The 144,179-nt window shown below is 27.5% G+C and overlaps 3 protein-coding genes and 2 long non-coding RNA genes across 6 annotated transcripts in view; 2 read left to right on the top strand and 3 right to left on the bottom strand.

The window, feature by feature from the left end:
• Positions 1-1,929: 1,929 nt before the first annotated feature.
• Positions 1,930-7,932, top strand: LOC136082028 (uncharacterized). Its single transcript, XR_010639352.1, has 2 exons — positions 1,930-2,014; positions 7,700-7,932. It is a non-coding gene; the product is annotated as an uncharacterized LOC136082028 (long non-coding RNA).
• A 30,905-nt stretch (positions 7,933-38,837) lies between these two features.
• Positions 38,838-106,224, bottom strand: LOC100207459 (uncharacterized). Its single transcript, XM_065800560.1, has 26 exons — positions 105,771-106,224; positions 105,015-105,100; positions 95,363-95,597; positions 88,674-88,796; positions 84,640-84,746; positions 82,091-82,165; positions 81,886-81,939; positions 78,262-78,383; positions 77,937-78,040; positions 77,004-77,155; positions 76,724-76,830; positions 76,014-76,097; positions 75,745-75,855; positions 75,537-75,684; positions 75,324-75,373; positions 68,788-68,836; positions 58,714-58,776; positions 58,309-58,625; positions 57,153-57,270; positions 56,799-56,927; positions 49,495-49,590; positions 49,093-49,129; positions 48,882-48,999; positions 48,380-48,497; positions 43,901-43,939; positions 38,838-39,220 (listed from the first exon to the last, which is right to left on the bottom strand). The coding sequence occupies exons 1-26, from the start codon at positions 106,106-106,108 to the stop codon at positions 39,123-39,125; spliced, it is 3,078 nt and encodes a 1,025-aa protein (XP_065656632.1). The 5' UTR covers positions 106,109-106,224; the 3' UTR covers positions 38,838-39,122.
• Positions 106,225-107,026: 802 nt separating this feature from the next.
• LOC136082029 (probable NADH dehydrogenase [ubiquinone] 1 alpha subcomplex subunit 12) lies at positions 107,027-115,990 on the bottom strand. 2 transcript variants are annotated; one of them, XM_065800561.1, is made up of 2 exons: positions 115,843-115,990; positions 107,027-107,524 (listed from the first exon to the last, which is right to left on the bottom strand). In XM_065800561.1, exon 2 carries the CDS (start codon positions 107,511-107,513, stop codon positions 107,112-107,114), a length of 402 nt encoding a protein of 133 aa, XP_065656633.1. In that variant the 5' UTR covers positions 107,514-107,524; positions 115,843-115,990; the 3' UTR covers positions 107,027-107,111. The 2 variants fall into 2 exon arrangements, with proteins under 2 accessions (XP_065656633.1, XP_065656634.1); XM_065800562.1 differs by lacking the exon at positions 115,843-115,990 and adding an exon at positions 111,143-114,694.
• A 2,416-nt stretch (positions 115,991-118,406) lies between these two features.
• LOC136082030 (uncharacterized) lies at positions 118,407-125,223 on the bottom strand. The gene is made up of 3 exons (XR_010639353.1): positions 124,934-125,223; positions 118,906-118,974; positions 118,407-118,551 (listed from the first exon to the last, which is right to left on the bottom strand). It is a non-coding gene; the product is annotated as an uncharacterized LOC136082030 (long non-coding RNA).
• A 17,715-nt stretch (positions 125,224-142,938) lies between these two features.
• Positions 142,939-144,179, top strand: part of LOC100197654 (protein kinase C iota type) — a 48,785-nt gene continuing 47,544 nt past the window's right edge. Inside the window, exon 1 of the mRNA XM_065800563.1 lies at positions 142,939-143,005. Coding sequence (XP_065656635.1) covers positions 142,968-143,005 — 38 coding nt within the window. The 5' untranslated portion in view covers positions 142,939-142,967. The remainder of the gene's footprint in view (positions 143,006-144,179) is intronic.

Raw genomic sequence — 144,179 nt, forward strand, 5'->3', positions numbered from 1 at the left:
TAATGACAAATTATTGAAAGCATACCATTAGCTTGAGTTTCTTGCTTAGTTCATTAATATGAAAGTTTCATATAAGATTGCTACCAATTTATACACCAAGATATTTAATAACTCTTGAAGGATATAACCGTTGATTATTAATTTTGATTTTGATTTTGACATTTTTAAAGAAATAGTTTTTTCTCAAAGATGAAAAAAAATTAGTTCAGTTTTTTCTGTGTTGAGACGTATTAGGTTAGTATTGAACCAGTGAACTATACCTTTTAGATCCGAATTAACATTTTTACATAAAGAATAAAACGATTTGTTGATGTGCAAAAGATTTGTGTCATCAGCAAACAGATAAACCGAAGAGAAGTGAACAGAGTTGATTAGGTCGTTAACGTAGATTAAAAATAAAAGAGGACCTAGAACCGAACCTTAAGGAACACCACACAAAAATGATTTATTATTAGAATTGAAACCATTAATACTTACTAATTGTTTCCGATCTGAAAAATAAGATCTAAACCAGTCATTAACAATACCGCAAATTCCTTAATGATTTAATTTAAAAATCAAAATACTATGGTCAACGGTATCGAAAGCTTTTTGTAAATCGATAAAAACACCACAAACGAAATAACCAGTATCAAGAGCTTTCCTCATTTTTTCCGTTATACTTATTAATGCATGGCAAGTAGAATGTTTTGATCGAAAGCTAAATTGAAAATTATTTAAACTATTAAATGAATTTAGAAAGGAGTACACTCTAGAATACATAAGTTTCTCAAGAAGCTTACTAATGTTAGATAAAAGAGAAATAGGTTTGTAGTTAGTGCATGAAAGTTTAGAGCCATTTTTAAATATCGGAATAACGCGAGATAATTTTAAAATATCAGGAAATACTCCATTTATAAATGAGGTATTATATAGTTTGAAAAGAATATTTGAAAATTTATAGTTAAAATCTATAAGAATATTTGTGGGAATGCTGTTTGGACCTAATGATTTTTTTGGATTCAATTTAGATATAAGAGATGAAATTTCAGCAATATTTGTTGGAGATATTAATAAAATATGTATTATAATAATGTTTAAGATAGTTAATGTAAGACGAATGAACTTTGGGTTTGAGTTTATAAACAACATTTGTAAAAAATGTGTCAAATGATTCAGAGATTAGAGTTGGATCAGTTATATATATTTCATTTTAATAAATCATCTCCCAACTACAGTTGGGAGATGATTTATTAAAATTTTTTACATTAATTAGAATGTTAACGCCTTTCTAAAGTTTGCGAAGATTTTTTACATTTTCCGAGAAAAAAATTTTAAAATGGATTTTTTTACCAAGTTTAATCTCTAAATGTGAATATTCATACTTCAACAATGCGCACTAATAATAATAATATTAATTAGCTAATGAATATTATTATTATTAGTGCGTAGTTACGCATTGTTCGTATTGTTACTTACGGTTCTGTATTCTGTAAAATACAATATTTCTTAGTTTTTAAGTAGTTTCTAGACTTTTTTCTATGCGCGGTTATATGTTCCATGCGGTCTTTCGAGTAAGGTCAGCAAGCAAATTAGAGCTGATATACTTTTATTTTCAAGAAGAATTGATGTTGTTCATTGTTTAAAATAAAAATTTAAATAATCGTTTGTTTGTTGTTGGTTGTTTTTATTTTTCTAATTTTTATAGCCTGTTTTCATTTTTTAGAAGAAGTTAGATTATTTATAGATTAAGATTATTAGATTATTTATAGATTAAGATTATTTTTTGTAGAAAGAATAATAAGAATAAAATTTTATTTATGTATTTAATATGAAAAGTTAAATAAAATAAGACTGTTGTTTGTGGTCATGTAAGTTTATGTACATAAGTTTGCGTTTATTTCAATCTGTTTTATATTTCTCTATATCTATATGTATATTTTATATTCTTAGGAAAAATTATAAGGAATAGAAAAATTAAAAAAAATTCTTCTGGAATTTGTCAAAAGAATGTTGTGTTATGCTTCATTTTAAGGTATCTATATTTTTGTTTATTAGAAATTTTGTTCTTAAATGGTTTCATCTTTTTCATTCCAATGTTGTGAATTGTAGTCTGCATTCTTTGTTACATTAAAAATAATTGATGCTAATAAATGTTGTTTTATAGTTGTTAAAGGTTTGCATATATGTTTATACTATGCTCAAAGTTAAAAAGTTTTTGATAAATTCGTGTATGTGGTGATATATGTTATATAGTTGTTTTATAAATATGTTTATATAAATGTTTTTATAATTGTATGAAATGTATTTTATCTAATGTGTACATGATTGTTAAATGAGGTGTTTTTATATGTTATATAAAATGTAAAAAATTATTGTGTTTTATAGTTAGTATAACTATAAAACACAATATATTTGAGATCTAGAGCAAGGTTCGTCAACCTTACCAGTCAAGCGGTGTTACTGCTCTAGGTCTAAGTGTAGTCTAGCCTTCAATATAACTATTCTGAAAATACATAACATTATCCTTAATAATTTATTGCGTAATGTTGTTACCTTTGGCTTATCTTTATGTTAGTGTCTGTTGTTAAAAATGATTAATAGGTAGTTTCATTACTAGAACTCGCTGCTTTTGTTTCTTAATATAAATACATTAATATAATTTCTTCAAGCAGAAACATAAATTAGTGACTTTTATCTGAAGTAGCACAAAAAATATTATTATTATTAGTGCGCATAGTTATACCTATTGTTCGATATGAGTTACAATTCTGTATTCTGTAAAATATACTATTTCTTAGTTTTTAAGTACTTTCCAGACTTTTCTTAACCAAGTGTTTTCTTAAAGAAGTCATGACCTTTTATGGTACGAGTTAAAAATGTTTAAGTAGGCACTAGGTAGATAATGTTTAGTAGCTTGAAATGATAGGTAATATAAAATCTTTTTAAAATTTTATTAAGTAATTAGTTTATTGTCATCTTTTTTTAAGTTGTACTTTTAAATTTAAAGCTTTGTGTTATAGATGTTAATATTGAAAATATAGATAACTGTAATTCTTAGATGGGGTCTGGCGTTAAAAGATATTTTTGGGTAGTTTCATGCTTTCATATGCATTTAATAATTGGGATAAAAGCCATGTCAACATTTTGTTATAAATAAAATTTATCTATAGTATTGTTAAAACCTTTGAAAAAAATGTTTCTGGCTTTTCAATAAATGTATAATAATTTCTCTTGCACGAATGAATTGGGGTGTAGGGTATAATTGTGTTATTATATGTTTGTTTTTCTATATTTAATATAGCATTAATCATTTTCATACATTTTTGTTTAAGTTTAATTGTTTATAATTTATTAAGATTTAGATTATTAGAAAATTCATGTTTACAGAGTTGTTATTAATCATAATCGAGTTGTTATACCAAGGAAATGTAGAGGTTTATTTATAAAATGTACTATATATGTTATAAAGAAAATTTTGGATTTCATATGTTTTCACTGATAAATAGTTTTATATATATATATATATATATATATATATATATATATATATATATATATATATATATATATATATATAACATTATCTCAGTTCTACAATTATAGACTTTCTGTTCGGCAATTTTTCTGTTCATTATTTTATGGCAAGAAACTATTTCAGCTTCTATGGTAAACCAGATCTTTTTATTACTTTTACTTGCTACCCAAAATGGTGTGAAATAACAGAAAATTTAAATCCAGGTCAGACTGCAAATGATAGACCTGACTTGGTCACTCGAATTAAACTCAAGTTAAATAACCTCCTCAATGATATATTCAAACATGGTGTATTAGGCAAAGTTGTAACGCATGTTCAGGTTATTGAGTTTCAAAAGCGTGGTTTGCTGCATGCCCACATTTTTACTTTAGCCAATGATGATAAACTTAAAACAGCACAGGATATCAATAATTTAATGTGCAGAAATTCCAGATCCGATTGTTAATCATGAACTTTATGATATTAAAACTTGCATGATTCACGGCCCATGTGGGATACTGAATCCTAATTCTCCCTGCATAAAAGGTGGAGTGTGCAGCAAAAATTATCCTAAAGAATTTAATGTCAACACAGTAGCCGTTCACAATGGTTATCCACAATATAGACGTCGTGATGATGGGTTGGTTATCAATATTAAAGGCAACAATGTAGATAACGTTGGGCGGTACCTTACAATCCTTGGTTATCTAAGAAATATCAAGCCCATATTAATGTTGAAGCTTGCATGTCTGTAAAGGCTGTTAAATATTTGTGCAAATACATATACAAAGGGCATGATTGTGCGAATGTTTCGATAAATGAACAGGTTAATCACAATGAAGTAAATACTTTTTTAGATTGTCGTTATGTTAGTGCACCTGAGGCACTGGTGCGAATATTTGAGTATCCTATAAGTCATATGTCACACACTATTATCCATCTTAAGGTTCATCTTCCTGAGAATCAGATTGTGTATTTTAGAGAAGGAGAAGAACAAGTGGCTTTAGATCGTGCTGCCCAACGCGATACACACCTTACGGCATTGTTTAAATTGAATTCTGAAAATGAAGGAGCGCATCACTATTCATATGTAGACATTCCATATCACTTTGTATTTGATGATAAACATTGTAAATGGAAGGTTAGACAAAGAGGTGGAAGTTATTTTTTCTTAGATTGTTACTTTTGCAGGCAAAAGGAGCAACATCTTAGGAGGGTTTGCGTACTGTTAATGGAATAGTTCTTGAAACCTTTTGTGAAGCATGTGTTTTAAAAGATTTGTTGCAAGATGACACTGAATGGCAGAATACTTTTTCTGAGGCAGTTTTAATGCGAATGCCTAAGCAAATTAGACAACTGTTTTCAGTTATTTTAATCTTTTGTGAACCTGACGACCCTTTGCATCTTTGGAATACATACAAAGCTTTTATGATACAGGATTTCATTCATCGCCAAGTTCCATTTATATTAGCTGAACAAGCTACTCTTTGTCAAATCGAAGTGGTAAAATGATGACATCATAGATTTTAATCTAGAAAATTTAAATGATAATGTTCAGCATTCAATTGACGAAGCTAATAGAATGAGACCATTTCTCAATGTCAATCAATTAAATGTAAGTAATGCTGTCCTTGCTGCATTGAATGAGCAACCAAATGTAGAAAATCAACATTCCAGGTTGTTTTTTATGGATGACGTGGAAAAACGTTTACATATAATTATTTGGTTGCTGAAACCATAAGTAGGGGTTTTAAATCTGCTACAGCTGCATGGACTGGCATAGCAGCAACTCTTCTTACAAATGGATCTACATTGCATGGTTTATTCAAACTTCCTGTCTTTGGATAAAAGCACATGTAATGTAACCCCTAACTCTATACATGGACATTTTTTAAAACAAGTTAGTTTGTTTTTGCTTGATGAAACATCCATGATACCTAAACATGCCTTAAATGCAATTGATAGGTTGTTAAAAGATGTTTGCAACAACAACTTTCCGTTTAGAGGAAAAGTCATTCTTTTTGGTGGTGACTTCAGGCAACTACTGCCTGTTGAGAAAAGAGGACAACCAGCTGAAATTGTAGAATCGTGTATAAAATGTTCCTTACAGTGGTAGTGGGTGCAGAAATTTACATTAACTGAAAATATGAGAGTACATGATGGGGAAAGAGAATTTTCCCAATGGCTATTAAAACTTGGTAGTGGAACGATGCCTGTCAAAGAAGAGGGTCCTTTTAAAGGATGCATTGAAATACCTTATCAGTGCATTATTAGAGAAAATGTCTCTATTGTTGATAAGATTTTTGGAGATGCTGAGCAAAATGATTATTCTAAACATGTCATTTTAACACCCACTAATGTGGATTCATTATCAATTAATGAAGAAGTGCTTGACTGTCTACCGGGTGAAGTCAGAATTTATTTAGGTGCTGATCAAATTGAGACTGATGACATTAATGAAAGAAATAACTTTCCTGTTGAGTTTTTGAACAGTTTAACTCCTTCAGGTGTGCCTCCTCATTGGTTAATATTGAAAATTGGTTGTGTAATTATGCTACTTAGAAATTTAGATCTCAAAGCAGGGTTATGCAATGGCACTCAAATGAAAGTTTGTGCTCTTCAAAATAATTATATTGATGCAGACATTTTGACAGGTGTTTCCGGTGGTAAACAGGTATTTGTTCCTCCAATTCAGTTGGCTCCATCAGATTCTAATTTACCTTTTGTTCTGAAACGTCGTCAGTTTCCTGTCAGATTGGCATATTCAATGACAATTAATAAAAGTCAAGGTCAAACATTTGACAGAGTTGGTGTATATCTAAAAAACCGTGTTTTTCTCATGGGCAACTATATGTTGCATGTTCAAGAACTAGAGCATTTAATAGTTTGTTTTTCAAAATTGATAAACATACCATTCAAGGTATGGTCGGTGAAAAATGTTACACAAATGTTATATTTTCTAATGTTCTTAATTTATAGTCTAGGTTTTTCACATTTCTAAATGTTCATATCTTGCAAGCACAGGCTGTATGATGTATGTAATGACTTTTAGTTATTAATTATACTTTAATATATCAATTGTACTTTTTGTTTATCATTTGTACTTTTTTTTGTTTAAACATTTGTTCCAAAATTCCAAATGTTGTATTAACAAAATAGCATTAATTTTGAATTATTTAATAAATGGTTTTCAAAAATGTTTTATTTACAAATATACTTGAATTTTAAATGATTGTTTTAATATTAAACATTTAATTTCTTTTATAAAAAAGTATAGAAAATGCAACCAGTTTTTGTTATTTTGTCTACTGTTATAACTACTTTTAAATAGTTATTAGTGTTATAATTCATAGCCAAATGTGTAGAGCTAGGTCGTTAAACTAGCCAACCAAGTGTGTGTAGTGCTAGGCTGTTAAACTAGCCAACCAAGTGTTGTGTCTTGCAGTGTATGTAGAGCTAGGCTGTTAAACTAGCCAAGCAAGAGTCATGACTTGCAGTGTATGTAGAGCTAGGCCGTTGACTAGCCAAGCAAGTGTTGTGACTTGCAGTGTGTGTAGAGCTAGACTGTTATGCTAGCCGGCTATTCTTTATAACTAAAAATCTATTTAAAAAGAAAAAAAGTAAAGTAGCGATCAGCAAGATTGCAAACTTTGCCAGCCAAGAGCTCTAGTTAGCAGAGCTGTGAGACAGCATTTAGTGCCAAAGTGTTTGGATCGTCTATAAGTTACGTAACGCAAACTTATACAATAAAACAAAAAAGTTCAAAAGTTTTCCCTCGCAGAGTTTTAATATTTAGATAAATTAGCGCATTAAGTTTAATGAAAATTGACGCGTAAAAGAGCTAAATATCTCCAACTTCTGTTTTAGATAAATTTTGCGTTGTGTAATTTATGGACGATCCCTTACTGTTATATTTAATGTCTGTTGTCTAGCCATTTTAGGCTAGACAACAGACATTAAATATAACAGTAAGGGATCGTCAACAATAACATTACGCAAAGCTATTGCTTTGCGTAATTGTTGTGATGTTATTGTTGTAATGTTTTGTGTTGATAGACAGCTTGGCTTACCTTCCCGTGGTGTCTATCGTTAAAAATGATTACAGGTAGTTTCTCTAACTGCTTTTAATTATTCACTAAAAGCCAATATAGCATTTGATATTACTATGGTACAATTGTTTATATCTCATTTTTTTATCTTTAGTGTTATTAATTATAGCTATGCTTGACTTCGGTCCTGGAGATAGCGGCTATTATAACTCATTTGGAAAAGTGCCTTCAACGTTAATTGTTTTTTAAGAAAAATATGTTTTATAGATTTTTTTTAAATATTTTTGTTGCATATATAACTATTTATCATGTAAATAAATTTGCTTTTTGTGTATGTATGTAAAAAAAATTTATTATTAAAGTGAACACAACTGTTCTATATATGGTTTTAACATCTCTTTTATAGCCTTTTCAGCTCACTAGGTCGGGTTGATATAAAAAAGCAATTGCTTTTATTCAACGCTTTTAGACTAATTGCTCACCTTAATGTGAAAATATTTATCGATTTTGCTCAAATTTGTATTAACGTAAAGCGTAACGATTACTTCAAAAATGTCGAGTAAAAGCAATTTCTTTTTTTATTAACCTGACTTGAAAAAAATTAATAAAAAGTTTTAAATAAAACTAATTTTGACGCAAAGTAAAGACAAACGCAAGGCAAAATATATTCCGGACATTTTTCGCTAAATATTTTCTGCATTAGTATAAATTTGGATTGGGTGAATGCTGAAATAAATATATGTTAATATAAAGTAAATCGACATTTGTTTACGGTAAATTTTTTTTTTTTTTTATTTTTTTTTTATTACTAAATGAGACTTGGATGATCTATGCATGTAATTCAAGTCATATTTTAACAAAAGCAATTTTGTGATTTGCGCATTTAATGTTCGAACGTTGCGGAATAAATGGTTAACTGTATCTTTAATGAAGCTAAAAGTTTTGTTTAACTAAGAAGCCAAGAAAAATAAAAGTAAGCACAACTAAAAAAGTATTAATAAATTTATATGTCATTAGAGAAAACAAATAAAAATTATAATGTTATTAATAATTTATTTACTAAAAACCCGTATTACGGGTTGCCTACTGCTAGTTAATGTAATTATCATATGTGACGCATCTGACCAAAACCAGTCGGATGTCGCGTTTTTTGACTGGTTTTGGTCAGATGCGTCACATATTCTTTTTAAAATACTTTCAAAGTTTTTTTTATAAATAAGATCTTTAGATCTTATCATTTTTTGTGGGAAATATTACGCACTTGAATAGGTTTTATAATTTCTTTTGTAATCCATGGTTTGAATCGACGTTTGAAGTTTTTGATACTTGTTTTTTTCAAGCGGGGCGTAACAATCTAAAATCAAACTTGTTTCAGTAATCAACGTTTGAAAACATGTGTTAGTATCATCGTTTATCATAGTTTATGTGTTATCGTTATCATAGTATCATGTGTTTATCACAGTTAATAACATCGTTCCAGACAACTTTTGATAAATGAGATTTAAAATTTTCTTTATTAAAGTTTTTAAAACTGCTGCTATATAAATTGTGACTGCGTGGTATAAATAATTTATTGAAATTGGGACAAATACAAAATTGAGGTTAGTTATCAAAAACAGAAGTTGTCAAATCTCCTGAAACAATTTCATTAGCTATTAAACTAGAGAAAATATTATCAATAATTGTAGCAGAGTGATCAGTAATTCTAGTCGGCAAAGTAGCTGATGAACACTTTTTATTTCAGTTAAAAAAAATTTAGCTAAAAATATTCAAACCGAAACAAAACAAAATTAATAATTTTAATTTTCCTTTAGTGTCTTGTCTAGATTCTTTTGAATTATCTTTTGATGAGTTTGATAAAGCATTTAAAATGCTTAAGGCAAATAATAGGTCATGATGATATTAGCGGAAACGTGGTTATTAACTCATGAAACCATAAAAAATGTTCTATATAAAGTATTTAAATGTTCAATTGATCAAGAAATATTTCCTGATCAGTTGAAAATAGCAAGTTACATCAATATTTAAAGGAGGAGAGTTGCTGAATGTCAGTAATTACTGACTGTCCTATCTCTGTTCTCTGTTTTTTCTAAAATTTTAGAGAGAATTCTTTATAGCAAAATTTTCCAACATCTTTCTCAAAATAATATAAAATCAATATGGGTTTAAGAAAAAATAACTCTACTGAGCGCGCTATACTAAAAATAACTCAATATATTACAGATTCATTTGAAAAATCTAAATTTACTTTAGGCATTTTTGTTGACTTATCAAAAGCGTTTGATATGATTGACCATAAAATCCTTTTTCAAAAAACTAAAATATTATGGAATCACAGGAAATTTTCTTAAACTAATAAAAATAAAAACACAATAGAAAACAATTTGTTCATTTCGACCAATCATCGCGATCTCAATTATTAGAAATAACTTACGCAGTTCCTTAAGGATCTGTACTAGGACCTCTTCTTTTTCTCATTTACATAAACGACCTCTATGAAGCATCCAATTTGATGACAGTTATGTTTGCTGATGACACAAATCTTTTTTTTTTTATCTCATAGCGACATAACGACACTATTTTCTTGTATGGACAATGAACTAATGAAAGTTTCTTAATGGTTTAAATCAAACAAACTTTCTCTGAATATTGAAAAAACAAAATGGTCTCTTTTTCATTCTAACTCTAAAAAACGTCTACTTCCCATCGAGCTTCCTCCTCTTCTTATTGGAGGCGTTCTAATTAAGAGAGCAACGTACAAACTTTTTAGGGGTTTCAATTGATGAAAATCTCCAATGGAAAAAACATCGAAAACATTACCTGCAGAATTTCGAAAAGTATAGGTATATTATATAAAGCAAGAGACATGTTAAATAAACATATTTTAACTCAAGTATACCACTCATTCATTCATTTATTGCCACTTAAACTATGCAAATGCGGCTTGGGGTAGTGTTAATAAAAGTAAATTAGAACCTATTCATTGCCAACAGAAACATGCTGCACGTCTTATTAATTTTATAGATCGTTTTTCACATGCTAAGACTCTTTTTATTGAAATGAATATTTTAAATATATTTCAACTAAATATTTTTAATGTACTGTGTTTTATGTTTAAATGTAAAACTCGTACAGTTCCGGTTTCTTTTCACAATTTATATTCTTTAAAAGAAAAAAATAAATATAATTTACGAAATGATAATTTCCTTCTTCAACCAGTTTTCAGAACCAATTTAGGCAAGTTTTGTATTTCTTTTCAAAGGGTGTTTCTATGGAACAATATAGTTTTGAAACATTTTGATTTTTCTCAAGACTGGAACTTTTTCGCAATTAAAAGGAAATTAAAAAATATCATTCTCTCAATTGAAAACATACTTATATATTTTATAATTTAGTTATTTTGATTTATTTATAATGTTTTTACGAATTCTTATATAAAAAATATTTGTTTGACTATATACTTGTATATTTAAATTTTGTTTTATTAATTTTGTTTTTGTGTATCATGTTATTTTAATTTATACATTTTATACCTATCAAGTCTTGTATTTTAAGTATTTATATAAAACGTTAACTTTTACTTCTAACTTTCGTTTTATATACTTTATTTGACTGCCTTATTTATTTTATACACATTACAAAATTGTTTTAAAACGTAGCGATTGTAAGCGGTTCTTGATGACAAGATCATCAGATCTTCTGCAAGTCTCCGCGTTCTTATTTTATATGCAACAAAATTTGTAATTTTTTATTTATATGCATTTTTCTTTCATTTATTTTATTGTAATAGTTATTGTGAAGAAATAAAAGAACAAAAAAAAAAAAAAAGTAATAATAGGACGAAGATTATAAAAAGAAAATAAGTTTAAAAAATCAGACGTCACAATGTCATTATTTGATTGCATCAGATCAATATTATAATCACCAAGTAAGAAAACAGATTTATTTTCAGCAGATGTTTTTTGAAGTAAGACAGACATGATAATTTTAAAAATATTAATATCATGCAAGGGTGTCTATAAATGCAACCAACAATAACATTAGACTTTTTAGTAAAAATAACTTCAACAAATGTGGATTCTAAACAATTAGATGTGTAAATCATTAGATCATCTCCTCGTGTGTAAATTAGTTTTTTTGATAAATATAATAATATACTACCACAAGAGGATTCCGTTGGTGTTTGTTCAATGTTGTAATTATCAATGAGAATTGGATGAATTGAGGATGTTCCTTTTTTTAACTTTGTTTCAGTTATACCATAATGGAAACCATTATGGTATAACTGAAACAATATACCAAAATTAATTAATGATAGTATTATGTTTAAATCTTCAGTGTTTTTGTAACGATGATATGTTTAGATGAAAAAGGAGAGAGCGCTTATTTTATTAAAATTAAGTGCTTATTTTATTAAATTTGCTAATGTCATAATATTTACAAACTATGTCTAATGAAGTAGAAATTTCTTGCTCAGAATCTAAAACAGGAGATGAAACATAATTATTAATTTGATTAAAGACTTTATTTAAATGAAAAGACGGGAATAGGTTTGTAGACAGAGGTAAATCACCAGTTTTAAGAATTTTATCAGAAGAAAATAGCAATTTAAATTCATTATCTTGTACATCTGTGAATGGAAGGCACTTTTAACACAGTTTACACAATTCCGCAACGAGCGACTTAATTGTAGGAAACTATACTTAGTATCATTAAGCCTGTTACATTTTGCATGAGCCCAAAATAAATAAATATTACATTGAGATGAGCAGCAACCTTGGCAAACTAATTTTTTACACAAATGACAGTTTAAAACCAGAGTGGAATTGCAATATTAGAAAGAATGTAAGTAACAATAAGTAGGAAGTAAATAGCTATGTTATTAATAATTGTTAAAAAGAATAATGCGTATGAATAGATTATTAGGAACAACCGATTACAACATCAAAAAAACTAACAAATATAATAAATAATAATGGTAGTTAAACAAAAATGCAAAAGCCAAACAAACAGTAAACTATAACAAAAACAAAAATATTGAAGAAAGTTATAAAATCAAACTAAATAAGTAAAAAAAAACTAATCAAAGTCAAGAGAAATGAAAATTAAAAATATAATAACAATAATAAAAATAAATATTTAATATTATATATCAAAATACGTAATCTAATAATGGCTAAAAAAAAAAAAAAATGCTAAAAATAAATACAGCAATAACAAAAATAAAAACTATAAAAATTATCTTCTCTTTTGATAAACTGATCTTCTCTTCTTATCTTCTTATTAATTTATCAACTTATCTCCTTTTTTTTCATCTTTTTTTTTTTTTCATCTTGTTTTTTTTTTCTTCTTTTTTTGGTTAAGATAAAATGGATGTTCGAATTTTCATTTATTTGTTTTTTTAAATGTTAATTTTGAGTGTTGAATTGTTAAAAGTTTCTTTTTTTATATTATGTTTTTTTTTTACTCTTCTTTTCTTTTGATATTTTTGAATTCTTTATTTGAAACAATTGATAATTAAATCAGTTTTGATTTTCTTTCCTTTTTTTCCTTTTTTTTACAACGGTTTTTCAACAAGACTAGTATTTGTTTACCAAATGGCTGAAATCGATGTAAGTACTGAAACAAACATGGCTGAAATCGATGTAAGTACTGAAACAGACATGCCTCATGGTCATAAAACTGTTATTGACACCTTAGCAGTTTTATATCAAATATTTTGGAAACATAACCTATGATTTTGCTTATGTATTTGACTGTTGCTTGTGTTTAGTATATTACATATACAAATATATATATATATATATATATATATATGTATATATATGTATATATATATATATATATATATATATTAGGGTAGGTCGATTTTAATTCCGCATATCGCGTAATATTGCAGTAGTTGGAGACTGTTGAAACATGATTACCCTCGAAATTTAAGAGGTTTTTGATGAAGAATCGCTTGCGATTTTAATTTTTAAGATTTGTAGGATTATGCAAAAAAACAATTTAATTTACCTTAATTTTAGCATAATTTAATTTTTTAGCATTATACGCTAAATTTTTGTTAACTGTTTGAAGAGTGCAATAGTGAAACTTTTATTCTTATATTTACATAAGAATATCAAATTAAACATTAATTTTACAATTTAAAACATTTTAAAAAGAATATATATTTGTAGAAAAACATTTTCAATTGAAAAATATTATCATAAGAATGGGAATAAGGTCATTTTGAAATATATGGTCAACGCATCTTCCTTCTTTATATTGGATTTGCTCAATTGTAAAGTTTTGTATTGGCTGACATCAGCATTACCAAAGTCACGGTGGCTCCGCAACTTTTGTAATGCTGATATCAACCAACTCATAACAATGATTAGCATTAAAATTAATTTCCGAAATTTTCTTCAAATTTACTTTCAACTTCCGTTGTTTACTCTATGTATGTATATATATAAACCGAATATATAACCGAAGCCAATTACCACATTTGTGATAATTGGCTACGTTTTATATTTATAGAGTAAACATAATGTAATTTTTTTTTTTTAAATTTTATTTTAGTTAACTTAAAAAAAAATACCTTTGCCTTAGAGCAAGAAGGTTTAAAAACCAAAGTTTCGTATCTTATTGTCATTATCTTTTACCATGGCATAAATAATATTTTCAGGTTTTAGGCACAATGCATTGTCTTTAATGTTGTTTTTTTTAACAATAAGTTTGAGATCATCAAAGAGGAGATTATTTATTTTAGTAATAATAGAAAAAAAAAGGCGATTATTAAAGATTATTTACTCTAGTAATAGTAGAAAAAATAAGGTGCGGGGGTTTGTGGAATTTTGAAGCTTTTTTTATTTCAAACCATGCTAGAGTGTAAACCTGAACAATAAAGTATACAAGTTTTTTTTAAGAATCAGTTGGTAGGTTGTCTCAAGTATATAAATAGAGAAGATAAATAGCTAGAGTTAACCACCTTTCATGGTTAAGCGGTCCAATTTTATAGGCGGCCCATTTATCAGAAACTTTACCAAAGTCTATTCTTTTGCAATACTAAAATAGTTTTTGATCGCAACAAAGGTCTATTAATATTCCTTCTGGTATATATCCATCTACTATTGGGTTTTCAATACTTTTAAACAAAACTTGATTTCTATTCTAAATATTTTCAACACATCTTTTGCCAAGTAGACCACTGAAGCTTCTTGGTCCATTTGTTTCACCATCAAGTTTTATAAAAAGAGCTCGTAACTGAAGTTCGTTTTGATATAATGCGCATCAAATTTTGTGTAGTTTTCTTTTTAAAAACTCTTCTAGTTTTACCACTAAACCTTTTATTGGTCCAGTATAGGACCAATAAAAGAAGTATAGGTAGCAAGAGCTATCAAGTAGAACAGCTTGCATACCTTCCAAACTGTTCTTGTAAAATACTGAGCGTTTCGGTAGCACGAAACCTGTAACACTAATAACTGGAGTCTTCGTATTAGTCAAATAACTGTTAGAACTAACTGATTGTTTATTCTGAGTCCACATCTTCACTAACGATTTTTACTTTTGACTTGGCCCTATCTAGTTTATATTTTTTAATCAAAATATCTTTTATATCAACTTCATTCTTCACGATTTTCAAAAAAATTTAATATAAAAATTCATTTGTTTTAATTTTTGTTTATTAATTTAATTTAATATAATTTTTTTTTAAAGTCGTTTTCATGAACCCTGTTAAAGAAAAAAATTAACTAATATTCTTTTGCAAGTTTTTATAAACTAAATATTCTTTTTCAAACTAAGTTTAAAACGCTAAAAGTAATTCATCGCGTTATACCAAATTAAGTTTGTCTTAAACAATATTTCGTCTAGCATTTGCAGTTAATACGTTTGGTTATTGTTAAATATTTCTCATAACGATTTGTACTACCTAATACTTTTTTACAATCGTCGCCATTATGTTTTATTTGTAGTAAACTTTTAACACAACAAGTGAAACAGTTGTAGTTGTATTGTGGAATGAAGACTCTAATTGATTCTAGTGTTAATAGAAATGACAGGCTCCTTGAGTACGGACCAGAAGTCTGACAATTCATGTGCAGTACCGTAAAGTGTATATTCGGATAAGTGCTATTGCGGCATTTAAAAAACAGCAACAAATGGATCAAGCCAGTACATCCAAAACTATTTCATCTCGTACCGAGCTTGCGTGAGTGAATCCAATTTTATTAACATATTGTTTATTATGCGGCAACGAAGTGAATGAAGAGGTTGAAAAAAAGAAAGCGCAAAATGTTCGGCGTAAAATTTATAAACTTGTTACCCTTGAATTCAAAGAATGGTCGGAGTCGGCCTGTTGACGAAGTAAAAAATGTTACTGCACGCATTGAGTATGAATATGATTTAGTTGCTACTGAGGTTAGGTACCATAATAGTTGTTAAAATTGGTCGTCCTTAAGATAAATCTACGAATGATTCAATGGAAGAAATATTTAGATACATTGAAAATAGTGACATCCGTTTTATTAGGAAGAATTAAAAAGTATTTGCAAAAATTTAGATTTAGACAACAGAACAATTAAGATACGATTGAAATCAAGTATGGCAATAAAACTATTATCACTGAAAAACCGGGCAGATTAACTTTTATTTATTTTTTTGACAATCATTGCGACATTCTCAACCAAGCTTGGTATGAGAAAAAAAGCCAAAATAAACGATTTCGAATCTTAAAAACGAAGAACAATTAACGAAGAAACGAAGAACGATTTCGAATCTTAAAAACTACTGTAGTAGTCATTTGAAAAGACATCTAGTCATTAGTCTTTGAAAGACATCAGTCATTAGTCTTTGAAAGACATCAGTCATTAGTCTTTAAAAGACATCAGTCATTAGTCTCTGAAAGACATCAGTCATTAGTCTTTGAAAGACATCAGTCATTAGTCTTTGATAATATAAACATCGTCTTTTTTTTTGGAGCAAGTAATTCTTAAATCGAAATTACAATTAGATCTCTTAGTATTTCTTCATTGATGGTTTGGTTCGAAACGCCTTATACAAATCTTTTCGTCTTTTAATTTATGCGCATCTTACAATTTATCAGTTCAATAAAAAACTAAAAAAATTTGAAAAACGAAGATCTACAGCAAAACTATGGATGCAATGTTTTAATACGGTGTCGATTGCAAAGAAGTTTTTAAGAGCTGAACGCATGGAAGATTGGTAAGCTTATTTAAAGAGCAACTTCTTGTTTTATATGGAGCTCCTAATAAAATACTGTTTGAGACAAGTATAGATATATAAGTTTTGTAAAAAATACACATAACTAAAAAAAAGTCCAACTATTTTCTCTTCATCCAATATCTGCTTCTGCAGGTCAACACTTATATCCAGTATACTATCAAGTTCAAGTATGGGTAGGCAACCAACTGGACCCAGAACACTGGGGTTGGAAATTAGTAGGTAATACATTGGAGCCATTTCAAGCTTTACTCCCACCTGCCCCGGAAATACTTCTCAACACCATTTTTTGCAATTGCAAAAAGGGTTTGCAGTGCAAAATGTAGCTGCAAAAAAGTCGGGTTATTGTGTTCACTAGTGTGTACTAATTGTCAAGGTCGATCATTCTCCAATGTTGAATCAATTTCAACAAATGAAGATTTTGATGATACTATTGATGAGACAGCTGATATATATTTATTTCACATTTACAGCTAGAATAACAAGAAGAGGAAGAAGATTAGGAAGAAGAAGAAAAAAGCGAAGAAGAAGCTCGTACTTCATGCACATCTTCTTTCCTTGCTTCTTCTTCTTCATAATCTTATGATTATTCTAGCTGGAATGTAAAAAATATATATCAGCTGTCTCATCAATTATATCATTAAAATCTTCATTTGTTGAAATTGATTCAACATACATATATAATAGTATATAGAATAATACTAATATATTATATATAAAACACAATATATAGATTATGTTGAATAAGACTTCTTCCATTTTAATATTTGCAATATCTCAGGAATAGTAATTCTTAGAAAAAAAAAATGTAAAGACAACTTTTGCATAAAATTTCATGGTTCAAAACTTTAGCTTGATCTATTTTTTTTTTTTTTTTTTAAAACTTACCGTTTACCGGAAAAATATGAAAAACCATTTTTTTCAACCTTTGACCTTGAAAAAGTTTGTTCAGAGATACAGGATTGGTGGGGACTTTTAATATTTTATTTTTAATACCCAAGATTTTTAATGTACCCAAGATCTGTACTAAATTTCAGCTCTATGCGAATAATTGTAAACTGAAATGTCTATTTTGACCGGACTATTAGGCTTTTCTGAATTTGAAAAAGCGCGTTTTAAAAATGCACGCGGTCTTTGGAAAAAGATCTATCGAATTAAATATTATCGAGTCAAGCGATCTATCAATCGAGTTAAAACTTTTTATGACAATAAAAATAACAATAAATTTTCCAGTAAAATTATTACAATGCTCCAGCCACATAAAAGAAGTAATATTTACACTGAATGGTTCACTCTCATATAGCATTGCTAAAACAAGGAGAACGACCATGAGAATCAAATAACATATACATAACGAAAAATAAAAATCACATACTTCTAAGATTAAATCATCAAACCAAGATTAAATATTAAATATATAAAAATTTGAATATATATATCTGAAAACAAAAACAAAAAAAAAATAAAAAGATATATTTCAATTTAAATTTCAACATAGCACCCAATAAAATTGTTGACTCATAAAAATTCTTGATTTATAAAATAGGATTTGAGTTTATTTTTTAATTCGTGTTTTTTTAACTCGTAAAATGGACAGTTATTAAACTTAGTTTAAAGGTAATTCCAGCCATTTATTGCAGAGTGCATAAGGGAAGATTTGCCATAGAATTTAGTATTATAAGATGGAACGAATAATCCACCTCTGAGATTCTTGTTGATTTAGTATGCAACTTTTTTATTAAGGAAAATCATTCACTAAAAATAGATGGAAGCATATTATTTAGGCAGCCATGTATGAACAGGCAATTATCAATTTTGATGTGGTCATAAAAACTTAAGATTTGAAGATCTTGTAAGAACTCTTAGTATGAGAATTATAAGGAAGGAATTTAATTATTCTTATAGCTCTTTTTTGAATAATATTTTGTTGTTTTAGAAATGGTAACTTTTGTCCCCAAGATAGACAGCAATATGTTAGGTTAGAGTTGAATATAGCAAAATAAATAGATTTTAAAGTTTTTTCATTAACATATTATCTTAGTTTAGATAAGATTGCATTGGATCTGTTTAGTTTAATTAATAATTCATTTATATGGCATTTTCAAATTAAGCTTTCATCTATTTTTATTCCAAGATAGTTTATATTCTTTTGAGGGAGTAGTTTATTACCATTTAATTTAATCTTGAGTTAACTATCTATATTATTGCATATTGGTTTGAAAACTATTAGCTCAGTTTTATTACTGTTAAGAGATATTTTATTGCCATTTAACCAGTTGCAAAGTTTTTTGAGGTCATAGTTGACATATTTGTTCATTTTTTTAATAGATTTACTGAGATAAACAAGATTTGTGTCATCAGTAAAGTGCTGGACTCTATAGAATTTAATTGCTTTAGATAGATCATTTATGTAGATTATAAATAATAATGGTCCCAGTACAGACCCTTGTGATACACCTATATTAACTTCAAATATTGGAGTTTGTTCCATTTATAGAAACAAATTGATTTCTATTAGTGAGAAATGACTTAAGCCATAAATTTGAGACACCTCTTATACCATAATAAAATAGTTTGCTGAGAAGAATATTTAAATCTACTATGTCAAATGCTTTTTGGAGGTCAATAAATATACCACACCCAAACATTCCTTTATCAAGGACACCTCTAATATACTCAGTGAAATTAATCAATGCAAGAGATGTTGAATAACTTGACCTGAAACCAAATTGAAGATTGCAGAGGGTATTGACTTGCTTAAGAAAGTCATATATTCGATTAAACATAAGCTTTTCCAAGATTTTGTCAACGTTTGATAATTAAGATATTAGCTTATAGTTAGATACAAGTAATTTAGAATCTTTTTTGAAGATAGGTATAACTTTAGCAGTCTTTAGAATGTTAATAAATATACCTTTAAAGAATGAAATATTAAAGATATTAGAAAAAATCATAGAGATTTCATTTCGAAGAAGTTTTAGAATTTTCATAGGTATGCTATTAGGCCCAGATAATTTGCATGGATCAAGCGAGTCCATTATTATTTTTATTTCATATTCATCAGTTGGTTTAATAAAGAAGGAATTTAGATTGGGATTGGATAGATAATCAGAGAAGTGATTTTGGGATGTAGGAATTTTCGATTGGATTTCTATACCAACAGCTGTGAAATAATTGTTAAAAGCATTGCCAATATATTTTGCATTAGTTATTGAATCGTTGTTTTGTCGTTAAAAAGTTGGTGAAGTGTGATTATTTGGATTGAGATTAATAATACTGGAGATACCCTTCCAAATTGATTTAATATTTTTGATATTCTTAGTAAAATAGGTGGTATAATATAACTTTTGCTTTCCTTAAGTAGTAAATTTAAAGTATTTCTGTATTTTTTGTAATCATTATGATAAATAGTTTTATTTACAGGGTTTTTAGATGAGGTGCATGAATATCTAGCAGTTCATTAACAACATTAATAGTTTTAGTAAGCATGTAAATGCAATCATTAGATTTGTTAGAGAAATTTTTATAAGTTTTGTTGAAGTCATTTACAAATGATACTTCATTAAATGCTTTCCAGTTTCCATTACTATTTTTTTGGTGGTCAAAGTTTTTAAAATATTGTGAACAAATAGAAATTGAGGGAGGTGATCAGATATGGCAGTAGTAATGTTTCCTGCAGTAAAATCATTTGATTTAACAAATGATTTTACTGCAGAAATTTTTGAGAAAACATTATCAATTAAAGTTTTAGAGTTGTTAACTATACGTGTTGAATGGATAATATGAGGCATAAAGTAGTTAGTAGTTAGCAAGTTTAGAAACTCCTTTGTTAATAGAATATTCATTTTTAAAAGATCGGTATTGTAATCACCTATTAAGAATATCATTTTATTTTCATTCAAGAGTTTATTAAGCAATGGCATGATATAGTAATTATTGAAATCCTCAACAATTATTAGTGGGTGTCTATATATACAATCAACAACGATGTTATGCTTTTTAGGAATGCTTATTTCTACAAATTCAGATTCAAGTTCTTTGGATTTATATATGTTGAGGTCTTTACGTGGTTTATATGCAAACCTATTACTTATATATAAAAGGGCACCTCCAGCTTTAGATTCAGTAGTGATGTTAGTGACTGGAGTTTTATTATTAATCAACCATGTTTCAGTTAATCCTATTACATTAAATTCAAGATTAGCAGATTCAAGTAACTGTTTCAAGTCATCAAAGTGCTTAGAGAGAGATGCTATATTTAAATTAATGAGCTTAAATGAAGTTTTTTCTTTTTCTTTTGTTAAATCATATAGATCATCAATATCTTTATAACAGATTTTAATTACTGTTTTATGAACTCTATTATTACATGTGTTTACATTTAGGTCATCAAGATTCGATTGGATGTTGTTTAATTTTATATCAAAATTTTTTTTTAGATATTTTAGTACCACTCAATTTATAAAAATCATTATCATTTATAGTTTCATTGTTAAACGGAAATATAAAGCTTAGACAATTTTTACAGAGCCATGATTCATTTTCTGATGAGTTTTTAAGTAATTGATAATCGATGTTGTTTAGATTATTGCGTTTTAAATGAATTCGGATAGGCAATTTTCACAGAAAATTGCTTTATGATTTTTAGAGACAATTAACTTGCCGATAGCACATAAGTTATCTGACATGATTGCTATGATGATTTAAAAGTAATATGCAAGTAAAATCAGTATAATAGATTATTAAATGTAAATAAAATAGATTATTTATATTAAATAAATATATGTATATATGTGTGTGTATAAATATATAGATATATGAAGATAAACTTGATCAAGGGAATATAAGTATTTCTTAGCAGACTAAGTAAATAAATAAAAAAAGACGTGGCTGCCTAAAGGGACCTTTACCCTTAGGTACTTTTGATCACAGTTTGATCTCTCTAAAACTAATATCTCATTCTTCTTCATCACCTGAATCCCCCTATTATTGTACCTCTTACAACTACAGTAAAGCTGACAGGGATTTTTTCCGCGATTTTCCTCGTGATGGCCCAAATGCGCATCTTACATAACTTCGTGGATTCAGGCTGGCATAGAATCTTTTATTCCCTCTCGACAATTCCAGGCCAAGCCTCACTCTCCTCTATGGTTTTTCTCACACTGTGCTGCTGCGATTGGCAATCGAAACCGTTACTTCCATATCTATCAGCAAAACAATTCTCCAGTAAACAGACGTCTGTTTATTACTGCTAGAAACCATTGTAAAAAGGTTTTGTCTAATGCCAAAGCCCGCTATTTTCAGGTCATGAAATCTCGTATCTCATCTCAAAAATTAGGCTCTCGCGACTTCTGTAGAATCTTTAATAATATCAATAATAAGGGCAAATCTTTAATTCCACCTCTCTTGTATGGTTCAGACTTTTTCACCTCACCTAAAAACAAAGCTGAATTGTTTGCTAAAAACTTTTCATCAATATCATCTCTTGATTCCACTAGTTGCGTTCTACCTGATATTGCCAAAAAACAGGTTGATCCATTGCGTGACATTCGTATCACTCCAGCTTATGTATCTAAAGTGATTTCCTACCTAGACTCTTCTACAGCTTTTTGCCCGGATAACATACGTGTTATTGTCTTGCAGAAGTGTTCTCCGGAGCTGACATCTTGATTTTCAAAACTATTTAACAAGTGCTTATCAGAGTCTTGTTTTCCAGCCTGCTGGAAAACTGCATCTGTTATCCCTATTTTCAAAAATTCTGGAGAGCGATCTGATTCGTCTAACTACCGTCCAATTAGTCTTCTTCCTATCATAAGCAAGGTTTTTGAATCTTTAATTAACAAACACTTAATTTCTTATCTTGAATCTAATAACTTACTTTCTGACCATCAATATGGATTTCGATCTTCTTGTTCTACAGCTGATTTGCTAACAGTAATAACTGATTGGTTTTATCGTGCAATAGATAAAGGTGGAGAGGTTAAGGCCATCGCTCTTGACATTTCAAAAGCTTTTGATAAAGTTTGGCATGCTGGTCTTCTCCATAAGCTTTCTTCTTATGGTGTATCTGGCAACATTTTTAAGATTATTGAATCATTCCTTTCCAATCGTAGCATAAAAGTTGTCCTCGATGGACAACACTCTTCTTCTTATACTGTAACTTCAGGGGTTCCTCAAGGTTCTATCCTTGGCCCTATACTCTTTTTAATTTACATCAACAATCTTCCAGATATTCTCACATCTAAGGTGGCATTGTTTGCTGATGATACTACCATTTATTCTTGTCGTGATAAGAAACCAATACCCTCTAATTGCTTGGAGGGGGCATTTGAGCTTGAAAAGGATCTCACTTCTGCTACAGCATGAGGCTCACAGTGGCTGGTGAACTTTAATACAGATGAAACTCAGTTTTTTTCAGCCAATCGTTTTCGCAATAATTTAGATCCTATATTTATGAACGGTGATGTACTCGATGAGTCATCTACTCTTCATCTTCTAGGATTAACTCTTACTTCCAATCTTTCTTGGAAACCATATATCAAATCAGTTGCAAAATTAGCATCTGCTAAGGTTGCATCTCTTTATCGAGCTCGTCACTTTCTTACTTCGGATTCTATTCTCTATCTCTATAAACCTCAAATTGGGCCTTGTATGGAGTACTGTTGTAATATCTGGGGCGGATCTTCTAACGATGTCCTTTCTCTTTTAGACAAAGTGCAAAAACGCATTGTAAACATAGTTGGACCTGCTCTTGCAGCCAACCTCCAACCATTACCACATCGTCGTAATGTTGCTTCTCTTTCTCTTTTCTACAAATACTACAATGGGCACTGCTCTAAAGAGCTAACGTCTCTTGTGCAATCTACTATTCTCGTGTTACTGGTCATTCAATTAAGTGTCATCCTTTTTCTGTGACTGTTCCTAAGCGCTCCAAAAACGCTTATTCGTCTAGTTTTTTTCCTTGAACATCAGTTTTTTGAAATTCGCTTCCTTCATCTTGCTTTCCTGATTCATATAATTTGCAATCCTTTAAGTCGTCCGTCAATCGTTATCTTGCTCTACAATCTTCATCTTTTCTCTTTCAGTAACTTCCAACTTTAATTAGTGGCTGCTTGCAGCCTCGTTGGAATCGAAGATGTTTAAAAAAAAAAAAAAAGAGAAGATTTAATGTCAGTATTATAGTAAAAGTATACCTTTATATGATGACCAAAATTAAATCAAATAAAAATTCAAATACTAATTAGAAGACTATATATTTGACATATTCGAGGTCTTTCTCGTTTTTTTTTCACCATAAGCGTAGCAGGATAAGCAATAAAACCAGATGTTATTTTGTTGTTTGCTTTGAGTTGTTTCCGAGTCAACAGAGCCTCATTACGTCTAGCGGTCAATAAGGGAGAGTACATTTGATTAACAAAAATACTCATACCCATAAACTTAGAATTAATTAGATTTTTGAAAGTATGAATAACATGTTGGGCATCAGTTATAGAACTTTGCATAAATGTGAGCGGGAGAATTGTCGTTGTTATTTTTTACCTCTATGTGCTCGCTCAACCATTCTAGCTGTTTTATCTGGATGTATTTTAGCGTGATCAACGAGGGCTGTGATAAGTTTATTTTCTGTAGTTGACCAGTTTTCATTTTTTTCATCTTTAACACCTCGAAAAGTAAGAGTATTTCTCATATTTCGATTAGTTTGATTGTCAATTTTAAGCTCAATTTCCTGAGTTGATTTAATCTTCTTAATCATTTCTTTTAAAGGAAGATATTCTTTTTGATATGAGATAAGTTGATTTTTTAAAGAAAGAATTTCCTTTTCATTGTTTACTGTCATATCATAAGTAATGCTGAGGGTGTTTTGGGTATCTTTTAGTTGAATTGTCAAATCTTCGAGTCTCTTTTCGAAGCTTTGGATAATTTAATTTTTGTGTAGATTTAGAATTTCAACGAGTCTACTTTCCGTGATGCTCATAATCTTTTCCAGAGTTAAAATAATACTACAACTCTCACAAATAAGGATGAACTAATGATATTAAAGAAGGTTAGATAACTGGCAGGTACGGAGCTTTTATTTAAGCGGCCATCATTAACGAAACATGTGCTCGTGTCCTTTTTTTTTAATTTCATTGTTATTTATTAGTTTAAAAATATTCGATAAATGATCATATTAAAATAAATAATCATCATTAAGTTCATATTACAATTGAAGTAAGTATAAGAAATAGTTAAGCAACTTATATATAATTTTTATTACATTTTCATATATACATTTTTATTAGATATAAAGTAGAAAGGATCACCCCTATTAGTTTTTTAAATCGTTTACATTTGAAATTGATGCTTGCACTAATATCTTTCTTTTTAGCTAGAGATTTTGAAAGTTAATAAATATATCTTAAGATATCTTATTTTTTTCTTGTAAAAGTTGACGTTTTTGATTTTCATAAAATCTTAAAACCGAAAATAATGAATTAACTTTAAAGTCTCTAACTAAATATGGACTTAACACACTAAAGACTATTTATTTAAGGACACACAAAGGATCATTTGTGGAATTTTTTTTATAAATAAAATAAAAGATAAGTATGAGTTTGTCTCTGATGTTTCTTTGTGACTTTTTTAATATTTTTTAGAAAATTGGCAGCCTTTTTTTAAAAAATATATACTTTTTATATATTATTAAAAAAAAAACGTTTTTTATAAAGATTTTATCTTGTATGTTAAAATGTAAATGTTATAAAATTTTTATTTGTTTGTCACTTGACATTTAAAAAATTTTTTTAAAGATTTTATAGGTAAAATATATTTTGTAAAAATGTATATATAAAAATTGTATATATAGTATATGTAAAATAGTATAAAAAAATCTTTACATATGTCTTAACTTGCAACGTGTAACTGGCTACACATCAGTGTTGTTTATGTTTAACCGAAAAATGCAATCAGATCATTTTTTTAAGTATGTTTATATGCTATTTCCCACAAAGCCTGCTTATCTCAGTCAAATAAATAAAAAGTTGTACTAAATACTACTTTTCATTTATTTGGTTTATAGATTTATAAGATAAGTTGGCTTTTTTATACTTGTATTGTAACTTCATTAAATATTCATTATTATTTCATTAATATTTTTATGAATGATAAATTTTGTACTTGGTTACATATAATTAACTTATTATTAAATTGATAAATATTTTTATTATTGAGTTTTATTATTGAAAGACTTTCAGGAATTTAAAAACTGGTAACTACTGTGGATAAAGAGTATAAACAGCTACAAAAAAGTATTTTAGGAACTATAATTAGTATATTTAAACAGAGTTTTTGAATATACTGTTACATTATTTTTTTAATGGACTGAAGTATTAACAGAATCTTTTATTTTTACAGACTTTAAATGTTTTTTATTAATAATTTTTATACATATTGTCCCCTTAGTATTATCTTGTTCTATCTACAAATGTAATAAATAAAATGTTTCATCTAATATATAAAATAAATACAAAAAGAAAAATTATATAAAAATAAATACATTGTTTTATGTAATATATTATATTATATATTATCAGGTAGAACATTGTATTTATTTATATATATATATATTTTTTTTTGTATTTATTTTATATATTAGATGAAACATTTTATTTATTACATTTGTAGATAGAACAAGATAATACTGAGGGGACGATATGTTGGCGCATATCTTAAAAAACTGCGTTTCTCTCATTTATACTCATTAATATCCATTTATATATTGTATATTCCAAAACAAAAGCATTTTACAGTTTGTTTTTCAAAGTTAATGAACATCTGATACAAGGTATCAGATTATTATAAACCTTGATGTTTGGGTTAAGGTTATTTAAGTAAAGCCATAATCGAAGCAAGTATTATGAATTTCAAAATAGATATCACAGATGTATTTTTAACGATTAAGGTAAGCTTAAGGTTGACTATTTAATCCACAACATATCTAAAACTAGGCTGCTCAACAAGCTATGTTGAACCGCCTAGTTGACAGTGTGTTTTTTAGGTATTGACGGTATTTAGGTATTAGGCTGTATTTGACGACTTACCTTCCTCAACGAGGGTAGAACAATCTCCAACCACAAGCCAGTTTAAAATATTTTTCATAGCAGCATTTTTTGAGAAGAATTTTTTTAAATTATTTTTGGAGATTGTTTAAAGCTGGTTTTTTACCAAGTTTTAGGTTAAAAAATTATTTGACCAACAGAAATTTAGTTTTTTAATAATTAATTTTTGTTTATAAGTAAAATTATAACTGAAGTGTCCATTTTTTGTAACAATTTTTCTGTAAATATCAATTTAATATTATTTTATTAATGTGAGAGTATAATCTGAAGATATAATTAAAGAATGGTTAGATAAAGTATATAGACCTAAGATCACTACGTTTGTTTTTTTATAAATCATGAACAAGTTTAGTGCAAAATGTCTCTACCAATAGAAACCACTCACAGAAAACTTTCGATATTGATTGGTTTATTAAAGTTTTATTGTTTTCTTACATGGTTTCCACTTACTATAACTAAGTTTGAAAACACGTGCAAACTAGAGATCGGGAGATTTTTGAACAAAAATTAACGCCGTGCATTTGTTCATTAACACAATATAGGGATTTTCCTAATACTTTATTAAAGAACGATTAAAAATATTATTTCTTTTAGTTATACTGATTCCAACTTTAAAATGGAAGGTTACAGAAGGTATACTCATTAGGTGCCAAATTATCTTTACAACCGCCCTCATGGCTTTGTTAAACATTGCCTAAAAAAAAAACCTGAAGAACCTTTGTCCAGGAAGGCTTGTCCAGGAGTAATCATGATTAAACATGGAGTTTTTGCTGTATTAAGTTCTACCAAGGCAGCTACTAAATATTTTGTATCATTTGATGATGAGAATACAATGCTAAAATGTACTTGTCTGAATTGAATATGAACTGCATATCCATGCAAACATTTTTTTTTGGTATTCAAAAAGTAAGCGCCTTGGTCAATGAATGCTTTATTATCATTGTATCTAAATTCATCATACTTAAACTAGATGTTGATGATTATGAAGCATCGCATGAAAAACCACCATTTAGTAGGCTGGAAACCATTTAGTAGGCTGGAAACCATTTAGTAGGCTGGAAAGTTTAATTCTACATAAAAAAGAACTAGATGTTATTAAAGATTGAAATGAGTAATCTAAAAAAGTTACAAGTATTTGGTCTAAGGAAATGCTTATAACAATCCAAAACTTATCAATTATTTGAAGAAAATTCAGAAAAAATTGTTTTTGTAACACTCTTGCTAGTCTTATAAAAAACTTGAACAAACAAGAACTAAAACTTGAACAAACAAGAACTAAAACTTGAACAAACAAGAACTAAAACTTGAACAAACAAGAACTAAAACTTGAACAAACAAGAACTAAAACTTGAACAAACAAGAACTAAAACTTGAACAAACAAGAACTAAAACTTGAACAAACAAGAACTAAAACTTGAACAAACAAGAACTAAAACTTGAACAAACAAGAACTAAAACTTGAACAAACAAGAACTAAAACTTGAACAAACAAGAACTAAAACTTGAACAAACAAGAACTAAAACTTGAACAAACAAGAACTAAAGAATCTGGAATTCCAATTCCTTCATTAGATATCAAGTTGCCTTGTCATTTAAAGAGGCACATTCTGATTCCATTTCGTAAGCCAATGAAGCTTCCTATTGATTGCGTTGGTAATCACAAAGATATGATAGTTGCATCTTCTAAAATATTTCCTGAGGAAAAAAAACACAAAACCAGTTGAGGTTAACATTATTGAACATTTGATGATAAGTTAGTTACTATTAATGATAATGATGAATTCCCAATAAAAAGACTAAACAGCTATTAGAGCTAGGTGATAAATGGATAAATGTAATTTCTCTTCCCATAATTTGAAGGTTGTTTTAACGAATAAAATGTTGTCTGACATCGTTATCAACACCATGCAAAAGATGATCACAGATGTAAGCGGTCTCCAAGACCCAGTTCTTGGACAAAATTTATCATTCCATGTACAAAAAGCATTTTTTGCCCAGGTGTTGCATGATGGCGATATCCACTGTTGCATGATGGCGATATCCACTGTTGCATGATGGCGATATCCACTGTTGCGTGATGGCGATATCCACTGTTGCATGATGGCGATATCCACTGTTGCATGATGGCGATATCCACTGTTAGTACTTTTAGATGTTCTGCTTGTGAGGTTTTTCTTTTAGGCAGTTTTTTTTCTTGGAAAAGTGAAAAATCATGTTCGGCAAATATGTCCTATAATGCGTTGCACTAAAGATACTTTAACTGTCTGCGTTGTACCGGTGCAACAACAAACAAATTCCGTTGATTGTGGTTTGTATGCATTAGCTTTTGTAAAACATATTACCAATACAGGATCAAATCCAAGTTATGCTGCTTTTGATGTTTTTTAAACGAGAAATCATTTGATAGAATGTCTGAAAAGCAATTAGTTTACTGGGTTCCTGAAGTTCGAAACAGCTTTGCGGTTCTGCAACAAAAAAAAAAATCCATTTTTCCTTGCACTGCATTTGTAGATAACTGTGGTTACCTTCGGATAATTGCATTAAAGATAGGTATTACTCATTGAATTGTTGTATTTACATAATTTCTTTTTGTCTAACATAGAATTTTATTTAGACATGGTACAATGCGGAAGATGTGAAAATTGGCATCATCGTACCTGTGAACGTATCCTGAAATATGTCTTTGAAGACGAAAGTGGTCATGTTCAAAATGTAGCTCCATGTAGCTCCATGTTGCTCCATGTTATAAAACGTTTATACTATTTTAGTTATTATTTAGTTTTGTCAAAATTTTAAAAAATGATCTATTAATAATACAAACAAATATTGTTTTGACTCCCTAATAATTGGTGTATTTTATTTATCCTTTTTTTTCCGCGTTGAAACGAAAGTTGAATATAATTCAACAATAGCAGTTTCATAATTTATTTTTTCTTAGAGAAGAAAGCTTTTCAATTAGCTTTGTTAAATCAAAACCTAATGCATAACACTTTGACCTTCGCTTTTCAGAAATATAAAATAAGAATATGAAAAAGAGAAAAATTATTGTACATATTTATTATATGCCTCAAATATATTATTAATATAACTATTTATGTAGTATTTAGGAGTCGTCCATAAATTACGTCACGCTCTAGGGAGGAGGGTAGGTAGGTAGGCGATTTTGTGACGATTTGTTACGAGGGGCAAGGCAGGGTCTTGATTTTGTGACGCAACATTTATTTATTTATTTAGTTTCAAATTTAGAGAAGACTTTCTTTTAATTAAAAGAGTCTAACCGAACAAAAACCCTCAGTTGATGTATCTACATGTTGATTGTAAAATCAACTACGCCTAAATCTTACATAATCGATGTGTACACTCCGTTAACGGAGTAGTTACAGCCTGTTAACGGACTGTTACGGCTGTAACAGTGTATGTGCAGTGCACGTTCTGCTCTTTGACTTTAAATGAACTTTGTTGTTGCACAAAAGTATGCAGCAACAATCTTTTGTGCACTAAAAAAAAAAAATTCAATACCGTGACGCAAACTTAGAACAACCTTTGTGCACTAATTAAAAGAAAAAAAAAATTTCGACACTGAGGGGAACCTGGAACCCTTGTTTTAATAGTCTGAAGTGGAATCCACTCGGCCACGCCTACAAATCGGTTTGTAAGAAAATATTATTTATAAAATAATATTTTTGCATGTATTCTTTATTATTATGTATTATTGTGTATTATATATTATATATATAACATTTTGCATATATTATATATTGGAAGAATAGATTTTTAAATTTGGTATCACGTTTAGGATAGCGATGTTTTATACAATTCGCGATAATTTATACAATTTTTTGTAAAAAAAATTGTAAAATTTTTTTTACAAAAATTATATTTAATTTAAAAGAAATTTAAATAAAATATATCAAGTTCCATTATATTTAATTTAAATAAAAAAATTGACGAGCAAACGTTTTTTAAATGTAGTGGTCATTAAAATATAATGTCTGGTTCGCAAAAAATTTCGCATTTTACCGGTTAGCATTTTAACGACTGCCGTAAAGAGCATCGATACTTGCGTGATAAAAGTAAAAGTTGTCTATAAACAGCAAAATAGTTTTATACGCCAAAACTACATATTTTTTTAAATAAGCATACATCTTAGAAACAGGCATGTCTATAAAACAAACTTTAAGAAGCTTACAAATATGCTTACTCGTCGTAGCAAAGGTTCTTTTCAAGAAATTGCCGTCAGTCGGATATTAGGTTAAACAATCAAGATATTTCCGGTTCCGCAATATAAGCGATTTGATTGATTAGAGGGAAAACGCCAAAAATCCTTATGCGAACTACAAACAATCTTTTAAAATTTGTTTAAAATTTTTATGTTATATAATTTAATATAATATAATTACGGCATATTATGGAATTCTAACTTTAGCTTTAATTTCCAGACCTGTGAAGTTTCAAGTTTTTGAATGGTGTTTTTAAGCGAAGACACTTTGCTCGATGCTGGAATTATTTAAACTATTGCTAAGACATTTAGACAATAAAATATTCCTTAAAGAAATGGAAGAAAAAGAGCTACTGCTACCAACGTATAGTTTTTTTTGTTTACTTTTACTTATTAAGTCGAGAACATTAAAATTTTGAGCAAAAAAACATGCTCTTTAGGAAATTTATGGGTTTATGTCCAAATTAAGGACGTTTTTTTATTTCATTTAAAATAATTTGTAAGTAAAATGGCTGAGCAAAATCCTAAAGAAGTTTAAAAAAAGACTTTGTAAAAGTCTTAAATTCTGTATAAACAGAAAAAAAAAACATTAAAAAGTTGTTTTAAATCACAAGCAGAAGTTGTATAAAATAAAAGTAAATAAAATAAAAATAATTTTTTATTTCAATTCATTTATAGATTGTCTAAAAGTTTTTATAAAATTTTAATTCAAGTTTTACTAATTCTCCTTAACTACGTTGAATAAGCTTAGGCATATCTCTTATAAGATTATTTCAATACTTTTTGAAAACATTCTTATAGACGAAAAATACGTTAACTAACGTTTGTATATGTTTTTTTTAAAATGAAACGAAGATGTTACATAATAATCAAAAATAGTACGTATAAACAATAAAAGAACTATATACAATTATTAGAAAATTTAATAAAGAAAAGAAGAGTTTAAAGTTTTCAGCGCTTTCTCTTCCGTATATGTAATGAAAACTTGTTTATTCTTTTTCATTACTAAACCATCTATCTAAATTATCATCTGTATCTAATTTTTGATGTTGCTTGATTGGAATCAAAAGTTGCCAAAAGACATTGACACTTGTAGACCGTACCAAAGCTGTCCTTTAGTATCAGTCACAGCATTTTCATACTCTTCCTTTCTTTGTCACTTTTAATTGTCCAGAAAAAGAACAAAAAGTTTTTTTTTTTTTTTTACGAAAGGCAGTAATGCTTCAACGTACTAGCGCTTACAAACGTTTTGGTCTAAACTAGCATTTTTTTGGAAGTAAAAGTAATTATCTTAAGTGTCATGAAAATCTTTCTTCTCTAAAAAGGATGGCTAATTTTAGTTGCATTTTAGTTTTCTTTGTCTGGCCAAAAAATAATTTTCAGGGAGCACTGTCTTTTTTCCAATCTTAAACCCAATTGCAAGACCCATTAATATATATATATATATATATATATATATATATATATATATATATATATATATATATATATATATATATATATATATATATATATATATATATATATATATGTATATATATATATATATATATATATATATATATATATATATATATATATATATATATATATATATATATATATATATATATATATCAGGTAATTGTGATGGAATTTTTTTGGGTAAGTTCGAAAAAAAGTTATGCTTCCTTCTCATTTTTTTAGTTTTGACTGGATTAAGTGTATTTTGTAAAAATAATTCAATAATTGTTTAAATGACTTAAACATCGCTAAAATGGTAACTAAAGCTTTTATCATATTTAATCATATAAAATACAATTCACAAGTATTGTATAATAAACTTGTAAAACTTTACTATTTATTTACTATTTTTTTACTATTTACTATTAACTGTGTAAAAAGCTTGACTATAAACCATATAGACTTTATCTATCATTTTGCAACTTCTTCTTACCATTCTCTTATAACTTTTTTAGGTACCTTAGTAAAGAAATTCAACCAAACTTCCCAGAAGTCAAATTCACGCCTTAAAGCCTTTGGTTTGGCAATAATAAATCAATCTAATAAAGCCTTTGGTTAAATAAAAGGCACTAAAAGATATGATGCGGTCTTTCCAATTAGTATAACAAGAACACTGAATTTCTGCCATTTTTTTTTGAAGAAACTAAAGATTAGGACAAAAAACTACAAGACAGGTACTTCGCAACAATTTAAAGTTGTATTATCGAACATTGTGTTAAATTCAGTACTCAGATGGATGGTGTAGCAAAGGAACAGAGCTAACCAATTTAAAATAATTTGACGTTTTAGGCTTGTTCAAAGCATATTTGCAGGTGTTGATTAAAAATATTTCAAAGTGAAGAGATAACACTTTCTAATGCTTAAATAAGATTCAAGCTATAAAAAATATCATTATTACTTGCTTGCACATTCGTGTAATTAATTAAGAGTTATATCAAAAACATGTCTTGTTATAAGCAGTGCAATCAAACAAGATTAAAACATGTTATTAACTTCAGCAGAAAAAGCAGTAGCAGAAGTTAAATATTCTATTGATATTAAAAGACATTCTTTATGAAAAAAACCCACAGGAATAAAAAAACTATCGTAAAGTATCCATGTCATGATTTCACAATTCATAATTTTCACCGCAATTTTCACCGCGAACGGACGTGTTTTTAAGAGCGTTTAAAAAAACTTATAATAATGGCGAAAAACTTTACACCAGCACAACTTAAAGAAATCCTTGAAAATCATGAGAATACTATGATGAAAATTTTTAATGATCGGATAGAAAAAATGGAAATTAAATTTAATAACTTAAAAGATGAAAACTTTACGTTAAAAAAAGAATTATCTGAGGTACAGAAAGCTGTTGAATTTATAAGCAAAAGCTATGATAAAATAATAATTGAACTTACAGAATTAAAAAAAACAGAGTCGAAAAAATCACCAGATATAAGTAATATTGAAAATGGAAACAATAACATTGAAGAGAAAATAGCAGAACTAGAAGACAGAAGCCGTAGAAACAACTTGAGATTTGTTGGGATTGAAGATAAAGCTAATGAAACATGGGAAGAAAGTGAACAAAAAATCAAAGAATTCCTCAATACGAAGCTTAATATACAAGAAAATATTTTAATAGATAGAGCCCATCGAGTTGGAAAAGAAACACGAAAAAACAGATCAATAGTTGTTCGATTTCAAAACTACAAAGACAAAGCCCAAAGTGTTAAACAAATATACGACGATGAAGCTTTGGAACGAGCGGTTTTACGTTAACGAAGACTTTAGCGATTTTACAATAAATTTACGAAGAAAGCTTTTCAAAGAAGCGAAGGAATTGCGAGCGAAAGGTAAGTTTGCTAAAGTAACTTACAATAAATTAATTACGCGTGACCTATAATTATAAAGGAATTCTTTTAACATTCTATAATCAAATTTAAAAACAAAAATGGATGACTACGAATCCTTTACTTTTAATTTTCATGATAAATACTTAAAATCAGATCTTAATTCAGATCCAGATGTCAACTTTTTTAATGATGTGAACACACGTTGTTCTTATCTTTATCCCAATAAGTTAAAAGAATTTCTTAATAAAAACGGCACTGAAAATCAAAAAAATCAGAATCCTTCACATTAATATTAGAAGTCTGAATAAAAATTTTGAAAAGTTTTGTGATTTTTTAGATGAAACTGAAAATATTTTTAATATAATTTGCTTAACAGAAACATGGATTTCTTCGAATGAGTTTAAAAATAATTCTATTTTCCATCTTCCAGGTTTTGAAACAATTTTGTTAGAAAGACAAACAAATAAACGGGGTGGAGGAGTTCTAATTTACGTTAAGGAACACATTGTATATCACATTAGGAATGATATGTGCGTTTCTGACGGTGATAAAGAAATCGTAACTATTGAAATTTTAAACAATAAAAAAAAAAGTATTCTATTAAGCTGCTGTTATAGACCACCAGATGGTGCGTCTGAAAATCTTAGTTTCTTTTTACAGCGTAATATCATTCACAAAGGTAGCAAAGAAAACAAAATTACTTTTATAATTGGAGATTTCAACATGAACTGTCTAATTTATAGTAAAGATAAAAAAGTAAAAAGTTTTTATGATGAAATATTTATGGCAGGAGCTCTTCCTTTAATTAATCGCCCTACTAGAATAACCAAAACTTCATCGACGTTGATTGACAATATTTTTACAACAGATATTTATAATAAGAAATTACAAAAAAAAAATTATAAAAACCGACATATCCGATCATTTCCCCATTTTTCTTACAATTCATCACTTCTGCATTGGAAACATATTAACTTTAGTGATGACGCAAATACAATATATAATAAGTTCTTTGATACTTTCTTCTCAATATACAATGCAAACTTTCCACTTTGTGAACAAATAACAAAAAAAAAAACCTTGAATAGTCCATGGATTACCAAAGGACTTAGAAAATCCTCTAAAATCAAACAGAAATTATATATAAAATATTTAAAAACATAATCAGATGAAAACCAACAAAAATATAAAAATTACCAACATTTATTTGAAAAAATTCGTAAAAAACTTAAAAAAAATTATTATTCAAATTTAATTAGTAAATTTAAAAACGACTCAAAAAATACTTGGAGAACGTTGAAAGAAATAACAGGAAAACAAAAACCAAATTCAAACTACCTTCCTAAAGTAATTAAAATAAATAAAACAAATATATATGAACCAAACGAAATTGCAAACGAGTTTAATAAATATTTTATTGATATAGGAATTAAATTGGCAAATAAGATTCCTATTACGGAAAAAACTTTTAGTGATTTCCTAGAGCCTATAAATAATTCGCTTTTTATAGATAATTTATATTCTGACTTATCTTTTGATGAGTTTGAGAGAGCTTACAAATCTCTTAAAAGAAACAAAGCTACAGGTGCGGACGAAATAAATGGCAACATAGTAATAGATTGCTTTGAAAATTTAAAATGTATTCTTTATAAAGTGTTCAAGGCATCTATACAGCAAGGTGTATTCCCTGACCAATTAAAAATAGCTAAAGTTACTCCAATTTACAAAGACGGAAAAAAATCAAATATTAGTAATTATCGCCCTATCTCAGTTCTTTCAACCTTCTCGAAAATTTTAGAAAGAATTACATACAATAGAACATACAATTACCTTAATCTAAATAAACTTTATATAAAAATCAATTCAGTTTTAAAAAAAATTGTTCAACTGAACAAGCCATTACACAGTTCATTCGTGAAATTTCCAATTCATTTGGTAGATCACAATATACACTAGGTATTTTCATTGACCTATCAAAAGCATTCGACACGGTCGATCACAAAATTCTACTTAAGAAACTCAAATTTTATGGAATTAATGGCAAATTAATAAAATGGTATAAAAGTTATTTGACAAATAGAAAACAATTTGTTTTCTATGGAAATTATTTTCAAAATGAAAAATTAATTGACATAAAATGTGGTGTTCCACAAGGTTCTATTCTAGGCCCACTTTTGTTTTTAGTCTATATAAATGATTTAAATAAAGCTTCTAACCTTATGAGTATCATTTTTGCGGATGATACTAATTTATTTCTGTCAAACAGTGACATTTATGAGCTTTTTTCAAATATGAATAAAGAACTTAATCACATCTCCAACTGGTTTAAGTGCAACAAGTTAACGTTAAACATTGACAAAACAAAATGGATCCTTTTCCACTCCCTCGCAAAAAAGCGTTTTTTACCAAATAATTTACCTAAACTTTTCATTGATAAAATTGAAATAAAAAAGGAGTCGGTCACAAGATTTTTAGGCATTTACATTGATGAAAATATTACATGGAAGTATCATATCGACTTTATTTCTACTAAATTGGCCAAAAGTATTGGAATTCTATATAAGGTCAGATACTATCTAAATAAACAAAATTTAATTCAACTCTACTACTCATTTATACATAGCTATATAAATTATGCCAATATTGTTTGGGGAAGTACCTCTAAAAGTAAGTTACAAAATCTCTACCATCGTCAGAAACACGCAATGCGTTTAATATGTTTTGAAAATCGTTTTTCTCATTCTAATATTTTGTTTAAAAACGTTAAAGCACTCAACGTTTACGAACTCAATGTCTATAATATTTTATGTTTCGTTGTAAAAGTGAACAACCATTGTTCATTTTTAAAGATCTTTTTACCCATAAAGCTATAAACAAATATACTTTACGAAATAATAATTTAATAATTGAACCCTTTTGTCAAACAAAGTTTAATCAATTTTGCATAAACTATCGAGCACCGTATTTATGGAACAAAATTGTTGTTCCAAATTTTGATTTGTCGATTTCGTTTTCTGTTTTTAAAATTAAATTAAAAAACTTTATTCTTTCTACTGACAATATATATAAATATTTTTGAAATGTAAAATTATTTTCTGTTTTGTTTATTCTACATTGTTAATAATTATTAAATCAATTGTATTTTTATTATATTATATATACACGTTTGATATATTTTATATGGTTCTGACGACAAGATCTTTTGGATCTTCTTTCAGATACCAAGTTTATGTATTGTTATATTGTTATATTACGATTAATAATTGTAAACTAAAAAAAAAAAAAAAAAATATCCTAAGAAAAATCAGCAATGGCTTTTATTAAAATACTAAATAAACAATTTTTTTTTGGTTTAATTTTGAATTTTTAGTACTAAAAAAGCGTAATGATTATGTAGAAAAAAGGGCACAAAAATTATTTAATATAACTTAAAACAGGGTGTATGTTAAAATTATTTAATATAACTTAAAGCAGGGTGTATGTTAAAAGGGTAGTCCGAATATAATTTTTCATATTTGAAACTTTTTCTTTTCTTTTTTATAATTTAAAATACAAGTTATTAAAAAGATACGCAGTCTAGTGTAATAAAACTGGGGATGTCTGTTGATATATATTTTAATGTATATTTGTTGTTACTAACTAATTTTGCCTCCTGATGATAATAAAACAATAAAACTTGATAAAAGTTTTTCTCAGGGTGTCAAAAGGGAAGTCCAAAACTTGTTCTAACTGAAATAATTATTTTTAATTTTTTTTAAACTAACAAAAAAAAAATTTTTTTAAAATAAAGTTCTATATAATGAAATAATATAAAAGTCAGATCAAGTTTGCAATTAAGTTGTACAACTCAAAAGTTAGTTAACATCCACCATAGTATTGAAACGGTTTTTAAATAATTGCAAAATTATGAAACTGAAATACTATTATATTTTTTACGGTTTTTAATTTCTTTCCAACCGTTTCAAATAACTAACCGTGCATAATTTGTTTAGTTATTGTTGTAGCTTAACTTTAATAGTTATAATATGCAATAATAGTTATATAGTAAAACTCCCGTTTTTTCAACATTATATTCAAAATGAAAAACTTTTATTTGATTTTTTTGGGTACGTCTAACAACGTAGTATATATATTATATATATATATATATATATAATATATATATATATATATATATATATATATATATATATATATATATATATATATATATATATATATATATATATATATATATATATATATGTATGTATATATATATATACGCACACACACATATTTATATATATATATATATATATATATATATATATATATATATATATATATATATATATATATATATATATATATATATATATATATATATATACACACATATATATATACATATAACAAATAAAATAATTTCTGCAACTTAAAATATTTTATACATAAGTATACATAAATTATTAAATATATTTAAAAAAAACTAATTTATAAAAAAATAAAGCGATAAAAAAATTGTGTTCAAAAAAAATAGAAAGTAATTTATATTTGTAGAGTTATAGTTTAGAATTTCTCAAGCCTCTAGATTGTAACTGCTTCATGTTGGTTAAATGTTCAACAACTATAATTTATTACTAGATCTATATTTACCGGCGTAATAACGTTAACGACGTACTAACGTTACTAATAATGTTACTAATAACGTTATGTAGGCTTTCCGGTTTTACGGAAGAAGCTATTTTTTCGTAAAGATGGAGCTGTCGTATCCAAAAAATATCCTAACTTCAACTTCATTGCACTACCTAATAAAAAAAAGTTTGTCGTTAATCAATGTTTAGTTTAAAAATTGCTAGAAAATATTAGTCATTCGTTTCTAATTTCATAAAACCTTTTATATTATACATTTAAAGAATGTTTTTCTACGAAAATTTTTATTATTATTTATGTTTAGGTAAAAATAAATAATAGTTATATTTTCAGAAACGACAAAGACTCATCGAAGAGGTGTTTGTGTCAAACAACGTATTAATCGTATTAATTTGAAACTAATATTTCACAATTAATAATTTAATTGAAATATGGACTTGTCTATGTTTTCAAAATCAAAAAAATTTAAAAAGATGTATTTATTGACCATAAAACGTATCTCATGAGTACAATACCTTTGCTTTGCCGTCTATTAATGCTGCTAGAACAAGTATTTATCAGAAAGATTACAGCAATCATATTATTACTAGCGATTTCAACTATAATACAACAGATTGGTCTGACAATGATTGTCCTTTTTCAGCGACTGATAATGAATCTCAGACTAATAAATTATTGAACATCTTAAAGAATGTTTTCTATTTCAGTGTGCATGTGAGCCAACATTCCAAAGAGCAAGCTGCGAATCAACTAATATTCTAGACCTTATTACTACAAATTTTTATTACTACAAATTTTTATTACTACAAATTTTTATTACTACAAATGACAAAATTATTTCTATACTTCATTCAACTCTTTTAGGAAATGTCAAACAAGGTCATCAATTATTAAAGTGCTGTAATCTAATGAAATTTTTCTAACAAACGTAAGAAATTGATTCAACTTTATCAAAAAGAAAATTACGAATTATTTTCAAATCGTCTTAATTATGTGGATTAAAAACTGATTTTGATCAAAAACAAATCAATCAAGGAAACGTATGATTTATTTAATAACTCCCAACTTAATAGTGGTTGTTTGCAGCCTTGTTGTATTTGTAGTAAAGAGAAAGAGATGCAACTTCCAATATCCAAGAAGAAACTACACTCGTCAATCTAATATAAAATGTTAATAAAAAAAACAGCAGTGCAAACGGCTTTTTGAGCGTCTTTTTTCAAATTAAACTATGAACACAAAAATGACAAAAAGTTAAATTTAATAAAAAATAAAAATAAATAAATAGTAAAAATAGTAAAAGAAACATAAGTAATAAAAAAAGAATAATAATAAAACGAAAGTCATGGAAAAGAATTAAAAGATATAATTAAAAAGGTTAAAATATAAAATAAACCTTAACCTATTAAACTACATTATGTTAATTCAACATGTCGTTTATTGTTAATAAACAATGTTTTTTAAATTGTTTTTTTTGTGTCTAATTTTTATTAACAATTTTTGCGACATCTCACAAAATAACTTTTAAATAGAAATGAAACAGAAAAAATAAAACTACATCAATGAACATAATTTACGAATCTATGAACATAATCTTAAGGGATTTTATTAATTCATCAACAATATCAAAATATTTTATAAAATCAGTTGAAAATTTGTTGTTGCAAAATTAACAGCCTAAAATGATTTAACATTTGTTAAGTTTAGGTTTGTAGATCTTCTGATTGTTCTAAGTGTTCTAAGAGTTTTACTAATAGTCCAAAAATGATAAAATACCCAAAAAAAATATCAAATGTGAATTATATTTCTTTCGTTAGTTTTGTACAGGGTGACCACAAAGTATCCGCACACGAGACGGTTTCATCTTGTGAAAATATAAGCATAAAAGCACTTATGTATTTTCTTATTTATTTGTTGTTTTTGGTTAATATTATGTCATAAACTTTATATACTTTACTTTATATACTTTGTAAACTATGTTCAATTGGTTTTTTTAGAATGGTGCGCGTTTCTCCTTTGTGCGGCAACTTTTCCTGATTTTATCAACTTTTCTCAATGGCCGCCATCGAGCCCCGATCTTAACCTGATGGATTTCTCAGTCTGGAGCGTCCTAGAAGGAAAGGCATGCCAAAAGCCGCATAAAAATATTGAAAGTTTAAAAAAATCACTACTGAAAGCTTGGGATTCTCTGGACCCTGCCTACTTGCTCGCCACCGTCGAAGCATTCCCGAGACGCCTACAGGCCTGTTATTTTGCTGATGGAGGAAAATTCGAATTCAATCTTTGAATCATAATTGTTATAGTTCAATAAATGTTTTAAAATAAAATTTGTGTTCCAAATACTTTCTACATGCTTTTTATTAAGCTCTTTATCTGTGCGGATACTTTGTGGTCACCCTGTACACTCAAACCAATCAAATTTATTTGTTTTTATAAAATTTAAAATTCTTTTACATTCTTTTACAAAGTTAGAAATGCTTTATACATATTTTATACACTTTTAGTATACTACCACATTCAATGAAAAGGATTATGGGTGAATACTGTCTTGTTATCAAACATAATACCAGCTTTGCAAATATTACGATGAAACATTTAAAGATTTATGTTAAACAAACACAACAAAACACTATATAAAGCAACAAACCTAAGGATCAGTATTAAGAATCAATATTAGGAATAAAGGTGAAGTACAATTTTTTCATGATCTAAACAACTTCCACACTTTATTCATGATCCAAACAACTTGAATAGTGCTAATAATGTTTATGGATATAAAATATTTAATAAAACAGTGCTGATTGAAATAACTATTGAGTTACTTGTTTCTAACATCAAAAGAGAAAGTTGACAGCGATCATGGAACAATATAGAAATAAAAAATATTGACAGTGATCATGGAACAATGTAGATATAAAAGAAGTTATAGTTATATGTTACGTGTTGTGATAAATGTGATACATTGACTTCTATACAGAAGTCATGGTTACATTGACTTTTATATAAAAGTCAATGTATCTTTTGCGTTCAATATATTCTTAAATAAGAAAAGCTTCAACTAGAAATTAAAAAAAACAAACTTGTATTCTCGAAAAAGGTAATATTAAGAAAAACAGGAAAGATTGGAAAGAAAAAAATAACTAATTACCAAGTTAAAAATATTCATAACAAATATTTAAAAATTGTAGGCACCCATTTCATGACTTTTTTCCCAAAAAGGTTAGATCAACCTTTCCTGTTGTCGGACCTATCACCACAAAATGAAGATTACACTAAGTAACTGGAGTATTGATAAAGTTATTAATAAGCAGATGATCCGATATATGCTTATGCATATATCGGATCATATGCTTGCAAGAACTATAAGTTCTTACAGTTCTTGCAAGCATATATCAAACAGGAAAATAGATAACTTGCAGGAGTATAGATAACAAGCATATGTCAAACAGGAGTATAGATAACTTATAGTTCTTGCAAGCATATGTCAAAAAAATAATACATTAAAAATTAATTGGTTAATTTTTTTTATATCATTTCTTTAAAAAATAAGTTAAAGTTATTTTTATTTTATTTTTTAAGATTGTAGTTAAGGATTTATAAAAATATTTTGAATTAATTTTTGATTGTCTGCAATCTATAAACGAAAGTATAATTTTCTACTATAGGGTATATTCTTAGTAAGGTATAACTTTCGACCTTTTTTAATTATAACTTTAAGATTTGTATGATAAATGATTTCAAATTTCTTCCTCCTTTTTTAACTTTATTTTTAATATTTTTTAAAACAAATACAATAAACAAAATATCAAAAAAAAAAAGATTAACTTCTAATATATTATTAATATAAAAAAAAAGATAAACTTTTTTTTTTATATTAATAATATATTAGAAATCTTTTCAATTACACTAGATCTTATCTTATTTTAGAAATCCTTTCAATGTCTGAGAGCAGATAGAAACCCTAAAAAATAATTCATAAAAACTTTTCTTTAAAATACAGAAATGTATTAAAAACATTAATGTATTTTAAAAGGGGTACCCACCAACATTTAGGCGTAATTTTATTTCCACTATGACAGTTTATTATGAGGTTTAATTACAGAGTACAAAGGTCATCACCAACCTTGTGAACATAAATAATTTTCTGTGCACCTGTAAAGTTTTTTTATCAATGCAACATTACCTTTAACTTTGCTCTGATCTATTTCTGGATGTGTCGATGATGCACTAAGGTTATTATGAACAAGCAATGTCCATATTTGTATCAAGTTCATATTTGTATCAACATATTTAAAACATAGTCAAGTCTATATTTGCATCAATGAATTACACTTATGCTGAGGGCTAATAAAAAGCAAATGTATTAACAACACATAAAAGGGTGTCAACCAATATTTACCCACTAGCATTATTATAAACAAGCATTCAATGAATTACACTAATGAATAGGTTCTTGTTTCAGAGTTAAATAGTGAAACAAAAAATATATAAAATATGTATACATGCATAAAAAAATTTATAAAAACACATGTTGCTATTGCATATCAACAGGCTAATTAATTTTTATAAAAAATACTGTGGCTGTGAAACAAATATGTGTAAGTGTTACTTTCAAAGTCAATAGAAGCAAACTTTTGATCTTAGATCTGGAATTTACATAAATACATTTAATATACAATACATAACTCATGTACATAACTGAAGGTTACACAAAAGCATGAAATGTGAAAATGTTTACAGCCTAATGTCAACATAAATTATATCTCCAATTTTTCTCATGAAATTGTCAATATACGGTTCATATTTGAAATTAAAACATTTAATTGTTGAAAACTTACCGTTGTCAAGTTTTATAAGTCGTGTAGCAGGATTTTCACCTTATAAAAGTAAAAAAAAAAAAAAGTTAGATAAGTTAATAATTCAGAAAGAAAAAAAAATCCTAAAGTTTGAAAAAAAAAAGATTGCTATTTTTTAAAATAATAAGCAAATTATTATTGTGTCAAGAATTTTTTATTAAACAAAAAAATTACAATATATAAATTATAAAATTTTCCAATATAACTATATAAAAATTTAATATCATTTCAATAAATAATTTTTAATAAATTAAAATAGTGTATACAGATATTGAATGTTTTTTTTTTTTTTTTTTTACATCTTTGCTTCCAACAAGGCTGCAAGCAACCACAAAAAGAGTCGGAAGTTACTGGAAGAGAAAAGATGAAGTTTGTAGAGCAAGATAACGATTGACAGACGACTTAAAAGATTGCAGATTATATGAATCATGAAAGCATGACAAAGGAAGCAAATTCCAAAGAACTGATGTTTGAGGAAAAAAACTAGACGAATAAGAGTTTTTTGAGCACAAAGGAACAGTCACAGAAAAAAGATGAGATTTAATTGAATTGACTTAATTTTGTGGCAGGATAGTTCAGTTGGTTAGAGCGCCAAACGAAAAGTTAAAACTGTTGTACAATACGAGTTCAAATCCTGCCACCGTCAACTCAGCGTTTGAGTAGTACTTCGGTACGCAATTGTTGGTCAATAACAGACCCTACTTTGCATTAGTCTTAATGACTATTTGTGGCTGTTCCTATGCTAAGCTAACAGTATCTTTGGATATATGAACATTGTGTAGAAAAATATAGCATGAAAAAATCAAATAAATAAAATAATAAAATGATGAGTCACACCAGAATGAATTTTAGTAGATGGCACAAGAGACACTAGCTCTTTAGAGCAATGCTCATTATAGTATTTGTAGAAAGAGAAGCAATGTTACAACGATGTGAAAATAGTCGGAGGTTGGCTGTAAGAGCAGGTCCAACTATGTTTACAATGCGTTTTTGCACCTTGTCTAAAAGAGAAAGGGCATCATTAGAAGATCCGCCCCAGATATGGCAACAGTATTCCATACAAGGATGGATTTGAGATTTATAGAGATAAAGAATAGAATCAGGAGTAAGAAAGTGTCAAGTTCGATAAAAAGATGCAACCTTAGCAGATGCTAATTTTGCTATCAATTTGAAATACGGTTTCCAAGAGAGATTGAAAGTGAGAGTTAACCCAAGAAGATGAGGGATAGATGACTAATCGAGTACATTACCATTCATAAATATAGGAAGATCTATATTATTGCGATAACGATTGGCTGAAAAAAATTGAGTTTTATCTGAATTAAGTTCACCTAGCAGAAGTGAGTGTTGCCTTCTTATCATGACAAGAATAAATTGTAGTACCATCAGCAAACAATGCCACCGTAGATTGGAAAGGAAGGACTCAATAATCTTAAAGATGTTACCAGATACACTGTAAGAAGAAAGCTTATGGAGAAGACCAGCATGCCAAACTTTATTAAAAGCTTTAGAAATGTCAAGAGCGATGGCCTTAACCTCTCCACCTTTCTCTAATGCACGATAAAACCTGTTAGTTATTACTGTTAGCAAACCAGCTGTAGAAAAAAAAGATCGAAATCCATATGATCAGAAAGTAAGTTATTAGATTCAAGATGAGAGATTAAGTGTTTGTTAATTAAAGATTCAAAAACCTTGTTTATGATCGGAAGAAGACTAATGGGACGGTAGTTGGACAAGTCAGATCGCTCTCCAGAGTTTTTGAAAATAGGGATAAAAGATGCCGCTTTCCAGCAGGCTGGAAAACAAGACTCTGATAAGCACTTGATAAATAGTTTTGAAAGTATAGATGACAGCTCCAGAGAACACTTCTGCAAGACTACAACAGGTATATTGTCTGGACCACAAGCTGTAGAAAAGTCTAAGAAGGAACACTTTAGATACAGAAACTGGAGTGATATGAAAGTCAAGCAATGGATCAACCTGTTTGACAGCTATATTGACAGGTAGAATGCAAATAGTGGAATCAAGAGATAATATTGATGAAAAGTTCTTAGCAAACAATTCAGCTTTGTCTTTAGGTGAGGTGACAAAGTCTGAACCATACAAGAGAGGTGGAATAACAGATTTTGCCTTATTATTTATACTGTTAAAGATTCTCCAGAAGTCACGAGAGCCTAAATTTTGTGATGAAATACAAGATTTTATGACCAGAGAATAGCGAGCTTTGGCGTTAGACAAAACCTTTTTAAAATGGTTTCTACCAATAGTAAACAGACGTCTGTTTTCTGGAGAATTTTTTTGTTGATAGATCCGGAAGTAACGGTTTTGATTTAAAATTGCAGCATCACAATGTGAGAAAAACCATGGAGAAGAGTGAGGCTTGACCTGGAATCATTGAGAGGGAACAAAAGATTCCATGTCAGCCTGAACCCACAAAGTTATGTAAGAATCACATTTGTCGACAGGAAGACAAAAGATCTACCCAAGGGCCATCACGAAGAAAATCAGGGTAAGAATCCCAGTCAGCTTTAAGGGAGTTGTAAGAGGTACAATGATAGGGGGATTCTGATGATGAAGAAGAATGAGTAACATTTTTAGAGAGATCAAACTGTGATTAGAAGCTTTTAAGGGTGAATGTGGAGTATCTGAGCACTGACTAGGATCAGAAACAAGACATAGGTCGAGTAGAAAAGGTAAATGATTAGGGTTGTCTGGAAAGCGAGTTGGAAAATTTACTATTTGAGTTAGAGATTGAGAAAGACAAAAGTTGAGGTCCTTAACGCCAGCAGAGTCACTGACACTAGAGCCAAGCCATTCAGTGTGATGAGCATTAAAGTCACCGACAACAACTATATTAGCTGATGGATAAAGAGAGGGCTTGGTCAATTTGATCAGAAATAACATCAAAAAGAGTGCAGCCTTGAGATAAGGGAGAGCGATATAAAACAAAGAGAAAGACGATAGAGTGAAGTGGTGCTAAACGAAAGCAAATAAAAGAATAGTCTGTGGATTCAAGCCTAGTTTTTTCGACAAATGGGTGAATTTTTACAAACGTAAATGCCCAGACCAAGCATGTGACTATTGGAGTCTTTACGAATTAAAGGAAGATAACCATCAACACTAAGGTCCAAGATGAGACAGCTGAACTCAAATTAGTCTCACAAAGAGCAAGTAGGTCTGGTGAACTTTGCAAGAGGTAAGACTCAACAGAAGAAAAGTTACTTCGAAGACCATGAATATTAGTGAATGATAGATTTTGAGAACTTATTAAGTCTAATGTTGCAGCTTGTTGTTGGTTGCTTGTTGTTGGTTGTTTGCTGCTTGTTGCATCAAGCTTGTTGCTTGTTGTTGGTTGCTTGTTGCTTGTGGTTGGTTGCTTGTTACTTGTGGTTGGTTACTTGTGGTTGGTTGGTTGCTTGTTGTTGGTTGGTTGCTTGTTGTTGGTTGCTTGATGTTGATTGCTTGTTACTTGTGGTTGGTTACTTTTGGTTCCAACAACAGTCCTGTCACAGTCTTGCAAAATTGTATTTTAGAACTCTTTTCATTATTTTTTAAACTATTTAAAAAGTGTAACAAAATCTTGTTTTCTTTCTTTTCTTGGAAAATGGCATCTGTAGTTGTAATTTTAAAGAACTCTGGGGATCTCTTTGCCCCTTTAACTATTGGTTATTAGCACTCAACCTTCTTACTATATTTACTATATTTATCTACTATAAGCAAATTTCTTTGAATCCTTAACTTCTAATATCTTATCTTGAGTCTAACAATAGACTCTCTGACAATCAGTATGGATTTCGATCTTCTTGTTCTACAGCTGAATTGTTAACTGTTATAACAGAAAGATTCTATTATCCATTAGATAAAAGCGGGAGGTAATAGCTCTTGATATATCAAAAGCTTTTGATAAAGCCTGGTATAGGTCTTCTTATTTTAATTTTCTTTAAAGTGGATATTGATATACACTCGCTATTAAGTGTATTAATAAACCGTTATAAAAATAATACCATTATAAAAATAAAACTATTAAAATATACAAATTGTTTTTAAACAAACATTTTTTCAATAGATTTAACTCTATTTGTTAAAAATATTTAATTTTACTCAAGTGGATATTGATAATCCTCACTATTAAGTATATTAATAAACCATTATAAATAAATAAATAAAACTGCTATATTATACAAACTACTTAAACTTATTAAACATTTTAAAATGTTTTTTTTTTTTTGAAAAAAAAAACAAGTTAAAATATTTCTTTAAACTAATTTTTTAAGTTATCAAAAAATTAACTTTAAAGTTAATTTTTTAACTTTAAAAAACAACTTAAAAAATTTCTTTAAAGTAATTTTATTAAGTTGTTTTTAAAACCTCTAACATATTTTGGCAGGTTTTCACTATTTTACGATTTTATTTTTTATTTTGATTTGGCTTTTAATTTTAAAAAGATATAGGAAAAATTACCTTTAAAAAAATTCTTTAACAAAATAGAATGAGAATCAATGACATCTTTTCCTTTTTTGTCACTTTTTACTTCCAATATCAAATAAGTACATGGTGAAATTCCAACATCTATTTTTAACTAAATAAAACGATTTAGATTAGCACAAAAAAGTATTTAAAAATATCTAAACATATAACATTAGGAAAAGTACAACATAAAAAAGAAGTCATCTCAAACGTAAGTTAAAAGTTTTCAATATCTTTTGCTCTATGTCAAACTTTTGTTAGTAATCAAAATTGAAAAATTTTAACAAGTTTTCAACTGTTTAAAGATCTGCTTTTATAAAAACCACCAATGTGTTATGTAAAAACTATGTGTTCTGTTGATAAAAATTACCTATGTATTCTGTTGATAAAAACTACCTATGTGTTCTGTTGATAAAAACTACCTATGTGTTTTGTTGATAAAAATTGTAATAATAAAAAGTACAAAGAAGTAACAAAAAATGTACTAAGAGAGAACCTGAAACTTTTCATTAACTTGTATGATAGAATCAGTTTGAAGATTTGGTGTTCGGCATAAAACTCTATCTGTTCTATTTAATATACTTCTTTTTGAAAGTGGCTGAAACTTCGCATGTCTAATAGAGAAAAATAAAACTTATAAATAAAAACAAATACACTATAAATTAAATAAACATTATATAATTTAATATAACCTAACAAAATAATACCTATCTAATCTTAGCTTAATATATACCTCGTTGATATCTATATAAAAAAAAAACATATATATAATATATACTTTGTTGATATTTAAAAAAACACATGATGTGGTGGTTCTGTATGTGGGAGTAAGTCCAATGACACACACAGATACAAGCAAATAAAATACATGATGTGGTGGTTCTGTATGTGGGAGTAAGCCCAACGACACACACAGATACAAGCAAATAAAATACATGATGTGGTGGTTCTGTATGTGGGAGTAAGCCCAACGACACACACAGATACAAGCAAATAAAATACATGATGTGGTGGTTCTGTATGTGGGAGTAAGCCCAACGACACACACAGATACAAGCAAAAATAAAGCTTTGAGCAAAAATTTTTAAATTCAACAAAAAAAAACCTACCATGATTTATCATTAAATCACTAACTTCAAGGATCTCTCCATATAGCCCATAATACTTCAGAGGTTCACCTGAGAGGTCAACAAGCCCAGCATCATCTGAAAAAAGATTATTTTGGGATACTTTTATCTCGAATGTTTTAGGCTTTTGTTATTCTTAAATGAATATAAAATCCAACAAGTAATAAAGAATTTGTTGAATAAAACTTTGTTATTAAGCAAGTAAACGTCTGCATAAACATTATTTTACATTAATAAAACACACATTATAGCCTTTATTATAGCCTAGTTATACACATCGTCATCATTGGGATAAAACAGATCTCATTACTATGCATGCAAAATGATAAAACCCAAATTTACAGTATTTTTAGAATAATAATAATAATAATAATAATAATAATAATAATAATAATAATAATGATAATAATAATAATATATACATATATATATATTTACACACTTATACATTATTACATATATCAGGGATGAAACTAGATGTATTTTGGTATTGTTGGCACATTGTCAATTCTGAATTGCATAAATTTTATGACACCAAAAATTATTTCCTTTTTACTTAATTATTTACCATTTATATAAACACCTAGAAATTTTTAACTACTTTTTTGTCAATAAAACTATTTTTAAAAAAAAAGAGATTTATAGAATTTAAAGGTCCTGTTACAAATCCAGTATTTAGTACATAAGAAATTTTCTGTTTATTTTAGCAAATGCATTATTTTATCAGAAAAATGATAGACTAAAAAAAATTGCACTAACTGCACTAAATTACAATAACTGTCGTTAGTTTATAAACTGAATGATAAACTACTTATAAACTGAATTATTTTAAAAGAAATAAAATATTTATCAAAAACATTTAGAGAAACACAATTAAAATAAAACTAATCACAAAAGCTAAAACTATCAAAAAATAAAACAAACTTAAAAAAAACAAATTTTTCAAAATTAAGTATTTAGCATAAGTATCTTAAAACTCAAAAAGTCATAATATTCTTTTTTATAGATGTAAATTTTTTTTTCAGAGATAATCTTTTTTTTTTCAGAAAATCTTTTTTTGGATAATTTTCAAGAGATTTTTTTTTTCAAAGATAATCTGTTTTTTCAGAGATAACTTGTTTTTTTTAGGGATCTTTGGTTTAAGTTGTAACAAAATGGAAATTTATTTTAATAAAAATAAAACATTTTTTTTGCTTAATAAAAATTCATTATTCATATTCTTTATTTATATTTAATAACTCATATTTATTAATTATATTTCATATTCACTTATATTTATAATCTCTATCATAATTTATATTTATTTTCTATTCAAAAACTAGTTATGAGTTTTAGTTGCATAACTACAAGTTTTAGTTATGCAACTAAAACTCATAAACTAGTTATGAGATTTAGTTGCACTAAAACTTGTATAAGTTTTATTTTACTTTCTTTCTTTTTAATTTTGAATATATTTTTTATTCGAGAGCTTGTATAATTCAATCTAAATTTAAGAAAAATAAATAAATATAAAGCACATTTTTGTCATAGAAGCGCGTTTATATAAAAGCTCTTAAAAAAACAATGTCTTATTTTAAACATTTTCAATATATGGTTTTCTTAAAATAAAAATTAATGATTTAATTATAAATTATATATGTTCAAACTTATCAAAGTTTTTATAACATTTTTAGTTAAACTAGTTGTAAAAAATGTAATTAGACAAAATCACAAAATTCACGAAAACAAGTTTTTAAAACTGTAATTTGAGTGTTTAAAATGTTTTAAATTTGACAATGTTTACAACATGAATATTTATCAAAATTGCAATTTTTAACAATTTTAAAAAGAAAAAAATATTACAACCACAACTAAAACAGTTTGCAAAATTTGGCTCAAAATTTGTAGTAAATGTAGTAAATGTTAATAAAGAACACAATATAATAATAATAAATATTAAGTAAAGAACAATGTATAATTAAGAACACGGAGACACAGATGATACACATGAGAAAATAATGTCCAACCAAAGTATCAAGTGAAAATGACGCCTAACTCTAATTTTCAAACATTATCTCATGTTGTAGAAAAGTGTGTAGCTCGAACGACCTATAACAAATGTCACTACAACTGTATGATTAAAACAACAATAAATTATAGCTTGTCATGAAAACATATGGCATCAAAATAAACTATATATTGCAAAAAAATATATCTAAAATATGACACTTAAAATTTGAGCTTTGCATATTTCTCAGTTGTCTCTAAATATTATTTAAAATATGAATAAAATTATAACTGATATAAATAATGCAAATTAAATATAAAAAGTATGAGAGTAAAAATGGAGGAAAATTATTTATTTTTTTAAATCAAAAAAAATTTCTGGCTTTGTAAATGAAAGTTTTAAATCAAAATTTTTTTTTTAATTTTAGCAAAAGCACCATAATACCAAGTATAAGAGACAAAAGCATGAGACTATACAAAAGCATAAGAGATTATACAAAAGCATAAGAGACTATACAAAAGCATACAAAAGCATTAGACTATTCAAAAGCATGAGAGATTATACAAAAGCATGAGAGATAATACAAAAGCATAAGAAACTAGTAATCATGTCAGACTAACTTTGCAAAGTTGGTTTTTTAAGTTTGTAAAGTTTTTTTTTTTTATAATTATTTATTAGTTTTCAAAATTTATAATTTTATTTTGTTTAATAGTATTTAGCCAAGTTTAACCTACTAGTGATGTAGTTTTGCATTTAAAAAATAAACTTAGAAGTCAAATAGTACAAATGGAGTAATGCTACAGTTGGAATGTTTTCTCTGATTTAAAGCTGTAAATGAACAGCAACATTCAAATAGAATGTAGTAGTTATTCACAAACTCTTTATATTGTACAGCAACATCTCTATTAAACTTAGATACAACTTTAAGGTGTTCATTGATCATTGAGGTGTACATTGATTTATTAATGTTATGTTTTTACCTCCATATTGTGAGACATCAAATTTTGAGTCTTTCAGTATCACGGCAGTTTCACACAATCAAAAAAAGAGCATGACATCACAAGTTTAGTAAAAAATAAATTCTGCATAAAAGGCTCTTTTTACTATTGCTTATCTATCTTTCTATTTTTTATTCCAGTTTATGGTGAAGATTTCTATTTCTTATTTCAGTTAATGGTGGAGATTTCTATTTTTTATTCCAGTTTATGGTGTAGATTTCTAGTATATGAGAATATTATATCCATCTTAGAGTTAAACAATAAAGTCTAAACAATCATGTACAACATGCTAATATTCTATTCTTATATAGAATTCATTCAATTCTATTTCTAAAATACTAATAACTTATTAATAACAGCTTGGTAGTGTTTGGTGTCCTATTAATCTAAATGAGGTAGTGTATGGTGTCCTATCAATCTAAATGAGATAGTGTTTGGTGTCCTATTAATCTAAATGAGGTAGTGTTTGGTGTCATATTTATGTGCTAAAATTCTAAATATAATATTTTGTTATTGTTTAGATTTGTTGTTTGTTCTAAATATAATATTTTGTTATTGTTTTAATTTGGATTAGGCATAGGCGTTAGGCGGTCCGTTAATAACTGTTAATTTCTGTTGCATTTTTTTTTTTGCAGTTTATAAATTTTAACATAACCCAATTTCCATTAAAATCTGTTACGTTAAAATTTATAAACTGCAATTTTCCGTTAACGGCAGTTAACTTATTTTAATGGATGTTAAACTCCATCAAAATAGTTGCAAATCAGATAATATTTTTAAAAGCAAACAAAATAATATTAAAACACCAAACATAGACATAGTGACAAACTGGTCCATAGTAAAAAAATAAAAGCTCTTCTTTTTAATTCGCAGAATTAAAAAGAACTCTTCTTCTTTTTAATTCGCAGAATCGTTTTCATTTCCAGTTTTTCACTTAAATACTTTTAAGGTTGTCATTGCAAAACACCAATTGTTTTATTGTGTCAGTGCAAAGGTTTTCCCTGCTACAAGTTACAATATTTCCTGAAAAACTGAAAACCCTTTCAGACGGAGAACTTGATGCAGTAATGCAAAATATGGATCTGGAAATTTTAGCCAAGATGGGAAGAACCTTTGAATTGTCTTTGCACCAGGTTAAAACATTTGTGTTGCTTCTGGTAACAGGCTTTGGCATTGAAAAAAAGAGAACATTTCCTCTTCAATTGAAGACATATCACCCATTGCAATATCTTTGACATGTGACATACTAGCGACACAAAAGTCAATTGGTTCCATGAACTAAAAATCTTCTGTGCTTGCTACAGAAATAACTTTTCCAGGGTTGGGGTTGTAGATGGCCACTATTTACTCTTTGGTTGATTCAAAACACTAAAATAGCACAATGTTGTAATAATTTTTATAATAATTTATAGTTAAACTTCAAATTTTTCTAAAACAGCTCCTCGATAATATGGGTGTAGAAAATGTGCAATTCTGTTACTAAAATCCTCTGAACCAAATTTTGGAACTTTATTTTCAATTTCAGGAAGCAAGCTTTCGATAAAAGTTTTTATGCTCAGTAATAAAGTAACATCATCATTTTTTTTATTTGTAAGGTGCACGGTAATGTTATAAAAAGCTGCTATAACATTTTGAATTGTCGGAATGTTATTAGCTGAAAGAATTTTACTTATTTTTTTTAAATTCTGTCAAGATCGGTAAAAGTTGATTAAATATAACAAAGTGTCTAGCATCAGGTATTAATTTTTGTAACTCTGAGACAACTTCTGAGTCTCTAATAGATTCTAGAGCTGGTCTTAATTTCAATATTGATTCCACCATCATGCTGTGGCTGTTCCATCGTGTTTTAATGGGAGCAGTTACTTTAACATAAGGCACCATAAAAGAAGCAAATATCATGTTATATAACAATTAATTGAATATTATGAATAGAAATTTAGGCACTAAATAAGTTAAAAAAACCAACCATCAAGTTTATTGCATTCTTTTTTAATTTCTTTACAGGTTAAGAATGATTGATGAGTTTTAGAAGAAAGTTTTATACAGATGTCAATCTTGAATTTCATTAACCTCTTCAAATAAATTTTTTTTCATTGTTTCAATGCTCTACCTAAACAAGCATTAATCCTATGATCGTAATTCAAATTAGCACAAGTTACATGCTTTGAAAGTGTCATTGCTTTTATCTGTTGCTTGCAGTGTCAGTTATCATCATTTTTTGTTTTGCTTTTAAGTTATGCGGTAGTGGTGTAGTGGTAGTGCGCTCGCTTCATAAGCGAGAGGTTCCAAGTTCGATCCCCACCACCTTCCTGGTAGTACCGCGCTCAACTTGTTTCTCCTCGCAGCGGCCTTGTTCGTCAAGGTTCGTGTTTCGGAGTTATAGAGTTGAGAGAGGGTTATAACCACAATTAAATAGCCTCCTCATCTGTAGTGGCCTTTGGGCCTTGGGGAGGTGAAATAACAAAAAAAAAAAAAAAAAAAAGTCGACAACTGACTCAATCATTTTGCCTATTTCATTTGCAATATGTTGAGCCGTATGGCATTCTGGAAACTCTTCGCAGCGAAATAACAAACTTTCTCAAAGTGTAATCATCAGCAATGTAATGCAGAGTTAAAGTAATAAATGAATCTACTGCTCTAGAGGTCCAGCAGTCAGTGGTAAATCCTACCCCATCTACATTTTTTAGTTCAATTGTCAACATTTTATCTAATATTGCCTTCATATTCTGATACATCATGGGTAACTTGTATTTAGAAAATGTTGTCCTACTTTTTATATTAGCATGGGGATCAAAACTATGAACAAAATCTTTAAAACCTTGAGATTCAACTACACTGAAGGGTAGAGATTCGTAAACCAGAAACTTTGCGATATTAAGATCAATAGCCAGCTGTTTTTGTTCCGGACTTTTATATTTTGAAAGTAGAGAAAGTATATATTGTTTTGTGACTTAAATACCGTTGTATTGTTTTGTTTGTCAATATTTTTTGAACTACTTGAGCAAGCTGGATCTTCTTGCATAACTCTTTTTTTTTTTGCTGCTAAACCTTGTATCGATCCTTCGATATACTCAACTGAAATTAAAAAACAACTTTTCAATTAAACTATTTAGTTAAAATAAAACCAGTGAACATTTTTTTATTATAAGTTACCTTGTGTCTCTGTAGAGTTATTTTCCTCTCCATCATTTTGATCAACTGAATTTTTTAATTCTTTTTCAACTAACTATTTATACAAAGATGAATGAGTTATTTTCAAGTGTAATCTCATATTGGATGTTGAACCCTTAGCAAGTTTGTAAACTTTTCGGCACTTTTTGCAAATTCGTTGCCAACTACTTCTCCATCTTTATTAGTCGGTTCTTTTTCAAAATATTCCCAAATAACAGAACATGTTTTTGGCATTTTACATACAATAAAGAAACTAATGTATAAAAAAATGCATTTTACATACAATAAAGAAACTAATGTATAAAAAAATTCTTTTGAAAAAAAATTTATAAAATTTTCTTTTGAAAAAAAATTTATAAAATTTTCTTTTGAAAAAAAATTTATAAAATTTTCTTTTGAAAAAAAATTTATAAAATTTTCTTTTGAAAAAAAATTTATAAAATTTTCTTTTGAAAAAAAATTTATAAAATTTTCTTTTGAAAAAAAATTTATAAAATTTTCTTTTGAAAAAAAATTTATAAAATTTTCTTTTGAAAAAAAATTTATAAAATTTTCTTTTGAAAAAAAATTTATAAAATTTTCTTTTGAAAAAAAATTTATAAAATTTTCTTTTGAAAAAAAATTTATAAAATTTTCTTTTGAAAAAAAATTTATAAAATTTTCTTTTGAAAAAAAATTTATAAAATTTTCTTTTGAAAAAAAATTTATAAAATTTTCGCTTATATAAAATTTTTGCTAAAAATTTCAAAACCTTTAGTTCGATAATGGAACTGTATATTTCGAAATTTGTTTTGCTCCTTGTTGATCATTCAACTGAACATCGATTAAATGAAACTTTTTTTAAACAAATTAAAAATTTTTTTAAATATAAAACTAATGAAATTAACAAAAAATATCGGTCCGTTAAAAAATTTTAATGGAAATTTTCCGTTATTACTGTTTGTATGGACAGAAAAATCAAACACCCATGCTTGGATTGGATTGGTTTTTTGGCATGCATAGTATGTCAGGATCTTAACATGTTACAAGCAACAACTCGAATGTTACTCTCCATGTAATGAAGATTAAAACTGTAAACATTACAGAAAAAATTTTATTATAGACACTCTAATCAACAACTAATGAATTACCTTTATGACAGATTTCATCATCAATGTTAGCAATATGGTCACAAAAAAATTCATCTTTATCTGTATTTTCATCTCCACATAACATTTCATCTAACTTTATCTTTTCATCTAAAACTAGGTACTCATCATCTAAAAATATAGTAACACAAAACAATAACAAAACAAGTAAGACTAAATCACTAAAAACAAAACAAGCAAAACTAAATAAACAATTATTTCTTTATTACATTACTTCAATAATAAAAATAATACAATAAATAACAAGAAAATGATACAATAAACAACAATAAAACAACTGTTCTATAAACTTTCAACAATTTTATAATGTTTATTAAAAAAAAACAACAATAATACCATTTAGAAGACCAGTCCCATTATCAAAAGAATAAGTAGAAAAATGTCGTCCATCTACATCATTGTAACCACACACCTCATGAGGATTGTTGTCCGCAGCAACATTATTAACTTTTTTCTTAAAAATATTATTATGCAATGTTAAAATTGTTATTTTGAAAAGGCTTTTATGCTTTTTTTTTCATACTTAAATTTACATGTAAAAAAATGAATGAAAAACTTGTTGAAAAGATTTAAGTACAACAAATGTCAAGAAAAAAATCTATTTATTATAATACAAATAATTAAAAACCATAATATAAATAATTAAAAATAATACAATAACATATAAACACATAAAAGTAAAATAACACAATATAAAAGTTAACAAAGTCTCTAATAAAGTTTGAAGATTTTTTGAAAATGACCAATAAATAGTTTTACTTTAAGCAAGTAGATTGTCTCTTGGAAATAAAGCAAGTAGATTGTCTTTTAGAAGTCAAGCAAGTAGATTGTCTGTTAGAAGTCAAGCAAGTAAATTGTCTCTTAGAAGTCAAGCAAGTAAATTGTCTCTTAGAAGTCAAGCAAGTAGATTGTCTCTAAGAAGCCAAGCAAGTAGGTTTTCACAATTATGTAAATGACAAACACAATTTTTTATTGTTTCGAATTAAACAATATCACAGAGCACAACTTTGTAAAAAAACAATATCTCAGAACACAACTTTGTGAAAAAAAAACGTAGCAGAACACAACTTTGTGGAAAAACAACGTAGCAGAACACAACTTTGTGGAAAAAAAAAGGAACAATAGTTTATTATGAATAGTTTTCTATTCTTCAAAACACGCAACACAAAATAAAGACACAAAAAGGATTTTAAATTTAAGCTAAACTCATATAACTCTAGTTTGTAAAACTTGTGTGTATATAACATTATAATGTATATAACACAAATAATAAATTGATTAATAATAAAATATAATAGTAATAATGATAGTAGTAATATCAAATAATAAAAAGAATAATAACAGCAACAAAAATTTATTTATTATTATTTATTATTATTTAAATCAAATTTTATTTATCAACACTTATGAGAAACAAAATAAATTATATAAATTAGATAAAAACAAAAAAAGTTAAATAAAAAAATTAAATAATTATAAAAATTTTATAAACCTCTAATCCTTCGACTTTAAAACTCAGTTGAATTTCACCAGATTTGGACTTTTCAAGAGTAAACCAATGCTTTGAGTCTAAACCGCCTTCTCCTAAATTCAATAAGTCCTCGTAACGAAATTGAACTACCCCCATCTTTTCCTGAGTAAAAGGATCTTTGTCCCATACCTCAATGTAGAGAATCTGATGACGTTGAGGCATGGCCATTGTAACTTGTTCATTCCAGACAGGATTCAAAGTACGGTAAATAATTTTTGTCTTATACTTTTCATTTTTTAAATCACCCAATCGAACAATTACAAATGGATCACTTCTTCCTAGTAGTTTTAATAAACTTTGTTAACTCTCAAAAAACTTTTGTGTACATAAAAAAAATATCTAGAAAAAGCACAATAAACTGTTCACCATTCATATCAAAGGCAACAAGTTTGCGAGCACGATAAATGCCAATTGTTAAACTTCCTCTTTCTATAAAATACAAAGACATAGAAAATAAACTTGGTTATAACATAAAAAACAAATTGAATAACTAAAAAATAGATTTATTTTTTAGTTATTCAATTATGCTAGTCAATAATGTTTTTAGAATAAATACTTTAATACACCCAATAAGATTTTTTACTATGAATAAAACTTTAATAATAAATATAGACATAATAATAACGTTTTGCAAATTTACATGTGGTTAAAATTAAAAATACTACCATGTTTTGCTACTAAATGTTTCTTTTCTAAATTGGATGGTGAACATTAATTGAGAACATTGAACAATGAACAGTAATCTAGAAATATCACTTTTGAGGCGAAAATCATATCTTTGTCATTTTTGAAGCTAACACTGAAATTTTCGGTGAATATTCATTATACCCTTGTCTTTTACAATTATTATTGTAATGTCCCTTACCACCCCTCTGATGGACACACCAATGACACAAAACCAAGGACAAATGACATAGGAATAGATATTTTGTTTTCTAGTAATTCCCAACCTAATAGTGGTTGCTTGCAGCTTTACTGGGAGTAAATCAGAATAAAAAAATGTGACACATTTCATACTTAATTTTCAATGTTCTATTGATTATAAATAATCACCATTCATGTATGATAAATTTTTGTTTGATTGGATAAATATCATACATGTGCAGAACACCAAGAACACATAAAAATCAAAACATTTGACACACTTATTTTTTATATACTTATTTTAACAAACATTTTTCCTAAGAACTTTTAACAAAATAATTTCCAGACATATAGTTTATCAAATTTACTAGACAGTATAAACATCAAGGACACATAGTAATAACAAAATAATTTTAAAGATTTTTAGGAACAATTTTTTTCAATATTTATATATATAAGACATTTTTACTAAACTGAACTTTTTAAACAAAATCATTATTAAGGACTTAAGTAATAAAAAAATAGCAATGAAACATTTGTAACACACTAATTCTTATTTTATATATCCTTTTATATATATTATAAGCATGGGGTTTTTACAAATTTCTCTTGTTAAAGTAAATCTATTTAGGATCCATATCGTCAATATAGCAATCAGGTATGAAGAGTATAATATTATTAAGAATATTACAATAGAAGGTCAAAACATTTTTTAGAAGAGCTAGCTCCTTATTTGATTCTGAATTTCACTTCATAGAAGTGATAAAGCAGTCTGATGAACAGAGCAACTTCTCACAATACACTCATTTGTAAGTTTCCAAGAAAATTTTTTTGTTAAGTTCTCAAACATCTTTGACATCTCTATTTCTGCTTTCCTAAGCTTCTTCATATAATAGGCCTATTAGAACTGGCTCATCTCTTACAAACTGGGGTTAAATCAATAACTATTTTGTGAATACCAGCAGGCATTGGATACCTAATAAAACATGATATTTTTTTAAAAATTATACAAGAAAACAAAAACCTTAATCTCAAGCACAAGTTTAATTTAAAGACAGAGAAATCATTATGTTACAGTAGATCTCCTATGTTGAAAATCTAATGAATATTTTTTTTTCTTGCCTTTATTGCTGCAAATTAGTTGATAACATTTTTCAAATTTAATTGAACTGCTACTTCTGCTTCGTTTTCTGTTTCAATTTCTGCTGAGTGCAGGCTAATAGTTTTGTGCCATCGTTATTCTTAAATGTTTTAATTCTTTTTCTTTTGTGCTGAAAGATCTTTTTGCAGCTCTTTAATAGGAATTATTCAGCTATGTTTATTACAGCTAACAGCAACATGGCTGCAACAGGCTGCAATTATATCAATGAATGAGCAACTTATATCACAATATATAACTCTAAACACAAGTAAAATGCAAATATGCAGAAATTTTCATACATGAAAAAGCGTGGAAAATTGCTCCTTCTCTTGACCTATTGCTGTCCCAACCCAAACATTTAGTCGATCTAGCATCACTATTTTGCATGTTATCTCTAAATCAATCAATATATGTACTAAAGGCCCTAACCTTATTTCTGCAGTTTTACCACAGTTTGAAAGTTTCTGCATTTTACCATAGCTTTGCTATTGTTAGCAATTTGGGCAAATCTGAAATACTGTCTACATTTGTCTCCATTTTTAATATTGAAAGTTCTTTTACTTTGAGAAAAAGAACTTTCAATATTTGCTCATTTCAAAGTCCTTGCATATTTTTTCTAAAGCGAGTTATTGATTAACTAAAATAACTTAATTATCATAAACAATCATAATAATAGTAAAAATTGTTAATGGTGATAAATTTATATACATGCATACCATTTTGCATGTATATAAACATATCAGTATTAACAATATTTACTATTGTAACAACATATATATTGTTATATTATCACAATATAATCTCATAAATATTGTGGCAATTTTTGGAAATTTTTTCAAAAAAAGTCGCCTTTAGCCCTTAATAACTCATTAGTTATAATACAATTCACTCAATATCCATAGAATAACATCAGTTTCCTGTACTTTAAGTTGCACAGGTACGGTACACAAACACTTACAGACTCAAAGACTCTTCAACTGGAACTGGCAATCTTTCCTCCCCATTTTAAATTCTCTGTTTATTAGCAGACTGTCCAGTTAAAACATTAAATCCAATTTTGCATATAAGAAAAAGAGTACTGTAAGGCTCAGGTAGTTGGATTTATCCATGATTTTGCAAATCCTATTTTAAGTGTGATCCATTACTCTTTGAAGATTTCTAGAAACACCGTAGTTTGAGGCAATAATTCCAGTATTTGGAATGCATTCATTTTTAGCTTTAACAATATAATTGTAGGCAGGGTATAACATCAGGCCTTGTTATGAGATTTTGTTGTTTAACGGAAAAGCGTAACGTAAGTAAATGTAACTTTACTCAATAAACATATTTACATGTCAGATGCATTTTTAAAATTGCATTATAATTAAAATTAATTTGAACCACATTAAAAAATATTTTAAGTCTTTATTTCATAAAATTTTTATAAAATATTTTTAAATTAAACAATATAAAAAAATCAATAAAATTTAAAAATGTTGTTTGAAAAAAAAAATTTCTATAATTTAAAAACTTATACTTATTTAAACTTATACTTTCTCAAAATATTGTCTTGTTTTTGCTATCTCACAATTTAATTTTTTTTTTAATGAGGGGGCAATTGTTTAATTTCTTAATGGTCAAAAAAAATAAATAAAAACTTTATAAAAAAATCAAGATTATTTGTTTTTAAACATTATTGTCTTTAACAAAATCTTCTCATAAACTACTTATAAACTAGTTAATCATTTCTAATCAACTTCTAATCTATGATCATATCATAGATTAGAAGTTGATTAGAAATGATTAACTAGATCATATATTACAGTTAAAAAATAAATTTATATTAAATTTAATTCTCTTAAATTACCTAATTAAAAAAAGTTTTGTCATAACATAAATGACCTAATACATAGGTGAAATCCCCATTTTGTACGTAAAATTTGAATGGTGTAACACTTCTTAACAAGGCCTCTAACATTCAACCATTATCTAAGGCCTTGACGAATAGTTTGATAGTCAACTTGTTCTACAGCCTTAAACTAGAGCTAAAACTATTTCTGCTTTGTAGAGAAGAATAATTTAATAATTATTAGTTTAATAATTTAACCTTCGTTTTTGTCTACCTATTTAAAAATAATGTGACCATGGTCACATTATTTTAAGTCTCTTGACATAACTAAGTAAATTAAGTTTTTGTTAAAAACTAGAAAAAAATTTAAAAACAAACTTTATAAAATTGTTTGGCTTTAATTGCTATAAGAATTTTTCATACATACTTTGCGTTCTCACTAACAATTTTTTATGTGCAAAAATAATATAACAAATAACAAAATGTGCAAAAATAATATAACAAATAACATATAAGAGCAACAAAGACCTCATTCTGTTAAAATTTAAAATTTTATTTTCTTCACTTACAGATTAAGATAAGCAGATATATATTATATAAACATATAATATTTTTGTATAGAAATTATTTTATATAAATAATATTTTTGTTTGATGGTCAAATATATTTTAAAAAGTCATATAAAATAAAATATTGTATGTATTTGAATAAATCAAATGCATTGACACAACATAAACAGTCACAAACGATGGAACATAAACAGTCACAACTGATCTGGAGCCCATTTCCTCAAATGTAAATCAGGCTATTTGGTTGTTCTCAGTATCATCCTTTTTTAGCTTCTTACAGCGCTGCAAACTCTAATATAAATATATTGACAAATAAAAAACTTTTACTTTTTCTTTTTAAATTAAAAAGTTTATTAAAATCGGCTAAAATAGCTGTTGTAAACATTTTTTATGCTTATCTTTTTAATTTTTTATGCGACACAATGATAATATATAATATACATCAAATATTAAATAAATCTAAAATACCTTATTTTTAACGCTTCTACACCAACATTATCTATTACTACACCAACATTATCAATATCTCAATTGTCAAAACTCATTAAAATCTCTTTACTTGCAAAAAACAAATTGTTTATCATTACTTTTATTACCAACACATGGTTTAACAACTAATCAACTCCCACTTTTCCAAACTGTTGTCTCTATTATATGGGTCAGATTGTCTCAACTAATTTGGGAGATGTTTAGACGTTCAAATCACTCTAGCTTCCATTGCTAAAGTCATACCTCAATTAAACTCTCCTATGACTTGTGGTCTAGACAACATTCCTGTCATAGTTTTACAAAATTGTTGTCCAGAACTCTCTTCAATTCTCTCTAAATTATTTAATAGGTGCTTCACTGAGTCTTGTTTTCCTGCTTGCTATATTAGCATCTGATAAGGTTGCTTCTCTTTATTGTGCTGATTTCTTACTCCTAATTCGGATCTCAACATTAAACTTCTTATTTAATAGCATCATATAACGGGTGATGCGGAAGTTATCGGACAAATCCTAATTTCATTATTTGAGCATAATGATTAGTTTTTGTGGTTTTATGCGTAGGCATAAACGTTCTATAAAATATAAACTTTATTATTTGAAACACAACTATTTAAAATGAGATTAAATGCAGCTGAACGAGAATCTTTTCGAAAGTGACTAAAAATGTTTTTTGTAAATAAACCTAATATAAAAAAAATCGTAAATCATTTTGAAAAGGAAGGATTTGCTCAAAGTACAATATATGATAACCTAAACAAACTTGAAACTGTTCAATCGTTTTCTGATAGAAAGCACCCTGGTCGTCCAACATCCTGGATTAGAGAAAAGAAAGCCAAATTAACGAGACTTGTCAACAATCGAAAAGGGGTCAGTCAGAGAAAAATAGGTATTAAATTCGGTGTAAATCAATCGACAATTGGTCGTCAGTTAAAAAAAATGAATATTAAATATAGAAAACGTAAAAAGACTCCAAAATACACTATAGAACAACAAATAAAGGCAAAAAAAAGAAGCAGGAAACTAGTTAACCAACTCTATAACACAAAATCACTTCTAGTCATTGATGACGAAAAATACTTTTGTTTTGCAGGGGACAACATGCCTGGAAACTCTGGATACTACACAAACAACAAAAAGACATGCCCAGAAAGTGTTCGTTTTATAGGAAAAGAGAAATTTCCAAAAGAATTATTAATGTGGATAGCCATATCTGACCGTGGTATGTCTGAGCCATTGTTTCGCACTTCCAAGGCTGTAGTGATCAATTCATCAATCTATATTAATGAATGTTTAGAAAAACGACTTCTTCCATTTATTCAAAAGTATCATGGAGACTTTAAATATTTATTTTGGCCAGATTTAGCAAGTTCTCATTATTCTAAAGATTCTCTAAATTGGATGGACCAATATGTCTATTACGTTGATAAAGAATTCAATTCCCCAAATGTGCCTCAAGCACGACCAATTGAAAATTTTTGGGGACGTTTGGCACAGAAGGTTTACGAGGGAGATTGGCAAGCTTCAACAGAGCAAGTTTTGATTGATCGCATTAAACTAAAACTACAAGAAATTGATTTATAATTTTTACAGTCGCATATGAAAGGCGTCAGAGCAAAATTGAGATCAATTGCAGATGGTGGTGTTTTTTCATATAAAAAATAATACATTTTTATTAAAAGATAAATGCTTTATTTAAAAAAAATATAATAGTAGTTTTTTTTTTAATTGATAAATAAGTTATTGACGTTTTTATTTTGTCCTATAACTTCCACATCACCCGTTATAACTTCTTATTTAACATCATTTAGATGGATTATATTATTATTTATAGAGTATCCAATACTGGTCAAATAAATCAATACCGGTATTTGGGTATTATAAAAATATAATATAGGAATACCAGTATTAAAACCCATATTAAATATTTTAAATTTTTAAAGCAAAGTAAATAAATTTAAGAAACACGAAAACTTGAAAAAAATGCAAACTATTTGGTGGAACCTTTATCTTTAATTTCATGAAAGTAATCTCTTAAAAAACGAAGCGCATCTAGAGTTTTGTTACCCATTCTGCACCGCAACTTGTTTACAATAATACCAGCAGCAGAAAATGCTCTTTCGGACTTAACACTAGTAGGCTGAATCGTTAAAAGAAGATCATAAACCTGTTGGAGATATTTTCCTTGCACACCTTTATCTTCGAAGAGACTAATTTTTATTTTTTAGACACTTGATTATATCACCAGCGCATTGTGGTTGTTTCCTGACAACTTTATTTGTTTACAAATGGCCTTGTACATGTCTTTTTTCATTGATTTCTCAGAATTTTTTCCTTCACCAATCTCAACTTCCTCAAACTAACCTCAAAGTGAAGAATTTCTCGGACTCATTCTTTAACAGCAGTGCTTTGATTCCAAAGTCCCTTCTGATTTACAATGCCCAAAAGGGAATTGAGATTACTCGCTTTTGATGCACATGGAAAAGTTAAAACTTAATAAGTTTGGTTTCTAATACCATCTTCTTCTTGCAATAATACGTTATTTTAAAGCACTCATAAATTCTATGCTTAATGATGACTTAATTTCACATAGCCTGTCAAACATAAATGCCAATGCTGCATCCGCAGAAATTAAGTTAGAATCCTTGCAATAAAGTGACTCAATGGCTAATTTTACTGGCAAAAGTGCTGAGATAGTAGCTAAAACTGTTTCATAATCAGTTTCTGTAAAGTTTATATTAAGTTTTAAATCTATATCTGATTTTTGAATGCATGACTTGAATTTGTAAAAACTTTCGAGCATTGCTAATAGGTAATTCCATCAAGTTTTGGAATCTGCAATTAAGAAGTATTCTTTACAAAATTCAAGCTTTACATAATTCTGTAGTACCTCATTTTTTAATTGTGAACATTTGAATAACACAATTTTCCTTACTTTTTGTATAAGGGGACTGATTTGACTATGTGTTATTGCTGTATCTTGTTCTTGTACATCGTAATCCATCACTAATCCTTCCTTGTATGTATTTGAAATATTTTCAAAGGCACCATAGTTTTCGTGCTCTTCGGCATCTGAAAATGAGTCAAAGTCTATTGATTTATTCGAGCAAAAGGTTCTTTCTTCGGTTGTTTCTTTTTTATATAGAACATCTACAACTGCAAGTTGAATTGCATGGGCCAAACACAACCGCTAAACAGCCGGTATTAATTAACCTACTTTTTGCATAACTGCTGCACCATCATTTGTTAAACAAAAAATATTGGTTTCTAATGACAAACCATACTGATTCTAATTTTCACTTGAAAGTATGACACATTTTTCTGCAGGTAAACCTCCATTGATTCGGAGAAGTCCTAAATTCCAAAACTTTGACTCTGAGTGAAGATTCACGCTTCTGTATCGCCGGTTCCTTAAGGAAGTCCACTCATCAAAAGTAATACTAAAACCTTTTCCATTTAATTTATATTCTAATATTTCTTTAATTACTAACTGTCGAATAGTTTTGCTATAACTAGTGACAATTTTTTGTATAGTCATGGTGGATTTTGGAAGTTTATCACTTAAATTTAATGCTTTTAACTTAATGTCATTCTAGATAAGATTGCTGCCAGTGAGTCTTCTGTAGCTTTATTAAAATATTTAGTAAATTTTGGAGGAGGTGTATCAGTTATTGAACTAGATTTACCAAGAGGTTCAATAGCACCTCGTTTTCGTAATATTACATCATGCTTTGTTTTTAAATGTGTATGAAGGCCGCTTGTTGAGCCCCTTGCTGTTTTTATAATTTTTGTGCACTTCTTACACTTTGCATTATGCCCTTTTTCATCTTTGAGAAAGAAAAATCAAACAGAATATTTATCTCCGCCTTTTGAATGCTCAATATACTTTTTAATTTCACTCTCCATCGGCTAAATTAGAATATTATCTCAATTTGTAATATATGTCAATGTGTCACATATTTTATCCTCACAATGTTTATATCAGTCACATAATGTGACCGATATAAACATTTAATATTTAAATGAAATGAATATAAATAAGTTTAAACTTAAAAATGGTAATTTTTTAAACTTATCAAAGTTGTTCTTGGTACTTTTTGTAAAGATTTTGTAAAAATGTTTTTACAAATTACAAAATCTTTGTATACCTATTTCTTTGATGGTTTTTTTACTTTTAAAGTAGCGAGAATCTAAAAGAAAAAACTCGTTTTTTACTTTTAGATCTTCGCCGTATAACTAAAAATGTGAAATCAAGAACTCAAGAACTAAAGAATGTTTAACGCATTGCTTTAAAGTATACGCACTTATGATTGTTTCAAAAAAGAATAGAAATAACAACCCATATTTATAAACCTCCTGGGAATAAAAATGATTTTAAAAATGAGCCAAGTAATAATGAGAAGAGTTTCATCAAAGAGTTAATGAATCAGAGTTTGACAACTTCACTTTTATATACTAGGTTTTTACTCAAACAAAAAGTTTAAACACATGATAGAACAAAAAATATTCTAAAAATAAGCAACAAATGATTATGAATTTTCGTATATTTATAATCTGAAATACGACAATGCGATACGTATCAAAATAGTTGCATTTTCATATCTACTTAAATGTTGTAATACTTTAATTAAACTTTTGTTATAAATCAACTTTAAAAAGTACATGGAGTATACAAATATTGCTAAAAATAATGAATAAAAAAACAACCATTCAAATACCGAAATACCAGTATTTAAGCTTTTTAACACCTGTATTCGAAACTAGGCAAAATCAACCCAAATCCCGGTTTTCGGTATCCTGGTATACCGGTATTGGATTCCCTAATTATTTAGCTGAATTACATGATTAAATGTTTTAATTGAATGGTTTTTTCAAAAACCTGTCAAGTGCCCATTTTTAACTTTTTGGAAAACTAAAAAAAAAAACATATTTTATGAGTCTATAATAAGCATAACTTTTCAGACAAAATACGACTCATTGAAAAACTTAATAGTTCATGAATTTCTGCATAAGACAGTGTAATTAAACTGAACCATTTGTAATCTACAATAATATCACTTTTGAATACACCGATAAACAAATAAAATTTTTGTGTGGAAATCTTGTTAACTAGGTGGTTTTTAAAGTCAAATTAAATATGGTGATTTCAAATATGCAATTCATTTTTTACCATCATGTCAAGTTGTGATGATACTTAGGTTCAAATCTTTAGTATTTGGGGTAAAGTCCCTAATGCCTTATAAAATATCCCCATTTGTTGGCAAATGTGATTTGGGAAGCTCTGAATAAGGTCTCTCCTTGGATTATCTACCAAATTATCAACTATTTTTTCTACATCTTCAAATTTTCTTTTTTTACAGTTTTCCTTTTTTCATCTGTGGAACAACTTTTTAATTATTAGAATCCCATTGTTTTATTGGTTTAGAAACTTTTAAATCTTATTAATTAATTGATTGGTTTTTTGGATTAGAATCATTTAAGTTCTATAAGGTTACAACTATTTTATCATAAATTTGATTTCAAAATAAAATTAATTAACGTTATACTTTGTACCTGAGCATAAAATTGCTTCCATTGTAACAGCATCAATTTTAGTGCGTTTCTAAACAAAACATAAAAAGATTTGTGAGAAATAATGTATATATATATATATATATATATATATATATATATATATATATATATATATATATATATATATATATATATATGTATATATATATATATACATATATATATATATATATTCATATATATATATACATATATATACATAAATATATATATATACATATATATATACATATATATATATATATATATATATATATATATATATATATATATATATATATATATATATATATATATATATATATATATATATATATATACAGCGGTGGCCAAAAATTAAAAACCACTCTTTTTTTTTTAAAAATTTATTTCTAACATTAGTATTATAATTTTATTTTGGAAAATGGTATCAAAAAAAGAAAAAAATTTTTAGAAAGAATTTTTATTGTATTTTATATTTATTATAAAAAAATTTATAATTTTTTTACAAAATAATGTTAAAAAATTAAAAAACTGACTAGTAAAAAATATAAATGGGAAAAAAAATTGGACAAAATTTTAAGACCAGTTTAAAAAAATATTTCAAAAAGCAATAAAAAAATAATTTAGAAATGTGTTGTTCCTCCATTTGTTTTCAAGCACTCTTGTACTCGTTCTGGCATTGAATTCATAAAAGTTTTGATTACTTCATCAGGCACATTTTTCAAATGATGAGAGATAGAAGATTTCAATACTTCCAAATTGTAAAGTTGTTCTTTACCGAGCGTTTGATCAAGCCACGACCATAAATTCTTTATTGGATTCAAGTCTGGACTATTGGCAGGCCATGGAGGCACTTGAATTTTATTAGAATTGAACCAATCACTGACAACATGCGCTTTATGACACGGCGCATTATCCTGCTGGAAAATAAATTCATCTTGCAACTGCCATAAATCAATGCTAGGAATAAGCGAGTTTTCGAAAATTTCGATGTACCTTTCTTTGTTGAGTCTACCATCGAATAAATGAAAAATGCCAACTCCACAGGCACTCATACAGGCCCAAATGCCTATTGAACCACTACCTTCAAAATGTTCGTTTCAAAATGCATGATTCATCGAACCGTTCGCTTGGAAGTCTACGCAACATTACGCGACCTTTTCTGTTGTCTACCTCAACCTTCATTTCATCACTAAAGACCACACGGCTCCACTGATCTGTTGACCAATTTTTATGTAGTTTGCACCACTCTTTCCTGGCAAATTTTTGTTTTTTATCATTAATTGACCGGGTCTCTTTGTATTGTTGAATTATGTTAATAATGCAAGAGTGAGACCTTCCGAGCTTTTCTGCTATTTGTCTGATGCTATAGCCTTCTTCTTTTAATACAAGAGCCGCGTATCTGTCTTTTTCTTCGACCTTTGCACGCATTTTTGCAATATTTTTATATTCTTATTGCAATTCAAAAAACAAATGTTTATTTGATATCGAAACTCAGGTTTCATTTTATTTTATAGCCAACGTAATAAGCAGTTAAGACAGTTAAAAAAAAATAATGGATTATTATTTTTAATAAGTGCAAATTAAAGATTTGAAAGTGGTCGTTAAATTTTGTCCAATTTATTTAAAGAAGATTTATAAGTACTCATCAGTTTTTTAATAAGTTAAACGCTATTTAATTAGAATTAGATTCAAAAAATTATACCACTTTAATCCATATGTTTTAATTAACAAGATATTAAAAAAAAAATTTAATATGTCAATTAGAATCTTCTTAATTTTAATTTAAAGGTTAAGAAACCAACTAAAAAATGAGTGGTCTTTAATTTTTGGCCACCGCTAAATATATATATATATATATATATATATATATATATATATATATATATATATATATATATATATATATATATATATATATATATATATATATATATATATATATATCTATGTATGTATGTATGTATGTATGTATGTATGTATGTATGTATGTATGTATGTATGTATGTATGTATGTATGTATGTATGTATGTATGTATGTATCAGGTAACCAAAAAAGTTTGTGCGGTTTTTCCGTATATAATAAAAACACACAAAACGACAAAAGTAAGTACATTTATTCATCAAAATAGTCACCATTAGCATCTAAAGCCTTTTCCCAACGTAAAACAAGCTTATTTATTCCACTTCTAAAACATTCTCGGTCCTTTGAGTCTATAAAAGCTTTCAACTCCATTTCAACCGCGTCCTGGTCTCGGAACTGCTGTCCTTTTAAATGATTTCCCAGGGAAAGGAAAAAATGGAAATCAGTAGGGGAGAGGTCTGGCGAGTATGGTGGATGAGGCAAACTCTCCCAACCAAGGCTTTGGAGCTTGTCCTGAGTCACGCGAGTGGTGTGCGGTCTCGCGTTGTCGTGGAGAAACAGAACTCCTCTCCTGTGCACCAGTGCAGGCTGCTTTACAAGCAACAGGTCGTGAACTCGTTGCAGCTGTGCTGAGTAGACCAGTCCAGTAATGGTTTGGCCTGTTGGGAGCAGCTCGTAATGCACCACACCAGCTGTAGTCCACCAAATGCAGAGCAAAACCTTCCGCTCGTGGAGATTGGGCTTGGGTGTCTTTGGGATGGGGTCATCGGGGGACAACCAATGGTAGCAACGCTTGGTATTGTTGTACACAATCCATTTTTCGTCGCATGTCAATAAACGATCAAGAAAAGGCTCAACATTGTGGCGTGATAAGAGTGATGTGCAGATCGTAAGCCGTTGCTTCTTGTTGTCGATCAACAATTTGTGCGGAACCCACCGACTCAGCTTCCACGCTTTCCCAATCGCATGCAGATGCAGGCGGATGGTTTCAACACTCACAGCAAACCTCACTGCAAGTTCTTGGCAAGTTTGGCTGGAGTCAGACTTGACAGCGTCCTTCAGTTCATCCTCATCAACCAACAATGGGCGTCCAGAACGCGGCAGGTCTTCGATGGACTCATCTCCCGAAAAGAATCGCTGAAACCACTTCTGTGCTGTGCGTTCACTTACTGTACCTTCTCCAAATGCTGTGCAGATGTTTTTGGCCGCTTGTGTTGCATTCCTTCCAAGTTTGAACTCATAAAGTAAGCAAGATCGAATAATCGTTGGTTGGGTTGCCATCCTTTCTTTACACAAAACCTTTCCTGTAAGCTCGTTACAAGCCTACACTATATATGCAGCAACTGCGCGTGACACACGCGTTCTATTACGCATCAAAGCTACTTGCCTTGTGCGATGTGGGTGTTGTAAAAAATGCTAAAAACAATTCAATTACCAAAAACCGCACGAACTTTTTTGGTTACCTAATATGTATGTATGTATGTATGTATGTATGTATGTATGTATGTATATATATATATATACATATATATATATATATATATACATATATATATATATATATATATATATATATATATATATATATATATATATATATATATATATATATATATATATATATATATATATATATATATATATATACAACCCTCGGATTAAGGTCGGCATTCGGCAATGCCGACCTAACTGCCGACCTGAAAGTGTTTGAGTTCGGTAAAAAATAGCCGACCTTGTTTCTATGTTTTATGGTTAGACCTTTGTATCAAATAATTTTTGCCGACTTGATGCTGACCTCTAAAAGATTGAGGTTGGAAAATTATTGCCGACCTCATTTTTCCTAATTCCGAGTTTTTGTATATATATATATATATACAACAATACATAAATAGACTAATGGCTACAGATATATATATATATATATATATATATATATATATATATATATATATATATATATATATATATATATATATATATATATATATCTGTAGCCATTAGTCTATTTATGATAAGTGCAAAATTAATCATTTTGAGATAAGTATGCTGTTTTGTTATACTTTGTTACATCTTTTCAATTTTTGTTCAAACTATAATTGCTGTAGTTTTAAAAATAATAATTATTTTTATGAATAATTCATTTTCATTATTACCCGATTTATGGCAACAAATCAAATTTTCTACAAAGTAGAGTACTCAATGTTCTTAAAAGAGCAGACTAATAAATTAGTAGAAAATCACTTATCAATTCATTTTTATCATTAGAAATGAATAATCAAATTAATAAAACTTTAATTTATACTAAAAATTAAATTTATAATTTAAGTCAAATGTCTTCACTACTGTAATATTTTACACATTTGTAGAATATGTTGACACTATTATAAAAGAATTCTTTAGAATTGTTTACTTTTTCATTGTTCTGCTTTTTTTAAAAGACATTTAAAAAAAAAAACTATTGTCCAATAAGTGGAAAATGTTTGTCAAAAAATGTTGTATATAAACATGTTGCTTTCTCTAAGAATGTACCTGATAAACAATAATTTGGCTTAACAAAGGGTGAATAAAAAAAAAAGTTTTTCCATCATAAGCAATCCTTTAAAAATAAAAAGTATTCAATAGACACCATGCTGTCAAAATACATGTGGATAATGAAAGACAAAAAAACTGATGACTTTATATTGAATTGGTCCATCCTTAAAACAGCACCTGCATATAACAATATTTCCAAAAAATGCATACTATGTCTGCAAGAAAATTTTGAAATAATGATACATGTAAATAAAGAAACAAATAGCATACGAATTAAGAATGTTTATTAAATAAAAAATTTAAATTGATTTCTAAATGCAGGCATAAAAACAAGCATCTTTTGAAAAAATAAGTAAGCTCAAAAAATAATTATAATAAACCACCCTTTAAAAAATTAGGTTAATCAATAACCTCTTATCAACTCAGTTTTTTTAAGTCAAAATCACCTTTAGTACAATCACCAGAAAATAGTTTGTGGAAGGTCAATTAAATAGATTATTAGATTGTTGACAATTATACTCTGGTAATTGTTTATGTTGTGTGCATGCCTGATATCTTTTTCTTTTATTTTCACATCTATTTTTAGCATGACATGTGATTTAAAAAGTTTTAAAGTATCACAGAAATATTTATGTAGCCCTATTTCGCACACTTTTCGCACTCTTCACACACATTCTGGCATTATCCACACATATTCTTGCATGTACTTTGATTGACAATGAATTTTTATTCCATTTTCGGTCTTTGCCTTTCTCAGCAAAAAAATTGTTATCTATGATTGTATTACCAAAATCTTTATTACTATTTTTGTTTTCTTCTGTAAATGAATTTTTTTTATGAAACTCAACAATTTTTCATCTGCATCTTCAAAATGCAACGTTGCATCAACAAAATGCAACGTTGCATCAACAAAATGCAATGTGTCACAGTTGGTTAAGGCACTGGTATTTTGAAAAACTTCTAGGAACTTTTTGAGAATCATAAATGCACTTTTAAATTTTTTCATTTTTTTAACTTTTATTTTTATTTACAAAAATGTTTATATTTTATATTTATATATATATATATATATATATATATATATATATATATATATATATATATATATATATATATATATATATATATATATATATATATATGAATATAATAATATGGTGGATTTTGTGCACTTTTATTTTTTGGGAAAAAATATAAAAAAAACTTTTTCATACATAACTGATGTATCTTTCATACTTAATAGTGTAATAAGTAAAAATATAAAATGAAAGAGACTCCAACAATCTAACCCACCAGTTGTGTGTACAAAAAAATACAATTTTTTTCCAGTTGCAAAGGATGCATAGATAATTCTTCTCTGGAAAGAAAGCACTGTAAATTTTTTCTGGTAAAGATTATGTTTTAAATTTTTCTCCAGATTAATGACATATGGTATATTTATTTGGCTGGATTAAATTTTTTTTCTTATTTTAGTAACTTAAGTAATAAAAAAGAGATTAAAAAGAAAATTTAACAAATGAAAAAGTTTTTTCTTAAAGCTTTTTGCAATACAGTTTGTTTGATGACAGTAGAGTTTCAATTTTTTTTCGAATAAAAAGACACAAATAAATTTCTAAGTAATTTAACAATTGAGTTGTTTACGTTTTAATGATTTTGCAATGTTTAAAGTAAAACTTGATCTAACTTTGCATAAAGTAATAAAATTTAACTGTTCATAATGTATTAATTATATAATTACAAATGTAAGTGCATAATAAAGATTTTATTTATAAGTGTGTGTTCATATAAATTTGTTGACTCTCAATCCGTTGTCTGAACAAATATGTGCTTTATGCTTACAAATTTAGTGAACATACCAAACATGTTAGTCTGTTTTTTTAATTTTTTTGGTTTTATAAAACTTGTTAACAATTAAAAAATGATGGTTCGCACATTAATACTTATTCAATGTGCAAGTGTTGCTGTTTATGTTAGCTGAAAATGAGAAACACACCAATCTAACCAACCAGTTGCGTGTACAAAAAAATACATTCTACTCTGTACCATTTCACAGACCTTAATCCACAAAAAAAATATATATATTAATATAAATAAAATTTATATATACATATAAATTAAAATATTGAAAAAAGTTTACTTGATGTAAAGGTTCTCCAAGAGGCATTGCAGAATTTTTACTAGGACGAACTAAACAAAAATACTAATAATAACTAACTAAACAAATTATAATCATTATTATATATATCATACTATTATAACAAAAAAAATAATAATTAACTAAACAAAAAAACAAATAATAATAATTTGATGATTGAAAAAAAATTAAAACTTCAAGAATAAAGTATCAAACCAGATGTCTTTATTGAAGATATTGGTCTGAAAATAACTGAAACTATAATTTTTCCAACTTTACGCAAGCTTTCTGCTAATCCTTTTTTTGCGTCACCGTGGAATTTAAATACAACGTTTAACTCTCTTTTAAAAATATACCAATCATTCTAAAAAAAACTTTTTTGTTAAAAGCTTATTAAACAAAACATTTTTTTAAAATTTTTTACCTTAGTAAGTGACAGATTACAGGATCCCATAAAGTCATCATTGTCATCAGCAAGAATGACATTTTTTAGAATCAAAGGGTTTTGGTCATGAATTATAAATGATAGCGTTGTCTAGAAATAAAATATGATAATTTTGCATAATTTAACATTATTTTGCATAATTTAACTTTATTTTGCATTTAAAAAATTTTTTTTTTTACATTTGTAAGTATAAAAAATTAGAAAAAAATAAAAAAGTAAAATTTTTAAATGTTTTAAATAATTTAAACCTGGGTGTAGTCTAGAGTAAAGAACTCAATCATTGTGTCCCATTCAGGATTTAAAGTCTCCTCAATAACATGTCCAATTTGTATCTATAAAAAAAATTAAAAAATTAAAAAAAAACAACTAATCAATGCTCAAAACTAATTTTTTTAAAATTGAATTATTTAAATTATCACAAATATTTATCTAAACTACATTAAATTTGTTGATTGTTTATTCTCTCATGTCGCCTTCTTGCTTTGTAATTTATTTTATTATTTTTTTAAATATATATATATATATATATATATATATATATATATATTATATATATATATATATATATATATATATATATATATATATATATATATATATATATATATATATATATATATATATATATATAAAGAAATTCTTTGTAACTATTCGAAAAATAAAAAAAACATGATTCATTTTTTATAATTTCCACTAAATTAAAACATGGTTTAAACCATAGATAGTTTACATAATACTTTATTCAGCTACGTGAATTAAGTAATTATATAAACAAAGTAAATACACACAAAGTAATTATGTAAATTAAGTAAATGCTATATTACTACTATTATTATAAAAGAGAAAAAAAAATTAGAACAAATTTCGTTTCAAAAAATAAAACAAAATGAAAAGAAAAAATACACTCAGAAAAAAAAAGCTAAAAAAAAAAGGACTAAAAAAGTACACAATAACGTACCAACTCTTTGTTTGCAAAGATCATAACATAAGGATCACTTGTACCACTGCTATCCATTGGAATCAAGTTAATACCTTTATGTACTCGCACAAACAGCACACCTGATACTGGAAAAAAACAAATACTATTATCAAAGTTCTGATGTCTATGTAAACAAATCATTTACGACAAAACTTAAAAACTATGCTAGATAAATTTTAAATTTAATTTGATGAAATGACTATGTTAATGATGATGTAATGATGAAAAGAAAATCAAAAATTAAAAGTAATCCTAAGACCTTCTGTTGGCTGTTCATACTTCTCAATAAAATTTTTTTCAAACATTTGAGCATCGGTTTCATTGCAAACATCAATTATTGGAAGTGAAGAATAATCAAGATGCAAACATAACAAAGATCCTTCAATATTTTCATCTTGTAACTCTATGTCTCTAAATAAAAAACAAAATTAAAGACTGTCCAACTAAATAGAAGAAATGCAATAAATAAATAAAAAAAATTAAATAAAAAAAATTAAATTGCCAATGAAATAGAAGAATTGCAATAAAAATAATTAAATAATGTCTGATGAAAAATGAGCAATTAAAAAACAAAATTGCAAATTTCAAGTACTCAAAAATTCTAAAAAAAAATTCTAAAAATTTTAAAAATTAATTTGTTTTTAAAATAAATGAAATTTTGTTAATAAAGGACAAATTTTAAATTTTCTATTGATAAAGGATACTTGTAAATTTTATGGTGATATCTTTATCAGTGAAGAAAGACACAATAAATTAACTCACATTAAAAACATTTTTTTAATGATTTTGCAATGTTTAATGTAAAACTTGATCTAACTTTGCATAAAGTAATAAAATCTAACTGTTCATAATGTATTAATTATATAATTACAAATTTAAGTGCACAATAAAGATTTCATTTATAAGTGTGTGCTCATATAAATTTGTTGACTCTCTTTCCGTTGTCCGAACAAATATGTTCTTTATGCTTACAAATTTAGTGAACATACCAAACATGTTTTTTTAATTTTTTTGGTTTTATAAAACTTGTTAACAATTAAATAATGCTCACACATTAATACTTATTCAATGTACAAGTGCTGCTGTTTATGTTAGCTGAAAATATGAAACCCAGTTAGTAAAGCAAGTCAAAGAATATTGCAGTTATATTAAAATTTTATAGCCAATATGAATGTAAAATTAAAAAACTTACTGTTCTGGGTTCTGCTCTAAATTCATTCTGATCAGAGGCAAAACATACTGAACAATGGTAAAATCTGGCCCAAACCTACGTTTACCTTTAATTTTGATACGCAACTAAAGTCGAAATAAAACAAATAGATTTTATTCATTTTTCATCATTTTTACTATTTTTTTATTTAATTTTTAATTTAATAATTTTGTTTTAATTTCTAAATAAAAAAATTAGAATAAATTGGTTTATGTTATCTAAATTTAATTTGATTTTAATTTCATAAGATTGACATCTTTCACTAGATTGATATCAGCTATGAATGTTAATACATAATCAAACAAACCTTATCAAACTGTAAACTATGAATCAACATTGAAACTTGCTCTTGCCATAAAACATCTGCACTGATTTCTTTTGTTCGGATTTTTAGTCTGTCTAATGTGAGGGAGCACCATTGCTCATCGCCTAAATTAAAAATTGAGATAAAGTTTAACTATAGCATACCTATTTATATATAGTGTGTGTATGAGTGTATACACACACACATACACACACACACACACACACACACACACACACACACATACAACAATTTTTTAACTGGCATTACCTTTTTTGCAGATTAGGAATGAGTACTTTATCAATACACTATTTTACTAATACCATCTAAGTCAGGGATGGCCAAATAGCGGCTCTTAAAACGTCATTGCGGCTCTTTTCAAAAGTTCTATTGATTTACTGATAATAAAAACTTGAATTATACATAGCCGGAAGACATATTGTTTGAAAAATGGATATAGGTGACAATAAAGCACTTCACAATAAAAGTAAGAAAAGAAAAATTAAAGATGAGAACAGATCATATCATGGTGATTGGACAGAAAAATAAGATAATATAATCAAGTTGCTTAAAACAGTATTTAAAAATCAACAAATGAATATTTCATTATCCAGCAAAGAATCAAGTATTACAACAGAAGCAAGTTTTATTATAGCTTGGAATATTGCAAAAAGTCAACATCCTTACACCGATGGAGAGTTTGTAAAACAAAATCTTTTTGATGTGATCTCAGTTTTAGATCCTAATAATAGCAAAATTCAAAGGTTAATTTCAAATATTTCTGTTTCTCAACATACAACTGAAAGAAGAATATCTAAGATTAGTGTCGAAGTTGAACAGCATTTGCTAAATGACTTAAAGAATTGTGAAGCATTCAGTTTAGCATTGGATGAATCAACAGATATTCGAGATAAACCTCAAATGGCAGTATTTGTTAGATATGTAACATCAGATGTACTAGTGAAAGAAGAGTTGCTAGATTCAGTAGAGCTAAAAGACACAACTCGTGGAATTGATTTAAAGGAAGCCCTTGACACTGTTCTAGTGAAAACCAATGCTCCTAAGAACAAGCTTGTTAGTGTTCCTACAGATGGTGCAACAGCAGTAGTTGGAAAACACATTGGGCTTATGGGTTTACTAAATAGTAATCCTACATATCCAGAGTTTATCCCAGTTCATTGTGTGATTCATTGAGAACATTTAGCAGCGAAACATTTTAATTTTCCAATTGTTTTTAAATCAGTGCTGGAGGTTGTAAATTATATTCGATCTAATGCAAAAAATAACAGACAGTTTAAAAATTTCATTAGTGAATTGGATCTTGCTAATAAACCAAGTGACTTGTCGTTTTACTGTGCTGTAAGGTGGCTTTCAAGTAGCGACGTTCTTTATAGGTTTGTAGAACTATTAGAACCAATTAAATGTTTTTTACTTGAAAAGCAGAAGACATTTGAAATCTTTGACGATGTGAATTTTTTGTGAGATCTTTTATTTTTAACTGATGCAATGCAACATTTACAAAAACAGAATTTGTCGCTTCAGGGAAAAAAAAAGATTTATCTGATCTTGCTCAGACTATATATAGTTTTAAAAAAAAACTGCTTTATTTCAGAAAGATCTTACCTTAAAAACTTTTCATTTTCCTCATTTTCCTCAAATGAAGAAGATCATTTTCCTCAAATGAAGAAGATGATTCATAATCCTAATCCTACAATTCAGTATGATGATCTCTTATGATCATCATACCAGGAAAAACTACAGAATTTATTTGAAGACTTTCAAAACGGGTTTAAAGATTTTTATACTCTTAAATTATCATTAGCATTTTTAGTAAACCCTTTTTTAATTGATATTATTAGTGATAGTTGTCCAATACCAGAAAATATACTTGAAGAAACATCTCAATTTGAAATAGAATTACTAGATCTCCAAGAAGATCAAAATCTTCTAATGCTGCATAAAACACTAGCTTTATTAGATTTTTGGAAAATGGCTCTTGAAGTTAAGTATCCCTAACTAAAAAGGATTTGTATAAAACTTATTTTAATTTTAAAATAAGGTCAAAAATAAAGGTTCAACATATACATGTGAATCTTTATTTTCGACTATGAAATTTGTTAAATCAAAGTATCGTGCCAATCTAACTAGTGAACATTTGTTACAGTTGCTTAGAATATCAACTACAAGCTTGAAACCAGAAAAAACTTTTTAAAAACTTACCAGTAGTGTTGAAAATCTCAGTGCCTAATAAATTTATAGTAAATTATGCAATTTATTATACAAGAAGAATTTTCTAATGGTCTTTTAAAAAAAATAATTGATGTTATAAAAAGTATTCTCTCTGTTATGTCTAATTTTTTGCTGAATGATGAAAAGATATTTTTCAATTGTAAAAATAAAAGTAATTTGAACTTAATTGAAGTTCATTGAAATTTTTTTATTTATTGTGTAGTCGTTTATTTATATGATATTTTGCAGTTTTTAGTAACTTATGCTATTAAGTGGTTATAAGCAAGTTCAATTCGAATAAAAGCAAGTTTAATTCAAATATATTAAAATAATTTTTTTTCTCAAAGAAACCTCTTTATCTTTAGATTTTTATATCTTGCTTACAATTATTTTTATAAGGAAATTTATGGTTGTTGTAATTGTGTTAATTCAAAAAAATTTTAATTTAGAGATGCTTTCTCAATTTTTTCTACAAATGGTTTTCTAGTGTGAATAAAAAGGAGTCAGATTTTATTTTACCAAGTTTATATTTAAAGAATAGCTTTAACTTTCTTTATTGTAAAAAAAAACTAAATACTAAATATAAATTGTGAACATACTAAGTTTATTTATAAAGATACAATTTCCATTTAAAAAATCAAAATATTCATTTATCTAAATTTACATTCACCAATTTTTTTTTTAAAGATGAAGTTGGCATAGCAACATATGTATTGCGGTTCTTCAGCACACGTCATTATTTAAATGCGGCTCTCGCGTCTAAAATTCTGGCCTGGGCTGATCTAAGTCTTATGACCTTGCCCTATTTAAACTTACAACTAAATAAGGGCTTTATAAAAAAAAATTTCTTCTACGAAAGTTACCTTCACTATGGCTAAAGAGCATTACCTGCCCTGATGTAAAATCAGTTCAATATCATGATCAAGACTTTTTAAATTATTAATTACTAATTTTAGTTATTGGAGATTATTATTTGTAACAATTTATAATTGAATTTTATAATTAAAGGTTATAATTGAGGTTTATAATTGAGGATTCGTAACAATTTATAACTGACTAATTGACCAATAGCAAATGGTAAAAATTAACATATAATTAGTTATAAATTAACATTAGCCAACAACAAATCATAATATGTAACATATTTAAAATTATTTTTATAGAGTAATAATAAAAAACACTATAAAATTAAGATTTTGTTTTAATTGGATAAAACCATTTCACACAACTACATAAACCATTTCACATAAATACATAAACCATTTCACGTAACTAAGTAAAACAATGTATAGTGATTGCATATAAAATTCTAGGAAATACAAGATTAATTCAAATTTAAAATTATTTATTGTTTTAAATTTATCAATTCTCAACTACAAAAAAAATAGTATAACTTACTTGTAGCTTTTCCATTCAAACCACCTTTAATTGTTATGGTTAATACACCAGTAGCTTATAAAAAAAACCATAATAGTTACAAAATAAAAAAATAAAAAAATTTTATTATAAAATACATAAAATGCAAAACTCTTTAATTCAAAAAAAACTTTTTATGACTAAATAAACCTTTTTTAAAAAAAAGTTTAAAACTAAAAATTCTTACCATAACCACTTTGCCTTCCTAACAACTCCGGGTCGTTGCACAATGGAATGGTTACATAACCAGGATCAACCAATGCTATAAAATGTAAAAACATAAATCTAGAAAACTTTGAAAACGGATTTTTAAGATCTAGAATTTCATTATTTCTTTACTTTAAACAATCCAACCTGTAGCCTATAACCTGAATAAATGTTCTCCCCAATGTCATATTGTTTATTTTTCTGTGATAAGTTCTCCTTAATGTAGTAATGTTAAGTTAACATAAGAAAGCAGTATGGAAAATACAGCTTAAACAATTTTTATATGTAAATAATAAAATAACATAACTAAAGTGAGGTCTTTAGAAAAAAAAACTGTAACAGAATGTAATGCAATACTTCATACCAACAAAAAACCTTTCAAACCAGTTGTTTTATTTGAATTATATTATTAACAAAGGCTGCAAATTACTTTTTTTTAAATTCTAAACAGTTACTTTTTTTTTAAATTAAGTTTACCTCCCCTCAAGAGCCACTATAAAAACTCATTAAAACACTGACGAACACACTGACGAAAGATAAAACAAATACTTTGATGGTAAAACATTGTTTTACAGAGAAAAAAAGTTGAAGATCGTAGTAGTAAAACACTACTTCACAGAAGTTAAGCACAGCATTATGGATATAACTCTAGTGAGAACTGAATAAAAGAGGAACTCTGTACCCCTTTCTTACAAAAAAATTGCACTATTAATGCATGTCATGCGTGGATACATTAGTGGATATAATTATCAGTATACCTGAAAAATTAACAGGATTTGGTTGTAAAGATAATAGTTTTTCAGAAAGATTCTATTTTAAAAACCTTTTTCAAACATAAAATTAAATCATGATTCATCACAAATTTTAGTGAATTGTGTTGTTCTTCAATCTTAACTAAAAAGGAGCAATTGTTGTTTTTTATTTGATCCAGGTACTCTATAGACAATATTTTGCTTTTGCTTTTCTCATTCATTACTCTCTCTCTCATTTAACTTGTTGATTATTTTCATCAGTTGACTGACTTTTTTAAACTTTTAAATTTTCATTTGTTAACTAAACTTCTTTAAACTCTTTTAAATTTTTAAAAACTTTTAAAAACTTTTTAAAATTTAAAAAATTTTTCTTTTCAAAATTAAAAAGTTCAAAGTTACATGGACTTTCTTTAAGAAGCTATTCTTAGGAATTACTCTCTGCATGCATAAATAAATAGTTTTGTATTTCCTTTTTTTTCTTTTTTTTTTACTTTACTTTGGTTAGAAAATAAGACATATTTGATCAACTTCAAACAAAAACCCAAAACACCTGAAAAATGCAGATTCAAGAAGTGTGTGGCTTTACTAAATATGGATTTTAGTAACAACTGAAACTATAAATGATCAATGGATGATGAACAAATTAAATTAAATTAAAGGAATTTCTTCTTAAAGCGATCTCAAAGTGCAGAGACAAGTTGTGTTATATATTATATCTTAAATAAACCTTAAAAAATATGTTTAAACTAAATGTACCAAAACAAATTATTTATTAAGTTTTAAACCAAAAAAACATGATAGTGTTTTTGTAACTTTGCCATCTTATCTGGATCTGAGCCTGTGTATTAGGCTTATGATTCTGCATAGTTTTTTTTTTTGTTATTCAAATATCTAGTTTGTTTAATGAATGTGTGTTCACCGTAGATCTTTTTTGGAACAATTTAATTAACGCATGAGCTTGGATTTTTCTTTTTTTAACTTTCAATTATATTTAAACATTTTTACTGCATTTTAGTTTAAAAAATATATTTATTTATCTAAATATATAATAAAATCTAAATATTTATCTACATAATAGTTTAAGAAAAATTTTATTAACCATATCAAGTAAGCAAGTTATCATGAAAATTCTTTAAAAAAAAAGTTTTTATAGTTGACTTATTAAAAAAAGGGAAAACACAAACATTAAAAAAAGGGAAAACACAAACATAAAAACTTCAACAGCAATACTTATTATTAATGACTTCAAAAATAAACACTTTAATAAGATTTTTTTTAAAAAATAAAAATCAACAAGCTGGAAATTTTCTTCACAAAAAACAATATAGAATTAAAAATAAAAACAGTTTGTGTTGATATTTTGATAAATGATTTGTTTTGGCAAATTTAATTAACTTTAAGCTTTATTTAAGATATGAAACTTGTCTCTGCACTTTGGAATTCTTTTAAATACCTCATAGTAACTATAGTATTGTGTAAATTAAATAAAAACACAATACAAGCACTTAAAATTTGTGTATTTATGTGTATTATATGTACCTGGTATAAAACAAAGATGTAAAAAAGTCAATTGAATCTAGGAACAAAAAAACCAAAAGCCATTACAATCAACTTAATCCTGGAATGTTATTGAATCCTATGTAAAAGCTAACACAAAAAAGCACAAGTAACTATAGTAACTTGATAATATTTAGTTAAAAAGAAAATTGTTTATTTTAATAAGCATATAAAAATTGAGAAGAAAAATATAGAATATACAAAATAGAAAAAAACTTACATATTTTAAGCGAATCATTTACAAGTTCATTTATCCAATTTCTCAACAACGGAAACTCCATTAGTTGAATTTTCTTCAGCATACGAATTTCAAAGTTTACTTTTGGGCTAAATGATTGATTTTTATTCAATTTTTATTTTTTTAATTTATTTAACATTTTAATTACAACTAAAATTGTAACATAAAATAATATAATGTAATATAAAAATGACATTAGATCCTTCAGTCCAATAGTTGTGAGTTTCATGGACCAGCAGTCCGTGAAATTCACAAACTATTATTAAAATTTTATTTTTAACAAGGGCGTGGTGGCCCCAGAGACTATGGGGGGTTCCCGCATGGGCCTTATATAATTATATAAAAAGTGAAAGGCCTAAATTTATTATTATAAATTTGGACTTTCTACAAATTTAAACTTTTTTTACATTCTAAAGAAAATTCATAACTATTTTTACATTTACTATGTTTATGTTTGCACAAACTAAATTGTTTAATTAATTGCTTAATTTAAAGTGTCAAATTTGAGCGCAAGTGTATTATATTATATATTAGTATTTTATATATTAGTATATATTATATATTAGTATTTTGTATAATAGCTGTTACAACTTTGGCCTGAAAACAAAGTAGATATTTAAAGATGTATTATGATATTTTTTTATAAGAAAAAAATGTATTATGTCCCATAAATGTTTTTAACAACCATAATATTGAGAAAATAAATTAAAGAAAGTCCTCATACCCTATAACAATAATAATTGTAATCAGATTTATTTAAGATAAATGTCAAGATGATAAATTTTAAAATTTTGAATGTTTTGAAAGTAATCCAACAGTTAAGCAGTCTAAATTAATTTATTTTCTTTGTTTTTTGTTGGTAGAGACTTTAAAAAATCTAAAATATAACTAAAGGCAAAAAAGATTTTTTTCAAAATAAGTTTATCTTTTTAAACTAATATAAGATTAAAATTTAATATAATGCTTTTTTTAATTATTATTATTTTATTTTTGTTATACCAACTTTATTTGTATCATTTCGTATTATGTAATCTTTTCATTTATATTTATTCTTTTTCTTTTATTCAAGATATGCTTCCAATAGGTGTAAAGTGATTATTTATTCATTATTATGTGTTTATTTATTTTGTGTTTACAAATCCCTGTACAACTGTAAAAACAAATGTTGTAAAGGTCTTCTTGTAATATAAATATTGTTCATTCAAACTTGTTTTTAAAACATGTGGCTATGAAAATAGCCATTTTGTTTATCACATGTGGCATTTTGTCAGTCATATGAGAAAAAATGGGTTTTGTTGGACTTTAAAATTTATGGGAAGGGATTTTACATCCAGCATATAAAATAAAACTCTGCATATGTAGGCCTTTTTAATAAAAATCAAGCATGGGCTTTTCAGAGCCACAACGCCCCTTGGTTGTATAGAACATTGTGAAGAGAAATAAAGCTGAACATGATAAGGGATTGTCCATAAATTAGGCAAGGCAAAATATTTTTAAAAAACAGAAATGGTAAAATGATGCATTTTACCATTTTAAAAAAATTTTAAACATGTGTAAAAGTTGGCAAACTCTGCGATTTATTTTTCTGTCAATTTTATGCTAATTTTGTAATTTTGTGAGTATGCAAGTTCGTTAAGTTGTAGAACCCTGTTTCTAAATTTTGCAACAACCTGGTGCCAACTTAAGCAGTTTTAGTTTGGTAATTTTATGCTAAACTTATTTTCTTAAATCCGAGGGCATAAATACAAGAAATATACTTTTATTATACTCTTTGATAATTCAAATAAAATTTGTTTATACATTAACAATAAATAAAGTTGTTACTTTCTTTAAAACGTTTTGCTTAAAAGCCAATTTTTTTATTCATAATGGAATTTTTAATTATTAACTCAACATGCAGATATATTCTGATTGAAACTAATTTGAACTTCAATACATTTACACATTAAAATAAATGCATAATAAACTACAAAGATAGTTTATTATACAATTATTTGTTTATCTTAAAAAATGACTTTTCATCTTAGTTACAATGACAATGCTTATCTTTTATAAACAACTTTGCAACTTGATTATATTGTCATTAATGTTATAGTTATATTCCAGGACACCAATATCATTCAGCAATTAATCGCAAGAAACTAAATTCCAATTATAAATGCATTGGAATGCAAAAATTCGTTAAAAAATTTTTAGTTTGGCAAGCAATTTGTGAATGTGGTGAAGGAAGCTCTTGTTTTATGACTACGGGAACAATTAACACCAAATTATACATAAAAGAATGGCTCAAGAAACGTCTTTTGCCGTTTTTAAGAACACGCGGGTAACTCGTCATTTTGGCGCAATTTAGCATCATGTCACTACTCGGGGACAACTTTAAACTGGCTTAGAGAACATAAAGTAGATTTTATTGAAAAACACTGCAATCCACCAAATTGCCCCAAACTACGTTCTATCAAAAGATATTGGGCTCTTGTCAAAAGAAAACTAAGGTTCAATGTAAAAGAAGCCAAAAACATTAAAAACTTTAAAAATAAATGGATTAGAGTTACCAAGAAAGTTCAGCAGAAGACTGTGCAAAACCTGATGTCAAGTGTGAAACGCAAAGTGTGTGCGCTCTCATGTACAAAACTTCACAAACTTTCTTCAGTAAAATTTAAGAATATTAATATATGTACTTTCAAAATATATATAACATTCAATATCGAAATACAATAGTTAAACAAATATCCTTTAAAATGTCCGCACAGACTTTTTCTGGTACATGTTTTAATTTGCAATCTTTCAAGTCGCCTGTCGATCGTTATCAGTGGCTGGTGAACTTTAATTCAGATAAAACTCGATTTTTTTAGATCTTCCTATATTTATGAACGGTAATGTACTCGATGAGTCACCTACTCTTCATCTTCTAGGATTAACTCTTACTTCCAATCTTTCTTGGAAACCATATATCAAATCAGTTTCAAAATTAGCATCTGCTAAGGTTGCATCTCTTTATCGAGCTCGTCACTTTCTTACTTCGGATTCTATTCTCTACCTCTATAAATCTCAAATCCGGCCTTGTATGGAATATTGTTGCCATATCTGGGGCGGATCTTCTAATGATGTCCTTTCTCTTTTAGATATGGTGCAAAAATGCATTGTAAACATAGTTGGACCTGCTCTTGCAGCCAACCTCCAACCATTATCACATCGTCGTAATGTTGCTTCTCTTTCTCTTTTATACAAATACTATAATGGGCACTGCTTAAAAGAGCTAGCGTCTCTTGTGCCATCTACTAAAATTTATTCTCGTGTTACTCATCATTCAATTAAGTGTCATCCTTTTTCTGTGACTGTTCCTAAGTGCTCCAAAAACTCTTATTCGTCTAGTTTTTTTCCTCGAACATCAGTTCTTTGGAATTCGCTTCCTTCATCTTGCTTTCCTAATTCATATAATTTCCAATCCTTTAAGTCCGTCAATCGTTATCTTGCTCTACAATCTTCATCTTTTCTCTTTCAGTCTCTTTCAGTAGCTTCCAACTTTAATTAGTGGCTGCTTGCAGCCTTGTTGTAAGCAAAGATGTTTAAAAAAAAAACAAAAAAAAACCTTGTTCTACAAACTTGACAAGAGAGCATTTTATATACAGATTTATCCTATACTTTATGTAATTCCCTTTACTTTTTATTATGCAAAGAACTTATTATAAAATTGTATCTATATTTAAGACTGGAGTTTGGGATTTAATTTAGGCGATCAAACCAGTATACCAGTGTCTAAATCAGCTTGGAAATGTCACTGTATATATATATATATATATATATATATATATATATATATATATATATATATATATATATATATATATATATATATATATATATATATATATATATATATATATATATGTATATATATATATAGACACACACATATATAAACACTATTTATTATACAGTATACTAATTCTAAAATTATAGCAAAATCAAATAATAAAAAAAAAAAAGCAAATAATTATATTTAAAAACAAACTTACACATGAAGAAAGCTTATAGAAAAAGCAGCTAAATGAGGAAATGGTATGCTCTGGTTAAAAAAAAGTACAAGTTGAATGCGACCACGGATTTGAAACTGTTCAACACTTATTTCAATATCTGACCTAAATAATAAAAAAATCTTTTGTTAATAAATGTCAACAAAGAAATATTTACATATACAAAAATAAAAAGACATAAAAAATTACACTAAATTATTGACATAATAAACCTCTAGAAGTAAATTTTAACATATATATATATATATATATATATATATATATATATATATATATATATATATATATATATATATATATATGTATATATATATATATATATATATATATTTATATATATATATATATATATAACATATATATATATATATATTTCTCTGCTGTAGCATATTTATATAACAAATTGTTACTAGTTTTGCTTATATATGCGGTAGTGGTGTAGTGGTAGAGCGCTCGCTTCTTAAGTGAGAGGTTCCGAGTTTGATCCCCACCATGTCCCCTGTAGTACCGCGCTCAACTTGTTTCTCTGTGCAGCGGCCTTGTTTGTCAAGGTTCGCGTTTCGGAGTTATAGAGTCGAGAGAGGGTTATAACCACAACTAAGTAGCCTCCTTGTCTGAAGTGGCCTTCTCAGCTTTGAGGAGGTGAATTGACAAAAAAAAATCTTTATAGCATAAAGCATTTTCAGAAAAAGTAGAAAAGAGCACAGAATAATAATTTAAAAAATGATTGCTGTCCCCATGCCCCTTTATTAGCTTTACTTATAGTATATGGCATTTTCTGAAAAAGAAGAAAAAAAAATAATAATAATGAAAGCAATGATTGCAAACTCTTAGTCAATGTAATCCTGTTAATACTTTTGGTGTACATTTTCAAGGCCTTATAAGGAGCACTAAGTTACAACTTTGGGTCAATTAACAGGAATGAGACAACTGCATAGTTCATTACTTAGGATCCCATGTTCTTTCTATGAATAAGACAAGTTCTCTTTAAATTTAAACCATGCCTAAAGTAAACCAAAATATAAAAGACAATTTCCACCACCTAAATGTTTCAATATATCTCTCACAATTGGGTACTATCCTTTGATTGGCAAAGACTCCAATAGTCACACGCTTGGCTCTGGGGTATACTTACACATCAATTCACTTATTTGTTGAGAAATCAGTTTTAAATCCTCTGACCATTCCTTTATGTGCTTCCACTTGCATCTTTTCACACTATTGCTTTTCTCTTTGTTATTCATATTTAAATAACTGCAGTTTATAGTTAATTATTACATAATTAACTATAACAATTCCCAACTTCCTGTGAAATATTTTTTTTATAATTTGAATTTTTTTGATGTTTAGCCATTCTTCTTGATGAACCTACTGATGGTGAAACAATTTGTACAAGAAAAAAATTAGATAAGTATTTTTTACTAATTTATATATATATATATATATATATATATATATATATATATATATATATATATATATATATATATATATATATATATCAGGCCTTGTTACGAGATTTCGCTGCGTAGCGAAAAGGCGTAACGCATTTCTAAGTAACTCAACTCAGCAAATATATTTTGCATCGTTAGAAGTTATATTGCGTCACTCGCGTCTTTTTAAGTACCGCATTGTAATTAAAGTTATTTTATTAACGCGTTAAAAATCATACAAACAGTTTGTTTTTTTCTCACTATAACAAAAGTTACAAATAAAATCTAAGTTCTTATTAAAAAAATCATTTTTATTATTTTTTTCAAATATGAACTAAATTTTATTTTGAAAAAAATATTTTTTTCATGAAACGTAAAATATTTGTTTATTTTCTTATGATTTTATATTTGGTTTTTGGTTATTCTATTAACTGTTAATACATTTTTTCTTATTTAATTTGTGAACTCTTTTTAATAATGTTTTTAAACAATAAAGTTTTTTTTTGTTATTTATCAGTTACCGATAACATATTCGTGATCATAATTTAATTTCATAAATTAAATGAACCTCATTAAAACTTTACGTTATTGAATTAACAATAAACAAAATATCTTATTAATAAAATATTTACATCAAAATGAATCGTGCATTTTTTAAACTTATTATGACTAAAAATAATTTTTATATTTAAAAGGAATTTATATATTTAATTCCTTAAGATTAAACTTAAAACACTTTTTTTTTTTAACTAATTTTTAATAACAAAAAAAAAATTATGAAACAAACTGTTTCTTTAACAAAAAAATCTATTATTTTACAATTGCGGTTAAATGCTTTTATTTACGACTTTATTTCTTCTGAATAAACGCCACGTTAACGGTAATCAAAAGATAATTTAAATATTCTAAAAGATATAAGTTTTTGCGTAGCGCAAAACTGCTGAACGCATAGGCAAATCGCCTTTTCGCAAGCAAAATGCGAGCTGCGTAGCGCTTCTTAACAAGGCCTGATATATATATATATATGTGTGTGTGTGTGTGTGTGTGTGTGTGTGTGTGTGTGTGTGTGTGTGTGTGTGTGTGTGTGTGTGTATATATATATATGTATATATGTGTATATATATATGTATATATATATATATTCACATATACATATATATATTCACATATATGAGTATAAGAGTCAATTTCTCATAAGAGGGTTTTGTCGCAACTAATGTTGCATGAAAATAAAGTTTGGACTATCTATAAAATTTTAACAAGTATGTTAAATTTTATCATTAGGAATGTACAAAATAGATTTGGTTTTGCACGAATCTGCTTTTTAAATATTTTTGGATATTATCAAGTAATGAGGCCCAATAATTTTTTTCACTCCATTACCATAACATAAATGTAACTACATCTGTGAATTATTATTATTTTTGTAACAAATTCTATTTTTGTAATGAAATATACTGAGTACTATAACTACAGCCTACATGTTAAGTATATTAGCCAAATTTAATGACATAAAAAATTTAATTTATGTGACAATGTCTGCTCCGTTACTGACATTTGCTAATTATTTATTATTTAAAAGCAAAACAGTGTAAGTTACATTTTAAATTAAAGGGAAAATCTTAGTATACAAATAAATTCAGTACATTTTCTTTTTAAATAAGCTAAAGCGTCTTTAAAATAAGAAACTAACTCGACAAAAATGCTCCGTTACTGAATCATTACCATACATTATTAATGTGAAAAAAGTCGTAGTCGCTTACAACATCATTTGCTTCAATCAACAAGATATTCAAATTTTTATAGAGATTAACCAGATCAATGAAATTGTTGCTTAAATGTTGAAATTGATAATCATTGACATCCATTGCATTGGCCGAAGTAATACTTTCATGACTGTTAAAATTCTGCAATATTAAAAAGAAATTCACGGAAGTACCTAAAATAAATTTAATTATTATAGAAACAAATAAATTAGCAAAATAATAAAATACACAAATATTTTTTTACCGTGCTAGTGTTTTTGGAAAACATATATCGCTTTAAATTGTAGCATGTGCAAACTGTAGCTCTCTTACAGAAGCAATTTAAATTTCGATACAAAGCATTAAATTTTCTGTCTGTGTGCAGCTGATGCAATTTCATAGTGCCTGTAATAGCCTTTAATGTTTTGGAACATTTTGATTCAAAAGAAGTAATTTTGGATCCCTCAATATAGTAAAACTTTATTAATGAATGTCCATTGTTAAGAAAATTATATAAACTTTCTGCATCTGGAAGGTCACAACCCATATTAAGCAATTGATCTGCCTGACGTTTCACAGATCCTCGTATCGCATCTGGTGCTCCCTTGCCACCCCCACTTTCAAAAAAATTCCAACTGGCTAAATTAAATTTCAATTCGTGTATCAATGTAGAGAATAAGAAGAAGTTTTGCTTATTCCTATATTGTGTGGTTGGTCCATCAGAAAAAAAAATGAAAATCTGTAATTTGTGGGTTATCTATCTTGAGTTCAATTAGCACAGGTTCCAGATGTGCCTATATAGAAGGAGGATCGTGCCTCAAAGAGTCAGATATAGTTGTAAATGACTGATGTCCATTCATTTTATAAATTACTTCTGTATGCAATGTAGCTTGTTTGTTACTTGTTCCAAAATGTGAAGATTGAATTGCAGCAAAATTCTTGCACACATAGTTCTCAGAAAAATCTATATGTATAAAAGCTTCGTTCACATTTACTGTTTCTTTTAATTGTTTGTACATTCTGAACTGGTGTCTAATTATAAAAACATGCTTGCATAGCTCGTTTCGAATTGATTTACAGAATTTTAATTTAAGATCTTTAAGTGTTCCATGCTTCACACTTTTCCTGATAACATTTGTTGTTTTCTTTACTCCCATCTTTTCGTATTCCTGTTTTTCTTTTTCCCACTGGAACCAAACTATAATACTTTCATCTTTTAGCAATCATTTTGCTTGAAATTGAACACGAGACTTAAAACAAAACATTCTCTGAACATGCATTCTCTTCTACCAGTACTACAACAAACTTGCTTCACTACTTCAATATTTTTTTCTTTCAAAACACGCAGGTTAATAAGTTTATCACAAAGTAATTGTATGTTCTCATGTTTTTTGCACAGTTATGTATCTCTATCTTTAGCCAACGGTTTGCGGACAAAAAATGGGCGATAACGAGTATATGTTGTATATGAAATGTTGTTTCTTGTATATTCCGAGCTAAATTTTTCATAAAGGTTTATTAATGAATCGAGTAGTAGTTGCTTTTGTTTTTTATCTTTATTTTTTGTTAGTCTGTTTCTTTCCAGTTGTTATTCTAGAATTGTCATCACGTGTAAGAAACTCTCTGATCAAATCCTGTGTTTCAGCATCAAGCAATGCATTACCACGATGGCATTTGCTGTTTGAAGTTGTCCTTTTTGATGAAAAAGAAGAGTTTAGGGTTTTATTACCCGCTAATAAATTTGACATTCTGTTTGTTTCATTTGTAAGAAAACCGTTTTCTACAGAAGAAGTAGATGATCTATCAGTGGTTGTAGGTAAATTTGTTTGTAAACCAGGCAGGAAACTTTTTAGCCTTAACAAACGTTTTTTGTATTTTTGGGCTGAATAATTAGCTGTTTTCACCTCGTCCGTTAATGTTTGTACTTTTCTATATGCCTTTGTTTTTCAGTAAGCAACCTTTGCTCTACCTCTTTGTTTGCGTTCTTTATTCCTACTCAACTCGCGTTCCGGTGACTCTGATAACGATGTTTCAATCTTTCTTTTTGCAGCTTTAAATTTTGCTTTCTGGACGCGCCAACAACAACGAACAATTCGTTTTTTTCTTTCTGATAATTCTGATATCACTTTAACCTTTTTCTGCTCACGCCGCATATGCCAACTTTTGCGTTCTTTTTCACGAAATATGTCTGCATTTTTTTCTAATTGTCTGTCCCGAAACGCTTTCCGAATTTCAGCACAAGATTTCTTTGAAGTTTTCATGTTATATGCTTAGTTGTATTTCTTTTGGAAAAATAGTATAATAACTGTAATTGTTAATACACGAAAAGTTTATTTATTATTAAAATATATTTCAAGATTTACATTTATTTTAAAAGCCAAATGTATTAGAGTCAAATGTAAAAAAAAACCAAACAATAAATGAAATCCTAATACTAAAATACTTGCAAATTACTCTAAGAACGCAGCGTACTTATGGTAATCATATTTAACGCTGCAAGGTAATCATATTTTATCGCTGCAGTAAGTCCCTTATGGTTGATGTGTTTATTTAATGCTTTTGATTTTTTTTATCTTTGTGATGTCAGCTCCGTTATGTTGTTGTCAACTCTGTTATAAAGAGGAAATCACGGAGTTGACAGTAACGGAGTAGACATAATTATACATAATCAATAATATCTCATTATTACTCATTGGAAAACATCTTTAAAATCTTTTATTACTATATTGTCCAAAAGATTTAAAGAGTACTAAAACACGCCATATAAAAATTTGTAATTTTACGGAATAAAAAAGCGTAACGGAGTAGACTTTGAATAAGAATATCATTTTTAAAATAAGGTAATTAGGCTCTCATTTTAAACAAATAATCCTTACAGCACGATATAACTTTAAATGTTAATAAATTCCACAGAACTGGACTTTTTTTATTATTTTAATTAGTAAATAAGTAAAAACTACAAACCTGTGACTATTTTAGAATGTAATAACGGAGTGGACAAAAAATGTGGGGACAGCAAGTTTTTGACAAGAGCTTCAACAGGATAAGGTGTAAATTAATACATGTATTAAAATACCATATATTAGCATGTCTAAAGCACCAAATTATGTCCCCGATTAGCCTTAATACAAAAGGAAAAAAATTATTGAGCATAACAATATAGTCCTAGATGCAGGACATCTACGGAGTGGACATTTTTGATTAACAATTGTGCACAAAAAATTTTAAACTTTAGTTGGAAATATCCGATAAAATGCTAGTTTATATTAACGATAAGTATTACTACCCACAGTGCTGTTTTTTATGTTACAAGAATTGCATTTTTATAGCTGTAGGACAAAATTTCAGTAACGGAGTTGACGGAATGAGAAAATGACTCATTTATGTATAAAACTTAGGTGACATCTTTAATAGTATGCGTAATAATAATATAAGCATTAAAACACATTATCCACATTAAGTAACACTAATATAAAAAAAAACTTATGTTCACATTTTATTGGTTATTTTTGTTGTGATGATCATTTTGGAATCAGGGGCATCAAGAGCCATATCTGCATCAATAACTACTTGATAGCGAGGTCGTTTCGGCAGATCAGAAGGTGGATTACGATACAGAACTTCTGAAGCCATTAGCTTGCGAAGATCTTCAGTTGTGTCATAAACTGTAAGATACTTAAAATATGGAGTTCTGTTCCCAAGTGTAAAGTCTCTCACTTCAATGGATTCTGAAAAAATTAAATATATATTTTATTATACTTATATGTAAGAAAAAAAAACATTCCCCTACAGCCCAAAAAAATTGCTCAAAAGTTGGATTTAAATCCTATTGTTAAAATATGCAAACTGAAAAGAAAAGTAGAATACAGTGACAAAAATTTAACCTTGATTGTTGCATGATAAAGTTTAAAACCAACTTAAAACAAATTTGAAACAAATTTTGGTATAATTATGGTATAATTGGTATAATGCCAACAAAGTCAAGGTGGTGCCTAAAAAACTTTGAAACTGGAAATTATGAATATCTGGAACTTTGCCCAATCAAGAAATACTAGGTCTTTTTGAAATATAAATTGATGAAAGCAGTTTAAGTTTAATTTAAGTAATTAAGTAAAATTTCAAGATCTTTCACTCTGTTATTGCACTTCTTACATCTACCTTAAGGGTAACTGAAGTTTTCTTTCTGATTTTATATGCAATACTGCTTAGGCTAGTGTCTTTAGTCTCACTGCAGAAAATTCAGTCCTATTCTATATCTCCAGGCTACATGCAGGCATAGAAAATATTTGTTTTTTTTTGTCAAAATTAAGTCAAACTTCACTTTACTCCATAATTTTTTATTCTTTTGCAGCTAATATTTTTAACCACAATGATTTCTTTCATGTTTTTCACAATTCTCTTAAAAGCAAACATTTTTTTATCATTGCAAGAAGTCTAGTTTTATTAGCGTGCTAATAAACCTTAGATTATAAAATTTTGTATTTTATCTCAAATGTTAGGTTCTAGAGACTTTAAGAAAACCTTTAACAATGTTGCTATTAAAGAAAAGTTTAACATTCCTTCTCTTCTACATGACACAGTGGACCCAAAAGACAAAGTTTTCAAAATAGAATTATAACTAATGATTAAAAAAACTCATCGAGGATTTTTATAGAAAAATAAAAACTATAGGAAAATTAAAACCTTTAATATTAAACTAAATTTGCGGACTGTGTTCAAATTATTATATTTGTGCATTTTTGACAAATTAGTGTTTTTTGATAAATATTTAAAGTTTTTTTAGATGACAGCTAAAAAAGTAATTTATTAGATAAAAAAATGAAAAAAAATTTAGAAATTTAATTAATTTCCGGGGTTTGGTTCCTACTGTTTGGGGTCTGGTTCCTACTGTTTATTGACAAAAAGATTAGTACTTAAAAACAAGTAATTGATTTAAAAAAATATCAGTATAATAAAATTAGATTGCATATATTTGAAATTGCATATATATATATATATATATATATATATATATATATATATATATATATATATATATATATATATATATATATATATATATATACAGTATGTCAAAAAAGTCTATCACCCCCTGTTGTTTTTTCAATAAAAACAAAATTTAATATGCTTAAATTTAGATTTTTGACCTTAATTTTTTTTTTTTATATTGAATTTATATCAAAAAACATTTTTATAACAAGAAATTAATATTCCTATACTTAAAGCAAAAATTATCCACTAAATTAGAAAAAGTGTAAGTCAAAAAAGCGTATCACCCCCTTATGATTTTTTAACTTTTCTGTTGTTTAAATTAGTAAAATTGCAGAAAATAAGCCAAAAACAATCAAATTTGGTTGATAGAAGTTATTCTAACTAATTTTTTAGCAAAGTTTGTTTTCTTTTTAGGTTTCTTAATAAGAAAATTATGGCGAAAAGATATGAAATTCATGAATCAGTAAAAAAACTGATCCTGAGACACTATAAAAGTGGAAAAGGATATAAAACTATTTCTAAAATAGTCCATATTAAGCCTAATAGTGTAGGAAATATCATTAGAAAATATAAAAAAATGGGTACTGTTAAAAATTTGCCAAGAAAAGGATGCCCAGCTGAGACTACCCAACGCATTGATAGAGAAATTATTCGAAAAGTTGAACAAGATCGAGGATTATCTGCACCAAAGCTTGCAAAAGATTTACAAACAGATCATGGTATAACTGTAAATCCTCAAACTGTTCGCAATCGCTTGAAAAATCGAGGTTTTGTAGGTAGAGTTGCTCCAAAAAAGCCTTTTTTGAGTAAAAAGAATCAAAAGAAAAGATTGGCTTGGGCTAAGAAACATTCAAATTGGACTAATGACCAATGGCAAAGAGTTTTATGGTCCGATGAAACAAAAATATGTTTGTTTGGTTCTGATGGTATCATACGCAAATGGAGAAAAAATGGTGAACGCCTAAATCCTAAATGTATGAGACCAACTGTCAAGCATGGGGGAGGTGACATTAAGCTTTATTATAAAATTTCAATATAATATATACTTCTAACTTATTTTTTCCTCTTATCATAGGTCAAATGATGGTTTGGGGCTCTTTTGCTTGGAGTGGTGTTGGCGAACTTGAATTTATTGATGGAATAATGACAAAAGAGGTTTATACTGACATTCTGAAGCGAAAACTGAGATCAAGCGCCAGAAGTGCTGGCTTATCTCGTAATTTTATCTTTCAACAGGATGGAGATCCTAAACACACATCAAAGTTAGCTACTGAGTGGTTAAAGAAAAACAGTATTAAGATGTTAGATTGGGTTCCTCAGTCACCAGACCTAAATCCCATTGTAAATTTATGGAATCTTTTTAAAATTAAAGTAGCTGATCAAAAACCATCCAGTTTGTCGCAGTTAAAGGCAATTCTCATTGAGGAGTGGGAAAAATTTGACACACAATGGCTTAAAAACTTAGTAAATTCAATGCCTAAAAGATGTCTTGCAGTCATCAAGGCAAAAGGCGCACAAATAGACTATTAATTTTATATTAGCAAAATAATTATTTAAGGGGTGATACACTTTTTTGACTTACACTTTTTCTAATTTAGTGGATAATTTTTGTTTTAAGTATAAGAATATTAACTTCTTGTAATAAAAATGTTTTTTGATATAAATTCAATATTTAAAAAAAAAATTTGGGTCAAAAATCTGTATTTAAGCATATAAAAATTTGTTTTTATTGAAAAATCATCAGGGGGTGATAGACTTTTTTGACATACTGTATATATATATATATATATATATATATATAGAACTCTTATATGTTGTCCGAAAGTTTTTTTCATATTTTGTTGACAAAAAGTAAAAGTTAAAATGCAAAACCGGAATTTTTTTTTTATTAATTGATAGACTGCCTGCCCCAACCAAACCCTCAGTCGATGTAGCAGCACCCCCTTGCGAGTCAGGCTATAGGATAGTCGATGTAGCAGCACTCCCTGGCGAGTCAGGCTATAAGATAGTCGATGTAGCAACACTCCGCGCATGATTTACAGTAAAAAAAATAAAAACATTTTATAAAAAAAAATAAAAGTAAAAACATTGTTTATATTGTTAAAAACATTCAGAATGTTTTAAAAACATTCAGAATGTTTTTAAAAACATTCTGGTCAATTAAATTTGTGTTTTTGTGGTTTTTTAAAAAAACGATTAATTTGTAATTAAATTAATGGTTTTGACTTTCGTCCAACACGCTAATGTTGGACGAAAGTCAAAAGTAATTAAAAGTGATGTATATGTTGGCGTAAGAATCACTGTTTTCCTTCCGTGCTTCCCAAATGCAACAAACTATAGAACTATATATATTTATATATATATATATATATATATATATATATATATATATATATATATATATATATATATATATATATATATATATATATATATATATATATATATATATATTAGTGCATCCAATAACAAAATCATTTTTCAATACCGGTATTTTGGTTCTGAATAATTTCAATATCGGTAATACCGGTATTAAACTTTTTTCTATTAATCTTATTTAATTCTAATCTATATTAATATTTTGTTTACAAAAAATGGTATTCATTAGAATAAATTAAGTTTGAAGTGGAATCACGCAAATTTTAGTTAGGGGAAAGTCGGTTAGCCCCTGACACTTGAAAAAAAAAAAGATTGTACACATGTACTAACAGAAAACAGTGTCCAAACACTTTTTTAAAGTATAAACATTTATCTATTGAATTAGAAGCAAAAATTAATTGCTGTATACCTTAACAATATACAAAACATAAAAAAAAAAATGTTAGAAAAAAGATGTTTCAAAATTGGATGGAGCCTCGGACACATAGTTTAACCATGATTTCACCTTTTTTTTACCTGTGTGACACCAATATAATATATAATAATTAGGATTGGAATGTTCTCAAAATATTTAAAAAAAAATTGCCTTTAAAAATTGCCTCTGATATATATATAAACATTGGCTTTGTACCAATGAAAATAAACACTTTAAAAACACTGTTTTCAACTCTTAGGTCTTTCTATTAGAATTAAATAAATTACTATTATAGGTTTGCATATTATATTAAATGCATTACTATTATTTATATAAAAAAGTTGCTTATTTTTAATATGTAAATAGATTAAGTTGTCCATTATTTTTATGAAAATAAATTGCTTTTCGTTGCTGCGTTGTTCTTTAAGAAAATCATAATAATATGCATATTGCTATTAGTCCCAGGCTTCTAATTGTAAATACAAAGAAAAAGAAAAAATCACGCACAGAAATGGAAATACTTTGCTTTGTCAATAGAAGGAAGAAAGAGTTTTACTTTTAAATTAAACAAGTTTTATCTTTAACTGAAAATTTTTCTTCCTTACCAAACTTATGAGCAAGCATGATTTTATATTCTCATTACAAGCTGAACGAGCGTTGTTTATTGCACCTAGAAGTTTAAAATATTCCATTTTGTGTTTTACATAAAGAAAGCAATAATATAGCCTTTATATATATATTTTAATAATAATCTTTACATATATTTTTTAATACCGCTATTGAGCTAACACAATACCGGTATTCTGGTATCGGTACCAGTATTATATACCGTATTACAGTATTGGTAATACCGGTATTATAAACCGGTATCGGATGCACTAATATATATTTAATAAGGTTTTCAAACATTTCATCAAAATATTGTTTTTGAAAATATGTCTTCATGGGACTTGGTTGTATGCTCATTTGAAAAAAAACCTTGCCATAACTTTGGAGGATGCAAACGGATTATTCAGTTTAAAACACCAGAATCAGATCTCTTTAAAAGACGACTCATCACAACTGTAAGCTGTTCTAGATGCGATGTCTTATGAGAAAGAAGCTTTAAATAGTTTCTTACATCTTTATTGTTTGCCTCTAGACCTTCCTCAGATAAATTGCCAAGGTTATTCATAAGAATAATTAATCAGCTGAGTGATAAAAGATACCTTGAAGAGTATGGTTAATTTGTGCCCATGGCATATTTGTAATAATATTAAGTACATTATTATTATATAACTCTTGAAATTTGTTTATTTTAACTTTACGTTGACAAGAAGCTGTATGAAGCTGTACACTGATTTGAGAATGTAATAGTGACATCCTTTGTACATAAGAGTGCATAAATCTTTTATAGTAGATATAACTTTTTCAGAAAAAATCTAGGGCCTTGTGACCCTTTTGTAGATACTCCTTTATTCTCACTAGAGTTGCAATACATATCTAATCGCAGTCCAGTGTTTTCTTTTATTATAGTTATAGCCCCGTCTCTTGCATTATGGTTCACCAAGTGGTCCTATTTTTTCAACCTAAAGCCTATAACCTATGTGACACCAATACAGTAGTTTTAAAAACTTACAAATAACAAGTAAAAAAATAACAAGATATTTTTCATGTTTTTTGATAGTACTTTGTATAAAATGTAAACATAGTAAATCTCAGTTTTAAATTTTCTTTTAAAATTCTTTTTAAAATTTTCTTTCAAAATTCTAAAATAAAGATTAAAATTTAAAACATAAGCGAGGCACGTTTTTCATCTCTTCTTAACTTCACTTAAAACATCACTAAAATTATATAGAAAAATTTTATTAAACAGGCAACAGTTTTTATAAACTAAAAAAACTATTTTTTGTGTGAAATTAATTACTAATACGCAACAAATTTCTTTACTCAGTAACTTATATGTAAAATGTAGTGAAGTACAATACTTTAAAAAATACTTAAGCAAAAGTAAAAGTACACATTAAAAAAATACTTAAAAAGTAAAAATTCACAAAAAAAATACTCAATTACAGTAATGTGAGTAAATGTAATACGCTATTTTCCACTATACTTCTGTGGGTATAACATTTCTTATGCTTAATGTGATGGGATTGAAAATGCAAGTAATAACATAAACTTATCTTATAATATAATGCAAGCATGATATTGATATTGCATGTGATATTGCAGTGATCTAACAAATAGTCTAAAGTTTCCTTGATCAAAACAATAACAATTCTTTACTTAATCCAAGCCATTTTAGGAAGCACGTGCAGTTGTCCAGAATTAAAGTACTTTTTTTAGACAACTTTTATATATATATATATATTATATATATATATATATATATATATATATATATATATATATATATATATATATATATATATATATATATATATATATATATATATATATATATATATATATATATATATATATATATATATATATATAAGTTGTCTAAAAAAGCAGATAAGAATATAATAAAACAAAAACATATTTTGATATACAATTTATTAGCAACTTTGGTCAGTATATTAAGGAAATACTTTATTATTTGCGCTAGAAACATGGACAACTTTTAAATTTATTTTTTAAATGTTTTTACTAAACTTTACTGTTTTAATCAACGCACAGGAAAGCAAGAAAACTAATTCTAGCGTACATAGCAAATTAGTTACTTACTTAGCATTCATAGCAAATTAGTTTCATATAGACTGATAAGAATTATGAATAAATTGCTTATAAAAACTTTCAATTGTTGTTGAAATGTTATAAAAAATGTTATAAAATATAAATACAATCCTCAATTTTATCAAATTCGGTAGCTAAAAATAACAACCACCCTAAAAAAAAGAATACAAGCTGTATAAAAATACAAAGCTGTATAAAAATTTTATAGAGAAAAATTTTTATTTTTATTTTCTTTCTTTAATTAATAAATTTTTTTAGCTTATTTAATTAAAATTTGATATTTCGTGAAATTTGGTTCTTTTTTTCAGTAGATAAACTTAGCTTTTTGCAGCATTATTGAAATGCTTTAAAAGTTAAAAGATGGGAACTGCTGTGGTCAGTGTGTGTAAAAAAATTAAATTAAACGCAGACGAACAAGACATGTAATTGTACTTGCTTCCTGTGAAGGCTTATAATCAGTTATAAAATCAAAGGGTTGATGAAATAGTTCAGGCGCAATTTAAAAATAAATAATTAAATTCATAGACCTCAAAAATAATACTTAATATATTATAATATTTAGTGATTTTTATATAATAAAATAAATAAGTGCCATAATAATTATAGCTTTTGTACAATATATTTTTTGTACAACGTTATTTTGCTGAATCAAATCAAAGGCTTCAGGAAAAAGTTCAGGCTCGATTTAGAAGTAAATAAAGAAAATCAAAACACAGTTTGCCAAACTGTGTTATGTTTGTGTGCCTTTTTGGCCAACTGTGTTACTTTTGGCTTCTTTTTAAAAAATACCCAGTAAAATAAACAGAAATGAATTAAAAATTATTTTTCACTTTACAGAGGAAATTTAAAAAATTTTATCAAAACTTATAATTCGATTAATATTGCCAGAGCAAAATGATATTCTACAAAAAATATCATGCCATTTACTTATTTTATTAATTAAAAAACACTAAAGTATTATTTTTGAGGTTTATATAAAACCTAAAAATAATACTTTATTTAGTGATATTTAATTAATAAAATAAATAAACGCCATAATAGCTTAAGTTTTTGTACAAATTGTAAAAAACAATTCATTTTTTGTAAAACTTCATTATGCTATGGCAATTTTAATTCTATTATAAGTTATGAATGAATTGATTAAATTTTTATTTTAACAATGAAAATAATTTTTAATTGATTTTTGCTGATTTTACTAGGGATTTTTTTAAAAGCAGCAAGCTGTTCCAATTAAGGTATTCCAATTTAGGAAACATGATGCTTTAATTGAAAAAAAACGGTGCCTAGACAATATGCCTTTATTTCCAATAACAGTGCAATCATTTTAGTCAAATTGTAGTTAAAAGTAGGATTGGGTTGTTGTTTGTATTAATCAAATCATGAATGTTTTCATAGTTAAAGCATCTACCGTTAAAAATTATTACCGTTATTTATTCCTTAGGTGTTCCAATTTTAGCAACTCTCACTTAAGTGTGTATAAATTATGGTTGCTATTCTTATCTTTTTTTGGTAGGAACTAATTAAAACTGAAATTTTTACAAACAATTAAAACTGAAATTTTTACTGCGTTCTCCTATGGAAAAAAGAGGAGAATGGCAACCCTAGTATAAACATATAAGGATATTGTATCCCAGCTTATAGCAAACATATAGGTTTATATCCATCTATATCCATGTTAAATGTCAATTTTAATTAAATAGAAAATATATGCATAAATTATTAATAATGTATTATAAATATTTTCCTTGCCCTGGATATTAAGCCCTGCTAAACATTATACCTGGCTCATATATATTCCAAAAACTCAGGAGAACTGCCAGAATAGAGAGATGACGAGTACCTTGTTCTGATCGGGTAGCAGGCAGTTTTTCCCATGAACCCAGAATACAATATTGCTAGGTGTTTGACTTGAATTATTTTACTGGAGATTTCCGGGTACCGAAAATATAATTACTGCTACTGGAAAACTGGGATTAAGCTGAATACCTGGCACATCTCTACTGATGATGTTATATTAAAATAGCCATCTGTGGAGCCTCAGTATATATTATGAAAGTATATATACTAAGTGAGACTTTGAATTTAGGCAATCAAAATCTTCATATGAAAAATATTTATTAAAGCAAAACAAAATAAATTTGCGTTTTAATTTGCATAAATTTACAAAAAAAAATTGCATTATTTTTCATTCTTATTCTTATTAGTTTGTCTGAAGAACTGTCAGGAATAAAGTCTTTAAAACAAATATGTAAATATAAATACTTAAACTTGCAGGGGTAACTTTTTTTTTGCCATTGTTCCACACATGCGTGGTATGGACAGGTTTCCACAACGCCATTTTTTATAATTCCTGGCTGAATTTATAGGATTAAGATGCTCCTAGCATAAAATGTAGGCCTTAGCTTATCCCAGAAAGATACAATAGAAAGATAAAGCTAGTATTAAAAAATTAAGATCCAATAGGATAAAAAAAACAAGAAAAATTTGAAATATGTTTAATAGATGACAAAAGCTTAAGTAAAGAAGATGTATAGAGCTAAACATTGAAGTGGCCTTATGAACAATGTAAAAATTGTTAAAAAATAATATTTCGAAAATACCCAAAAATTATTTATCAAATTTTTACAAAATTAATTTTTACCAATGAATTTGGGTTTGGCTCCTTCTAATACAGGATCTAAACCTCTCTTCATCAACTCATAAATTGTCCGATCGCTAAAGTACCACCTAGAAAAGTATCAAAAATAAAGTAATACCTACAAAAGTATCAAAATAGCAACTCTCAGAATTAGAGTCAGCATTTGACAATGCCAACCTTACTGCTGACCTAAAAGTGTTTGATGTGAGCAAAAAATTGCAGACCTTGTTTTAATGTTTTATGGTGACCCCTTTGTGACAATTTATTTTGCCGACCTAATGCCAACCTTTAACAGTTTGAGGTTAGCAGTTTATTGCTAATTCTCATTTCTTCTAATTCTGAGGGTTGAAATAGATTTTTAAAAATAAATGATCATAAAATTCATTAACACATAATCACAAAAACTATTACATATTTATTCTCATATTTGTGTTTTCGTGTTTTTATATTTTTGTGTTTTCATGTTTTTATATGTTCTAGTTGTTATTATGTGCTAACATTTAAATGTGATTATATTAACATTTAAATGTGATTATGCTTTATTGTATGCTTAGTAGAAAAACTTAAATTTACATTATCCTGGTCCTAGAATACCTAGACTCCTGATCTGTAAATAAATTTCTAAAAATGCCTCCTTTCAAGAGGATAAATTTTTTGCTAACTAAATTAATTGTTAGATAAAAAAAAAATTGATATATAAAATTAAGATAAATAAAGGTAGCCTTCAAGCAACTAAAAAATTGGTTAAAAAGAACTTACCATCTATTAAGCAAAAAATTTAGCCATTCGACTGTTTCAGGTTGAAAAAATGCTTGTTTTCTTTTTTCCCGCATCTCATGCTCTCTGTAAAACCAGTTTTGAATTCGATCAACCTTGACATTCCAAATCCAAAGTGCATAAAGACAAACAACCAAAGGAGCAATAATTGAAAACTGAAACAACCCACAAACATAGGATATCAAAATAACAATACAAAGAGTTACTGTTAACCGCCACACCTCATTTTTAGCATGTTTTTTTATAACATCTTCACTGTTATCAATTTCAGGTTCCAAATTCACATCTTCAACATTTTTAAGAACTTCTATTGGCGCCATAATAAAAAATTTGCTTGCATTTTATGCAAGTCTTTCTGCTCAGACACTTGCATTCATTGTTGTGCAATTACTTGTTGATAATTACTAATAGCTACTTGAATTTTTCTTCTGTATTTTTTGAAAAAAGGTAAAACAAGTTTTTTATTATTATATATTATATTAATATTATTATAAAATATTATATATATATATATATATATATATATATATATATATATATATATATATATATATATATATATATATATATATCTATATATATATATATATATATATATATATATATATATATATATATATATATATATATATATACATACATATATATATATATATATATATATATATATATATATATATATATATATATATATATATATATATAGATATATATATATATATATATATATATATAGATATATATATATATATATAGATATATATATATATATATATATATATATATATATATATATATATATATATATATATATATATATATATATATATATATATATGTGTGTGTGTGTATCTTAAACATACAATGTAGAATGCATTTAATTTTTTTTTTTTAATATTTACATTTTTATACTATAATTTTATAAAAGTTTTGGAGTTTATCTATAAAACTTTATTTCTTAACTATAAAAAGAAATAAAAACTCATATATAAAAAATATAGGTTAAACATAAATTATTAAAAGAAAACTTGAAGCAGCTTGCAAAACAATAAGATTAAAGGAAAGTTTTTTAATCTAATATCAATAATAAAAGTTAGCAACATAAAAATTGCTTTTTTTAAAGCAACACACTTTTTCTAAAAATTGGTTTTTCTACCACTTGAATTTAATTTTTTAAATTAAATAAATGAAAATAATCTTTGTTTAATCTTCAGTTTTTTTAAAACAGAAAATCAAAGTTTAAACAGGAATTTTAATCTAAAATTTAAACAATTTAATATGGCTTAAATTAATATTTTTGTTCAAAACTAAAATAAAATGTTATTATTGTTGATTTGGTTTCCAAGCTTCTATTTTTGGTTTTGTTGTTGAATAAGGAATATATGCATTCTTTGTACCAGACATATTAGTGACATGATCACAAGCAAATTTTGGAACAATTGGTGGATTGATTATTGGAGTCTCATCGGTCATATAATGCATCCATGAATGCCATTCTGGAGGGATCTGGGTTCCATCATACTCCATGCGACCTTTGTAAGGGTACTCAACAAATCGGTTTCTTCCCATAAAATAACTGTTATTTTCGTAATACTTATTTCCAAATTTGTCTGTACCTACATGTGTTCCAACTCGAACTGTACATTCACGAAGAAACCTGTAAAAAACATTCTTGTATCCTCCAAGTTGATCAACCATGTTTTTTCCATGTCTAATCAAATTCATTTCTTATGAATCTAAAAATATGTATGTATGTGTATATATATATATATATATATATATATATATATATATATATATATATATATATATATATATATATATATATATATATATATATATATATATATATATAAATTAGTAAAAACACTTATCTAATTTTTGATTACTTCAACCATGTTGAAGTAATCAAAAATTAGAAAAATTCTTCCTGATGAACCTACTGATGGTGAAACACAGTGTTGAAGTAATCAAAAATTAGATAAGTGTTTTTACTAATTTATTATTGCTCTGTTCTTTAAAACATTGAGCACTCTGTTTGTAGAATACACTAACATAATTCTTTTATATATATATATGTAAATTATGTTAGTGTATTTTACAAATAGAGTGCTCAATGTTCTATATATAATTTATTTTTTATATATATATATATATATATATATATATATATTTATAAATATATGTATATACATATATATATATATATATATTTATATTTATAAATATATATATATATATATATATATATATATACATATATATATCTATATATCTATATATATATATGTATATATATATATATATATATATATATATATATATATATATATATATATATATATATATATATATATATATATATATATATATATATATATATATATATATATATATATATATATATATATATATAGAGAGAGAGAGAGAGAGAGAGAGAGAGAGAGAGAGAGAGAGAGAGAGATCTATAGTTTGTTGTCTTTGGGAAGAGCGGAAGGAAAAAAGTGATTCTTACGCCAACACATACGTCACTTTTAATTACTTTTGACTTTCGTCCAACATTTTCGTGTTGGACGAAAGTCAAAACCATTAATTTAATTACAAATTAATTGTTATATAAAAAAACCACAAAAACGCAAATTTAATTGACCAGAATGTTTTTAAAAACATTCTGAATGTTTTTAAAACATTCTGAATGTTTTTAACAATATAAACAATGTTTTTACTTTTATTTTTTTTTATAAAATGTTTTTATTTTTTTTACTGTAAATCATGCGCGGAGTGTTGCTACATCGACTATCTTATAGCCTGACTCGCAAGGGAGTGCTGCTACATCGACTGACAAATAGCCTGACTCGCAAGGGAGTGCTGCTACATCGACTGACAAATAGCCTGACTCGCAAGGGAGTTCTGCTACATCGACTGACAAATAGCCTGACCCGCAAGAGAGTGCTGCTACATCGACTGAGGGTTTGGTTGGGGCAGGCAGTCTATCATTAATAAAAAAAAAAAAATTCCGGTCTTGCATTTTAATTTTTACTTTTTGTCAACAAAATATGGAAAAAACTTTCGGACAACATCTAAGGGTTCTATATATATATGTATATATATAGTAAAAAAATGAAAAATGAAAATAGTGTGCTCAAGGTTCTTAACCAAAAAGAGAAATAATAAATTAGTAGAAAATCATTTATCAAACCTTTTTTAAATTACACTGTGTTTCATCAATAAAGTCTCATCAACTTTCTTATGAGTCTTTATTGATGAAACACAGTGTAAAAAGAAAAAAGTTTGATAAATCATCTACTACTAATTTATTATTTCCCTGTTCTGTTAAGAACATTGAGCATTATATTTTGTAAAATACATTTAAAATTATTTTGATACATATATATACATAATACCATTAAGTAAATAAATATTAAATTCAAACTTAAAATATTTATTAGTTATAGACAACACATATTTATATGTACAAAAGCTTTATCCAGCAAAACTTGAAGTTATAGAGTGAAAAAAAAGCTAAAAAGTTACAACTAATGCTGACTCAAATTTTAAAAATTGGGGGAAATAAGCTCTACTATGTAAAACATATATTTTCACATCATTTTTGACACATTATACAGATCTAGTTTATGGCTTCACTATCAGCTCCGTCTGGAATTTCTGTGCATTTGGTACCAAACATCACATATGTCACAGCACATCTAATCTTCTTATTGACCTCTGTGAATACCACACTTTAGATAATACTGCAGGTTCTGTTGATAATACTGCAGATGACTATGATGTTGACAGCAATCAAAGTAGCGATGTTGAAGCAGAAGCATTGTGAGCACTGGAAAGTACTTTTAATAGTGCTTGGATTACTGGTTGGCTTACATATGACAGAATTAAAGGCATCTGTCTTTGTCTGGCTAATTGCATAGATTCTCCTGCCTCCTTTTTTATTCTTTTGTATTTATATTAAAATCATAAATAGAAATTTAGCATTAAAGTGAATTTTAGGGCTATTTATAAGCAATCTCTTAGACATTCATCCAACTGCCATTTTACTTTGCTAAAATTTCTACCTTCATTTGTTTTACAAATATCAGTATTTTAACTCATTGATAACATACACAGATGTTATCAATGAGTTAAAATACAGAAACACTTAAAAAAAAGTACTTACTTAGTTTATATGCACTTGTATCTGTATTGAAAATAGAAAAATTTCAATATAGAATTAATTTTTAAAGACAAAACAAACAAGCACTGGCTTTTTTTAAAGCTTTTTATCAAGTTTGAAGGAACTGGAAACTGGATGGAAAAACCACTCATCAATAAATTCAAATTAAATATTAATGCCAATGGTTAGAAACCCCAGAATGGTTATGAAAATTCTCCTTATTTGTTAGTTAGTCTCTATCATGTAGATCTTAATGTCCCTCTCTCTTAATACAATAACACAAGCTATTTTATTATATGGACAGAGAAAATGGGGCTTTACACCCCCTGTTACCCTTTATATATATATATATATATATATATATATATATATATATATATATATATATATATATATATATATATATATATATATATATATATATATATGTAAATTATGTTAGTGTATTTTACAAATAGAGTGCTCAATGTTCTTAAAGAACAGAGCAATAATATATATATATATATATATATATATATATATATATATATATATATATATATATATATATATATATATTATATATATATATATATAGAGAGAGAGAGAGAGAGAAAGAGAGAGAGAGAGAGAGAGAGAGAGAGAGAGAGAGAGAGAGAGAGAGAGAGAAGAGAGAGAGAGAGAGAGAGAGAGAGAGAGAGAGAGAGAGAGAGAGAGAGAGAGAGAGAGAGAGAGAGAGAGAGAAAGAGAGAGGTGGAGAGAGAGAGAAGAGAGAGGTGGAGAGAGAGAAAGAGACTCTTTTATTGTACGCATGCAATATTTTTTAAACACAACACATTAAAATTTTTATTTTTAATACAATTAGGACTTGCAAATGTAAAAGAGAAGAGTCTTCGTTATAAATGAGAATTACTTCTATTTATGCAATGCTTAATTCTCTTTGTGTTGCAATTTTTACCAGAAAAATAAAATTTTACTGTTAATGTTGTTTTTTAAACTAAAACAGAAAAAAATAAATAAAAAGACAGATGTTGTTATTTTATTTTTTGGTTTAAAACTATAAATAAAAATGCTCAAAAATTTAGTCAACTAGACTTAAAAAACTTCAAAATAAAATTTCTTCAAAACTATTAAAATAAATTTAATGTAACCTGTAATTTAAAATGTAAAAGTTTTCCGAGAAACTTTATTCAAGCTGTTTTACCTTTACTTTATTTTCTTTTTGCACTTTTTTTTCTCTTAGTTTATTTTGCATTGATTTTTTTAAGTTATTGTTATAGATTTCAACTGCAGATTAGTTGAACTCAAAAGAACAAATTTAATTAACAAAAATTATCGCTTCAATACGGAAACAGACTAAAAATAAACAACAAACAAACATTTGTAAAGGAATACAGAAAACGCCACAAGTCGATCAAAAGCGTTTACAAACATTAAGTATTAAATTTTCGGGGTCAATTTAACCCGTCTAGAATGGGTGGAATGTGTTTTTTAGGTTTTTGCGGTAACCAGTAAAATCACAACTTTTTAAATAAATTAATGTTAGATTATCTTTTTTACCAAAGTTACATTTACAGGTAAATGACGGATAATAAATACAGATAAATATTTGTTGATTAATGCCACACATATATTTAAACTATTTTTTTAGGCTAGAAAAAGGTATCATTTATTTTTAAGTTAAAAAGACTTCAAACCAAACTTAATTGGATAGTTTGTGGCTTATGTTTGAGGCGCTTAATGTTATATATTGAATTGAAAACTAGTTGCCTTAACCCTATTGCCAATGATCTTAAAATTTCCACTAATGTAGTTTAAGATATACATATTAAATTAATTTATTAGTTATCGATGAAGATACTTTAAAAAACGTATCCAGTAATCAAAGTCATTCATACCAAATAACAAAAGCTGTTAAAAGTAAAATAATGCCAGATTTAATAGAAATTCAAACACTGGTTAAACTCGGCAAGTAGACTTAGCAGAGTCTGGCGTTCACAACGTGAGCTAAAATAAAACGATGTTGATAGTTTAAAGTTTGTGTATAGTTCTATGTTGGAGTATATTCTATATTATGATTTGAATTTAAGAAAATTTTATAATTAACTTGATAATCTTTTGTGTGTGTGTGTGTGTGTGTGTGTGTGTGTGTGTGTGTGTGTGTGTGTGTGTGTGTGTGTGTGTGTGTGTGTGTGTGTGTGTGTGTGTGTGTGTGGAAAATTTATTAGCAAAATATGTTCAGATAAAACATAAATGGGCCAATCCATATCCTATGGACTTTTGCAGCCGGCTTTAAAAACAATAGCCTAAAATTTAAATTCAAGTTTGGTCTTATCTAGGTACCTTTACAAGCCAGCAAGACATTGTCTGAACTGCACAACAACGGTGTTTTGGTAGAGTGAAACTTTCTAGAATTTCAAAATAAAAGTTTATTCAAAGATTAGTCGGCAAATTTGGAATTTAAGTTGGCAGTTAGCAAATGTTGCATACCCATTACAATTTAAGGTCAACCTCATCTGAAAGTACCAAAGTTCTTCTGCGAAAGCATTATATAGACATTATATAGACATGTGTTTTTAAAATCTTTAAATTTTTCCGAGCCAGATTTTGGCACTTTAACAGGTGGATTTTAGATTCGAAATGCTTAACTTCCAAACATGGTCAAATCTTAAACTTATATTTTTAAGATGAAATAAAATGAGGATGGTTTACAAAAAGTTACGGTAATTAGAACTTGGGGGTAAAATTACCCCAATAACTTTTCCTCTTGACCCCCGTCAAGGAAAACAATTATTTTGTAAAAAAAATCCGTCATTTTATTGTATACCAAAGCTCTTTTAAATATTTCAAATTTCATCAACAAAACTCTTGTTGTTTAAAAAGACCTTGTAAAATTTACAACCCCCTCAATTTGAGGGTGTTCAATTCATGGTCATTACTCTAAAACACAAAAGCGAGAATTGGTTAAACTTAGATTTTTTCATGAATATTGGTTTACTTTAGGACAGAGAAATTTTTCTTTTAAAGAAAATTGTTTTCCTAGATTAGGTTTAAGAAAGGGTTAAAATATATTGGTGTAATTTGCAAAAATGCCAAAAAATGTTGTTGCAAAAATTTATTATCTTAAACATTTAACTTGTTCAAAATTAAAACATTTCAAAACATCTAAAGTACTCAAAAGGTTGAGATAAGTTCTCTACAGATATCGATCTATAATGATTATTCTACTTCCTCGCAAATATTTGTATTTTGATTGAAAACTAAAAAAAATTTGTAGTGTATCTTAAGTATCTTAACTATATAAATATTTAGCCAAAACCATACAGATACCATGGCGTAGCATAGCAACAGATGCTATGTGTGGAATACTAGATATGTTTGGAATACTAAAAACAAGAAATAAATAGCATTTTTTACAGATTTAAGTATACTTTCATACAATACTTTTATTTCCCATGTTACAAATGCTTGCTGTTATAGTCAACAACACAACTAAAAAGTTATTTTCCTTATTCTGGATGATTAGAGCAGTGTAAGATTGTATCTAAGTGAAGATTGATGCTTTAACTTAACTTTTTTAACGTGGTAGAAGACATCATGAACCTTTGGTGTGACGGATATTGGTAAAAATAGGAAAGATGTTTTGAATTTCAGCCCAAACCTTTCCTTTAGTGCGATCACCCAAAAAGGACATTTTTTTAAAGCCTAAGTTGGTGAAAAAATGTTTTTGTGCCCATAGTTGGCAAAACCTTTTTTCTCTCCCCCCCTCCCCCCCATTCTTTAAAATTTCTTTGCGACGACCCAGGCTGCAGCGACCTGAGGATTAAAAAAATACTAGTTAAAATACCAAATTTCAAAACTTTTAAATTTGCCAAAAATATTCTTAAATTAGAAACAGTTATCAGCATATAACTGAAATAAATTCCTTATACACACTCTACCGTTTAACGTAAACTTTTAATGCAAGTCGGACAAATCATTTAAGAGCTAAGAGCTTTGGACTTCTTTTAACATCTTGACACGTGACTCCTTGAAATTTTTTTGATAATAAAAGCTACTACTAAAGGAACCGTTAAACAAAAATATTTTAAAAAACTGAAAGTAAAAAGTAATTAGCATTATTTTACATGAAAAAATTTTAAATGTTAAGAACATTGAATATATTGCAATTTGTGTAACTTATCAGCGTAATAAAATTTCTGTTTGTTCTGCAATTGAACCTGTCATTTCGAAAAGGACATAAGTCCAAAACTTTTAACAGTTAGTTTATAAGTTTGAATTAAAAATTTCTGTATGATTTATGTTTTTTTTATAAAAAAAAAAAATACATTAGCTATATACGTTCTTTATTTATCTACTTCTATGTTTAATTTCTTTAGCAACCTAGACATTATTTTAATAAAAATCATATTTTTGTTGATTTCGAAAAGTTTTAGTAAATGGACTTGTGCCCTTTTCGAAATGGCAGGTTCAATTGTATTTTAAAAGTTATTGTTCAACTTTAGATAAAGATTACCTCAATGAGATGGTGGAAAAGTCTAGATTAACGTATATGTATGAGCAATATATTTAACACATCGAGATATTTTATATAAAGCAAACATGCCGCTGATATTTATATATAAAGCATAATATATCTTCAAAGTTTTTAAACCAAATTGCGCACATGTCAGATTATTTTGATAACAGGAAGTTTAAAATGTTCCTTTCATTTCTTTTTTAGTAAGAGTCTGCCGTTAGCGGAGTGGATGAAAAAAAAAAACACTTACTCCATTTTTGGAGTAAGTGTTTTTGCTCAAATTTTTATTCACGTAAAACTGAGCAATTACTTAGCGTTTTTGGAGTAAATTGCGTAGCTTTACGATAATAAAAATTTGAGAGGTTTTACTCAAATTTTTGTTTGTGTTAAGCTGAGAAATTACCCCAAAAAACGATGAGTAAGTGGAATTCTTTTTTTTATTGCCCGGCCTGATGGGAATGACCACCGTCGAACCACGTATAACGCGTTTTTTACCCAAAATCTTGGTTTTCGAGGTCATATTTTGAAAACTTAAAATTTAAAATTTTCTTTTTTTTTTTTGCATTATTTCTACATAAGGGTAAAATGAAAATTTATATTAAAACACAATTAAAATTTATATGGCCTAATCATTTAATGTCAAAAGTTGAAAAAAGATCAGCAACTCTACATATAATGTCTTAACCAGGGCACAGTGAGAACATTTTAATAAAATAGGTGACTAACTGGATCTTCTGAAGTTTTAGATATCTTTGGTGAAAAGTCATTACCACATATCTCAAAAAATTGAGGTTTTCGAGAATCGAAAATTTCACAATTTCAAAAAATTTAAAGTTCAATACAAGTTAGAATTACTATTTTACAAATATTTTACTCATTATAAAAAAAAATGCATATTATAAATTACAGTTTAAAAGCATTGTAACCCAAAAATCAGATTTTTCAAGACACGAGGTAATGAATTTTTACCAATAATATTAGAAATTGTGCAAACTCCAAATTTAAGTTTGGAGTTTGCACAACTAATGTTTATTTTAAAGTCAAATTAGAATGTTTTGTAAAAATTGTTGCAGTGATTGGAGCTTAAGAACAAACTTACCCCAAAAGGTCTGCTTCTCCCTACCCCAAACATCAGGGCAACAAGTTTATATTAAACTTTTTTTTACACTAAATATAAATTCTTTAAAAGGCTTTAACTTTCATAGAATAATCTTTTATTGTTTAAAAGTTATGATCATGTAAATTTTACAATTCCTTTATTTTGGGGAGGGTGAAAACTTTATACAGTTATATCTTATGAACTCTAGCAGATTAATAAAAAAGCCTTTTTATGCGTTTAAATTAAGTACAAACTGTAAAGAAAAAACAGTTTAATAATTTATTACCCTCACATTTGGGATTGGAGTATTCTTAGTTTCTCTGCTTTTTTTCTTTCACAGTGTTGAGGATCAAATTTATAAATTCTATGTGGAGATTCAGCTGCTTCATCTTCCATTAATTAGTTCTTTCTTTTTTTTATCATCAAAACTTAAAAAACTTTTCTTTTTAATCTGTATTTTCACAAATAGCATATAATTATATAGTTTAACTTTGTCTTTGTTTCAGTAACTTCAAGTTTTTTATAGTTTTTTTATTTGGGAAATTGTTCAATAAGTATTTTCATAACACAAACTAAAAGTTTATTATCAAAAAAGTATACAAAACTTCTTCAGTCGTCAAAGCAATAATGGTTCGTGTCTCTTCTTTGTAACGCCACTAAATTATTTGAGTAAATTAAAGTCACGTTTATTAAATGCTGTTCTTTGACGAATTTCGTTTTTGAATCAAATAAATTATTTGTTATCACGCCTTTCTTGATTTTTGGCCATGTGATTTCCTACTGTGCAGTGTAACTATAAAATGGCGTCATATACTGGTATCCCAATAGTCTAATTTTAAACTTGTGCTACACAATTTTATTGAATTACTTTGAATCGGTACTTTGAAGTTTTAAATGGTACGTTGAAAGCGAAAAGACGTTAGAGCGGATTTTTTTCTAAAATCATTTTTTTTAAATTATGTACCATGGTTTTTAATAATGTTTTTAAAACTTTACAATCATTTCTTCTTTTTCTAATAATTAATAAAGTAAAACTATTCTATATATAATAAAATTCTATTATTAATTTGTTACTGTTAATGTCTGCTTCGAATATATTAAAACACTGCATCAATTTAGACGTTATAAGTTGAATGTCATGGTAATCCAAAAATATTTGGAAAGAAACAGTTGAAAACAAAATCAAAACCGTAATTTCTTAGGAGATTTGCTGGTTTTTTATAAAAAAAAAACCTGCACAAAGATGTTTTTAATGGTGCATATACAGAGTGTACACGATGGCATGTGTAGCGTATGAATATTTATTGCAAACACATTAATTTATTCATTAGTTAATGCAACTAAATACCGTCATAAACATGTTCTTTTTTTTAGTGGTGAATAATTGTACTTTTAACTATTTAAATACTTTTTCCGGATGGTATATTAAATTCTCGTTACAAACCTTTTCATTGTTTTATTTATGTTTTTGTGTACAGTCTCGCAGGGTTTTTCAAGAAAAAATACTCAAGAAATTTCTGTTTCAATAAAAGAAGCAAGATAAATGTGTAGCCATTAGAGTATCTGTAACCTGTGTCACATATGCTCAAATAAACGCAGTTCTAGAGGTTGCATTACCTCGATTACCAGATTCTCTAGATTTTTAAGGATTAAACCTGGACCAAAATATCACTGTAATTTTGTTCTTTTGATGATGACCGTTCTCGGCATATTTTAAGTACCATATATTATAATTTTGAAATGTTCTGAACTGGCTTTAAGATCCCTCTTTCATTCCATCACACCCATAAAAATGTGTAGACTGGTGTATTCACTGTAATATTATTAACACAAATAATGATTGAAAACACGACGTTTATAGAAACGTTTGTGTAACATTAATATTTTTCATCTTTAATGCTTAAAACTCTAAATATATTCCAAGTAGCACAAATACATTAGACCAACGTATGTAAAACAATTGCACACGTTGGCTTTTTTTCTGATGCAAGTTTAACGTTGATCCAATGTCATTTGTTTACCGTTATAACTAAAAACAACTGGCACAGTTACATTAGTACAACGTATGTAAAACCATCAAAAAAGTTTATAGTTTTTACAATCAAAACAAAACGTTGATCCAATATATATAACCCAACGTTGATTCAACGAATATGGATTAACTTTGATCAAATGTATACAACTCAATGTACTGAGTGCAAAATTATATAACTTAAATAAACCTTCCTTTACCCAGTGAAAAAGTGCACATGGGATACGCGTGGATTTTTCCCATATGTAACCCATGTGGGGATTATTATTTTGTCCCATGTGGGTTTCATATGGTAAATCCCACATGGATTCCATATGGTAAATCCCATATGGGATACGCGTGGGTTTTTACCATATGTAACCCATATGGGGATTATTATTTTGTCCCATGTGGGTTTCATATGGTAAATCCCACATGGGTTTTATGTGGTAAATTCTACATGGGATATAGGTGGAAAATACTACATGTTATAGATCTTAAATGCCACATATTTTAATCCAAATGGTATAAAAGTAGTCAATACTAGACAAATGAAAGTCTGAATGCTTCTATGATAATTTTTAAAATTCTTTTAATTTAAAAATTACTTAAATAGTAATTTAAAAATAATCATCGAAGCTTTCAGAGAGGCCCAACTTAATCTGGTATTTGCTACTTTATCCCATTTAGTATTCAAAATGTGTAGCATTTTTGATCTTCTACATGTGATGTTTTCCACCTATAACCTATGTTGGATTTACCTTAAACTATTATGACGAAATTTTATAAAATTAAAAAACGTGTTGCAAAATGAATTTATTTTAAAATAAATGCTATTATTCAATACATCCAAAATGAATATTAAAAATATTATTTTTTCTTTTGCGATTTACACGCCGTTTTTTGTCGATTGAATTAATTGAATCGCTTCGGCTTGCATAATACCAAGGTTTTTAGTATCTTCTAACTTTCTTCAAACATTTTCTAAAAAAAAATATAAATACAAATATATATAAATATATATATATATATATATAAATATATATATATATATATAAATATATATATATATAAATATATAAATATATATATATATATATATATATATATATATATATATATATATATATATATATATATATATATATATATATATATATATATATATATATATATATAGAGAGAGAGAGAGAGAGAGAGAGAGAGAGAGAGAGAGAGAGAGAGAAAGCAATTTTAATAAGGAACCTTATTAGTCGAGCAATTTTAATTATTAGCCAGGTTGAAGTCATTAATGACTACAATATTTCACAAATAATTATTTCCTAATTTATTACTTACAATGACTAACGTGTTATGGGTAATTGAACACATATTATGCGTAATGAGCTTGAACCCATGAGGAGAATCCTGAAAAAAAGTGATCAATTAGGATAAGTAGTTAAATAAAAAAACAAAAACAAAAATGTAAAAACCTACTTTTTCAATGCAAAAGTATCTTTACTTTTTCGTCACACACACGGCCTTCTATAATAACAGGCCTTGACATCGCTAAAAAATGCCGTTGATTCAAGCAAAAAAAAATGTTTTATCAAAATATCTCAACAGGGTAAATATTTACAAATCCAAACATATTGAGAGACATATAGGCTAATGAGAAAATAAAAAACTGACAAGTAAATAGCATAACAAATTACAAAACTAATTTTCACATAAATTATGATAGCTTTAGTATTTTGGGAGTGGTAATTAGTGAGTAAGTCTTTAGCAGATTATTAGAATATACTCTGCATTGTTTTTTTGTGATTTTAAATTTATATTTAGCAGCAATGAACTGAAACTGAGTAACACAAAATGTTCTGCATAAAGGGTCAGTAGCACCTTGAAAAAAAAAGCAAAATATTGACCATTAGAAAAGAGTATCAGAAGGAATTTCAAGTCCGCCTCTGTTTAGGCTATACAGATAACTTCCATATTTATAATAATAATTGGTAGAATCATCATAAATTTTTATTTCGCTTTTTTGCACATAGCCAGCTATGTAAACTATAGCCACTAATGTAGATTTATTAACTGAGCTTTGAAGATCATGTATATTAAACAGAAGTTCTTTTTCATCAGTAGAAATATCTCTAGAACATATGTCACAAGTATGACTATCGATACCATCAACAGGAATGTCAAGTTGTAATATCAATTTAGTATGTTGAATATTAATTTTTTCAATTACAGATTTAGCGTTTATAAAGTAAGTACCTCCAAATCCCTGTCGAAGCTTAGAAAAAGCTTTTTCAAGTGGATCTGTTGAAAACCAACCTAATAAGACATACTTAGCTCCATTACTCAACAAAGTTTCTATGAGATCAGTAAAGCCATAACACGAATGCGCTATTACATTGCTAGTATCTAGCCTAAGCTGTTTTGGACGCTTACCTGTAGAGTTTCATAAAATTTGATAGTTCAGCAATATCTCGTAGCAGTTGTAACTGTTGATCACCAGCTGAGTGGATTTCTCCGCATAATTCATTTTTAAACCGAATGCCAGCACCAGGTGCTTTGACATTAACAACATTCGAAAAAAAATTATTTTTTAAATAAATACAGCAGTACCTTCAAATGCTTTATTTTCAATCTCTTCAAAAGTTGAAGTTCGTCAGTCTTTTCTGTCAACCAATTGTTTCGTATAGATTTTATGAGATGCACATAATCATACAATAAATATATACCTGATGTTGTTAACCTGATGTTGTTAACCTGATGTTGGTTTACTATCAATTGTTTTAAACATTCCAGAAAATCTTTGATTTACACCGTTACCATCAGTAATTATTACTAGTGTCTTACCATTTTCAATATTATTTATCGTATCAACAATTTGTTGACATTGAGCAAACTGAAATTCAGAGGAAAGATTTGCAACAGGTTGAGCTCTACATATAAATTCTGGACCTCCAAAAAGACATTTAATCATAAATGATGAAATTGTTTTAGCTAACTTTTCAGGGTAGTTTACTGCTTGACCAAACAAAGCACCTCTTTGGTAAAGTAATGAAGCTTTGACATAGACCTCATCAATTAGTAGTATGGAAGTTCTTTTCAATGGATTTAAATTCATAAAAATACTATTTATGAAACTTAGGTCCTCCATTGAGCTTATTTTTGAAGTCAATCGTGTTAAAGTTCTTATACTTGGCAACTTGTAGTCAATACACAAACAATCATATAAACTTTGTCGCATAGCAAAATACTCATATGCTCTACATATAATATCTGAAGAATATAAAACGTTACCAACATTAACTTTTCTCATACCATTAAGGTGTTCGAATAGAATATTTGACTGAAGCGAACTTTCTTTATTTTTTAAAAAACTAACTGCTTCAAATAAAGCTGATTCCGTTTTTATTAACTTTAATTTGTTTACAGCTAAAGATGAAATATTACAAGTTGTGCGATTATGGTTAGCTACGAATGAATATTAATTAAAAATTACTAAAATAAATAATGGAACACCAAGTTTGTACATTTTTGATTGTATGTGTAAACTTTTTTTATTAAGCTGGAAAACAATAACATCTTTATTATCACTTAACAAAGATTGAATATCGTCAAATATAAGTTCATCCTCTTTTAGAAAATCATTTAACTCATCTGGTAAAATGCTTCCGAAACCGCTTAAAGTTACAGTTTTTCTAACTTTACTTGCTGGTGTGGCTAAAGAACTAGGCGGAATATTTTTAAAAACAGATGGTGGGTTTAAAGGTCGTTGCTTCCCATATTTGCTTTCAAAAGGTGCTTCATTTGGCCAATGCAGTTGACATACTGCTGTATAGTCTGTAACAATAAAACCAGTTCTTAGGATAGCTTCACTACATCTTTTTCTCTCCTCTAGATTCTTCGGGAATTTATAAATTGATATTTTTGTTGTAGTTGAGTATTGATATTTTTGTTGTAATTGTAATTGATATTGTAGTTGTAGTTGTATAAATTAACATTTTTGTTGTAGTTGAGATAGTTTGACTTGCAAAGAGGTACAAAGCATTTTAAAGGCATTTTAATTATTAAAAAAACTTATTGTTAGTTTGACAATATTGTTACCTTACAATGTAACGCCTTGAACCTTACAACGTTATCGTCTTGAAGTTGCCCTATCTAATTTATAAACCAATCAAATTTTAAAGATTTATTAAAAAAGCGCAAACACAAACTTTTGTCTAATGTTAAAAGATGAACACAGTATTAGGAATTGGCCTTCAGTTTAACAACTTTGTTGCGCGATGTCAAGGCCTGTTATTATAGAAGGCCGTGGTCACACATAATATAATATTCTGAAACTAATAAACAAATCTAAATCTAAATTTCTATAAGTAAATTTATTCTTTGATCATTGCCATCATATTCTATCTTATTTTCATATCATAATCTATTATGGTATTATTTATATAACATATCACATCAATATTATTAAATTTGTGATGTTCAAATATCATATGAACATTCTTTAACATCATTCTTTAACATGTTCATATGATATTTGAATATAGTTCTTGAGTATATTATCTGCAATGTTGCAATTATGTTGTTAAAAACCAAGCATGCATGCATGGGACACTGCAGTGTCCCATGCATGCATGAAACCAGCAAAGAAATGCTGGTTGACTTTCAAACCAGCAAAGAAATGCTGGTTTGAAAGTCAAATTTTCTTTATTTAAAAAAAAAATTAAAATAGGGGGGAGATTTCTGTAACTTTTTTTAGGCTCCAAAACTTTTAACTTTATATATAACAAGGTTCATAAAACTTAAGGGACTTACAAAGTACATTGAGGAACAAAAACAGGATATTTACAGAAACTTTTCAATTTTTAATCTGGAGTATCACAGTGTAATTGGGAATAAAGTCTCTGGGTCCAGTATTCAAAGTATCATGATCTAAAGTAATATATAAATTAAATAAAGTGCTTTAAAATGCATGCAGTTAAACATATAACTCCTGATAGTTAACTATATGTATAACTAGTTATACATAAAATTTATTATATATAACTTATTTTTTAAGGTTATACTTGAACAAATTAGTACCAATTAATTCAAATTTAAGATTTAGTTCAAGTTCAAATTCTTATTTGTTCATTGTTTTTTCACTATTTTATATTTATTTGTTCAAATTTGTTAACTAGTGCTAATTCTTACTACAGTAAGAATATTTATCATTGTTGAACGTGATTTTATTAGTAACTTAATTTTACTTTTAACATATTTTGACAACACCCTTTACATTTTAAATGATGACAGCTTTTCTATTGATGTTAAATTTATTACATTTCAATAACTCAGATTGAATTTTAACTGAATTATTGTAAGCTTTGTAAGGGTTTATTGTATATCAAATGGTGTTGTAAATAAAGTAAAAATAATGTATATGTATATATATATATATATATATATATATATATATATATATATATATATATATATATATATATATATATATATATATATATATATATATATATATAGTATTTAGGCTATGGGATCATCCTTAAATGATGCCAGTAGATAGAGGGGCAGTGTGAGTTTAACAATAATTGACAATGGGGAGGGGATGTTAAGAATTGAATTTTGAATTAAAAATTGAATTAAAAAAAAAGTAAAATATTTTATTTTTAAAAAAAGTAAAACAAATTATGCTAGCTATGAGCAGGTTTTAGAGGTATTTACACCAACAATGTGGTCTAAAAACTTCTTGCTTTTGTTGCTTAAAACTGTAGAGGATCATAGGAAAAACAATTTAAGTTCAGAAATTAGCTTGCTTATCTGAAAGAACAATTTATGTTTGTTTTTTTTGCTTTTAGTACTGTTGAGAATAAATGTATAATTGAACCAGAAAAAAATTGATGGTATATGCATTTTTTATGTTATATTAACAATTCAGATATACCATCATTATATGATAACAAAAACTGACATCATTTTCAATGGGAGATGGCAAAAAAATGACTGAGTTTGATAAAGGGTGAAGGTGTTCAATAAAACGGGTCATCATCTGACATCATTATGCATAGATGACCCTATGATTTAGGTAAAATAAGTAATCAATTTGCCATATTTCTCTTTAGAAAGTGTAAAAAAAAAGCATTGTTATGCTGAGAACCTACTTATTGAGCAAGCTTTGACCACCTATTTTATAAACTTGAGAGACAGAAGTGGAAGTGCGAATCGCAAAAGAACTAATAACAATGCTCTAAATTGATTTTAACTTTGTAGACTAACATTAATATAGTATTTAGAAATAATAAATGAAGTTTACATGATTTTTATAATTTCTATTTATTTCCATTAATTATCAGTTATCAGTCTCTATTTTATAAAATGAATTAAAAAACTATTTATTTATAGTATAATAATAATACATAAATACTAGTTTCCTAATGCTATTATCATCACAATGTTAATGGTATTTAAAGTGAAATTTTGTTTTAAAGTGAAATTTTGTATCAATTTTATTGTTTTAATGTTGAAACTTAATAAATTTAACATCAATAGAAAAGTAAAGCTGTCATCATTTATAATATAAAGGGTGTTGTCAAAATATGTTGAAAATAAAATTAAGTTACTGATAAAATCACGTTCAACAATGATATACATTCTTACTGTAGTAAAAAATAGTACTAACTGATAAATTTGAACAAATAAATATAAAATTAACAAAAACAATGAATAAATAAGAACTTTAACTTGAACTTTAACTAAATCTTGAATTTGAATTAATTGGTACTAATTTGTTCAAGCATAACCTTAAAAAATAACTAGTTATACATATAGTTAACTATCAGGAGTTATATGTATAACAATATGCATTTTAAAGCATATTATTTTATTTAAACATTACTTTAGATCATATTACTTTGAAAACTGGACCCAGAGGCTTTATTCCCAATAACACTGTGGTTCTCCAGATTAAAAATTGAACAGTTTCTGCAAATATCCTGTTTTTATTCCTCAATGTAGTTCGTAAGTCCCTCAAGTCTTAAGGACCTTATTATATCTAAAGTAAAAAGTTTTGGAGCATAAAAAAAGTTACAGAAACCCATCTCCATTTTTTTTCATCCTTTTTTTTTCTTTTTTTAATAAAGAAAACTGGGAATTCTTTGACTTTCAAACCTGCATTTCTTTGTGGGACACTGCAGTGTCTCATGCATGCAAGATTGGTTTTTGACAACATTTCAACTTGCATCAGTTAATTGTTTGCAAATAATTTACTCAAGATCTATATTCAAATAACTATTATATTATCCTGATAATACGTCTATTTGCACAAATCTTAATCTTATTTCTATAAAGAAAGATAAACATTATTCGTGGTACTTACATTCCTGCTTGCCATTCTCTATATTATTATAAAATACTTTCACACAGTAAAAACTAACGCAATGCAATGTCGATTTAAAAAAATTTTTTTAGTTTTTTTTTAAAAGTTTTTTTTTAGTTTCCAGCTTTCAAATTAATTCCCATGCAAATCCCACAGGAAACCCAGGTGGGATTTCCCATGTGTGTAAATACCATATGGTTCCCACATGTAACCCATGTGGGATTACCCACATGGGTTTAAGGTGACAAAATTCCATACGGATACCACATGGGAAAATCCGTCCCACGTAAATCCCATCAATCCCACACGGAACCCACGCGGAACCCATGTGGGACGCGGTTTTATTTTTCACTGGGTAATATCAAACTAAAAGAAAAACAAACATAAATAACGTCTGTCGATTGAAGGATGGATTTATTTATTACTGTTTTATGTTGTTGCTGGAGAGGTTGCATTTCTAACCAAAATGACATAAAACAATGTTGGCAACCAATGTTGCACCCACGCAATTCGCAAAATTGTTCTAAAGTTTTTCCAACGTATTTTTTTCAAGCTGAAATCTATTAGAAAATTTACACTCCAAAAATCTTGTTGTTTGAATTCATTATTAAATTATCATCATTTTTTTTACTCAATTTTAGGATAAACCATTGATTTTATTCAAATATAAGAAAATTAATAGAAAACAAAAGAGTATAGTTAAAATTGATTTTGCAAGGGCTAGATTACACTTAAAGTATAAACAAGTGGTGTAATTCAATTAGTGTAGTTTTAATGTAATATATAACATAAAGATACATTTGACACAATGATGGATACATCTTTATGTTCAATATAAGATCAATTAGACCATGATTTTAATATGGAAATGAGCTCTTGTTCATCTGGTATTTGTAGCTCTTGTGTAAAAAAATTTTATTTAAAAAAGCATAACTCGATTATTGTAGTTTTAATCCAACATATAGCTTCAAGATGGATGCATCTTTTTGTTTAATATAAAAGATGGATACATCTTCATGTTTAATATAAAATCAATTAGTTACTATTAAATTTGAATTAAATCAATAATTTTTGTTTGTAATTTTAAACATTTTATAGAAAGATTTGAGCATTAGTAAACACGTGAAAAAAATCCGGAAGAAAAGAAATTTTGTTTTATAGAAACTGGGAAAAATAAAGGTTGTAGATAGATTGTTAAATGAGTGTCCACTTTGCAGGCTTGAACATGATACAAGAAGCCATATGAAACTTAGCCTATCAAAATTTATCAATTAAGTTTTAACTGAACAAAAAATTATGTAGACTCTGATAAATCATTTTGTTTTCGATGTCATCAGAGATTAGGGAAGTGTTTAAGACGGCATGAAGTGAGAAATAAAGTTCGAAACCTCCAATATCTCATACAGTCCGAAGATTCAAAGATTTCGCAGAGAGTTAGATTAGAGTGTATTGAGCGTAATGCATTAAAGATCATAAAAGGCAAATCTTTCTTTCTTAAGAGATATAATTCACAATCAGACTATTTATTTTTAACAAATATAGATGTTACGTGTTTTAAACGTTGGATTATGAATCCGAAAAACCATTAACTGATAATATATCCTTCGAAAAAACAAACTAAAATAAGTTTTAGACTATTTAAATTTTTAGGATGTAAAAAAAAAAGCTTTTGAACTAATTGCAAATGATGTAGTGTATGCTTCTGAACCATTAAAACTAGTAGAAGAAGTATGCAATCATAGAGACCTAAACCCAATCAGTTGCATCGGACTCAGATGAGACTCAATGATAGTAAAGGTTTTTTGAATATTGTGATAACACATTTTGATCCCTAGTCGTCAGTAGAATATAAATGGAATGTCTTGAAATCGAGTTCAAGAGACCAACTACAACATAAGAATATTATTTCAGATGACAAAATTTAATGATTTGAAGTTTTATGCGGCATCAGATCTCAGGTTAATCAATAGTATGTTGGGTATGTCAGTAAGTTATTTTATTCAAAATTACCAAAATCATATGTTTAAAAACATATTAATAATAATGTTGTGATATATGAGTCACTATAGGATGTTTGGAAAGTCAAAAAAGCACATCAAAGATGTCAAAAAGCACATCAAAGAGCCCGTTTAAACTTTCAAATCTTTGATTTGTGTAACCAATTTTTTTAATGTATAGATATAAGTTAACTATTTTTTTTCTTGAATATTAAGATATTAAAATTTTTTGAATTGTTCTTTATTAAACATTTATCAAATGATTTATGCATTTACAAATGTATAAACCAATGTGTTTGCAATAACTTTGTTGCAAACACATTGATTTATGCATTTGGAATAATTAATATCTTAAAAATTAAAACAAATGCTTCTTTGCATATATGGTTATTTGAGCTAATGGATCTCGTTTCGAACACATGTTGCTAATAAAATACAATACGGACTAGAAACGAAATTTACGTGAATTTACGTAAAATTACGTGATCTTTACTTACCCAACGCTACATCCTAAACACGTTAAGCTGGGAAACAGGCGACCGAACTAAACACGTTACAAACAAGAGTTGATAAAAAAAACATGTGATGGAGACTAGATGTGCACACCCTGTATATACACTGTTATAAACACCCTGCACAATTGTGTTTTCTTAAAAATTAGCAAAATTTTCTAAAAAGATGCAATTTTTATTTTGTTTCCTCGTCAAACTGACAAAGTCTAACAAATTTTTTCAAATATTTTTGTATTACCATGATATTCAACTTAAAACGTCTAAATCGACTTAATAAGTTTTTGAATAAATTTGAAGAGGACATTAACAATAACAAATTAATAGTAAAATATTAACTTAAGTTATTAATAAAAAACTAAATAAAATGTAAAAGATTATCATGCACAAGGGTGTTTATAATGGTGTGTATACAGGGTGTACACGATGGCATGTGTAGTAGATGAATAATTGTTGCAAACACATTGATTCGTACATTAATTAATGCAACTTTTATAAATGTTTATGTTTGATAAAGAGCAGTTTAAAAAAGTTTAATATCTTCATATTCAAGAGGAAATAGTTAGTCTTAATTGACATCTTTACATTAAAGAAATTGCATAAAGCAAAGATTTAAAATTTTAAAATAAAAAGTCTAGCGATGTTTTAATAGCAGAAATAAAAACCATGATGCGTGATTAAAATAAGTAATTAAAAAAAATTCGCTCAAAGGTCTTTTCGATTTTAAACTTTCAACTTACCGTCCGAAAGAAATTTAATAAAATTGTGTGGAGCCAATTTTAAATCGGACTATTGGAATACCCATTTATGACGCCGTTTTATACTCAGAAAGAAAAAGGTGTCGAGCCGTTGTTGTAATTTGGTTGGATTTTGGTCGCAAAGCAAGTTAACTAAATTCCAACGATGTTCCAACGTCGGCGTAACAGTGTTATTCTAACGTTTGTCTATAAAACGTTGAAACAACGTCGGAAAGCGTTATTATCTAAAGTCTTGTTAATATTAAAACGACCTTGGAAAAACTTTGGTTGTTTAACGTAAAACCAACGTTAGTCTGATTAACGTTAGAACAACTTTGAAGCAACGTTGATTTTTTTACGTTTTTACTTTTAACATCAAAGCAACATCAGCATTCTAACGTAAACTAACCCTAACCATGGCAACAAACTTACAAAGATACAAGCATTCATTTTCTAACATGAAACATACATGATTCATTTTCTAATGAATATACAGTTAAGGTCATTAGATCTTTATTTACAGTTAAGGTCATTAGATCTTCAAAAATGTTGCCACGTCCTTCGATTGGTGCCACCCCAAACCCCCTCTCCTCACCCTATATTTTGCCTACTTATTGCAGACAGTTGTAGCTAATCAGAAAACTTATCTGTAAAGACTTATTGATGAATAGAATAATGCTACAGTTAGTTTCATTTTGGCATATTTTAGCAACTTTAGGATTTTTTCCAAAGTTGAGGTGGTCAGAATTTTTTTTTAATTTAACACAAGTTAATAAAAACCAATTTTTTAAAGAGAGAAACATCCAGAAAATAGTACTAGAAAAAATGAGACACTTGTTGAAAATGAGAAGAAAGTTAGACAGCTCCAAAGTAGTCTGTTTTGACCATTTGTAAATTGAGGGGGACCATGTTTCTAAGGCTATAGTATCTGAACCGTTGTACTTGGAAGTCTAAAATTTCAAACCTAACCATATATAAACTATATATATATATATATATATATATATATATATATATATATATATATATATATATATATATATATATATATATATATATATATATATATATATATATATATATATTCAGGTGGCTCTAAAAACAACTTTTTCTGAAAATGACTGCTGGCACCCCCTGAATATGTTGTATATAATTAAAAAAATGCTAGATTTAAGAAATTTTTGAATAAAAAATTTTTTAAGGGGTTGCTACTGACCATCGAACATTAAATAGGTCCTTAATATTATTAAAAAATTTTTTTTTTAAGCATGTCATGTTGGGTCTCAAACAAAGCAAAATCATATATAAATTTCAAAAATAATATCATTTTATAAAAAAACATAGATAAAAAAAATTATAATCAAAAAATCTTGTTAAGTTCGTAAAAAACGTAACTTTTTGTTTACTAAAATCTAAAATAAAAATTTAATTATAAAATGATTAATATTTTTAAAATTTTTATATAATTTCCCTTCATTTGAGACCCAACATGACATAATTTTGAAAAACTTTTTTTTTAATAATATTAAGGACCTATATAATGTTCGAGGGTTGGTAGCAACCCCTTAAAATATATTTTATTCAAAAGAATTTTAAATCCAGCGTGTTTTTATTATATACAACATATTCTGGGGGGTACCAGCTGTCATTTTCAAAAAAAAGTTGTTTTTAGAACCATCCTAATATATATATATATATATATATATATATATATATATATATATATATATATATATATATATATACATATATATATATATATATATTTATATATATATATATATATATATATATATATATATATATATATATATATATATATATATATATATATATATATATGCCCCTGTTGTCGCATTAAGACAACAAAATCATTTCATGAAAAATGTGCAACTAAATGTTTAACTGGCCATTGAACAAGGTCAAGCATTAAACATTAGGACAATTATCAGAGTGAAAAGGGTTTACTAAAATCAGTACTTTTTAAAGAGAGATTACTTTTTAAAGAGATTATTAAAGATAACATAGAATCACTTTAAAAAACATCAAAACTATTAGAATCTGCCAAAAGAAAATATTACAGAATATATATATATATATATATAAATATACATATATATATATATATATATATATATATATATATATATATATATATATATATATATATATATATATATATATATATATATATATATATATATATATATATTTGTGCTTACAGATAAACAAATATAAATATATGATGACATCAAAATCAACTATATGGTAAAAGGCTAATTTATTAGACCAAGTTTATTAGAAAATGATAATTGTTGAAGTTTATTCTGTAATACTATTTTTTATCCGATTCTAATAGTTTTTATATTTTTTAAAGTGATTCTATGTTATCTTTAATAAACTCTCTTTAAAAAGTGCTGATTTTAGTAAACCCTTTTCACTATGATAATTGTCCTAATTTTCAATGCTTGACCTTGTTCAATGGCCAGTTAAACATTTAGTTGCACATTTTTCATTAAATGATTTTGTTGTCTTAATGCAACAACAGGGGCATAGGAAATAAATGTTACTAAAACACCTAATCACGTGAATACAGAAATTATTGTGACTACATATATCTTGGTTTTAACATCTAGCATTGGTATTAACAATATGCTCCATGATAATGACGTGTATTAACCAATGAAAAATTATATAAACTAGATGCCTAACTTCACACAGTTTGTAGATTTTTGACCTAACCCCAACGAAAACACCCGGAAAAATCCTTTTGAGGGATGATAATACATACCAATAGAAGTTCATAGCAATAAATCTTAAAATCAGGGATTACCGTCCGTGGGACTTTTTTGCGTTTAAAGTTCTAAATTAGAGTGAAAGTTAGTTTTCTTTATTTTCCGAATTCAATAATTAGTTTTACAAAAAGCTTTATAAAACAAAAAATGTTCTACATAAAATTCTAAACAACTCTTATATAATTCATATTTTCACAAAAACGCGTTTTTAACCTTCAAAATTCGAGACAAAAAATCGGCATTTTGTCTACCATAATGTCACGCTGAAAAAATATTTTTTGCAACCATCGTGTCACACTGAAAAACGATTTTTTGACAATCTCATCTAGTCGCACGGAAAAACAACGCTTTGTTTTGGGAAATGGCACTTGAAAAGCTTGACTAAGCTTTAACTTTTGACTCATTACGACCAAAATGCATCAAAAACACATGATGAATGCAGAAAATCTGTATGTGTTGTGTGCATAAAAAAAATGATAAAGAACTGACAGTTGCAGCAAAGGAAAAGATTCTTCAATTCATTGAACCTGATTTAGACTTTAATGATGACAGGGTTCCATTAGGAATTTGTGTCAACTGCAGATTTCAACTTGGAAAATTGGATGGCTCCATGAAAAAAGTTCCAACACTTTTCAACTTTCAGAACATCTCAAAAAAGCCTTTAACTCGCTCATCACTTATTTGTGATTGTTTGATCTGCCAAATAGGTAAACTGAGAGGGAAGGAGCAACATCCTCTGAACAAACTTGAGGACTCCTCTGAAAAATCAATCAAGCCTGAAAACCAGAGCCTTGAAAAGAGATGCACCAAATGTCTTTCATTAATTGGTCGTGGACTCCCTCACAACTGCACACCGGGGACTCGCCATGAAAATTTGAAAAAAATTGCTGAAGCTGATGGAAAGGGCGCAGAGCTAGTAGCTTCAGCATTATTGCTTCAAAAGATTCATCTCCTAATGGAACAATTCGTTTAACTCAACAAGCTGGAGGCAAAGCCATTCCACTGCGAAGAGGGGCATCAGTAGCACAACAGCTGTTCAAAACCCCGCTTTCTACTCAGGATATGGTTCACATTCAGCAAAACACTGGACTCTCCAATAATGGTATGCGAAAGCTTAGCTCCACTTTGAATCAAATCAGTCCCTTACGGTTGGTAGAACCCAACTTTCAAGTGAAATTTGCTCAGGCAGGACAAAAAGTAGCAGACCACTTTACAATTAGCAGCATGAACCTGTCAGAAGACAACCAGACCAGGAAGGTTGTGCACTGCCATAGTCTCATTGACCTCAGTGTCAACGTACAAGTTTCAAGAAACTTAAGAGATTCAGTCATCTTGAAGCTGGGAATAGATGGAGGTGGATCATTTTTGAAGGTCAGTTTCACTCACATTGAACTGGAAAAGAATGAGTTGGAGCCACAAAGTCCTGTTCAAAAAAACATGAAACTAACTTCTCCACTTTTAGCCAAAGCAACAAGTGTCAAGCAGCAAATGCTTGTTGCTCTCTCTCAAGACACACCTGAAACTTAACAGAATGTCAAACAGATTTTTGGTCTCATCAAAATCCATGAGAAGTCTTTGCTAGACTCTTTGGTTATTTCCTGTGATTTGAAGCTTGCTAACATTCTCTGTGGAATTCAATCACATAGTAGCAAACACCCTTGCTGCTGGTGTGAGGCAGAGAACACAAACCTCATCAGATGTGGCCATCCAATAACCTTCGGTCAAATTCGGAAGCAATTCGCAGAGTTCATGAAATCAGGCGGTGACATTCGCTTCTTGGTTTGGTCAACCATCTCTTCAAAAACCTCTGCGATCTTTGGCCAGATGCAAAGCAATGGCCAACCACACTGCACCTTTCTATTCAACCATTCCATGGGGGCCATTTTAATGGAAATGATTGCCTTAAGCTGCTGAGAGGATTAGATTGCCTGAAGCAAATTGCAGAGCAAAAGCACTTTAAACAGGCCGATGGATTTATTCAAACTTTGTCTCTGTTCAAAGATGTTGTTACATCTTGTTTTGGAACCACTTTGGATCCTGATTTTGAAGCAAAAATTGAAAGCTTTAAACAGAGCTACATTAATCTCGCAGTCTCTATTACTCCTAAAGTACATGCTGTCTTTCATCATGTTCCTCAGTTCATCAAGAGCAAAAATATGGGACTAGGGCTTTTCAGCGAACAAGCAACTGAGGCTCTTCACTCAAATTTCAAGCCCTTCTGGGACAGATACAAAAGAAATCCAGAAAATCCTGATTATTCCAAGCATCTCCTCTCTTATGTTATTGAATACAATAGCAAAAAAATCTAGTCTCAGCAAGTCAATGGTAAGTTATAGCTACAGATTGCTAAGTTGCATTTTAAAAAAAAACGTAAATTTGGGGGAAAACCCAAATCAAAAATGATTTCAAAGAATAATCCAAAGATTTTTTTTCAGTTTCCTCTAGAACTAAAGGAAAGGTAACAAGAAGAACAAAAATGTCAAAGAATCAAGTGAGAACGAGCCAAACCCAATGAAGTTGAAGAAGAATATTCGAACTTATAGAAAAATGTTTTTTCAAGGAAAACTAATCAAATTTTGGAAATTATGAATAAGATAAGAGTTGTTTAGAATTTTATATAGAACATTTTTTGTTTTATAAAGTTTTTTGTAAAACTAATTATTGAATTCGGAAAATAAAGAAAACTAACTTTCACTCTAATTTAGAACTTTAAACGCAAAAAAGTCCCACGGACGGTAATCTCTGATTTTAAGATTTATTGCTATGAACTCCTATTGGTATGTACTATCATCCCTCAAAAGGATTTTTCCGAGTGTTTTCGTTGGGGTTAGGTCAAAAATCTGCAAACTGTGTTGAATCCAAAAAATGAAACCACTTTTGCCTTTTTTACAAATGACGAATTAAATTGTAAACAAATATTGTTTAACTTTTTCTTTCTTATATAAAATAAATATATTTTAAATCTATAAACTATTTATGTAAAAGTGTTTAGAGGAAGTTAGAGTACTTATAAAATAATAATTTATGATTTCTGAATTTATTTTCGATTAAAAAGGCATTAAAGTTTTTAATAGAAAAGTTAAACGACAGATGCTTTTGAAGCATTTTTATGAATTATGATTAAAATTTTAATAAACATAGGCTCATAAACCTTTATAAGTATTTTATAATTATTATAACATGTTTTTGAATTATCTTTAATTTATTGGGAACTTTTGACTCACATTTTTAACTTTTATTCCACACATCCAGCTTTTACCCTTCTTACAAATGGCGAACTATATTTATAGGCAAAAAAAGCGACTTCATTTTTTCAAATAAAATCCCGCATGTTAGACATCTAGTTTATATAATAGATCATTGGTATTAACAATGACAAATATTTAATAGTAAATGTATATGGTCTGCCCTTTTTTAAATCTAGCAATATACAGCTTTAGTCTTTACTTTGCTTGTTTTTTTCTAAACCTCTGTTTCTTATTACTTTTTTTGTGGCAAACAAAAACCTAACTTGTTTAAGGAGTTTCTTAAAGAGTTCTTTAAAAAGTTCCAAATGCTTTCAGAAAATGGTCTTGTTTGCAAAGACTTTTTTTTGAAACATGATCATGTTAAATAATTTACATGTGATACTTAAACGCTAGCAAATTGTTAAATTTATAAAAAGAAAATTGTTTTCAATCAAGCCAATTTTTTACTTTTAAATACTTAATAATTCATCTTTATAATTCAGATCTAATATAGCATTAAATCATCTTAGCAAACACACAGTTGTTGACTGTATGAATTGCTCCTAAGATATTAACAAAAAGAAAAATTTTATAAAATAGTAAAAACAAAATAATATTTGAAATACTTTTGTAAATGATATTTTTTTTTTTACTTGAAAGTGAATGCTTTAAATAAAACAAAATGAAAGAGATTTTAATACTTTTATTTTTTGTTATTTACAAACCCCCTGTTTAAAAACTTTTTGAACCAAATGTGCAATAATGACAGAATTTAGAAAACCATCAAAATAGTTTGTTAAGATGAGTTAGAAAGAATATGAAGTATTTAAAAGTCTTTTGATTTACTTTGCATTTCTAGTTTTGGACTATATGTTCGTTGATTATTGGTATTTTGAAGAAAGGAGCCAAAGATATGTCATTTGTCATATGTTCAAATTAATCATATTTTTGAAAAGTCAAATGACTTATCTTGTAAAAAGCCATTTGATTTTGTCAGAAAGACTAGATCACTGGTTGAGTTTAAAAAAATAAATAATTTGAACAAGCGGCATCTTCTTACCAAAAAACAATAATTTCAGAATCAACAATTTTTAAATGAAAAAGCAGACATATCAAGAAGCGGTCATTCAAAAAGTTATAGCCAATGAATCAGGTTATGCAAATTGTATGTTATGGATGTTGTATCATAGCCTTGATTAAGGCTATGATACAATATGAAAACTATGATAGGCTGAAGATACAAACTAAATTAACAGCATAAATGTATCGGTTATGGATTGATGCTATTAAATTGGTTTGGATGACTGGATTATTAAGGCTGTGGATTAGTGAAATATAAGAAGTTCGGATTGGAAGAAAAAACAAAACAAAGTAATCACTAGTGTTAAAGAGAGTTATTTATTAAAAAGATTTTTGATTCTTCATTTTGTCAAAATGTACTATTTCAGTTTCTTTATTGTACCATGCAATCCATGTTATAAGAAAATATATTGTCTTTGCCAAAATAAGCCTTGTAAAAAAACAACTTTACTGAAATCAAACTCAAAGATATATCTTTTTTAAGGGTAAAACTAGAAATATTTTTTTTCCATTATGTCATAATTGTGTGCTTTAAATAATTTTTGTTTATTTATTCAATTTAAAATATTTTAGGGACAGTTTCATTAGTTTTGCAGTATATTGAGGGATTGTTTTTTCTATTTCAGATGATGTTGCCAAACGATTTGCAGTCAATAACCTTTCGAAAGCAGAAAAAATCAGGTGAAGATCAAATAGAAAGTTAGTCCAGTTTCTGGTATTTGTGGTATTTTTATTTGTTCATTCCGAATGCTTTTTTATTTCGTTTTTAAAAATGCTTTTAATTGGATTTGTTTGTAACTTTATTTTTCTTCATATATTTTCCTCTTTTAGTGTCAAACAAAGAATATGCGAATTATTTGAGAATTGGTTGAAATTTGCAATGAAAGTAAAAATTAAACTAGTTTCATTCTTAGTTATTGTATATAATTTTAAAATTTTGAAATAGAAGTATTGCAATATTTATTTATTTTTAGTCTTTTAATTTCCGTATTCAGTTATTTGCCCGGACTAATATAATAATCGTATATGACTTTAATAAATAAAATATAAAAATTTCACTGCGCAAAGTTATACAGTGTAAAATTGTGCTTTATTGTTTTTTGCAGTGTAGAAATAACATCAAAAATGTTAGAAAAACGTTGGAGGATGTTTTTCTTACAACGTTTGGCCAACGTCGTCAAAATAACGTTGACCTATGTTTCATTTATGCCATTATTCCAGCGTCTAAGCAACGATAGTAATGACGTTGGCTCAACGTCATTTCAGCCAAAATGCATCTTTTGTCTAACGTCTTTATAACGTCTTTTTTCTTAAAATTTAAGGTTGCTCTAACGCCTTTCCGACGTCATTTAGCTCAAATGTAACGTTGTTACAACGTCATTTTTACATCGTTGCAATAACGTTAGCAAAATGACGTCTTTCCGTTGTTTTATTTATAACATAATGCCAACGTCTTTTCAACGATGCGAAAGACGTTGGAATAACGTTGTTTTAACGACATTTTTCTTATTGGAAGTTTAACTTGAAAGACAGCACGACAGTAGGAACAACCTCAAATAGTTATAAAGGCTAATCGAAAGCAACATCCGGTTTTTAACATATTGCTTGACGCTCTAACCAACTGAACTATCCAGCCACAATTTATCCCAAAAGTTCATAATTGATATTTCCAAAAAATTTTGATATTATAAAACATTTTTCTTCCGTAGTTATTAAGGTTCCAAAGTTATTAAGGTTACTAAGCTTCCAAGAAGACCGAATTGCCTTATCACAGAACACAGCGAAAGAGCATTTAATCAGGAAGTTCATGCCTCCTTACTTATCATAACATTACGGATCCGACCCGATCCGGAATCGACCCTCAAACTTCATGTTAAATATTTCAGCTTTTGAATTTACCATTTAAAAAACAAAAAAAACTATGTATAAATTTTTAATTTATACCACTCTATGTCACTAATGCAGTCTAATCAGCTTTGTGCAGTCTTAGCAGCCGTGGTGCAGTGGATACAGTTCTGGCAGAATCCAGAGATCTGAGATTTAACGTCAGCTCTAACCCTATAAGCGACATTGGTAAGGAAGGAGGCGTGAACTTTCTTGTTAAATTTTTTTCGGCGGTGCTCAGTGATAAGAGCGCACGGTGTTTTGAAATAATCAAAAAGTGGCACTAACTCCAGATTTGCGAAAATCCGATATAAAAGTTCTGATTATGCAAAACTGTTGCAAATTAGGTATATTTTCATGTTCTGAAAGAATTTTTCTTTTTAGACCACTTGACGCTTCCCCGCAGATGCTCAAAGTTGTCATTTTTAAAAGAACAATTATATAGTTGAAAAGCAATAATTTCGAACTTTTATTTTATTTCTTAAACCACACTTGTGAACTTCCATATATTATATATCAATTGGAAGAATATTAAACAGGCTTTCAGATTTTGATGTAAAGCATTTTATAAAATTACATTACATGCCGTAAAAACGCAGAGAAAGATAACTTTTAAGAATCGGAAATAATAGCATACTTGAATGTGATTTTTATTAAATTCTGTATGTTTCTGTAAAAACCTGAGTACGTATGGATAAACTTCGACCCTTCTTCTTTTAATCCAATATAGGTTTTGATGCCGCCCGGACACGCCCAAGAACAACTATTTTCAATTTAAAAATGTTTCTACTTAAATTGCTTTGTTTTTTGTTTTTTTACATAAAACCTGACAGTCATTTTTAGTCACTGCTAAAAGTCTCGCTCCAATTTTATTTTTGAATATATTCCTTAACATATATAAAATAAAATTATTAAATTAAAAATAAATCAAAAAAATTGGATTAAGAATAAAAAATAAGAAAAAATATGCAAAGTAGAAGCTTTGATGTCATTTAATAATAACAGTTTCGAATTATTTTAATTAAGAGTAAATTTCATAGTAATAGCTAAGTATTTATTCGCTATCGGATAAACTGCTATCGGCTTCAATATCAACGCACTCTAATTGTCATAGAACTCAAACTTAATTTTAAACTTAATAAACACAAGTAGGGATTGAAAACCATGAATATTTGATAATTAAAACAATTTTCAAATTTGATTAAATTAAATGGAATTTGACAAGACAAACATATTAATATTGTTCTTAAATGGACAATAAGATTTACATCTATATTCAAAATGTTTGATAACAATATTGAATCAGAAAAAGCTCGCCGTGCAGTATTGCCCTTATTTGATGAACCAGTGCCACCTGGATGAGGTTCTACGTGTAAATTTAATTTTCCCAAAACCTTTTTTGTATGAGACTTTTTCGAGCTTTTGCATAACCTTTATTTATTTTTCCTATTGCCTGCCATTGCCTAATATCCAATTTATAAGACAAATGGAGAAGATTTTACATGAACCGGATCCAGCAATCAAGTGGACTTATCCCAAAGAGTGAAAATGCTTCTCAGTCTTAAATAATTTGTTTGTGTAATTTTCAACCTGACTCGTTTCAGTAGGTGTTGCTTTACAAAGCGGACACAATTGATAAGACGGTATTTCAGTGATTTCCGCAAAAACTTTTCCGTCAATGGCTGTTGAAAATAAAGAGCTTTTGATATAGAAACATTTTTCCATTTGGTTGCCATATTATAATTTCAGAAAGTTCATTTAGTTGTTGTTCAACAAAAAGTTTTGTTTTGAGAACAAGTTCTTTACTTTCGTTGGCGTACTTTTAGATCAGTGGTCTGCAAAATTCAACAGAATTAGGAGTTGGGTTTGACCAAACTTAATCCCAGTCATATGCTTAAAGTCTTAAGGGTACAAATGTAACAGAAAAAAGCGAATTGTCTTATAAACTTTCAAATTACTCATCGAACTTTTGATTGAATTGGGAAAAATTACTGGCTCCATCAAATCACCAATTTAATACAAAAATCAACATTTTTTTACATTTTTTTTAGATTCCAGAATATTGCTGTAAGGCGAATAAATATCTGCACCTCTTTCTTTACCTTCCGATCTTATCACCATGTACTGAGATTTAGTAAAACCATAACTTAATAAAAAAGTCCCTTTTCTCGAAACAATTTTTTTATTTTTTTGTCAATGTTTTTATTGATATCAAATGGCAATTGTTGATCTTGTAGAATGCACATGATAATTTTTTCTAAGTTCTTTTTACCTATTTGTTTGGCTGTGTGTCTTGCTGTTTCGAAAATATACTTTGTATCATATTCCACTTTTTAAGACAGATTAGAAATTGCTCTTCTTTTAGCTCGTTTTTTTTGTCTTTAAAAGTCAATATATGCTGCTCTTTCTTTAATTCTGGCGTTTCTTATACGTTTGAGAGTTTCTCGATAAGTTCTTTAAATTCAAAATTAAATACATGTTCTAACAAGGAAATTGACTTTTTATGAAATTTATACTTGGAGTTTTTAACACCTTTTATTTTTTGTTTGTACATGGTTTGTAATGTTAATAATTTTTTTTCTTATTCTTTTTCTTGAGCACCTTCAATTTTCATAACATTCTTCCTCTCCAAAAATTTTAATAACATCACTAGTCACAAAAGAAACAAAATCTTTATTCTTTAACTTCATTTAAGATGATTTGTAATTAATTATTATTTTACCCAATTTTAAATCAACAAAAAGATTTTTTGTTTCTTTCAACTTGCAGAAGATTTTGTGTTTGTATTAATTTAAAGAAACTATTTAGACTTTATATTAGTAGTAGGTCTTAAAGTTACCGCAAATACATCATTTTATGACATTATGCAATTTGGTTAAAAATGACTGTTTTTCGTAAAAAAACAAACAAAGCAATTTAAGTAGAAACATTTTTAAATTGAAAGTAGTTGTTTTTGGGCGGGTCCGGGCGGAATCAAAACCTATATTGGATTAAAATAAGAAGGGTCGAAGTTTATCCATACGTATTCAGATTTTTATAGAATCATACAGAATTTAATAAATATCACATTGAAGTATGCTATTATTTCCTACTCTAAAATGTTATCTTTCTCTGCATTTTTACAGCATGAAATGTAATTTTATAAAATATTTTACATTAATCTCTGAAAGCTTGTTTAATATTTTTTCGATTGATATTTATTATATGGAAGTTCACTGGTTTAAGAAATAAAGTAAAAAATCGAAACTATTGCTTTTCAACTAAATAATTGTTCTTTTAAAAATGACAACTTTGAGCATCTGCGGGGAAGCACCATCTAAAAACAAAAATTCTTTCAGAACATGAAAATATGTCTAACTTGCAACAATTTTGAACAATCAGAACTTTTTATATCGGATTTTTGCAAATCTGGAATTAATGCCACTTTTTGGTTACTTCAAACCATTGTGGAGCGTAAGGACTTCTAGGAGCACTTTACAGTAATAACTACAAAAAAAAAAAAAAAAAAAAAAAAAAAAAATTGAAAATATTGTTTATACCGGGGCAGCACATGAGTCCGTACCCATTAATTAACCGATTGAATAGGCCGGGTCAATAAAAAAAATTGCTTTTACTCAGTATTTGGTCAACTTAACGTGAGTTTACGTGAAAAATTCAGCAATATTGCTAAACTTTGTATTCATGTAAAGCTGAGCTTTTTCGGAGTAAAATGCTAAACTTTAAGTGAATAAAAATTTGAGCGATTTTGCTCAAATTTTTATTCACGTAAAGTTGACCAAAGACTGAGTAAAACCAATTGCATTTTTTTTATTCAACCGGCCTATTCAATCGCTTAATTAATGGCAATGTACTATTCCGGTATAAATAATATTTTAAATTATTTTTTTTTGTAGTTATTAAAGTGTTCCTAGAAGTCCTTACGCTCTTATCACAGAGCACTGCGGAAGAACATTTAACAATAAAGTTCACGCCTCCTTTTTTACCAATGTCGTTCTAGGGTTAAAGCCGGTGTCGAATCTTGGACCTCTGGATTCTGAGCCAGAACTCTAACCACTGCGCCACAGCTGCTACTCCAACCCAAACCGCTCTAAAAACGCTGAGTAAAACCAATTTAAAAGCAGCCGTGGCGCAGTGGTAGCGCACTTGCTTCTGAAACGTAAGATGTGGTTCAAACCCTACCTATGGGCAAGTTTTGCGACATCGGTTGGGAAGGAGGCGTGAACTTCCTATTAAATGCTCTTCCGCGGTGCTCTGTGAAAAGACCGTAAGGATTTCTCTTGGGGCACCTAAATAAAAAAAAAGAATTTTTTATTAACCCAGCCTTGTAGCGAAAAAAATTAAGCCAGGAAACAACCCGGTTACATGCTTAGCATTTTTTTTTTCAGAAGAAAATCCGGTTACAAACATAAAAAACAAACAATTTATATAAAAAAAAGTTTTACCTTCAAGTTGGTTATTTTAAAATAAATAAAATTTAAAATTTAAAAATTTGTGAATTTAAAATTTAAAAATTTGTGAATTTTTTCAAATGTTTTTTCAGGATTTCTTCATGTAATTTGGGAACTTAAAATTATTTAGACTTATTATTTAATAGTGAATTGGTACAAAATTTCCATTTCAAACGAACGTATAAAAAAAACTCTGTTTTTTACATTTTTATTATGGTTTTATAGTCATTTACCATATCAGAATATTTAAATGGATTTGTATCATAACTTTTTTTTAACTTTATTTTCTGTATTAATGTTTAAGAACTCATCCAGTTTAACTTACCCATTAGAATTATTATAGTTAGAGTTTAAACATCAATTTAAATTATTCTTACCAATCAGGTTTGTTTAATTCACATTTTAAATTTAGATTTTCATTTAATTTCTTTTTAAAACTAAGCTCATTGACTTTTTTAAGTTTTCTGAATCTTTTAATTGACAAATTTATCTGAACAGTCAGGTAATTTGAATAACAAAGGTGCATCATTTTCATTTATGTGTTGTATCTATGTGTGTATTGTGTTGTTGATGTGTTGTATTGTTTTCATTGATGTGTTGTATCTATTTCTGTTTTTGATGCAATGATTTCTTTTTATTTATCATGAATAATTTTTATTCCACAAAAAAGGTTTTTAATAATATTATTACCAAATTAAGTTCTATTTCTAGGGTCATAATCAATTAATTTTGATATACCAAAAATAATAATATTTTTATCTGTTTTATTCATTAAATCTGTAACAACTTGTTATATACTTGTTCACTTTATTAAATAATTGCTCTAATATAAAATTGCTTGATTTTTTTTCCCATTCAGATAATTTAGTAATTCATTCTCTAAGCTGCTGTCTAGAAACAAGATCAACTTTAACTGTTAAAATTTTTTTATTTATTTTAATTTTCTATACTAATGCAATTTATATTTCTATACTAATAAATTGGTTATAAAGATGTAACTTAAGAATAAATCCATGCATGAAAATAGTATTTTTTTAAACTTTAAGTGTGCAAAATATATTGTAATGGACATTTGGACAGCGTTGACCTTAATTCACAAGACTAAATTTATATTTATACACACACACACACATACACACACATATGTATATTTAAACCCCTCAGTGGATGAATATATTGACGAATTATATTATATTGATAGATATAAATATAAATAAATAAATCTGCAGAAGTGTGTGTATATATATATATAAATATATATATATATATATATATATATATATATATATATATATATATATATATATATATATATATATATATGAAATTTATTTTTCAGCTATAAATTCATGTTACTATGGAAACAGAAATTCCACTTAGAGTTGCTTTTCATGGGTAAATATAATTTTTTTATTTATTTATATTAAAAAACTTTTTTAATAAAGATAAGAAGAGGTTCAAATTTATTAGGATTTAATGCTGCTCAATATCCAATAGATGTTAAATGGATAGTTATTTACATTAGCATTATCAGATCTAAATTTATCTAAATATTATTTTTACTCATATAGAATTTGAGTTTTTAAGTGGAGCTGATAGCTTTATTCATATAAATGCTTTAGAAAAATAATAGGAAAGGCTTTCAAAAATTACAAAAGCAGTTGTTAAAAATTTTACATTTATTTTTTAAATAGTAATTAACAAAATTTTTTTAGTTAATTACTATTTAAAAATAAAAGATTATTGTTATTTGCAATATTGTAAATACTTAGATAGATAGATATTTATTTGAATCATAAAATGCATGTTTCAAAGGACACGAAGGCCCATACAAAGATGGACACTAACAGTGTGCCCATAAATAAATTAAAAAAATGCACCAGTACAAAACCAATAACAAAATTATAAAATTACAAATATACAAATATTACAAATATTATAAAGAAACAAAATTATGAAAAAACAAAAGTCAAAAAGTTTGTGTTAAAGTCAAAAGAGTTAATCTTATTTTAAATGATAAAAATTTTTTTGCATTCACAGCATCCGAGGTCATATTGATCCACATGTTAGCAACTCGGAAAGAAAAACTATATTTTCTTGAATCCAAGTGACAAAATTGTTTGCGTATTTTATAAATATAACCCCGGGTGTGGCTATTTTTGTCAATCTCAAAGAACAAAAATTGTTCAGTACAAATAAGTTTGCAGAAAATTTTAAAACATGTTAATAAGTCAATTTTAAGGCGCCGAACTTCAAGCGATTCCAAACCAAGCAACTGTAGTCTATTATGATAGGACAAATTTCTAAGGTTCCTAATTTTCTTAGTATATTTTTGTAGGACACTTTCAACTGATTTAATCAATCCAACTTGGTGTGGTGACCAAACTGGAGAACTATAGTCTAAAATTGGTCGTATATTGGTAGTGAAAGCTCTAACTAGGATACAAGGGTCGCAAGTTTTAAAACATTTTAAAATTAAGTATGCTCTTAAATTAGTTTGATAGATGACATTAGAAATATGTTTTTTATAATTAAGGTTACAGTCAATTGTAACTCCTAGATCATTTGG

The sequence above is a fragment of the Hydra vulgaris genome, chromosome 06, assembly GCF_038396675.1.
Source record: "Hydra vulgaris chromosome 06, alternate assembly HydraT2T_AEP".
NCBI lineage: Eukaryota > Metazoa > Cnidaria > Hydrozoa > Anthoathecata > Hydridae > Hydra > Hydra vulgaris.

Coding starts and splice junctions, on each gene's coding strand:
- LOC100207459 (XM_065800560.1), bottom strand. CDS start 106,108: ATGGCGCCAATAGAAGTTCTTAAAAATGTTGAAGATGTGAATTTGGAA. Junction 95,598..105,014: donor AGCCAAACCCAAATTCATTG/GTAAAAATTAAT, acceptor TAATTTTTTCAG/AATCCATTGAAGTGAGAGAC. Junction 76,831..77,003: donor GTATGAACAGCCAACAGAAG/GTCTTAGGATTA, acceptor GTTTTTTTCCAG/TATCAGGTGTGCTGTTTGTG.
- LOC136082029 (XM_065800561.1), bottom strand. CDS start 107,513: ATGAATTTGATTAGACATGGAAAAAACATGGTTGATCAACTTGGAGGA.